Genomic DNA, 144,179 nt, shown 5'->3' with positions numbered 1-144,179 from the left:
GAAATACACTGCTGAGGGGAGCAGCGGGCGGCAGGAGAGGTCTGCGCGCCATGCGGGACCCTCCTCCGGTGGCCGGGGAGCAGCTGGGGATCGAACCGGCGCAGCAGAGGCTGCGGGCAGCTTCGCAACCCAGTGCTCAACCGCTGCGCCACGGGGGAGGCCATAAATAGGGATCTTAATGCTCCCTGTTGACAATAAGTGAAGAGCTCCCTTGATTGTTGTTACTGTGACCACTGCTTATGGAAAGCTGGCTCCCCAAATATCACCAAGTTCTTTTTCTTAGAGCATTGACTTTAGATAACTTAAAATTTTAAGTGCTCTCCCCTTTGAAAGTATACAATTTTTTTTGAAAACTAGATAGGCCTTTTGTCAGTTAGGAGTCTTTTTCAAGGACCTAGGAACCATCCTTTTGAAATGCAAACATCAAGGGACAAAGTCTTCCTATTTCTGTAAGGAGGAGGGGAGCCTAACTTGGGTGGGTGTTTTATTCCCAAGTTGCAAAACTGCCTCTTTTTCATAAAGGTATAAAAGTCTGTTTTTCCTGCTGATAAAGTCAATTAGCAAACATAATTGTAATGTTTACTCCAATTGCAAGATAAAATTAGGATGAACTGTGTGTGACAAAGGATTCCATCAAGTCTCCTTAACTTGAGGACTAGTTATTTATCTTGAGATCATGTATGTAATGTGTTGGGTCTGATCTCTAAATAAGGGGGTGAAGGGATACCTCAGAGGTAAATGATGAGGACAACAATGGCAAAGAAAATTAGAAAGAGCTCCCCCTCCTCGCTTTTTGCTTTGAAAGACCCAGCGATCTAGGCATCCTTCCCATTTAGCCCAGGGTTATGGGCCCATCATTTACCCCTGAGGTCCTTCCCTCCTTTTTGTCTTTGCAATCCCTTAGCAGATTGCCTGTGATAAGCATCACATCTAGCTCAATACTTAATTCAGTTATAAAGTCATTTCCTTCCTCTACTACCTTTATTGAAAAGGTTTTCTGGGTGGGAGAAGAATTTTGTTTTAAATTATAAATCCCCAACAATCATTAACCCACTCAAGTGTACCATGAATCCCAGAAGCAGGCAGCCAGATAAGAATCCTGTGAATCAAACTGCTTGTTTTGCTGGTCAGTGCCTCCTTGCCTCCAAACACATTGAGGACCCCTTTTGCAGTCATCAAAAGAGCTCTGAACAAACTGTACCCAAGCATACAGTAGCCTGTAAATAATGTAAGGGACATTATATGTCACCAAGAGATCTAAGGACACAAGATAGCTAGGCCAAAGGGAAACAGGGGGAGCAAAGATGGCTTCACTTGGTTGTTGTTACTGTAGTTATGTTACGGGGCAGTGTGAGGGATACCCCGGGATCCCTAAATCTGCACACTTTAAATGGGTTCTGCCATCTGACCCATCAAGACCAAACATACTCCAGTGCATAAGACCTTCAATAGAAAATAATTTCTTTTCCAATGAAACATCCAAAGTTATCCATCCCCTCATGGCTAAATGCCCACCCCAACAGGGCTGGCCCCAAGCAGGGCCACTGAGCCCAAAAGCTTGACACAAGTCTAAGGTATCTTCTGGTGCCTTAGAAAAGGCAGAAAGGCCTTGCCTAAACAAAGCAGTAGGGGGGGGGCACGCAATTTGGGAAGGAAAAGAGCAAAATAAAAATCAAGTCAAGATAAACCATGTCAGCCTCCCAACGGGTCTCACCCAAGTGTCTCCTTCTGTTATAGGGCAGCCCCAATACAAAACGGGGTGCCTGACTGTGGGTCCTCACCCGCACGCTTCAAAGGACTTATCAATACCCTACTACAGGCACACACAAAAGGTTAATAAAGGTTTATTTACAAGGGAAGGGCAAATGAGGAAATGTACAGCTCAGGGAGAAAAATGGGAGACAAAGTTTTAAATGAGTCCTACCTGATCCGCCGATCAGGAATCCCAAATGGCACTCTGAGAGCTGGCTGCAAGCCAGGAGCCGTGAAGCCAGGAGGCGAGTGACAGAGAAAGCCCCAAGGCCCACGTGTTTGATTTTTATACCCAACCTGGCTGCTTAACTCCACCCTCAGGTCCCAGCCACCTTCCCTTTGGTGGTGACAGGATTTGTCTTTCCCAATGTCCTGATGGCTTTGGTCTGGAGTGGGGGTGGAGTCCACAAAGCCTGTATGGGATTAGCTCAGGACACCATTTCCCCCTAACACTTCCATGTCCCTCAAGTCCCTGGTACAAGCCCACGGCTGAGAGGCAAGTGCAGCTTCTTCACATATCTCTATGCTCCATGTACCTCCTCCAGGTCTTCTGAATCCCCTTCCTTTGCCCAGTCCTCTCCATCTTCCCCTCCCAGATCAACTCCACCCTTTCTTAGGGTGGGGCAGGGAACCTGGAACTTCCCCTTTCCCTGGGGATTACCTTTTACAATTACAGTGTGTGAGAAGTTGACTCCCTGAGTATCACCAACACAGCCTATTGGTAGACAAAGCTGTGTCCATTGCTTATTGTGGGGAAGCTGGGGTATTGGCCAGGGACCAGAGGGGCGGGGGAGAAAGAATTCACAGAGACCGAGTGGAGAACAGAAAAGGTGGATTTACTGAGTGCTTTGCAAGGGGGGCAAGATAGGAGATGTCATCTGTACAGGAAGAGCTTGAGGCTCTTTTATACTCTCAGGACACCAGTCAGCCCCTGTTATCTGCTGGAGGTCTGGTCTTGGGAAATGACCTTTGACACTCAATGTGTCCTGACTCTGCTCCCACATTTCTGAAGCTCAGCAGTTCCAGGCTGGTTCCCATGGCAACCTCACCCATTTCTTTATCTATTCAAGCCTTCCAAACTTGCCTGCGGGGGATGGGGGGGGCGCAAGGAGAGGAGGTTTAGCTTTTTTTTTTTAAGATTTATTTACGTATGCATACAAGAACTGGGGTACAGGCCAGATCCACCGAAATACACTGCTGAGGGGAGCAGCGGGTGAGTCCGGAGAGGTCTGCTGCGCCATATGGGTAGCTCCCTGGCCAGGGATTGAACTCATGCTGCAGTGGCTGCGGATAGCTTCATAGTTTGTGTCTCATTCCATTGCGCCACCAGGGAGGCCCCAGAAGAGGTTTAGCTTTAACTTAGTAATGATACCCTCACAAGCTTACCACAGATAAGGGAGAAAAGAAAGGAAGGGGATCCAGAAAAAGACCTGGAGGAGGCACATGGAGCAGAAAGGCATGTAAAGAAGAAGCTGCACTTGTTTCTCAGCCTTGGATTTATACCAGGGACTTGGGGGACAGGGGAGGAGACACCTGAGAGAGACACGGATGAGACCCATGGGGAGGCTGACAGTGGCAGCCTTCATCTTGATTTTGATTTTGCTTCATTCATCTCTTGCCTGGCCCCTTCTGGTGCCTTTTCTAAGGTGCCTTAGACTTGTGGCAGGCTTTTGAGTCTCAGGGGCCCTGCTTTGGGCCAACCCTGTTTGGAGATGAGTGAGTTAGGTGTTTTATTGGGAAACTATTATCCTTTCTTCTCTTCCTATGTGTACTAATTCTATTAAAGTTCTTTGCTATCATAGGTCTTCCACACTAAGAATATGCTTTGTCTTTAGGTGGCAGATGGCAGAACCCATTTAAAACGTGCAGGCTTGGGGGTCTGGGCTGCCCCTCACCCTGCCTGTAACAGATTCAGGGGCTTTCAAAGTGTAACAGGGTGGTCCCCAGGAAAGGGGGAGGTTCCCTGCCCCACCCAAGGGAGGGTGGAGCTGAGCAGGAAGGGGAGAAGCTGCAGAAGAGACTGAGGAGAGAAGCAGGATGGAGCCAGAAGGAGACCTGGAGGAGACGCATGGAGCCTAGAGACACGTGAAGAAACTGCGCTTGCCTTTTGGTCATGGACTGGGTAACACAGATGTGGGTGATACCCGTAGAGAGGTGACAATGGCAGCTTTTATCTTAATGTTAATTTTGCTCTTTTCCTTCCGGGCTTGTTTGGTTGTTTCTGACCCTTTTCTGTGGGTCTCCACTGGAAGATGCTTTAGACTTGTGGCAGGCTTTGGGGCCTTGCTCTGGGCCATTCCCATATGGATGGACTTTTACCCACAAGGGGACGGGTAACTTTGGGTGCTTCACTTAGAAACTAGACTCTTAGCCTTTCCTGTATTATTTCCTAGTTTTATTAAAGTTCCTTCCCATTAAAGTCTCCTATGTTTTGTGTTGATGCGGCGGATGGCAGAACCCATTTAGAATAGGCAGGTTTGCGGGGTTTGGGCTGCCCCTTTCCCTGTCCTATAACAAAAGTACAAGGCAAGGTAAGGAAACCATTTTTTATTGTCTTTGCTATCTGTTGTCCAAGGCACCCTCCTGTCTGAACGTGGTTAGCAGTTCACCTTTTATCCTTGAGGTGTCCTTTCTCCCTCTCCCCTGGCCCTCCTAGCCCTGCAGCACAGTCTCAGTCAGTCTCACTCACTCTCTCTCCCTAGCCTCCCAGCCCTCCCCCACCATGCTTTGCACTAAGGGATAGCTGCACCTTTAGATTGTGCGTGGTCATCTCTGAGGCTGTCCAACTCTTGATTCTGATTCACCTAAAGTACTTCCCCTCAAGTTCTTCTGCCCGCCCAGAGGTCTACAGAGGAATAAGACACAGGCTACTCTACGCAGGAGGATAACCCCACACATGTCTGCTTTCTTTCCTCATCTTACTCTAGTTCCTGCAGCCCAGGTTATCTGTAGAGACAGGAGGTTTTTCTGCCTCAAATTCCTAAGGTTCAAACATTCTGCCTGTGCCTCTCTACTTCTTTCTATAGCACTGCAGACTTTGGCACACCACTGACATTCTAGACCAGGTCATTCTTTGAGGTGAGGATTTGTCCTGTAGCTTGTAGGATGTTTAGCAGCATCCTACACATACCCACTAGACACCCCCAGTTGTGACAACCATAATGTAAAATGTTTCCTGCAGGGAGACAAATAGCCCTTGGTTAAGAACGGCTGCCCTACAAACTTGGATTTTTATGAAACAAAAACCAAGAAGAGAGTCCCTGAGTATTTCCTTCCTGCTCACCTCATTTTTCCTCTAAGATCCTGAACTCAGGATAATTCCCATGGGTGAATGGAGCAAGACAAGGAGAAAGGAAATTTGATGGGAGGAAAACACAGATTAATATTTCAAAACAGTGTCCTTTCACTTCCCTGCTCTATCTTAGAGCTGCTCGAGGTTTTCTGGGGAGTCATGAAAAATGCAGAATCTCAGGCCCCACCCCATATCTTCTGAATGGAACCTGTGAAGTCGAACTCAGTAGTCTATATTTTAACAAGATCTCCAGGTGATTCTTACATCATGCAGAAATGAATGAAGACCATCCAAAGACTAACAAGCAGATACTGACTATTCAGAGCTTATCTAGCAAGGGAATTGGTCACCATTACTTATAGCTGGCAGAGACTCTAAAGCAGGCAAAGGGATGGGAAGGCTTTATAGTAGATAAAGGGGGAGGCTTTGTTATGTTCAGATTGAATGTTTATTGACCCAAGAAGGCTGGAGGAGGCTATGTAAGTGGGGCATCCTATATGATTGGCTTTGTTGGTCCTGAATTGGAAGTGGTGGCAAAATTGAATGGAGCTGGCAGTTATTGGCCAAGTTCTAACTGATCTGGACTGATGGCTGCAGGGGATGTGGTTTGGTTCCCCAGACTGTTTGTTGCAGAGGTTGTGGATCAGGTTCTATTGTCATTTACAGTGTGATAGCCTGGCTATTGTCTGTCTGTATATTCCTTCTCTTAGTCACTAAAGCTTGTAAATCATTGCTCTTTCCAAAATACCTGGCTGAGTCAGGTGCTGCAGATTCAGCTCCTTCAGGAGCTGACAGTTGAGGAGAGTAACACTAAATGTACCTGGCACACAACTACCCTGAGGCAGAATGCCATAGGGAGGCCAAAACAAGGTGCTTGAGAACAGAGGGCAGGGAGTAATCCCCTCTGATGGGGAGGATAAGGGAAGGCTCCCCGATGCTGCAAACTGTGTGTTGAAATTTTAAAGATCAATGGAATTTCAAAGCAAAAAGGAGAACCTGATCTCTTTAGGTTGGAAGGAAAGAATTGGTCATATAGTTCTCTTATTGGTCCACTAGGTGACTGTCTCTTTGTACCAGAAAAGACATAAAGGCAAAAGCTACTTACAGATTACACATGTCCAGAAGCAATCGGCCCATGTCTTCTGGCAGGGAGCATCTCTGCCTCTGGCCAATCCTTAAAGACTAAAGATACTACATAGTAGAACATGTGTAATAGGAGGAAGCCAGGGAAAGTGCCAAATCCTACATACAGAAAGAAGGTGGGACTGTCATTGAATAATTCAAGCAGAGAGTAGAAAGGCGCAAAAAGAAGATGTCAGAATGAAGAAGGGAGCCAAAAATGAGGGACAAAAAATGAGATGCAAAATGTGGAAGGTTGAATAAGAATTGTTATATAAGGCTAGGGATCTCTAGATCCCTTCCTCAAAGCAGGAAGCTTTCACTCATGATTCAAGTCAAGTACAGTATGACTAGCATTCACAATATGAACTTATTGGGAGAAGAGGTAGATATTCACATTGCAATAAGATAAGCATCCAGGGGCATATCTGGTCATTCAGGGATTAAACTCTCAGTGCTATCAAGCTATCGGCAGCCACTACAGCATGAGTTTGATCCCCTGCCAGGGAGCTAACCCACATGGTGCAGCAGACCTCTCCTGTCTTGCCCACTGCTCCCTTCAGCAGTGAATTTCAGTAGATCTGCCTGTTCTGCTCCCCACTCTGTCTCTGGTGAATCCTCTCACCTACCCACCCCCATCTGTCCAACACCTCAGTTCTTGTATGCATAAATAAATAAATCTTTTTTAAAATTAATAGTATAAGCATCCAATTAAAGGGGCAAACTAATGAACCTCTTGACAAAGTTCAGGACACTGGTGACACAGGGAGAGGGAAGAAGGACCAGGTCTGGAGAGATAAAGGAATCAGTCCATTTACTAGAGGGAGGGGGTGCCACTTCTCCGAGCAAGAGTCCCCATGGTTCTCACCATAGACTTGGAAAGAGAAGGTACAGAACCACCTCTTAATTTTGATTTAGGAGGGTCCTCTCAACACAGGCAGGTTTTTATCTGTCTTTGCCTTTCCGGTGTTTGACTAGCCCTATTGCAATTGCCTGCCTTTCCATCAGTCAGAGTCATAATAATGTCAATATAAATGTAACATCTTGATCAGTCATGGTCATTACAATACTAGTATATGTGACAGGAAGAAAGGACCAGAGGAAGACATGTCTTGCTGGGGAGTCCATTGAGCATATAGGATGCATAAGAGAGTGAAGTCTCTGAGGGCAAAGTGATAGCATAAGAGCTATCTTATGCTATTGGGAGTACAGGAAAAGTAGGAATAGCAAGTGATCACATTTGCCTATGAAACTATATTTCCCTTATTTCCTTTCCTGGGAAGGAAATATGAGTTATGAAAATACTGTTTGAGCAAATTTGTTATGAAACAAATGAGTTATGAAAACACTGTTCGAGCAAATTTGCTCAACAAATTTGAGCAGATTTCTATACTGCAGGGCTGCTCGGAGCTTTGATTATGGGTCTGCATGTTGTGAAATAAGAAGCAAATATAGCAATATGGTGAATTGGGGGTATTGGGAAGGTTAATTATGATGCTCCAAAAGGAGATGTTGTAAGACAATAAAATCAGTAGGGAAATTCAGTCTCTGGGGCCAGATTAAGTTCCAGTCCTTGATCTCTCACTAAGATCTGGGCAAGTTTCTTTTTCCTATTCATTGTAAAATGGAATAATTAATAGAACTTACCACATTCGTAGGTACATCTTAAAGGTTAAGTGGAAGGACACATACAAAGTACCTTCAGAATAGAGCTTGCATGATAGCCATGAAAATGTGCCTCTCACATCTCATAGAGCAGCTACCACTACCACTGCATTTTCTCTCTGCACACAGTGTGGATACCCATGCAAGGTATTCCTTTTGGGACATGGGTCCTCTGTCAGGTGGCCTAGTGTTCCTAGCCTAACTGAAACTTTCTTAACTCTGTATTGTAATCTGACATCCTCCCTACCCAATCCTTTTTTCTTCTTTTCCTTTTCTGCCTGCACCTGCTTCATCCTCTTTATTCTTCAGGAAATTTCCCTAATAAATGTCTCGGGCATCTGATCCCTTTTTGATAGCTGTTTCCTGGAAGACCTTAAATGGCATAGCCTGGAATAGTAAGGTGTAGTCAACAGGGTTAGTTTCCTACTTACAAAGCATCTCATGGGAAATGCAGCACACTTTGGGAAATGGGTCCATATAACAGTCTGTGAAATTTGCCTGAAGTAGAGGTGTTTTAGTCATTTGTTATTAGGAAGGGGAAAGGAGAGAGAAGAGCAGAAGAATCTTCAAGTAAATCCAAAGTCAAATTGTATCCCAACTAACTCTCCTTAACATATGTAACTGGCTCTACCTGACATAGTAAGTAGATTCTGCTAGTATTAGCAGACCTGAAATAATGTTTGAAACTCTAAGTTCCTCCACAGGGCTGGGAATTTGAATTTGTTCCCTGGTTACCCAATTTGCCATGGTGAGACCAGAAATAAAATGGGAGGCAAAGGCAAAGATTGTATCATGCCAGTTCTCATACATCTACTCATTCATGGGTTCATTCACTTATTTCATTCCCAAGTGCTGAGGATAAATATAATCATCTGATATAAGAGTCAGATGTAAAAACAATTTCAACAAAATGTGATAAAAACATAAAAGAATTAAGTGCCACACGAGCACAAAGAAATAACTTGACTTTGCCTGAAACTGAGAAGGAGTCTTTCAGGGTGACAAGGAGATAAAGGACACTCCAAGCAGAGAAAACACTGAGTGCATAAGATTGGAAGCGTGAAAGAAAGAGCACAGATTGCTCAGAAAGCTGGTACTAATCTTAACATCTAGATGTAAGGTTCATGGTGTGAGGAAACTGTAAAGACAGGCTGAGGTCAGATCCCAAGGGCTTCCTATTACACACTGCACTCACTCAGCAGTCCAATGAGCTAACTGGACATAGTGAAACAATTGATGATGCTTCTGAAGATGTTGGCAAAAGATGTTCACATATTGATTGCTATATGGGAAATTTATTAGATGAATAATTTTTATAACTATTGGTAGTATCTACTAACTACACATATGTACACTCTGTAACACAATAATGCGTGGAAATGTGCATAAAAAAAAGCTACAAATTTTTCACACCAAAAAAATGAAATTGTGTCATTGTTCATGCAGAAGAGACAAACAGTTGTGCAGTTTCGCTTGGAATCAAACCCCAAACATTCAATATAGGAGTACTGGAAACTTCCCATGAGTGGGTTGGGTCCAAACTGGTAGCTGCCAGGCCCCATATGTTTATGATATGGGTGTAATAAAGCAGGAATGGAGCATGTGAGAATTGGCACAAGAATACATGTGCACTATTGCTCTGTCCACAGGTGAAAGTAAGCCGATTCCATTGAAAGTCATCAAAATACAACTAATTTGAAGCATTTACAAATAATAGAAATGCCCATGTTTTCTATCATAACAGTAAAATAAATAGTATTAAAATATGGCTGGAGAGAGAGTTAAGATTTCAGAGAGGTCTCTGAATTTTGCTAAACAGTACCAGGGTAAATTGTAGCTAACCAAAAGAAAAGAAAAGTTCTAAATTTGAGGGGGAAAAGTAGTTCCAGGGTCCTAGTCTCATATGACTGTTCTTTGTGCCCTCATTTTACTCTGTGCTCACATTTTTTTTAAATCCCCATTTTAAAAACCCATGCATATTTTATGAACTGAGCCTAAATGTCCCATCATCACAAATTCCTAAGACTCTTTCTGCTCAGGAACTGATCATTAGTGAATTCATTTTGTATTCTAGTGGTTGTCAAAGGCAGTTCTGGAGGTGTTGCATTGAGTTTTGACATTAATTGATGAACACTTAAACTCATCATAACTCTGCTGGGATTCAGAATAGCAGAAATTAGAAAGATGAATTTCAGGAGATGAATCCATTGAAAAGAAATGTGACTTCAGAGTCATTACTGTTGAATGTTCAGAGTTCCGTGACATCCACACAGAATGCCGTCAAGGCTCCTGGCTGCAGTGAAGAACAGGGCTCTGATGGGAAAAAATGGTGATTGTGCATATGTCAGGTAAAGCTGGACCAAGACAGCCGGCCAGCTTCACTGCCCTAAGTCCAGCTTCACTGTCCTCTGTCCTGGGCACACCTGAGGATTTGGTTTGCCTTATTCTATTAACTAGCTAAAGATGAACATCTCCAGAGGATGAGAAGGAAATGATTTAAGTGGAAATCATAAAGAGTTCTTATTTCTATTACTACCAAAGGATTTGTAGAAATGGAAAATGTCAGTCTTAAGCTAGCAGACAGAAATCAAGTCAGTGGAGTCCCATCAGCTTTGACAAGTAAGTATTAAATAAAGTCATGGAGCTAAGAGGGAAATAAAGCAGTTTGCCTTGACGGCAGTTACTTGCCTAGCAAGGCTATATGAATAGCTCATCAGGAGCTCAGTAAGCTTCTTAATATTACAGGATAGATAGCAAAATGACGATCAGATAGGTTAAAGTAAGTAAATATTCAAATTCCGTAATGCCATCTCTGTGGGTCTGAACTTCTCTGGGGCCACATTCTTACAAATCCAATCAACACAAATGACTTTCCTTCTATTTGTTTTACTCTTCAAAATGCCACAAAGAAGTTTGTTTGGGTTTGTTTTTTTCATTGATATTTTAACCTACAGGTCTGGAGGAACATTGAAGAACTTAGAAGGTTTTATGAAGACTATCTCAGCAAGAGCAAGAATGTAATTAGTTAAGCATTTAGGAAATAGTGAATTTGTTTTAAGAAAAGTAATATCAAGACCTCCTCTGGCCCTGGCGTACTGCTAGTTGTTTTATATACTTCCGCAACCTCTGAATAAGGAAAGGGATACAATTATCTCTAATTTACAAAAAGTAAGTTAATGCTTGAAAATGAATTTTCAAATAAATTCAATTCAGTATACTGAAATTTCAAAGTCATATAGCTAATTAATCTTGTACCCAGATATCAATCCAAGATACCATAATCCCAGAAACCAACACACCATTTTATTTCCCAACTCCTAGCTCTAATGATTTATTCATCAGGTAGATAAAGTGAAGCACTCTGGTTGAAAGCACCTAGACTGTGTTCTACAGCCAACCCACTGGTTGAGTCCTTTATCTGAACTGCAAGTTTTAGAATAGATTGATATTACTAGGGTTGCCAGGGATCATAGTAATGTAGATCAGAATTGTCAAAAGACCTTCTTGTGAATATGACATTCAGTCTTGTCCCTTAAAACTACTTACATGGAAGCCAACTAAGTAAACTATCACAGTAATTTTATTTTCTTGAATCTAAAATACACTTCACATTCCTATGAGTTTGCCACTGGCTTTGCGTCCCTTTAAATATGTTTTTCTCATAGTGAAAATAATATGAGTTAACACAAAGGATCATATTGCCAAATCAGATTCGCAAGTACCAGAGCTCGTATCCAGTTTTGAGTTTAACAGTAACTTCAAGAACTCAAGTATTCACAAGACACAAACAAAAAAGCCCAACACTGTCAATATTTATACAAAAGGGAGTTAATATAGTCAGGAAACAGCTCTAATTTATACCGTAATAAATATATAGCTTATGTGACATCTTTCAGAGCCTTACGCTCCAGAAATCCAGATTCCAGATTTATTTACTATAAGCAGTTCTAGACAGACCAGGTACCTCTTGCTTTAAGTCTCACAGCTAAGAAATCCCCCCTTTTTTTAAATTTTACTTCCCATTTATTAAACACCACTTATCTGTTAGCCAGGTCTGTCAGTACCATATTCATAAAGGGACTAGACCAGGCCATCTTTTTTCCTCCAGGCTACCCTCCATAAAATGAAAGAATTTGAGCGCCACGCTGTGAAGCTGTCCGAAACCTCTGCAGCACGGGTTCGATTCCCGACCGGCCAGAGAGAAACCCACATGGCATGGCAGACCTTTCCTGCTTCGCCTGCTGCTCCCCTCAGCAGTGTCTTCGGTCCATCTGCCTGTTCTGCTCCCCGCTCTGTCTCTTGGTGAATTCTCTCACCCTCCCACGCCTCTGACTGTACCCCAGTTCTTGTATAAATGAATAAATCTTTAAAAAAAGAGAGAGAACTTTATTAAAAAAAATTTCTGCTTAGTATTTTGTCATGAGCATATACCAACTATAAAATTTTTAATTCATTGATTTGGGGGTCTTAAAGTTGTTTCTAATATTTCACTATTATAAATGACATATAATCAGGTACACATAACATAACCAGGTACACATAACCAGGTAGCAAAGAACAGGACAACTGGGCACCGCAGCATCCTGTCATTAGCAATGGATAACTGCACCCAGTAAGACTCACCACAGTCTCCCACTCTTACAGTCCCCTGTCTCTGCATTCTTTCTCATTCCACTTTCCCTGCCTGTGAGATCTGTGACCTAGTCTGCATGTAGAAAAAGTAACATTTCCATCCACTTAATTGATTTCATTCTCTGTTCAGTATTGTTTTTCGGCTTTTTCCAGAAATATTATGACTTGTGCTCATCATTTCAGAAAGCCTCATTTGTATTACATTTTCAGTCACCCAGCCTCGTTCCGGTAACGTATCTCAGGTCTAATTAGTTTCATATATTTCAATAGTAGATGATAGTCTGGCTCAGACTAATTACCACTATTAATGCAAGATAATGATATAATGGTAATAAAAAGACCACACATCTTCATATTTTGAAATTTACTATAAGCTTCTCTGAAGCTCAAAAGGATTGTGTATTCATTGCTCAACTCTGAGACCAAAAGAAATGTCATATATCACATTAGTATACCATTAATATTTCTTTGCTTAGCTGACTGTGGGCTTTCAGATAGCAATCTAATCTATTTTACAAGCTTTTCTACCTAATTCATGGTTTTATCCCCAGATTAGACACTGAACACACTTTTAGCTGCAAATTTCATTGGACAGGCCATCAGTACTACAAAATAGAGGCAACATTTTTCTTTGCCGTCACTTTTAAGTCACAGAGATAACTGGTAAAATTTGCACTAAAGCAGCTAGAGAAATACATCAATTAATATCCCACTGTCCATAGAACTTTTAAAGGTCCAAGGATAGGTACAGTGAATAATAAAAGAGTTGACAACTGCCTTACATAAAGAGAACCAAAAACATTGGTAATATTTTTATATTTTCTTTTAACTTAAAAATGCAAAGGCAGATAAGGCCATATAATTGAGACCTATAAATCAGAAGCCCAGTGAATAAGGTGACCAAAGAGTTGTTCAAGAAATTCTAGAATTCAGTAGCATTCATATTAAAAAGATCTGAATGAAAAGGAAGAGGTCATTGATAAGCCTAGATTAAAATTTGTTGAAACAAAATACATACACTTTACACACATTTAAATCATTCTATACATGATATGCAAAGCATTTTTTTGAAAGATATAAAAGCTTAAAATAGTCTGTTGTTATGGTTTCTTATGAGCTATAAAGACTGAGATCAGAACTATCTCAGAAAACTAAAAGTGGAAATCTACCAGGAATATAAAAAGGCAAGACCAAGCTCCTGTTTCCACAAACTGCTCTGGGAGAAAAAAGCTGAAGCACTAAAAGTTTTAGTGAACAAACTGCTTGAAAACTCAATTCCAGGCGCCTGTTGCAATTAAAAGTGACAGCAACCTGCCTGCTTCAATTAATTCTGAATGTTTAAATTTCATCTCCCAGTCACCCAAACTCTAAACCTAATTCCAATTCTAGGCTAATGGAGAAAAAAAGAAAGAAAGAAACTTCTGTAAATTATCTTTACAAAATACTATTGAGACTTTGTTCTTATCAATTCTCTCCTATGTCTGGAAGAACATGAAGAAGCTGATTTGTCTGTGTACCATGGACTCTCCTAGAGATCTTTCAATGGCTACAACACACAGTAGTTGGCCTTTCATTCTTTGTATTGGTCTTGATTTTCTTCCTTTGTTAGATTTTAAAAATTTTTAATATCTTTTCTTATTGGGATATAAACACATGAGATTTACCCTCTTAAATTTCTACGTGCACAATTCCATGCTGTTAACAATAGACACAAGGTTATACAGGAGATTTCCAGAACTTCATCTTGCAAAACTGAAACTCCATACACTGATCAACAACTCCCCATTTTCACCTCTCCTCAGTCCCCGAAAACTTCCATCCTACTGTTTCTGAGTTTGAATATTTTAGATAGTTCACTTAAGTATTTGTCCTTCTGTGACTCACGTATTTCACTTTTCAAGGTTCATCCATCTGCTTCCTTTCTTTGTTGGAGTTTTTAATTTTCATAACTTTTTGTGATATGAACATTTAATATGACATTTACCTCTTAAATTTGTAAGTGCACTATTCCATATTGTTACCTATAGGCACATGGTTATACAGGAGATTGCATGTAGCAGCAGGATTTCCTTTCTTCTTTTTCTTTTTTTTTAAGATTTATTTTATTGATTTATGCATACAAGAGCTGGGGTGTAGGATGAAGTGTGGGGTGGGGGTGTGTGTGAGAGAATTCACCAGAGACAGAAGTAGAACAGGCGGATGGACTGAAACCCACTGCTGAGAGGAGCAGCGGGTAGGACAGGAGAGGTATGCTACACTGTGGGGGTTAGCTCCATGTTTGGGGATCAAACTTGTGCTGCAGTGGCTGGCTGATAGCTTCATAGTGTTGAGACTTAACCCCTTGCACCACCAGGAAGGCCCAGGGTTTTCCTTTTTCTTAAGACTGAATGTGTTCCTTGTATGTAGGTACCATGTTTTCCTTTTCCATTCATTGGTTGATGGATAATTTAGGTTGCTTCTATATTTAGGTTGCTTCTTGGCTATTGTGAACAGTGCTGCAATGAACATGGGGGTGCCCATATCTCCTTGAAACTCTGATTTTAATTCTCTTGGATAAATATCTCAGAAGTGGGATTACTGGATCATATAGTAGCTCTATTTTTAATTTTTTCAGTGGCTTCCCTACTGTTTTCCATCACAGCTGCCCCATTTTACATTCCCATCAACAGTGTGCAAGGGTTCTACACATTTATACCAAATATCACCAAATATCGGTTGTCTTTTGTTTTTTTGAAAATAGTCATTCTGACAGGTGTTAGATCTCTTTGTGGTTTTGACTTGCATTTCCCTCATGATTAGTGACATTGATGCATTTTTTCAAATACCTGGTGACTGGTAGTAGTTTGATAAAGTTCCATTGGTCAGTTTTTGCTTTTGCTACCTGTGCTTTTGGTGTCATAGTCAAGAACCATTGCTAAGCTCAATATCATGAAGCTTTTCCCCTGTTTTCTTCTAGGAATTTTACAGATTCAGCTCTACTGTCTAAGTACAATATATTTTCAGTTGAATTTTGAATTTGGTATAAAGTTCCAATTTTATTTTTTGTAAATATCCAGCTTTCCCTAAACCATTTGTTGGAGACTATCCTTCCCCTATTACGTATTCTTGAAATAAACCCAGGCATATATAGTCAACTGATCTTTGACATGGTGCCAAGATCACACAGGGTTTTTTAATTAAGGATTAAAATAAAATCCATGCAACATCAGCTTGCCATTATGTAAACTGTTCTCCCCCCGCCCCGCATTAAACACTCCAGCTACTATCTTAGTAAACAACTTATATTAACAGAATTTGTCTTCCTCACTTTTCATTTTATGCCTCTCCACCAACCCTCTGCCCAGTGATGTGAAACCAAGGCTTATATGTCACATGCTCAAGCCATTCATTCAAAAGTTCCATCAACTTCCTCCTTCATACCAGAGCCTTGCAGAGTTTTTTTTTTTTTTCCCTCTCCTTCATAATATCTTTAGAACCTGAAAAATTATATAAGTACTTTGAAAAAATACTGGCTTTAAGTTTAAAAGATAAGTCTAGCCTAAACTAATTGCTCTACCATCTTCATTACTCAATATTGCCATTTTCCCATTTGGATAATTGCACTTGTAGAGTGTAGAATGAACAGATACATGTGTATGCCTCACAAATTCAGTTCTCATGCACGCAGTCTCAGAAATTTGTTTTTGAACAAACACACACACCACCACCAATACCAACACCACCACCAATTTGAAAATGACTCAAAACCTTTACATCTGTGTTTAGAAAACAGAAAGAGATCTTAGTGCCTAATCACCAAAACACAGAATTAAATTTTTATTTCTTTCAGATACTACAACTGTTCCTGGACCTCTCTCCTGAACACTTCTTCCATAACAGTAAATTTTGTCTTTTCCTTTCTCAGTACTTTATGTGTGTCAGAATCACCTGGAGGGCTTGTTAACACAGAGAATGCAGGGTTCCTCACTCAGTTCCTGAGTCAATTTCTGACTAAGTCTGAATTTGCATTTCTAGCAAGTTCCTGGATGATGCTGATGATCAGCCACTGAAGTGGATCATCTTAGCTTCTCTGGCTGTGTCCTCCTGTTTTCCTTCTGCCTCTATAATTCTGCCTTCCACTTTCCCTTCTCCCAGTTCTCTGCCACAAAAATACTGAAAACACAGACTGGGAGATAATTAAATCTCCTGAGATGGCAAAGACCTAATTCTTCTTGGTTGGCAAATGAATATGGGAAAACTAAGTAATCTCATTAATAGCAATTGTATCATAACTTGTGTAAAATATGCAACACCATGGATGAATCTCAGAAACATTATGCTAAGAGAAGGAAATCAAACACAAAGATTACATACTGTATGACTCAATTTACATGAAATCCTAGAAGTAATGAAAGTAAAGTGACAGAAAACAGATTAATGATTGCCTCAAGCTGCGGGACTCAGGAGGAGACTGACTACAGGAGGCACAAAGAAACTTTTCGGAGTCATGGAAATGTTCTAAATCTTAATTGTGTTAGTGTTTCATAGATGCATAGTATTGCCAAAACTCATTAAATTGTACACTTAAAAATTAAGTAAATTTATCATATGTAAATTGTGCCTCAGTCAATCAGGGAAATTTTATATGTATATACAAAATTTTATATATATATATTTTGAAAGGTCTCCAAAAATGAGAAGATTGCATTTAATTTCCATTACATTTAAATTCAATTGGTAGATTCTGCCCAATTTTACTGTGATTTTGAGGGTGCTGCATTTGTTTTTTGTTTTTTGTCTCCTACCCCATGTGCAAAAGGACATCAACCCACATTATATTGCACATAATCTCTGTTTGAATTAATGAAAGTGAGTGAGACTCATTCTCCTCTCCCTGGGTTGGGTCCAAAAAATATCTATAGAATGGCATTTGTGAACTAATGAACCATGGTTACATTAGCTTTTGAACATGGTTTACCTGATGAAGAAATTGTAAACAAATTACACAAAGGAAAGAGTGGCTCAAGGCACATCTTCACAAATCTCTGTGGCAACGCTTGGTGTGGTCCCTTCTTTACCATCTCCCAGAGGAATAATTACACAAGTTCTGCTTTCTGCTCACCTGCCTCCTCATGTCAGATGTGGCATCTCTATTGCAAGATAATTGCTGCCTAGAATATTCAATTAGCTTTTAATTAAATATTGCTCATTAATACAACTGCAAGACAATAAAACATATGTCATTTGATTAGCCAAAAATTCAAATATAAATTACATTCATTTTTATGCCAACATGCACTTTACCTAATGAGACATTTGTCACCCTGCTATAAAAAGATGGTATGTGATCTTATTTTCTTTCAGAGATTTTTTTTAAATGCCTGTGAGCAAAGTTTAAAATTATTATGCAACAACTTATATTCTTTACCTTATCTCAATGTTAAACATCTAGAATAGAAAGTTATGCACAGTTATAGACAATGAAACTTCATAACAGCAGGTATTTGGATATTAACATAATCACCAAATTTTTACTATGTCACTTTATATATCAAAATTTGTTATTTGTTAAGGGCAGATGTCTTTTAATTTGGTGGGTTTTTTTCTGATTGCAAAAGTAATACATAGTTATGTAAGAAGACTTTGAAAATACAGAATGAGAAATCTATTAATACTATAACGTATTTTTTACCAGTTCTTTTTTTCTAAGAACTTTTTTCTGTTTCTTATCTGTTTTTAGAAATGAATTATAGCATAAAATTTAAATTTTAACTTGCTTTTCTTCATTTAATATTTTTCATCACCTGGTCACCAAATATCCTGAAAATAAAATCTACAAAATATTCCATCATATAAATCAACTAAAATTTAAGGGTATTAGAGTTTTTCCTTCAGTTTTTCACTATTTTAAATAAAAAACAAACATTTATGCATAAATATGGACCACATATCTGATTAGGTCCTTAAGATTGACTTCCAGGAGTATAATTATTGGATTGGAAGTTTCAAGGAAATACTATATTCTCAGCTTCTCAAGTCTTCACAGGACATGAAGAGGTCAGGTGAAAACACTTCCAGGCCCTGTACAGACCCAGAACATGACCTCCCTATAGGTAGGAAAAGTTACTTATAACCTTGGGAAAATGAGGAGCACTAATAAATACACTCTGCTATAAGAATGGTTCTTGGGAATTGCAGCCCTTCTCTCCTTATTGGCTCACTTAGCTCTTGAAGTCAGATCACCAAGGTAGGGGGCCATACTCCTAACATCACAACCACCACAGCAAGGAGAACTGCTGTTTTCAGCTTGACAACCTGCAAGCAGAATAGGTTGTGGGTGGCCAATGGAAGGCAGAGTTATCAGAGCCTAAAGCCTAGGAGTGGAAGTAAGAGAGAAGAGACCCCACCAAGTTCTCAATCCACTTTATTTGGCAGGCATGTTCTTTAGAACGGTTTGCGCTCCTCGGCTCAGTTTAGGATTCTATCTATCTACACACACACACACACACACACACACACAAGTGAGGAATAAGGGCAATTAGCAGGACTCAGGAAGCAACTCTTCACTAAGATTCCAACAAAAGCATGAAAGGCACACTTAGGAGTTCATTTCCTGTGGAAAATGAGGAATAAAAATGATCCATTCAGCAGGGAATTAGACCCAGAGCCTAACACGGGTTGGTGAGTCATCTGCAATTCATGAACAGAGGCAGAAGAAAACTACTGCCAACTCTGCCTACCACTGCAGATTTTAGGAGACCAAAAAACATAAATGAAGCAAAATTCCAAATAGCATAATGACATCTACTGCTAAGAAATTTGACAAGCTTAATGTGAACTTGAATTCACTCCAAGTGAACAGTCTTAATGACTTTAAATAAAATAAACATATTAGGCCCCTAAATGTTATAAATAAAGGTAGCAGAGCCACAAAGAGTAAAGGAAATTATAAAATAAAAACAGGTGGAACATTCTAAAAGGACAGATAGGTTTAGAAATATGATCATTAATTTTTTTAAAAAATCAATGAATAAGGTAAACACTAGAGAAGAGACAGTTTGAGAGTCCATCAGAAGAGTCTGAATACTCACCAAAGGCACAGCAGAGACAATAGAAAAAAATACATATAAATTTATATTTCTATATGTGGCATGTTTATACATATGTACATGCATGTATATAGAGCAGTAAAAGACATGTGATGTCAACATATATCTAATAAGAATCCCATGGACTAGAGCAAAGAATGGAGGAGCAATTTTTGACAACTAAGACTGGGATTTTTCTAGAATTGAAAGCATATGTCCTGAGATTAAACGTGGACTCCAACTTTTATTCCAAGTTTTTATTCATAAATAAAAATGAATTCATACTTAGCTACAGAGTGGAATTATATAACATTTAAAAAAATAGAAAGGCTTAAAGCTAACCAGAGAGAAAGGACATTATTTAAAAGCAACTCTAAGAATGGAAGCAGATTTCTCTTTTCCAGAATAAGATTTCAGAAGATAATAGAGTAAGGTACCTATTTTCAGTTCTTTATGATCTTCTTCACATTTACAAGTTGGAATACTATAGGATTAAATCACTGAGTCCCTTCCTTTCTAGAGCTCCTCTTAGAGCTTATCTACTCTCATAGCTTTAAACACCATTTCTATGTGTATGTACTGTTTTTCAATTACCTATTGTTGCATAACAAACTTCCCTGAAATTTGATGACTTACAAAGTAACCATTTATTATTATCTCTCACTGTTCTGAGGATTGACTGGCTCAGTTGGGCAGTCTGGGGCAAGCAGCATAAATAGCTTATTCATTTACAGGTTTGGTGCTTGGGCTAAGATGACAGGTACAGTTAGGGGCCAGTTAGGTACCTCTGTCTCCTCAAAGGGCTCTAACTTCTTTTCAACACAGTTGTCTCAGAGAACTAGATCTTCTTACTTGGTGACCTATACCCACAAGAAACCCAGGTAGGAAAGAAGGAAGGGGATGAGTAACACAGGTAAAGGGAATAAGTTGTATGCTAGTGGAAGGAAATTAGATGTTTAATGATGTTCATAATGTAGTGTATATATTATATATATTGATAGAAATACATATGTATGTACAGATGTTAAAATATAATACTGTGTGTGTGTGTATATATATATATGTATATATACACACAAACCACTGTTTATAAATATATAATGTTATAAATCACTGTTACTCCAATTTGAAAAATAGAGACCCAGGCAGAAATGGCAAAGATTCTCTTTTTTTAAGATTTATTTATTTACACGTGCAAGAACTAGGGTGCGGGGGGTGAGAGAATTCACAGAACTGAACAGGTAGATTGACTGAAATACACTACTGAGGGGGGCAGTAGGCGAGGCAGGAGGGATCTGCTGCACCATGTGGGTCATCTCCCTGGCTGGGGATCAAACTAATGCTGCCGTGGCTACAGATAGCTTCATAGTGCTGATGGTTAACCCCTTTTGCCAACAGGGAGACCCCCTGCAAAGATTCTTATCACTTAGCCTTGAAAGTCCTAGAACATCACTTCTGCCATGTTTTATTGCTTAAACAAAGCACTAAGGCTTTGTGTCTATTTTCAACTTGGCTGCTAGAGTGGTTATTTTAAATTTATGTCAGATCATGTTACTGTTTTGCCCAAAAACCCTTTCATTATGACCCATGCCATTCCAAATGAAAAACAAAATTCTTACATTGAATGGCATTGCCTTATTCAGTTTGATTTTTGTTCTTGGACATCATCTCAAACTCTTCTTCTCTATAGTCTCAGTTCATCTTACTCTGTGACAACAGACTCCAGGGTGTTCCTTAAACATATCAGGCAACAGATGCACTTACACCTCAGGACACTACATCTTTTTCCTCTACTCAGACTACTGTTCTACCAGTGTCTATAGAGCTTCTCCCTCACTTCCTGAGAACTTGATCCATTATCACCTTCCTGACGAGTCTTCCCTTGCAAATTTGCTCACCTCCTAACATTCCTTTTCCCCTCCTCCTGTTTGTATTTTCACCACAGTAAATAATGATCATTGTAAATACTATTTACTTACATATTTTATTGACTACTGCTATTTCTGTTCACTAGAGTGTAAGTTCCTCAAAGTAAGGATTTTTACCTATTTTATTTCCTAATGTATCACATGCCTAGAGCAAGCCTTGTACTCAATAAACAGGGCTGGTGGCAAATGTTTAATGACCAGCTCTCATAAACAAGTCAAAACTCTGATTTTTCGCATTTCTCAATTTCCAAGATGGCAATCCCTCCACTATCCAATTTTGAGCTATTTATCACTGAACATGGAGTTCAGAAGCAAGAGAGACAATAGGTTCTCATGAGCAGGTATAAGGTATCTCCAGCACACCACTGTTAGAGTTGTTAAAGAATAAAAAGAAGAAGGAAAAAGGAAGAAAAATCTATGTAGACCATAATTCAAAATGCAGAAAAATAAAGAATTTTTCAGGTTAACAAAGACTTGAGAGTTTACCACCCACAAACCTTCATTGAAGGAACTACTAAAGAATGCTTAGAAACAGGGGCCTCTCTGGTGGCAGAGTGGCTAAAATCTCAGCACTATCAAGCTATCACCAGTCACTGCAGCATGGGTTCAATCCCCAGCCAGGGAGCTACCCACATGGTGCAGCAGACCTCTCCTGTTTCACCCGCTGCTCCCCTCAGAAGTGTATTTTAGTGGATCCGCCTGTTCTGCTCCTCACTGTCTCTGGTGAATCCTCTCTCTCTCTCTCACACACACACACACCCACACACCTCTGGCTTATACCTCAATTCTTGTATGCATAAATAAATAAAAAGAAGTGTTAAAAAAAAGAATTCTTAGAAAGAAAGTAAAACCAGAGAGAGTATGGAATATAATGTATCATGATAGAGCAGAAATTGATAAATGTAATTAAATGTGAACTATAAAAAAATTAAACAATAAGGGCCTCCTCTGGTGGTGCAGGTGGTTCAGCACCACACTGTGAAACTGTCCACAGCCTCTGCAGCGTGGGTTCGATCCCAGCCAGCCAGCAAGACTCCCACATGGCGCAGCAGACCTCTCCTGTCTCACCCGCTGCTCCCCTCAGCAGTGTATTTCATCAGTCTGCCTGTTCTTTTCCCTGCTCTGTCTCTGGTGAATCCTCTCACCCTCCCGCATATCTGGCCTGTACCCTGGTTCTTAAATAAGTAAATAAATCTTTAAAAAAAATAAACAATAAGAATTAATTTTCTTGTTTAAAAATGTCACTAAAATTCTAAACAAAAGAAGTCGTGGGGGTTCACCAATAAAGAGACTACTAATATAGCCCTTGTCTTGCTGAGCAATTCAATGGAGATGGCAACTATAAATAAATGCTTGGTGGTAACCATTAAAATTCTAAAAAAATACAATCGATAGTTTTCAAACCTCTATACTTTAAAAAAGGGGAGAAAGGATATGGAAAACTTTACATTCCAATATGAAGGGGAATAAAGTTCAAGAGGAAAGGGTAATGAAGGGAAAAGATAAAATGGTAGAAATAATTTGCAATAACTACAAACAGATTAAATGCCACTATTAATCAACATAAGCATTTTTCTTTTTTCTTTTTTTTTTTAAATTGAGCTAACATTGGTTTACAATGGTGTTTTCAATTTAGAGATATAGGATCTCCATCTTTCTAGGGGTCCTATTGTTAGGGGGGAAAGGATGTCCTAAAGCTAATTCCATACAGGCTTTGTAGACTCCACCCCCCACTCCAGACCAAAGCCAAAAGACACTGGGAACTCCAAATCCCATCACACCAAAGGGAAGGTGGCTGGGACCTGAGGGTGGGGTTAAGCAGCCAGGTGTGGTATAAAGCCAGAAACATGGGCTTTGGAGGGAGTCCTCCATTTTGGCTCTCTGCCAGCTCGCAGCATCCGGCCAACTCTGAGAGTGCCTTTGGGTTTCCAGGTCAGCAGATCGGGTAGGACACATTAAAGATTTTATTTCCCTATTTTCTCCCTAAGTTGTACATTTCCTTAATTCCCTTTCCCTTGTAAATAAACCTTTTATTAACCTTTTGTGTGTGCCTGTAGTGGAGTATTAATAAGTCCCTTTTAAGTGCGCGGGTGAGGACCCACAGCCAGGCAACCCGTTTTATTTTATATCGGGGTTGCCCTTGTTGTGCCCAAGATCAGCAGACTCGGCAAGCATAGCCTCCAAGAATCCAAAGACAGCTGCTGATGCAAATGCAAAAAGGAGTTTATTCTGGTTCGAGTCCGGGCTCATGGCACCTACCAACGCAGTGGCAGATAGCGAGAGCCCCGAACAGAGGAAACAGGGGTCTATTATAGGGTCACGAGTGGTGCGAATTTTGAAAGAAGCTGGCAATTACTCATTGGCTACTACAAAGGCATTTTGGCGCCCGGTTACAGTTTCAAACTGATTGGACGGTTAGAGATGCTGTCCCATTTATGGATAGGACTGCCCTCATTGGCGGCTGGGGTGGTCTGATTTTTCGTCACCAAGTGGAGTGAGAGTTGTGACTGCTGAAACTATCTCCGGAATGCGGCTGGACAAGGACTAACATATCAAGGTGGAGGATATACAAAATGGCGAAACCTCGGCTAAGCTTGGTGGTAACCACTAAACAATACATCACACCCAGGACCCCTAATCATCCACCAAAGCCCATTGTGTTCCTTCCTCACTGTGTTCTCCCCTCTCCCTCTTCTCTAATAGCTTCAATTCTACAGTGAGAGTTCTAGAGTTGTTACTGGTTTGACTTTACGTCGCCTCGAGGGGTGGCAGCATTGGGAGCGGTGTGGGACCAAGGAAAGACAACTCAAAGTCCAAGTAGAGAGAGAGGGACCTAGAGGGGCTACCTCTCAAGAGATACAGCACCTTCCCCATGGCCAGTCTCAACATTTATTTGGTATCATATTCAGGGAAGATGGGCAAGTATGTGCAGGAATGTGTGTGGTGGGGATGTGGATTGGGGATGCATAATTGTCAGGCACAAGCTAGGGGAGAGTGAATAGGGGATGTTGCTTGGGGGGGTCTTCGTTGTTGCTGCTGATCAAAATATCATATCTCTAGTTCCTGTTTACACTTAACTTCCTTCCAAGGTGGTCTAGCTGGTTATGCTAACGTGGCTATAATGTCTGCCTGCTGTTTTCAGCAGATATCCTCCTACCAAGACTTTTGTCCTGGGCCTCCCCTGGTGGCACAGGAGGTTGAGCGCAGTGCTGTGAAGCTGTCCACAGCCTCTGCAGCACTGGATCGATCCCCGCCAACCGGCGAGGGTCCCACATGGTGCAGCCGACCTCTCCTGTCTCGCCTGCTGCTCCCCTCAGCAGTGTATTTCGTCAGTCTGCCTGTTCTGTTCCCTGTTCTGTCTCTGGTGAATCCTCTCACCCTCCCACACATCTGGCCTGTACCCCAGTTCTTGCATAAATAAATAAATAAATCTTTTAATAAAAAAAAAGACTTTTGTCCTGATGAGAGGTTCCCAGCCTGACTCTAATTTTTGAGAGCCCAGCAGAAACTTTGGGCATCAAGACAACATCCCAAGAACAAGAGGGGCTGGGGAATCCACAGCTGTATCTGACCCTTTATTTTGTTTCTCTATTTCCACATATAAAGTGACGCCATCCTGTATTTGTCATCCTCCTTATGATTATTTCTCTTAGGATTTTAATATAAACTTTATATTCATGACATACATATTAATGAAACAGCGCAAGGAGCTTGGAAATGAGTGGATGAAAAACTATATCAGACTTGCAGTGAAAAATGATAGCTGAAACACATGAATTTACTCATGTTACATTCTGAAATCCCACTAAAAATGGCAGTTTGGTAGTCCTAAACCTACAAAAACTAACACAATAGCAAAAGAGACATCAGCTATAATATTATGAAAGCTGTAAAATCAGTGGATTCTGGTAATTGAGTTTGATAGTAGTGAGAAAAATGAGAAGCCAACCCAATTTACACTACAGACTCAAAATGCTTAGGATTTAGTGACACAGGGGATCTCTGAAATGGGAAGAAATAATGAAAATTATACTTCAAATAGAAAGACTTCCTGAAAATGTTTAAGATGCAGTTCCCCAGATTCCATCAAAAGGCTATTTGAGGATTATGAGTAATATATGTAAAGTACACAGAGAATTGTCTGACACAAAGCAAGTTATATATGTTTGCTGTTAGCATGCCATAATGAGAAGCTAATAGATAATTTTACCAAAAAATGGAGTAGCAATATTAGTATACTATAAATATAGAGATAAATGCTAAAAGAATCATCTAAAAGAATTTAAATTCTTTCATCTGGGACAGTGGGGTGGGGGGTGGGTATGGAATAGAATGTTACTAGTTTTAAATGTAAACCTCATAAGATATTTGTATCTGTAATGTTTTAAAAATAAAAGCCTAAAAGAAAATAAGGAATAAAAGAAAGGAAGTTGGTAGGCATACTAGCAAATAATAACCAGAAGAAAACTGTATAACAATATTCATAACAAATAAAACAGAATTTAGGGGGAATAAAGAGGGACACTACAAATTTTCAAAAGTATGAAAAGGTGGGTCTTCAAATGCCATAGCTTCTTTCAGTGTTTTTCCTTCAAAACACTGATGTGGAAAAAAAAAAATCCTAGTCTACACTGAATGGAAAGATTGTTATTCAAATAAAAGCCTTTGTTATATATTGCTTGACTTTCAACAATGTTACATGAGGACTTAGGATGCTTTTGAATTTGTGTGTGTATCCAACAGCATAGCTTCACAGGAAATAAAGCAACACTGGACAGGATTTTAAGAAATGTTTTTTAAACATAAAATCTTATTGCCACAGTCAGAACTTGATATATTAAGAAATGGAAAAAATATAATATGGATTATTTGAGCTATAAACTTTCAAACCAATGTTTGATATTCAGAGTTCCATACCCCTTGAGAATTCTCAGTACACATGGGATATTAGAGAAGTTGGTCAGGCTCTGGGTCACAAGGAGTCTCAATAAGTGAAATAAAATTTAAAGCCTCAGACCATACAGACCTCATTCTGTGACCATATTGAAATTGAATTACATATCAATCAATAGTAAAAAAAAATATATTTTAGGGCCTCCCTGGTGAAGCAAAGGATTAAGTCTCAGCACTATGAAGCTATCTGTAGCCACTGAAGCACAGAGTTTGATCCCAGGCCAGGGAGCTGACCAACATGGTGCAGCAGACGTCTCCTGTCTCACCAGTTGCTCCCCTCAGCAACGGATTTCAGTCAATCCGCCTGTTCTGCTCCCCACTCTGTCTCTGGTGAATCCTCTCACTGCCCTGCCCCCACCTCTGGCCTACACCCCAGTTCTTGCATGCATTAAGAAAATAAATCTTTAAAAAAAGAAAAAAAGAAAAATATTTTAAAGGAATTCATATGTTTGAAACGTGGATAATGGTCCCTTCAACAACTCATAGTTAAAAACAAAATAATGATAGAAATTACTGGATAAAGAGTAGATAATAAGAAAGTTCGGTGTACCTAAGTCACCAGATACAGCTAAAGCAATTCTTAGTGTTAAATATATGCTTTTAAGGAAATATTAAAAAGATAGAAAATAAATGAGATACCTGTTCATCTCAAAAGCTAAAAATAAGTAAAAGAAAGCTTAAAGATTCAATAACTAATTTTAATGAGGGAAAAAAAAACACAGATGATAAAACAAAAGTTCTTTGAAAATATGAATAAAGATCCACAAATCTCCAGCAATGATCTAGGAAAAAAAGAGTAAAAAGTATTAGGAACAAAAAATATATATACAGAATTGAGATTTTTCTATAAGAAAGTCATGAAAAATATTAGTTCCCCAAAATTATAAATTGTAATAAAATGGTCAGTTTCCTGTAAACGAATTTTAGAAAATTGACTCAGAATGACCCAAGTGCATCACTAGCCATTAAATAAATTTATAAGTGATCAAAAGTTTTCTTCATTCTTCCAACAAATGACAACAGCCTGAAGTTTCCTACAGGGGTTTTAACAAACCTTAGTAGAGCATCTCAACTAGTGTTTTTCCATAGAAATATTATGGAGGCCACCTACATAATTTTACATTTTCTAGTAGTGACACTAAGAAAAGGTGACATTTATTTTAATAATACATTTTATTTATAATACCCAAACTATCATTTTAATAAATGATAACAAATAGAAATAGTAATGAAGATTTGAAAATAGTAATGAAATACCTTATGAATTTTTTCACATTGTTTGAAATCCAGTGTGTAATTTATAGTCACTGTGTGTTTGGCTTGCTACCAGACACATTTCAGGGGCTAACTAGCCACACGTGGCCAATGATGATCATCTTGTGCAGCACAGATCTACTCCCTATTTTAGACACATAGTTTCATATAATAAAAGAGGAAAAGCTGTGCAAATTATTTGATGAGGCTTAGAAAACCCTGCTATCGGGCCTCCCTGGTGGCACAAGGGGTTAAGACACAGCCTACGAGGCTGTCCACAACCTCTGCAGCATATGAGTTCAATCCCTGTGCAGCCAGGGCACAACCCACATGGCACAGCAGACCTCTCCTGACTTGCCCGCCTCTCCCCTCAGCAGTGTACTTCGGTCAATCTGCCGGTTCTGTTCCCCACTCTGTCTCTGGTGAATCCTCTCACCTCCCACACCTCTGACCTGTATCCCAGCTCTTGTACGCATAAATAAATAAATCTTAAAAAAAAAAAGAAAACCCTGATATCAAAACCAGACAACATTAGTACAAGAAAGACACTTGTCGAGGGATTAAAGCATAAATGATAAATGGAAAAATTCCAAATAAAATATTATGAAATTCACATTGTCTCCCTGATGACGCAGAGGTTAAAATCTCAGTGCTATCAGTCTGTTGCCAGCCACTGGGATATGAGTTCGATCCCCGGCCAGGAAGCTAACACACATGGTGCAGCAGACCTCTCCTGTCTTGCCTGCTGCTCCCCTCACCAGTGTATTTCAGTAGATCTGTCTATTCTGCTCCCCACTCTGTCCCAGTGAATGTCTCACCCCCACGCCCCACCCCTGGCTTACACCCCATATCTTGAATGCATAAATAAATATTAAAAAAAATATTATTTAAAAAAAATGAGAATATAGAATATAGTCCCACTAGCTATTAAAACTTATTGTAAAGATATGGCAATAGGATTGTCTGATGTTACAGTAAAATATCCCAAAGAAACAACATAGAGAACATGGTACATGACAAGAGGAGCACGGCAAAGCAGGTGGCAAGAATATCCTGCTCAGCTTCTGGTGCTAGGACAATTGGTTATCCACAATAGGAAAAACAAAGTTTCAGATCCCTACTTTGCATCCTGCACAAAAAAAAAAAAAAAAAAAAAAAAATATGCTAAATGGCTTAAAGCTTAAAATATGAGAAATGAAACTAAATTTTTGAAAGAAAATATGAGTTTATGGCAGGGTTTCTTAAGCCAGATTTCTTTTCTTTTCTTTTTCTTTTTTTTTTTTTTTTTTGCTATTCATAATTGCATTTATTTATTTTTATTTTTAAAATTTATTTTACATAATTCTTACATCATTTTTCATTTTTGCACAATGTATGCATTTTCATTTTGGTTATAATCCCCATACAATTCCTACCCCCCTTATTTTGACCCTAATCCCTCTTCTCTGTGCCCCCCTCCCCTCAGTGTGTCTCTGGTTTATAGTTGATAAGCCAGATTTCTTAAACAAGAGCCCCCAAAGCACAACCTATTTCGGTAAATACTGATCTATTTTACTACATTAAAATGTAAAACATATATAAAAGAGAAAATATCACCAAAACAAAATTTAAAATCATTCCCAGGCTGGGAGAAAAACTTTGTAATGCTAAAACTAACAAATGAGTAGATCTAGGATATATAAGGAATACCCAGAAATCATTACAAAGAAAATGAAAATCCAACAGAAAAATGAATAAAGAATATGAAAAGAAAAAAAATACCCACATTGCAAATGGGGTGTAAATTTGAACAAGCACCATGGCAGGCAATTTAACATCTACTAAAGTTGAACATGTGTAGGTGCCATCGTTCAGCAATTATACTTGGAATTAAACACCCATGAGAAACTTCATATTTATTATACAAACCAATTAGTTCTCTCTTTTTGTACTGTCTTTATTGCTCTAGACTGTGTCCAGAGGACACTCTAAGTATATAACGGTATTCTCTTAGAACAAATACCAAAACAGCTTCCCCAAGATTATGCCAAATAATACTAAAAGTTGCACCATCAATTTTGTTTGAAATAGCTTCCCTTTCTATCACAGATATAAACTGCATTATACTAAGAAAATATTGCCAGAAGGAGCAATAAAAAATGAAAATGATCTTTAAGAACGACTACATTTAGAATTAAGTACAAAATCCTTAGCAGAATGTATAAAATCAGGTATGCTCTCTGGCTGGTCTGCCTCTCCAGCATCCTGATGCCCCACTCTCCCCAAGTTCTTCTCTCCCCAAGGCTCTCCTCATCCCAGTACTAAGAGCATCACCTAGCTCCATGAATTCACCATGCCTCTTCTATCAAAAACTGTTCCTTCTGCCTGAAAGTTGTCTACTCAACTTCTTCTGTCTTGCCAACTCATGCTCAATTTACAGGTAGCACTTTTGGCAAACAGTAAATACTTAATAAACATTTTTGGCCTGGCATAGACTAGCTAAATACTCAAATGATTTGTCTTGTTTGACTATATTTGTGTTTACGAATAGAGTCTGGTATAATGTCCTTCAAAAATTAGGCCACAAACTAGGAACTGCATCCAAGCTCAAGGGGATTGGCAAGTTGGAGAGAAAGGGTGAAGTTAGGAGCCAGTGGGAATGGTGCAGAATTGATAAGGAATGCCATTTTTTTTTTAAGATTTATTTATTTATGCATACAAGACCTGAGATGTAGGCTAGAGATACAGGGGGTGGGAGGAGCGGGAGAGGGGGGAAGAGGATTCACCAGAGACAGAGTGGGGAGCAGAACAGGCGGATCCACTGAAATACACTGCTGAGGGGAGAAGCAAGTAAGACAAGAGAGGTCTGCTGTGCCATGTTGATTAGCTCTGTGGCCAGGGACTGAACTCGAGCTGCAGTAGCTGCTGATAGCTTCATAGTGCTGAGACTTAATCCCTTGCGCCACCAGGGAAGCCCAGGAATGCCATTCTTGAGAATACGTCCCTTATTCCTGAAGCATGATAGGAAAAGAACTAGGAAACAGGATGTCCTATAAGACAAGACCAACTCAAGGACACACACAGCTCTTGTAAATGCAAGGGTCTTTACGTGGTCCTGCTGAAAAGATCAGAAACGGTGTTTTTGAAACTTGTTCTATAACACGTAAAGCCAACAAACTCCCATTTGGATCATCTTTTGTGATTTAACTGCCAGGGGATGTCATGCTACAGTCAAAACACCTGGATGAGTGACCCCACAAGGTACTGTCTCCCACCTGTAAGACTAATCTACTAGTCATTTGACCCTGGCCAATCTGGTAGCTCTGAGGCACTGGATCTGAAAGCAGTGCTATTATATGTGGTTGTCTGATGCTTTTGCTGAGTTCAAAATTTTCAGTCCTGGGGGTTTCCTAGGGTACAGCTAGCTAGATGTTTAAAACTATAGCAATCTAGGTCCCGGGGTGGGGGGTGGGGGTGTGTGTGGGGGGAAAATGCTTACTCAGCAGTTTAGACTGACAGATGAAGGCTGATAAGAGAGTATAATAATACACCTCTGAGTACAATTAATGTCCTAGTCTCACTCAGCAACCCCAACTTTTGGTGACCCACATGTCTCGTGGCATGCTATCACCTCTACAGGCAGCTCCAGGCAGCATAGATGTCAGTAGCAGCTGTATCCTCAGGAGATAACTGACCTCATTTGGGCCTAACTCTCTGGAAACTTGGCATATGTACCTTGTGTCAACACTGAATGTCTGGACCCATCATCACTTAAATGCAAAGACTAGAACCTACCACCCTGAATTCCACAAATCATTCCTTCTAGTAATCAGGTCAATGATGTAGTACAAAGTTCTGGAGTATTAAGTCCTATAGCAGGAAGACTGTCCACCCATAGATCCAGCACCCTTGGAAGAACAGGTGTGCCCACAGGGTATATGTTTGTCATAATCTTTGCAAAAGATAGGAGGGTAGGAGTCAGGGGTCCCAGGACAGTAGCCACAGGAAGTTATAGACATGTACCTGATGTATCTCCATTATTTGCTGTGTAAATATCTATTCAGAAATATTCAAGGCTCAGCAACTTTTCCTAGCACTTCATCCACTGAGCCTTAAAGATGATCCATAGAAGATTCCAGTCCCCAAAACCCTGCTAGGAATTAAACCCAAGTCACATACAGTTCAACACTGTTGACAGCATATGTAGCCAAACACATTGCTTGGCTCAGGTGAGAGGTCCAGGTTGTCTTCAGGCAAAACACAAGGACTGGAGGAGAGGTACTACCTATTTTCCCTTTTCTATTAGGCAGATTTGACCACACTCAGTCCCCATAGAACACTGTAGCCTGATATTTGTAGGTGTAGTAGGATTAAATGTATCAAAAAGAGAGCTAAACATCAATGGGGAAAGTGGGAAATGTGCCCTTATAAAACTGCCAAAGCCAAAGTAGACAGTGCCCTCATGTGGAAAAATCATTTAAAGAAGACGAACTCCTATAGATAATCTGTTAGTAATGAGTATTTTTCAGAAATATGCAAGAGGCTAGTTATACGCCACCAAGCAGCTGGCAGAAGCCAGCTGATAATCCTCCACAGATCACAATGGCTACAATTCTGCAGCCAAAGATCACACGATCAATTAACATGTGCAAAAAACAAAGGATTAAATTTATTATATAAAACTTAAACCCAAGTCATCTGGAGTTCAACAAAACTTAGCTTATTTTTAATATAAAGAAAAAAGTAAACACAACATCTAGTTAATAGAAAATCTGTATTAGTACCCCCACTAAATAAAGATGCATTTTAAAAGTAATAATTTGAAGGGGTGCCCAATTATTACTCTTCTGAGATGGGCACCCACTTATTTCCACTGGACTCCAAGTTATAGCCACCTGTAAGGGAAGATCAGCATGGTTTCACAGGCTTATCCGTGATTTGTTTTTTTTTCTGAAGATGGCAGGAGCAATGGTGTTCGGATGTACTGAGCACTGAGTCAGAAGTTTGTCAGTTTCCTGAACCCAGATCACATAAATCTGGAACGTGTACGAAAATGAGGGGTGTTACCTGAAAGGGAAGCAAAGGTGAGAGGTGGGAGGTGAGAGAAGGGTCTGAACTTCTATAGAACTGGAGCTCTATACTGTTCTCCAGCAGCTTCAGAGAGGCTTGCTGGCTAGGTAAGTGCAATAGTACGTACACCACTACCAACGCGAGCAGCAAACCCAACAAAGCAGTTTTCCTGCTGGAGAGTCGACTGTTTAGTTTGCCAACGAAATGCTGCTCCTATAATTTACTCTTGCTCTTTTACTTCTGCTTTGTTACACCAGTTAATGAATTTCATGCCTTTCACCTGCCCTGTTTGCCCTATCTGGGCACTCTCTCTGCGCCTCACTTCAGTCTACATCCAGTGTGGAGTCCCTATTCCACCAGACTGCTCTGTTGCTTGCACCCTTTACAATGTGGCACTGCACTATCTCAGATTCCCCAATCATGAGTCCATCAAATCTATGTGTTTTTCTCAGACCTCATGGCATCCAAACATTGCTGAAGAAAATTTCATAACCTGGAATTCTGGAATCATTTAAATCTGGGGTATACAACTTCCTGTGTCCTCAGTGCTTCTTGGAATCTACTTGACCAGGTTGGCTCTTTTGAAATTAACCCACTTTCTCAAAGAAAATTATTGTCCTCCAACTCTTCCGCACACATAATATCTTCATGTCACCTCACCTCCTAATTCAGGGGAATTCTTTCAAATTCTTTTGTGCGGTAGGGTGTAGTACCTGTACCAACAGCATCTACATCACCCAGGAACTATTAGAAATGCACTTTCTAGGTTCCACTAGAGGTTTACTGAATCAGAAACTCTGGGGATGGAATCCAGCTGTCTGTGTTTTAATAAGCTCTCCTCCAGGCTATTCTTTTTCATACTCAAGTTTTTTGTGTGTTTGAGATACAATTGACATTTAACACAGTATTCATTTTATGTTTAAATATGAGTTCTTATTGCAAAATGATTTCCACAGTTTACATCCATCCAACATTCATAATTTTTTCTCTTGTAATGAGAACTTTTAAGATTTACTCTCCCAGTGACTAAAAATATTTCTGTCTATATTACATTTCTTCCTTTTATGTCAACAAAACAATTATTGCTGCTCCTTTCCTTCTTTATTCTCTTTACCTCAATTTTGTCACCTATAAAATATGAATAATAATACTGACCTCACGAGGTGTTTGTGAGTATTAAATAGTATCACTTAATAAATTGAGCATACACTTGTAAGATTTTTAAAAAATATCTCTATGGGCCTCCTTGGTGACACAGGCAGTTGAGCGCAGCGCTGTGAAGCTGTCCACAGCCTCTGCAGTGCCAGTTCGATCCCCGCCGGCCTCGGAGCAACCCACATGGCGAGCAGACCTCTCCTGTCTAGCTCACTGCTCCCTTCAGCAGTGTATTTCATCAGTCTGCCTGTTCTGTTCCCCTCTCTGTCTCTGGCGAATCTTCTCACCCTCCCATGCATCTGGCCTGTACCCTGGCTCTTGTATAAATAAAATAAATCTTTAAAAAAAACTCTATAAAAATACAATATACAAATGATAAAATTCACATATTTAACATGTATAAGCCACTTCACTGATTTTTAGTATATTCACAGTTGTACCACCATCACCACAGTCTAAGTTTCAAATGCTTTTATCATGCTGAAAAGAAATTCTATACCCATTAACAGTTAATTCCCATTCTCCTTTCTCTACATCCCCTAACACCCACTAATCTATTTCCTGTCTCTATAGATTTACCTGTTCAGGACATGTCCTGTAAATAGAATCATACATTATCTGTTCGAATGTGATTGGCTTCTTTCATTTAGCACAATGTTTCTGAGGTTCAACTTGCAAAGATTTTAAAACAGTCTCTGGCACATGGTTAAGTGTGCTATAAGTGTTAATGTTTGCAGTTATTCCTGGACTTAATATTCCCCAAGGACCCTATGTTTTCCATACTCCTGGGACTTTCTGGGACTCCAGTAATTGTTCTTTCTCTGCAGTATTTTTAACCCTCCTTTCCTACTTTTATCTCTGTCTTGGCATATAAATCTCCTCGAATTTATCTAATATCAAGTTATCAACTATCTCTCTCTCCAGAGAAAACTAATTTAAAAACTACTCAACTGTTAATGCCTTATTTTTCCATTACCTTCTCACAACTGATCTAGCATATAGTAGTGGAAGAACTTCTCTTGAAATTGCTACTGACTTTTCAGAAATGGACCCTTAAAACAACCACGTGTGTTCTGCTAAGTTGAGCTGTACAAAATGACCAATATGAAACTACTCTGACTTACAAAAATGGCAATTTTCTATACAACCTATCGACATCCTCCAACCAAAGACTACCAGGAACACACCTGCAGAAATAGCAAGTTGGGTACCTACTTCTTGAAATAAGAGTAAATGCACACTCTGGAGAAGTATGTGGTATCTCAGTAGGAAGGTGATAGAAAACATTACAAGACTGGGGCTTGTCTTAGAAGATTAGGGTGGGAGGTGGAGAAAGATCCAGTTAAGGAAGCATGGCTTTACTCTAAGAGGCTGAATGAATAAGGAAGCAGAAACAATTACATGATTGGGTCTCTTAATAAAGCTTATGTAGAAAGAAAGACTAGAGTAGGGCTGAAGCTATAATTGATCAAAAAACAGTAATCACACAGATCAGACAGGAGAAGAAGATGTTTGGTTGTTTTCATTGGACAATGTTCACGGAATGCCTACTGAGTGACCATGTTTTTGTCTTGATTATCATCGTCACAGAATAACTGTCTGATGTTAATGTTCTCACTACAATTGTGTTCCAGTGCTGGGTGAGATCCTAGGAATTTTGTGGCTTGACAATAGTAATAAGCCAACATCTAGGTGCTTTTTTTTTCCCTCAGTTCCCCTTATTGGTCAAGAGCAGATATCTCCATGATATCTAGATTTTTTACTGCTCCAGGCATTTTGTTCTCATGAAGTTCAAAAGGGTATCTAGAGAAGAGTTCATAGGGGATGAACTCTTCGCTCAAAGAGGAAGGATAACCCCTCCTCTTTCTGTCATAATGAGTTGTTGAATCATCTATCAAGGCTATTCTGCATGAGATCTACCAGTCAACTGAAAAAGAAAATAATTATCAGAAACAAAATAATTATTCACTCATCTTTCTTTTCATTCACTTTTGTAAAAAATCTCAAAGCCTGGGGCCTAGAATATAAAACTCAGGCAATAGAATTAAGTTCCAGGATCTACCTGGATTCTTTGTAGCAAGCCGAGTAGATTTTTCTTTTAGCCTAGTTGTCAGTACCAGGCTTACACCAGCAGGGGGACCTGGGGTGGTGGTCGCTTCCGCCCAAAGATGAGTCACTTCCGCCCAAAGCGGAGGCTGATGCAACAGTAACCGGATGTTGCAAATCCACGTAAAGTGCATGCGCAGGCTTTCCGAGAGATAGCCCCTCCCCTAAAATAAAGAGAGTTCCTGCAGCCATCCATGTGAGTAGAAGCATCTTTTCATCCCCAGCCCCTCCGCCATGTTCCTGAACCCCGTCGGCCTGCAGGCAGGACCGGCACCTAGTCATTGTAGTGGCAGGAAGGGCCAAAGCAGGTTCTCCATGATTCAAGCAGACAGGGTAAGGAGAAGAGAGTCCTGGAGCCCTCAGTGGCTTTTGCATGCTTTTATCTATCAGGATTTACCAGGTACACAGCCGGCAGGGGTGTAAGGGGGCGGGGGCAGCCAGGAAGCTGGCAGGCCTCCCAGCCCCCAGCAAGTCTTCACTCTTTCTGGGCTCTCCAGTGTTCTCTGGGGAGCCTCAGCTTCTCTGCTCTTCTCGCGGTTCTGCTCTTCCATTCATTCTCATTTTCTGCTCTTCCTGGCGTCCCCATGACGCCGCCCTTATAGGCCCAGCCTAAGCCCAGGTGAATCCTATCTACTTATGCCCACACCCTATTCCAGGTGCCCACCATCAGGCATGCATTCAGGACCGCAGGGATCCATCATCAATCCTAATGGCAGGAGGGCAGAAAAGCCTGATACTTTTTTCACTTATCCTATAGTCATGAACAATTCTACTTTCTTTCTAGTATAGAACTATAACAAGCAGCGATTTTTATAGTACACAACCTTCCTTCACTAGGTAAGAATAATGCTGACTGTGACTATCCATGACAACTCTAACTTTAAATTTAAACTGGTTGATCACCTGCTCAGTTGTTACATCTCCACAGTACCATTGGTTGGTACATTTGGGTATTAATCAAAAGATTGGTGTTTTAAATCCACTCAAAGAAGCTATTGTGAGACTCATTCCACATACTAATTAGGGCATGGCCTACATTCTTATAATAGATTTCAAAATACAGTGGCTCAAATGTAACTGAAGGATATTTCTTTTTAAAAAATTGGTTGATTGGCCTTCCAGAGATCAGAGATCGAGTTGGATAATTCGTAAGTTATGCTAGGTTCAAAGAAAAATTTTTGACATTCTTTTCCATTAGTCTTTAATTGTGGGAATTGTAACTCATCCATATGCATAAAGTAGAAGTTTTCTTTACAGAAAATTTTGCCAAGTTCCTTCTGCTTACCTCCTTTAATAGGTTTTAGAGGGCATTCGGTTCAGGGAAATATGATTTCCTAGTGCTTAAATTTTTGAAAACCTCTATTAATTACCCTAAGTACCCAGGTTAAAATAGTATGTGGTAGGCAGGTATATGTCATATAAGTTCAACTGTATAAGGACATTATATTTAGAGTGAAATATAAATTAGTACAATAGGAGGAAGTCAAATTTTTTTCCTTTAAGTAGGGTATATCCCTTGATTATAGTTGAACAGTTCCTGAAAGCAGGTTGGTGTGTTTCTGAAAAGGAAAAACTGGTTTATGTAGAAATAATGGTCCTTATATTAGTTCTTATTCCTGAAATGCTAAGTATTGCTGATACAGTTGTAATAATTTTAGCAAAAGCATTTTTCTTACATGAGGTGAAGTTTTAATTTTTACAGGACCAAATCAAAGTTGGGATTAATGATGTAAGGGAAATTTAAATTATGGAAGGTCTCATAAAAGGTAATCTACCTTTTTTAAAGTGTTTGAAGGAATAGTCATTAAATTTGTTGGCAGACAGTAAAATTCTGCACTAGCTATGATCTGAGAAAAACCACAAGAAAGTTTTCTTTTCTTGACCAAAGACCATAGAGTCAAAAATAATAGAATGAAGATAAAGGCGGTCAGCCTAGTTATTTAACAGAGGATATCAAAATACAAATAAGTAAGATAATAATGGTAAAGGATCTTGTTCCACTCTCTGGAATGGAAGCTGCATTTTCCATAGGCAGTGAAAGACCTATACACTGAAAAAAGAGCAAACAGTGATGGAAGAAATGAAAGAATACACAAATAAATGGAAAAACAGCCTGTGTTGTGAATTGTATGACTTAATATTGCTACAATGTAAATATATCAAATGAACTACAGTTCAATCTCTAACAAAAACCCTTTTTAAAGAAATGGGAAAAACAATCCTAAAATTCATATTGAACCACAAAGCACCCTAAATAGCTAAAACAACTTTAAAAAAGGAAAAAGCAGAAGGCATTGTAACAGGGTGGTCCCCAGGAAAGGGGGAGGTTCCAGGTTCCCTGCCCCACCCAAGGAAGGGTGGAGCTGAGCAGGAAGAGAAGAAGCTGGAGAAGAGACTGAGGAAGGAAGCAGGATGGAGGCAGGAGACCTGGAGGAGGCGCGTGGAGCCTAGAGACACGTGAAGAAACTGCGCTTGTCTTTTGGTCGTGGACTGGGTGACACAGATGTGGGTGAGACCCGTGGGGAGGTGACAATGGCAGCTTTTATCTTGATGTTGATTTTGCTCTTTTCCTTCCGGGCTTGTCCAGTTGTTTGTGACCCTTTTCTGTGGGTCCCCACTGGAAGATGCTTTAGACTTGTGGCGGGCTTTGGGGCCTTGTTCTGGGCCGATCCCATATGGATGGACTTTTACCCACGAGGGGACGGGTAACTTTGGGTGCTTCATTTAGAAACTAGACTCTTTGCCTTTCCTGTATTGTTTCCTAGTTTTATTAAAGTTCCTTCCCATTAAAGTCTCATATGTTTTGTGTTGATGCGGCGGATGGCAGAACCCATTTAGAATAGGCAGGTTTGCGGGGCTTGGGCTACCCCTCTCCTTGTCCTATAACAGATTTGGCGTCCAACGTGATTTAGGACAGAGCCATCCGTGGTTAGTCAGCCCCATGGGGAAATTGGGCTTCCCTATGGCACTGGCTACCATAAGCGCAAATGTGATTTTTGGTTTCTCCGGTGTGTTTGTTTCATATGTCGATTTGAAGATCTGTGTGTCTGTATGTAATTTGTTTGTAGTGACTTGCTAAGACATTTGATTTTGTGGAAATTGTTCTGTGCCAGTTTTACTCAAAAGATTAGGCAGTACGTTGGACCATGTGGCCAGATCAAAGATGGCGTCTGAGGCCACTTGGAACTTTTTTTTTCTTTCTTTTTGTAATCTCTGCTGTCTCATTAGCATTTCTAAAGGCAATAATGGTTCTTCAGTGGTATGTTGCTTTGTCTTTGACTACTTCCTGCCCTGTGTCTGATGGGTTTTGCAAGCCAACTGTGGAGCAGTGGTGTTTTAATTAGCAAATGTATGCCTGGGTGTTAAGGAAAGAGTAGCCTTAAGCAGTAACTGGTAATCGCTGGTATCCTTGATGGATTCTTGGAGATAACTTGAATTTTGCAAAGTCTGGATCAGAAAAATTAACAAGATTTTGTCTGAGTCTTGAAGGATTTGCTACTGTGAATTTTGTCTACACAATTTGTTTTGGGCATGTTTGCCATTTTGAATACTGGATTTGTTCAATTGCTGGTGTAAGACAAGATTCTAAGTTTCTGCTTCCTACTGAGGAAGGTCTGTTGTGGAAAGCACTCTTTAGGGTGCATCATGTAACTGTACCAGGTTTTCATACCTGTGTTGTTGTTGCCCCTCCCTAGTGTGGGGGAGGTGTAATCTGTGCTTAGATGTTTACTCTGCTCTTTCAGCTTCTGTCCCAGAGTGGCTAACAGAAGTAAGGAGATGACTCCTTTTAATTGAAAGTTAATTACTGATAATTTGATTTTGCTTTTTCAGGTTCTATTCCAGGAAACCCAAGGAGTGCCTGCTTGGTGGCTAACAAGAGATGACTCCTTTTGCTTGAAAGTTAACTGTTACTTTTATTCTTTCAGTTGCTGTACAGAACACCCCAGGATTGACTTCTAATAAAAAGTCATCAACACTGAAAACCCTAAGGTGATAAACAAGGTCATGTAACTCTTGTGATTAATAAAACTTTTCCTTCCTATTTCCAAAGTCTTAGGTTTGCAGGATGACAACTGGAAATTTTTCTGCCAGCAACACTCCACATTTTTTTTTGGACTTTGACATTTTTTTTCTGAGCCTATGGAGTAAAACTGCAGTTACATAACATATTCTACGTGGCATAACTAAAAAAAACCTGTCTTTGTCTATACGTTGTATGTCTGTATGTCCTTGTGTCTAACTGTCTTGACCTCCAGTGATCAACAAATTGGTATACATGGTGCCCATAGACGTTGAAAAAAAAAAAAAAAAGTCTCCGGTTATGAGAAAAACAAAAAGTTATGGTTTGATTGTCAACATTGTGCTACTGAACTAAGCCGGTGCCTTCATAGAGATTGAATATTGTTGTTTCTGTTAATTTTCTGATATTTATGGCAAAGCTTCCCAAAAATCTAAATTCAAGTACAAATTTGGTAGCCTGTCATTTGACTGATGCAAGGAAATTTTGTGGAACCTCAGTAGAGCTCCTGAGACACTCCACAAAGTTTCTCCCTTTCCTCCTGGAAAGGCATTACATGAATTTGTTCTATTTGGCTTTTACCTAATGAAGTAAAACTGGAAGGGAAGCATTGTCACTTGGGAAAATGGTAAAAAACTTTGGTATGTCCAAAATGTTAACAGTAGTATCTGGTATGTATGTAAATTGTCAATGGTGATTGTCACCTTGTAATATTGTATAATTCAATTGTTTCACACCTACAGAAATTGTTTCCGGAAATATAGGGAAAAAGGTCTCAATAGATTCCTATTGATGGAACTGTTGAGAGTAAAAAACTTTCCTACAAAGGACTGAATAGACCTGGAAATACACCTGACATTTACTAAGGTTTCTTTGACATAATACTGGAAATTTTTTATGCATTCTGTCCTGAATCCACGAAGTTTTTGTTTTGTTTTGTTTTGTTTTGTTTTGTTTTGTTTTGAGTAACCAGGATCTGCAGAAAGGTTGTAATTTTTTTTCCAGCAAAACTAACTTGTCACATTTTCTCTCCCCTTGATACCAACACAGCATACAAATAGTGGTAGTAATTTTTGCTACTTATCTTAGAGTCTGTTTTTGCATAACTTCCATAGGGATTTTGTCTGTTTTAAAAAAAAAAATTGGACGCGAGTTTGATTGTGTGGTTTTGTGTGGAGTTCTTCCAAAAAGTTGAAAAAGAGCTGAACCAAGAAGAGGAGAACCTGTTTGCCTTGTTTGTAGGGTTCCAGAGACCTCCAAAGAAGGTGAGGAAGCTTGCCTCCATTGGCAGGACTGGACAACCCGGCCAACGAAAATGCCCTGGTACCCTCGAGAAGAGGAAAGCCCAGGTGGAGTCTGATGAGACCAACTTTATACCTGAAGCCTGCATCGACCAGATGCCAACGGTTCGCTCTGATCCTGTATGGAATATTTCAACAAAGCCAGCTAAAATTGCTGTTAGTTATTTCTACTCTGTGATTTTATGCAAAAATAGAAAAATGGTTTAAAAGTAGATCTAGTTTGCAAACTTTTGCTTTGCTGTTAAAAGTTTGGGATCAAGGTTGAGAGAATTCGTTTTTGCATAAGTTGAACCATTTTAACATTTTTTCCCTGTGATTTTGATATATTTGCTATCTTGTTTTAGCCAATGCTCCAACTTTTTTTCTTTTGGCTTGGATAATGGACTATTTTTACGTAATGAAACTGTCATACTGGACATTCATGGACAATGCTGCTGACTAATTGTTGCTTCTCTTACACACATTGGAACCCTGAAAAAAAGACTGTCTCCTAAGACTACACCCTGAAATCTCTGCCACCATAGATATGGTGGAATAAAAATTAAAAGGGGGGATTGTAACAGGGTGGTCCCCAGGAAAGGGGGAGGTTCCAGGTTCCCTGCCCCACCCAAGGAAGGGTGGAGCTGAGCAGGAAGAGAAGAAGCTGGAGAAGAGACTGAGGAAGGAAGCAGGATTGAGGCAGGAGACCTGGAGGAGGCGCGTGGAGCCTAGAGACACGTGAAGAAACTGCGCTTGTCTTTTGGTCGTGGACTGGGTGACACAGATGTGGGTGAGACCCGTGGGGAGGTGACAATGGCAGCTTTTATCTTGATGTTGATTTTGCTCTTTTCCTTCCGGGCTTGTCCAGTTGTTTGTGACCCTTTTCTGTGGGTCCCCACTGGAAGATGCTTTAGACTTGTGGCGGGCTTTGGGGCCTTGTTCTGGGCCGATCCCATATGGATGGACTTTTACCCACAAGGGGACGGGTAACTTTGGGTGCTTCATTTAGAAACTAGACTCTTTGCCTTTCCTGTATTGTTTCCTAGTTTTATTAAAGTTCCTTCCCATTAAAGTCTCATATGTTTTGTGTTGATGCGGCGGATGGCAGAACCCATTTAGAATAGGCAGGTTTGCGGGGCTTGGGCTACCCCTCTCCTTGTCCTATAACAGCATCACATTTCCCGATTTTAAAACATATTGTAAAGCTATGGTAATTAAATCAGTATGATACTGCCATAAAGACTGATGCATAGAACAATGAAACAGAATAAAAGCCCATACATATACAGTCAGCGGATATTTAATAAGAGTCAACAAGAATACACAGTGGAAAAAGGATAGTCTTTTCAACAAATGGCAGTAAGAAAACTAGGTATTCATATATAAAAGAATTAAATTCAACCCATATCCTACATCAGCCACAAAAATCAACTCAAAATATATTAAACATTTAAAAATAAGTGGGAAACTCCTATTTGTAATGGAAAACTCTTCACCGAAATTTGAAGCAACCAAAATATCCATCAAACCATGAATGGATGAATAAAACGGGGAATATACATACAATGGAATGATATTCAGCAGTTTCAAAAAGAGGAAATCCTTCATATGTGACAACTTGAAATAAGTCACTCACAGAAGGAAAAATACTGCACGCTTCATTTATATGAGATTTTTATTTCTAAAATAATCAAACTCATAAAAGCAAAAAGGACAGTAGTGGTTTCCAGGAGCAGGGAAGTGGAGGAATGGGGCTTTATGTTCAATGGGGATAAAGTTTCGGTGAAAAGTTCTAGAGATCTGCTGTACAACTTTGCACTTAAAATTAACAATACCATTTATTCTGATTTTAAAATTCACAATTAGGGCCTCCCCAGTGGCGCAGTGGTTAAGCGCTGGGTTGCGAAGCTGCCCACAGCCTCTACAGTGCCAGTTTGATCCCTGGCCGCCGGCGAGGGTCCCACATGGCACTCAGACCTCTCCTGCCACCCGCTGCTCCCCTCAGCAGTGTACTTCATCATTCTGCCTGCTCTGGCTCTGGTGAATTCTCTCACCCTCTTGCGCTTCTGACTATACCCAGTGCTTGTATAAGTAAATAAATAAATCTTTAAAAAAATAAATAAAATTCACAATCAAAATTATAAATTAAATTTTAAAGTTTTGTTAAGAGGGTGGATCTCATATTAAGTACTTCTATTACACACACAAAAAATTCTAGTAAGTCAACCCATAAGGCTAATTTGCTAACTAGCCCCTGACCATTGGGAGTAGGACTGTAGCAGATGGTCAAAAAAAAATCTGAAAAAATGAAAGCACAGCTAGGTCTATACTTTCATGCATGCATGTCTATAATATATTTTTTAATTCCTAAGGGAGAGTGATAATTTACTTAAATACATGACTTCCCAAAATTTTATCTTCTGAGAAAGTTTGAAATCGGTTGAACTTAAAGGGGAAAATATATCCATTACTTAGAATGAGGGAATTTTTTAAATAGCTCTATCTATAATAAGAAAGGAGGCAATTTCCAAAAGATTATTTGATACAATCATTCTGTAAAGTAGCACATTTCTCACTAGAGGGAGCTCAGAACTCACCAATCAGTGGCAAGAGATGCAAGAATAAAATGTCATTTCACTTTAGGGGGAAAACATTTGAATAAGAAATTATAAATAATTTGAATTAAAAATTTTGTTTTTTTAAACAATTTTATTTATTTATGCATACAAGAACGGGGGTACAGGCCAGAGGTGAGGAGGGTGAGAGGATTCACCAGAGACAGAGTGGGGAACAGAACAGGCAGATTGACTGAAACACACTGCTGAGGGGAGCGGCAGGCGAGTCAGGAGAGGTCTGCTGCGCCATGTGAGTTGCTCCCTGGTCGGAGATCGAACTCGTGCTGCAGTGGCTGCGGTCAGCTTCATAGGTTGCTTCTTATCCCTTGCACCACCAGGGAGGTCCCTGAATTAAAAATTTTGAACAAATGTGCTGTCAATTTCCAGAAGTCGGGAACTTCCAGGAACATATGCAAATTTTCTTCAATTATTAACCTGCACAATTTTAAATTATATGAAAGGTGAATAACACAAAATTTCTTAATAATCTGTCCATTAATTTAACAAGCTATTATTGTAAGTATGCTGTGGGGCAAATAAGAGAATGGGCATTATCCTTGCCCTCTTAAGGAAAAAAATCCTGGTATTTATGCGAAAGAGCACCAATATAAGGCAGAGATGATTATGGGTACCTGGAAAGGCTATTTAAAGAAATAGAATTCTTGTTCCCTGGCTTCTCTTTTCCTATCTTCATGTGTAACCCCGTGGAGCATCTTCTCCCTTAAAATTGCACTATTTGGGTACATATGGAGGAGAGAGCTATCTCCTAGCTGTTCCTAAGCCAATCTGCTAAGCCATCTGCTTCTCCCGTTGTCCATTACATCTCCTCCGACACTCTTCATCCAAACTGAAGAGCCACTCACTACCTTCCTATCAACCTGGAATCAGCTGCCATGTCCTTCATTCCTAACAGCAGTGTTAACTCAAGACCACATGGAGCAAAATTTTACTAAAAAGACTTGGGGGCAATTATCACCACATTTTAAAAGTTCCTTGTCCTCTTACCCCCTACATCTGGTAACTTCCCACTGGACATTTCTCCTCAGGTTCCAGAACCACTACTCCCTAGGCTGCAAAACCTTATTCTAGGGCCTCCCCGGTGGCACAGCGGTTGAGCACTGGCTTGTGAAGCTGCCTGCAGCCTCTGCAGCGCCAGTTCGATCCCCCTGGGCGAGGGTCCTACATGGCACGCAGACCTCTCCTGCAGCCCGCTGCTCCCCTCAGCAGTGTGTTTCGTCATTCTACCTGTTCTCTTTCCCGCTCTGGCTCTGGTGAATTCTCTCACCCTCCCACACTTCTGACTGTACCCAGTGCTTATTTGAATAAATAAATAAATCTTAAAAAAAAAAAAAACAACTTATTTTAGCCTTTGAAATGTTCCAAATCTTTCTTTATCCCAGACTAGGGTTCCAACATATCCAATATATATTGGATATCCAATATATATTGACTATATCCAATATATCCAGTCCCAAATACTGTATGAGACATACTTATATTCAAAAAAATAAGCTATTCCTTGTTTACCTAAAATTCAAATTTTATTAGGCATCTTATATTTTTTTCCAAATTGAACAACTCTATCCTAGAACTTTTACTGTGCGTTCTCTCCATTTCATCCTCTCCCATCTAGGTTATACCCGGAGGAAGTCATTTATCTCACTTCTCTTCCTGGGAACTATTTATGTTTTAAATAAACCTTTTCCTTTGTGTCTCAGCAGTATACCACCTGTTTAGTAAGTTATCTGCATCCAACAAGTTAAACAGTGATTTGCTTTCTGGTTTCATGATCGTGATTGAGCACAGGTGTTTCCAAATCGCCACATCCACACATTTAGTTCATTGAATTCTTGTTAATTCTGTTTATATTATGCATTAAATATTATTCTAAGTAAGAAGATACCGAATGAGTAAGAGAAGGTTTGTGTCTAAGAAACGAGTGTATTTTAAAATGTGGAAGCAACTAGCCCACATCAGCTGATGGCTCTGGGCCAGCTGAAATCACGAAAGTCAGACTATTGCTGCCCATGCCTTGTGAATTGGTAACATTTGAAGGGAAAAGGCAGCCAGCCCAGTGGAACACCAACATCACATTCAGATTATTCTTAAATAAACTCCCTTTGTAAGTAACACGGGTGTGAACTCTGTCCTGCCACCCACCTTTCAAATTGAAAGGAACACCTAAAATAACTATTTGGGGTATTATTTATACGTTATGAAAGCATGGAGAAAGCTCTCCACAGGAGATGTGTTTTCTAAATGTTAGTCTATAATATGAACTCATTCTGAATTGTGTGCAAAAATCATTGATCCAGCATCAAAAATTATATTAAGGGATCAGCAGACAGCTGGATTTGGTCTTTTAACTTTATTGAAAGCAGGACATTGGAAACGGTAAGATTTGCAAGAGGATTGTTAGAAAAACATTGAAGGTGTTTGACTTCTTTTCTTTCCTGTTAACAAAATGTTGATGTTGTAGGGGGTTTTACATGTGGTTTTATGCACTGTGGTATATTCAGGACCAAGATTATGCCTTTCCTTTCTAAGGAAAGAAAAAAGAAAAAAAACAAAAAACTGACTAAGTTAGCAAAGAGCAGTGTCACTATGGGGGTTCTCACGCAGACAGGTTTTTTTTTTTTTTTAAATAATAAATTTTATTTTTATATTCCCCCATACAATTGCAAACCTCCCATTCTGACCCCAATCCCTCCCCTCCCAGCCCTCACCCCCCAAAAAGTGTCTCTGGTTCATAGTTTTTTGTTGATTTTGATTTTCACTTTCTTATAGTTATTCATTTTCCTGGCCCCTTATTTAAGTTTTCTAGATTCCTGCTATGAGTGAGACCATCCGGTATTTTTCTTTTTCTTTTTGGCTTATTTCGCTGAGCATGATCCCTTCCAGCTCCATCCATGTTGCTGCAAATTGCATGTGTTTATCTTTTTTGAATGCTGAGTAATATTCCATGGTATATATGTACCACATCTTCTTGATAGTCATCTATTTTTGGGCATTTGGGCTGTTTCCAAAGCTTAGCTATTGTAAATAGTGCTGCTATAAACATAGGGGTGCAGGTGTTCTTTGGAATTGATGTTTCTGTGTCCTTTGGGTAAATACCTAGGAGTGGAATTGCTGGATCATATGGAAGCTCTATGTTTAGTAGGTCCAGAAATCTCCACACAGCTCTCCATAGTGGTTGGACCAGTTTGCACACCCACCAACAGTGTAGAAGAGTTCCTTTTTCTCCACAACCTCCCCAACATTTGCTGTTGCTAGTTTTTTTAATATGTGCCATTCTCACTGGTGTAAGATGGTATCTCATGGTAGTTTTGATTTGCATTTCCCTGATTACAAGTGATGTTGAACATTTTTTCATATGTCTGTTGGCCATTTGCATTTCCTCTTCAGAGAAGTTTCTTTTTAGCTCTTCTGCCCATTTTTTGACTGGATTATTTTCTTTGTTGTTGCTGAGTCTCATCAGCTCTTTGCAGACTTTTCTGATCAGTCCTTTATCATTAGTGTTGTGTGCAAAAATGTTCTCCCAGTTGCTCACGCAGACAGGTTTTAAGAAACAATACATGAGGAAGCTGAATGTCTGGCAATTAATCCATTAAAATAATCTCTATGAACCTCTCCAAAAGTGTTCTTAAACGCTAGAGCAGGGATTGAACTGTTATTGTTGAGCTTGGAGCCCCACCCCCCGCCCCCCCAGGCAGGAGTAATTAAATGATGGATTTGATTAGAAACACCCAAGTAAGAATAGGTTTAACCAAATTGGCTAACCACTCTGGGGGTGAAGGCTTCCTCTGACTGCTATCTTACTGAAAGGATACGCTCCACATTTGTCTGAGCCCTGCTTCTTAGCAACACCTTGTAAGCAGCACCCCTTTTGGAGGTGTATTTTTTCCTTCATGAGCCAAAGCATTTAACCTGGTACTATTGAAGCCTTATCACCTGTGGGCAATAACTTGATTTTTGCTTATTTGTGCGTTTATTTTGATGTTAGCTTTTAAACACAATCTCTGAAACCTTCCCTCCCTATCTACAGCACACCACAACCTGACCCTCACCCCAATCCCTAGCCCCCAAGCACACACACTCCCTTTTTTTGTTTTAACTCGTGGTTCGAGAGAGAACTTAACTCTCTCTAAATATTATAAGAGTGCATCAGTGGGGCATAACACCTATTACTAGATAGGGTTTTGTTTTGCAACCATCCCAGGCCGGGTAGGTTCACACTTGGTTCAGGAAGCTTAAAATTGAAACTTGGAGCCCTTTGCTTCAACCCCACAGGTTAAGGGAAACAAGCCAGCAGGAAGACGGCAAGCTGGCCCCTCTGCGAATCTCTATATGCTCTTTCCTCTGGGCTTCCTCTCAGTCATTCTCAGCCTCCACGCTCAGGTGCGCCCACCCACGCACGCCCACAGCATGCTCCAGGTGTCCACCATCAGGCAGGCGGCCAGAGCCCAAGCTCCCATGGGCCCCCTGCACAGAGGCCACAGGTGACAGCCACAGAGGCCGGCAGCTGAAAGCCTGACAAATCTTCATTTGCCCCGCAGGTTCGCACCACGAGAGCCAATGAGGGCTGCCGTCCCTGCGACTGCACCGAGTGGCCCAGAAAAGAAACCTGAAGGCATTTAATACACCCGGCCCGCACGCCCGGGGGCTAAACGTTCCCGTCGCTCAAATAGCGCGCACGCGCACGCATGCGTCAAGCTAAGCAGGAGCCGACGAAGCGCCCAACAAGCGCGCAGCAGCCGCGTCCCCGCCGGCGTCGGGAGCGCGCCCGGGTGAGGCGGGACCGCCCAGGCCGGCGTGTGGAGGGAAGCGAGCGCCTGGCGGGGTTCGGGCCTGGGTCATGGCTCACAGGCCGAAAAGGACTTTCCGGCAGCGCCGAACTGACTCTAGTGACAGCGACGGTTCCCAAGAGTCACCTGCTGAAGCCGGTGCCCCCGCGGAGCAGGCGGCCTCAGGCCGTGCGGAAGCGGGGTCTCCCTTCGCGGGGCGCCGCGAGGCGGTGACTGAACGCCCGCTGAGGGCCCGGGGCCCTCGGGGCCGGGGCCGGGTCTGGGCCAGTTCCCGGCGCTGTAAGGAAGCGGCTCCCCACGAGGACGGTGGCTCTGGCGGCCCAGGTGACTCGGGGTAATGGGGCCGGCGCCCAGGGGGAGGCGGGCGGGCGGGCGCGGGGTGCGAGGCGCCCCGCGGACCCCGCCGGAGGTGTCTGTAACCCACTGTGGCCCACACCCGCTGAGTCTCTGCTGGTCCCGCCGCCGCTTCTCCGTTGCGCGCCCCTTGGGCGAGTGTAGAGAATCCTGCGCTTTGGTGGCTCATTTGTGCTTAAAAATCTGCTGGGCCTTTGCAGTCATCCGTGAACTGCGTGATGTTTATGAAGAACGTACCGAATTAATGTTCTAGGAAACATGTAACTAGAACTGTGTATTAAAAGGATGTAGGTGACAGACTTTGGGGCGTTTTCTTTTGCATGCTTTCTTTTTCATCAGTTATTTGCAAAAAACGAGATGAAGATGATGTCAGTAACACAGGCGGGACTCTGACACTGCACTGTACCAGTCATGGCATTCGATATAATAGTTATTTGGAATTACCTTGACTTTCTTAAATATAGAATTCAAACAGCATAAAGTAGCTCTCATAAAATGCGTTCTAGTTTGAATCGGACCTTAGTAAGAGTACATCTCTTGGTTAGCCATGCGGTAAAAAAATTTTCTCCCCACTAATTTAGTCTAATTTCGGTTATTCCTTATTTATGACCCATTTGTTCAAAGTCTTCTACTCCGTGTAAATCATCTGGTTAAACATTAAGGGAGAATTGAGACAGGAGTGGTCTTTTCGCCTGTCTTTTAGAACAGTGATTCTCACATTTTTTGGTCTTGGTTCTACCTATAAACACTTGAAAATTATTAGTCCCAAAGAATTTTGTATCTGTGAATTATATCTATTAATATGTACCATGTCAGAAATTGAATTATTTTTTAAAGATTTATTTATGCATACAAGATCTGGGGTAAAGGGGAGAGGAGAGGATGAGAGAAGCCACCAGAGACAGAGTGGGGAGCAGAACAGGCAGATCTACTAAAATACACTGCTGAGGGGACCAGTCGGGAGACAGGTGAGGTCTGCTGCACCATGTGGATTAGTTTCCTGGTTGGTGGGGATCACACTTGTGCGGTGCTGCAGTGGCTGCTGATAGCTTCATAGTGCTGCCACTTAATCCCTGGCACCACCAGGGAGGCCCTAAAATGAATTCTTAATCCATTTTTCAATATTGTACCCCAGTGGCGCAGCGGGTTGAGTGCCGTGCTGTGAAGCTGTCTGCAGCCTCTGCAGCGTGGGTTCCATTCCCGTCAGGCCAGGGAGCAACCCACATGGCGAGACCTCTCCTGCCCCACCCACTGCTCCCCTCAGCAGTATCTTCAGTCTATCTGCCTGTTCTGCTCCCCACTGGTTTCTGGTGAATTCTCTCACCCTCCCGCGCCTCTGACTGTACCCAAGTTCTTGTATAAATAAATAAATCTTTAAAATATAAAACTTTACCCCTTTACATTAAAGATAAATAGCATATTTTTGTGCAAAATAATTTCCCCACCAGGCTAGAATAGCAAGAGTGGTATTGTTTTCAATTTGCAGATCTCTTTAATCTGACTTAATGGACGGCAGCTGAGCTCTCAAACTAGCTCCTGCATTTATTCTACCTGTTATGATACTCTTTTTAGTTTGATGTAAGAAAACCAGAGATGTTTGGTTAAAAAGGAATACTTACATTTCAATTCTGCTTTAATATTACTACAAATCTCAACAAGTAAACTTTCTTATAGCTTAGTTTACAACATGGAAGCTTAAGCCATATCATTAATTTTTCCACTGCTGTAACTTCTATTGGTCCCTTTTGCACATTGAATGGATCTTTTACTCATGAATATTGACTCTTTGGAATGTACAGGCTGGCTGAATTTACAGATCTTGCAAATGTTGGATCCTTATATTGTACGATATTTTAAAATAATCACTGTTAATATTACTGCTGATACCATCTGTCTTTAAGTATTGAAGAGTTATTGTATTCACAGTGGAGGATGTTTTCCAAAATTCAGTTTTTATTTTTTTTTTAAAGATTTCTTTTTATGCATACAAGAGCTGGGGTACAGGCCAGAGTTACAGAGGGTCCGGGGGAGGAGGTAGAGGATTCACCAGAGACAGGGTGGGGAACAGAACAGGCAGATTGAAATACTCTGCTGAGGGGAGCAGTGGGCGAGTCAGGAGAGGTCTGCTGTGCCATGTGGGTTGCTCCTTGGCCGGGGATCGAACTCATGCTGCAGTGGCTGCACTGAGCTTCATGGACTGTGTCTTAACCCCTTGAGCCACCAGGGAGGCCCCCAAAATTCAATTTTTATTTGAAAATCTAATTCTTGAAATGGCAGGCACAACTTTGCTCATTTTTGAGAAAATGTCAGATATCCATGCCTGAATTTATATAAGACCATAGCTATTTAAGTTTTTGGTATGCATCATATAAATCAACATGTGCATATCCTGCATTACATTCACCACTAAAAGTCCAATTCTGTACAGTACCATACTATTGACCTCTTTTATCCAATTTTTCCATCCCTTTTTCCCCTTCCCTCCTTGTAACTACTAATTTGATCTCACAGTCTTAAAGATTATTTTTGTTTTATTTTAGATCATTAGTTTGTTGTATTTCTTTATGTACACCACATGAGTGAAATCATATGGTGTTTGTCTTTCTCCATCTTGTATGTCTAAAATGTTAGAATTAAAACACCATATTATGCATACACCATGTGTTGTTCAGAATTTCAGCTGTTGATTCCAATATCTTTACTCTTGTTATATTTTAAAAATATCCTTAGAATCCAGAATGGTCGATCTTTCAACAGATGAAGAGGATGGAGCTCATCATTCCTCAGAAAATAAGGATGATCAGAGTTCATCTTCTGATAGTTCTCTCTCTCAGGAAGAAGAATTTACATCAATAGGTTGGTAGTTTTTGTAATTTTGGTTAAGAACTTTTTTAAAAAAACAATATTGCATTACCTTTGATTAAAACTAAATTTCAGGGTTACATCATAAGTTTTATGTGTATATAAGCCTCATCTCACCCACCACCAAAGTTCTAGTGCCAGTCCCACTATCAGGTTAGCCCCTATTCTTCCCTCCTACCCCCTTCCTCTCCTCTGGTAACCACTATATTTTTCATAGAGTTTGAGTTATTTTTGTTATTTGTTAAGCTCATTTGTTTTGGTATAGTCCACATATGAGAAAAACCATTTCATAATGGTCTTTTTGACTTGTTTTCCTTTTAGCATAATCACCTCAAGGTCCATACATGTTGTGGTCAAAGGCAAGAGTGTCATCTTTTTTTAATAGCTGAGTAGTATTCCATTGAGTCTATTTACAACTTCTATATCCAGTCATCCATTGAGGGACATTTAGGTTTTTTCCATATTTTAGCTGGATAACAATATTCTAAATATGGAAACATCATATGACCCAGCAACATCACTCCCAAGTATTTATCTGAAGAATATCTGAATATTAAAAACACTAATTCAGAACGATTTATGCAACTCTTAGTTCAACAAGAATTGGTTGATAGTGAATTACTACAGAAGGTACTATTGGACAATGCTATAGAGGCTAGACAAGGCTTGGTTCAATAAGAACCAGTAGTTCTTGTCATTTTTTAATATGTAATTTTTTATGTAAGTTCACAAGATATAGAAGTTTGTATTTAGTGATGTTGCCAATATTAGGAATGGAAGCCTAATAGACAAGTGAAGCCTTGTCTAGCCTCTATAGCATTGTCCAATAGTACCTTCTGTGGTAATTCACTGTCAAGTACTTTAGCCACTGTTGCTGCTGAACTCTTGAAATGTGGCTAGTGGGACTATGAACTGAATTTTTAATTTAGCTGAAATTAGTCACATATGACTGGTTAGGGTTTGCTATATTGAATAGCTACTTTAGAAGAATTAGTGTAAGGCAATAGTTGTGAAGTGTTGGCAGCACTTCACATCTAAGGAGAGAAAGCAGTGTTTGGAAATGTGTAATAGTTTTTGATTATCACAATAATTGAAGTGATGTTCACATGTGGTACCCAGGAGGCAAGATGATAAAATGTCTTGAAGAGTGCAGAACTGTTCAGCACTATAAAGAATTGTCTCTCCTCAAATGCCCTCTTTTTTTTTTTTTTTATTTTTTTTTTTTTTTTTTTTTTTTATTTTTTTAATTTTTCTAGAGGCATGTTTTATTTATTTATTTGTTTGTTTGTTTTGTTTATACATGCACTGGGTACAGTCAGAAGCGCGGGAGGGTGAGAGAATTCACCAGAGCCAGAGCGGGGAGCAGAGCAGGCAGAAGGACCGAAGTACACTGCTGAGGGGAGCAGCGGGCGGCAGGAGAGGTCTGCGCGCCATGTGGGACCCTCCTCCGGTGGCTGGGGAGCAGCCGGGGATCGAACCGGCGCCGCAGAGGCCGCGGGCAGCTTCGCAACCCAGTGCTCAACTGCTGCGCCACCGGGGAGGCCCTCAAATGCCCTCTTGAGAAACAGCAATTTAAAGTTGAAAACTTATCTTGTGAAAACAGTTGGAAGAGAATGTATTGACTGGAGAAGAAAAGATTAAAGAGGAATGGGATAAATTTAGAAACTATATGTGGAAAGTTTATTTTTGTTCAAATGATAGATGTACTTGAATGATTCTGTAGTGGAGTATCTGCCTGGAGTTGTTCACTGTGGCAAAGACTGCTTGATCCATGGGGACATATTAATGAGTTATAATTCTGTGAAAACATAATATTTTTATTGTAAAACTATATGCTAGCTTTATTAATTAATCAGAGATCTGCCCAGCATCTACTGTGGAAATCTTGGAGTTAGATGATATAGGCAGGACTAGACTGTTCTCTTCTTGAACGTTTACTTCTTATCCGTAGCTTGAGGGAATTGAGGGAATTAATAGCTCTATGTAGCACTAATATATCATCAATAAGTCCATTAATTGTGATTTATTAGTTAAATCCCACCAAGTCATTTGTCAGTGAATCACTTCCAATTTAAGTATTTATGCTTCTATAGTTATAAACTTGAGTATTTGAACCTTAATGTTTCATCTTAACCCTGGTTGCACATTAAAATCCCCAGAGAGCTATAAAACACATACTGCTGCCCAGCTCTAGATTGGATCAGCAGAATTTGAATCTGTGGAATGAAGGCCTCTGTATCAGTGGAGAGTCATGCTTCCCAGGTGATTGTAATTTGTAGCAAGCATCAAAAAATGGTAAATATGTTACGATTTTGAATTTCAGTTCCACTTTAGGTTGTTAGCTGTGCCTCCCAACTTTAAAGCTATGTCTTCTTCTTTCACATCACAATAAAATCATTAAACCAGACAACAAAATAAAGAGCCCTCTGGCAGAGCCCTACATTGCTTCATAATTAATTTTTGGGAAGAGGAAAATAGGTATTCAACCAGTTAAGAAACCATGCAATTTTCCCCACATATTTTAACATCTATAAAGAAAACATGCAACTGTTGAATGCTTTAGGAGGATAAAGGGAGACCAGACCTGTGTCATTTTCCTGATTACTAGCTGATAAAAAGTAAATCACTTGATTTGATATTCTTTATATTTAATGAATATATGTGGTTTCTAGTGATCACCATCTACTGTTCATAATTCATCTTTTGTTTTCCTTATGACTTATGTTAAGCATAGTAGTCTATAATTTGTGAAATCTATTTTCTGTTTCAAAAATTGGAAGATTTGTATATGTCCAGGGATTTGACATCTTTTTATTTCTCAAAGAATATAAACCAATTTGTAGGAAAGGTTAGAAAGTTTAACTTGAGCCTAAGTGACTTGACTTCTTTAATATTTTGAAATACTTGAAATGGGTCCTTTGCCATTTTTGTTTACATTACAGCTTGTCTCTTGCATGAAGAAATTGGGTTTTGTTGTTGTTTTGCATTTTAAAAGGACAGGTTTATTAGGAAAAGGAGAAAGAAAAGAAGAGGCTTATGCATAGTCAGTCCTAGGCAGGCAAGAAAGCTGCTTTTGTTTTCAATAAAATTTTATTGACTTAAATACTATATAAATTTGCGGGCTTTTTCATCTTTAAAAGTAAAGAATATTTTTGTTGATATTTAGTTTCCATTTTCCTGCTCTTTGTCTTTCAGTAAATATCCCTGATGCAGCTTTTATTCAGTCAGCCCGTAGAAAACGTGAATTGGCCAGGGCACAAAATGACTACATTTCTTTAGAGGTACAACATATATCTACCGTCTCTGGGATGAAGAAAGACAGTGATGAAGATCCTGAGAGTGAGCCTGATGACCACGAAAAGAGAATACCATTTACCCCAAAACCTCAAACACTTAGACAAAGAATGGCTGAAGAAACAAGTACATATTTAATTTATTTATAATATGTGAAGATTAAGGCATTTTTCTTCAACATATATTATGATGTAGTGTCTCATTCTAAAAGGTTATTAAATTTTTTTTTTAAAGATTTATCTATGCATATAAGAACTGGGGTACAGGCCAGAGGTGTGGGGGTGAGAGGATTCACCAGAGACAGAGTGGGGAACAGAACAGGCAGACTGACTGAAATACACTGCTGAGGGGAGCAGCAGGCGAGACAGGAGAGGTCTGCTGCACCATGTGGGTCACCTCCCTGGCTGTAGATCGAACTTGTGCTGCAGTGGCTGTGGATAGATTCATAGTGCTGCACCTTAACCACATGTGTCACCAGGGAGGCCCCTTAAATGGTTTTTATTGATTTTTAATTTTTTTTTTATTTTTTACCTTATTGTTCATTTTTAAACAATATTTGTTTCCCCCCACTCCCTCTGTAGTCCCCATAGTTTCCTTCACCAATACACCCGTGCACCATCACCTCAGTCCCCTGTGCTCCTCCCTCCTCCTTATCCCTCTTCCTCCTCCTCCCCTGCAGTATGTCTCTGATTTATAACTGTCTATTTTTCCTTTGTTGTGTTTTGTACTGTTGTTATTTTTTTACACTGATGTCTTATTTGGTTCCCCTATTATATTCCTGCTATAAGTGAAATCATCCGATTAAAATGGTTTTTATTTAATATTAATTTGGTCAATGACATGAGCTCTAAAAGACATATTTTTAGAAGTTAAAATAATTGTACAGTATCTTATTTTTGAAATTGATATATTTCACTGTTAACTTTTTAAAGACTTCTTTTAGTATGGAAGTAACTACAGAAATTTTAGGTGTCATATATTAAAATCTTTCCTACTCAAAAAAGAAAATTTATTGACCAATGACTATTAGGTCTCAGTTTTACTGTCACATTTGTCATTTAGGAACATACATTTTATCAATGTTTTTGTCATTTCAAATAACTTTTTTTTTTTTTTTTTTTTTTCAAAATAAGACTTGCTTTCTTATAACCCAGAAATTATTTTTAAATACATGCATCCTCAATGGAATTGAAAATCTCTGATAAGGGAAAACCAATGTTTAATTTTTCCAAGTTTTCCCACATGTGATACTACAGTAGTTTGAATGGGATAGTTTCGTTTTAAGAGTGCGGTTTCTGGGGCCTCCCTGGTGGTGCAAGGGGTTAAGACGCAACCTAGAAGCAATCCGCAGCCACTACAGCGCAAGTTCGATCCCCGGCCAGGGAGCTACCCACATGGCGCAGCAGACTTCTTCTGACTCGCCCGCTGCTATCCTCAGCAGTGTATTTCAGTCGATCTGCCTATTCTTCTCCCGACTCTGTCTCTGGTGAATCCTCTCACCCCCCACACCTCTGGCCTATACCCTAGTTCTTTCATGCATAAATAAATAAATCTTTAAAAACAAAAAAATGCAGTTTCTGGAGGCAGATTGCTGGATTGAAGTTCCAGTTTCACAGTCCTCACACAGGTGGTTTAATCTCTTGATGTCTGAATTTTCTTTTAATAATTGAGAGTGATAATCTTTCTTCACAGTATCATTGTGAAGACCAAAATAGCACAATAAAGGAATGCTAAGCCAGAACATTACATTTACATATAAATGTTAGCTGCTGCTATTAAAATGAAAAAAGACAATATTTATACATGAACTTTTTATTCCCCAAGCAACCAGAAATAAAGAAACAAGCGAAGAAAGCCAAGATGAAAATCAAGATATTTGGGAACAGCAGCAAATGAGAAAAGCAGTTAAAATCACAGAGGTAATAATTTTTATACCATGTATGTAAAATTCTTGTGGCGGCTGTAACAAATTGCCACAAACTGCATGACTTGAAACAATAGACATTTAATCCTCTTACAATTATAGAGGCCAGAAGTCCAAATAAAGGTCTGGCAGGACTGTACTCCTTTTGAAAACCCAAGAGAAAATATTTTCTTGTCTTTTCAGGTTTTGATCACTCTAGCGTTCCTTTGTGGCTGCATAACTCCTTTCTGTCTCCTTCACATGGCTGCCTTTTCTACTCCTGTACTCTTTTTGTCTCTTTTAAGACACTTGGTTATTATATTTAGGGCCCACCTGTATAATCCAAGATGATTTCATATTGAGATACTTAATACAACGACACAGATTCTTATTTCACATAAACTTATATTCAGATTCTGGAATTAGAATAGGAACTTATCTTTTGAGAGGCCATCATTCCTTTTACTGTACCTTATCCTTCCAAAAGCTCCAGAAGAGAATCTACTCCTTGACTGTTCTACCTTTTGGTGGCTTTTTGGCTCATCTCTCTCTGCTATATCTTTTCATCATCTCCTTTTATTATATCCCAAAATTACCTCTCCCTCTCTTATAAGGATATGTAAAATTACTTTTAAGGCCAATTTGGCTAATCCAAGAAAAGCGCCTTTTCTCCAGATCCTTAATTTAATCACATATTTTGTAACATTTACAGATTGACATACCTTTTGGGGGTCAACATTCAGCACACTACAGCCACTTAACAGAGATAAGCATTAGACTCTACAGTCTTTGCAAGGGAAAACACAGCTAAACAAAATAATTGGGCTAAAGTCTTCCAAGTTCAGTGACAGTTATGTTCAGGGTCCTGAGAAGGCATAAAGAATTAAGTGAGAGGTTTTATAGAGAGTAAGATGAATGGGAATGCTCAGAAAACCTCTACATAAATGGTCAGTTTTAAATGGGTCTTTGAAAGATGTTTATGATGTAAAGGATTCAAGGCAGAAGACAGGAGTAAAGGCATAAATACTTAACAGTCTGCTTAGCTTGGGAGTTTGCAAGTATGATTGAAGATGAATGAAAATATTGGTGAGAGCTGAAATGAGAAATGATGATGCCTCGTGAAAAAATACAAAAAGAATGCTAGCTTGGGCCTCCCCGGTGGCGCAGCGGTTGAGCGCTGGGTTGCGAAGCTGCCCGCAGCCTCTGCAGCGCCGGTTCAATCCCCGGCTGCTCCCCGGCCACCAGAGGAGGGTCCCACATGGCGCGCAGACCTCTCCTGCCGCCCGCTGCTCCCCTCAGCAGTGTACTTCGGTCCTTCTGCCTGCTCTGCTCCCCACTCTGGCTCTGGTGAATTCTCTCACCCTCCCGTGCTTCTGACTGTACCCAGTGCTTGTATAAATAAATAAATAAATCTTAAAAAAAAAAAAATAAAAAAAAAAAGAATGCTAGCTAAAGAATTGGCTAATTATCTGACCCATTTCTTTACATGTCATTATCTGAAACATGTTCTTCAGGACCTTTTCAATATTCTGTCATATCACGGTGATAATGAGCTATTATTAGCCAGAGAATAGTAATATGAAATACACCATGTTACAAAATGTTTTAGTCAAGAAGGCATTCCTCCTCTACAAGTGACAAAAAACCACAAATGACAGTGGCTTAATCCTAAAAGCTTTACCATCCATCACACTTTCACTTCTCCTTAACTGGTGTGAAGTTAAGTAGCTACTTCTGTCATGAAAACCAAGAATTTAATTTTGGGGAAATAGGCATAGTTAGGCATATGTGTCTACCACACAAGATAATAGTCACTAAAGACTGTTAAGTCTTCAACAACTGCATAAATTTCAGAGAGTATATTAGGCTATAAAAAAACACTAAAAACACTTGAGAACCAAGCTTTTGTGAAAAATAAGATTTTATAATTTGCCTCTTGCATGTGAATTTAAATTTTCTGAATTTTAAAAACATAACTGAAAATTTTCAAAGCCTTGCCATTTTGAGCTAGTGAGAACTTGAATATCTGATTGTTCATGTTATCAATATTTGAAGACAAATGAATGTTTAAAACAATATTCATATTTTTAGGGACGAGACATAGATCTTTCCTGTAGCAATGACTCTCAAAGAAGGAAGAAGTTTGATACTTCCATTTCATTTCCACCAGTAAATTTAGAAATTATAAAGAAGGAATTAAATACAAGGTAAGTAATACTCATTTTAAAATTTATTTGCCCGAGATATTTAATAGTGAAAAAATGATGCTGTATTCTTTTTTATTAAATGTAAATATTAATGTTAAGCACATTTGTAGGCGAAAAATTGCATCATCTTTGTTACCACACTAAAACAACTCATTTTGGGTTTTGTTTTTTTTTTTTAAAGATTTATTTATTTATACAAGAACTGGGGTATAGGCCAGATGCGCAGGAGGTTGAGAGGATTCACCAGGGACAGAGTGGGGAACAGAACAGGCAGACTGATGAAATACACTGCTGAGGGGAGCAGCAGGCAAGACAGGAGAGGTCTGACACGCTATGTGGGACCCTTGCTGGCTGGCCAGCCAGAATTGAACTGGTGCTACAGAGGCTGAGGACAGCTTCACAGTGCTGTGCTCAACCACCTGTGCCACCAGGGGAGGCCATGGTTAAAACCAATAAATATCAAATTCTGCTTTTTATTTACTTAATATGGTCATAGCTTTTTTCTACATTGTTAAACTTAAAAGATATTGAGGGTGAAATCAGCAAGATTGCAGAATAGGAAGCCCCAGACCTCATTTCCCTACAGAGTTACCAACTTAACAGCAATGTATGGTTCCTAAAGCCTTATGAGAATTCCAAAAACAAGTTAGGAGGTTTCAGTACCCCAGAAAGCTGAAAGCCAAGAATATCCACATTGAAATCAGAAAAGGCATTTCATTTCAGTCACAGCAACTCCACCCATAAGCCAGCATAGCTTATATTTGAAAGAGAAAAACCCCAACTCATGACTTCCCCATTGGTAGGAAAAGAGAAGAGTAGAACATACATCCAATATTATGACTTTTCAGCAGACTGGTTTATGCCCTACCTACCTCTGAATTCTCGTTAGAATTATCTCACCTTGGATACCTAAAGATGCAGACAACAAGAGTATCCAGTGGCTTGTTGCTGAGCCAGAAAACATGTAGTACCTCAGACAGACATCAAAGGAAGAGAGGCTACAAATTCCTGAAAAACAAACTCAGAAATCTCTCTTGAATTGGGAAATTACATGTAGAAGTCCAAGGAAGATGCTTTCTCATAAAAGGTTCAGGACATACCTCCCCTCCCACCTGCCCCCAGAATTTCCACCAGGGTGAAGTTCTCCCTTATAAGAAGCCAGTTCATTAGTGCATTTTTTTTAAAAAGATTATTTATTTATTTATTTATTTATACAAGCACTGGGTACAGTCAGAAGCGCGGGAGGATGAGAGAATTCACCAGAGCCAGAGGGGGGAGCACAGCAGGCAGAAGGACCAAAGTACATTGCTGAGGGGAGCAGGGGGTGGCAGGAGAAGTCTGCGCGCTATGTGGGACCCTCCTCGGGTGGCCGGGGAGCAGCCGGGAATCGAACCAGCGCTGCAGAGGCTGCGGGCAGCTTCTCAACCCAGCGCTCAACCGCTGCGCCACCGGGGAGGCCCTCATTTGTGCATTCTTGAATGCATACAACACAAAACAATAAGACCCACAAAGAAACAGGAAAACACAGGCCAAAGGAACAAAATAATCCCAGAACTAATACTAAAGAAACAAAGATATATGAATTACTTGGAGAATTCAGAATAATCATTTTAAAGAAGGTCAGTGTGCTACAGGAGAACATAGATAGACAACTAAACAAAATCCGGAAAACAATGCATGAATAAATTGAGAATATCAACAAACTAGAAAAAAGGAAACATTCTGGAGATGAAGAATACAATAACTGCACTGAAAAATTCACTAGAGGGAATTAATATCAGACTTGAGGAAGAAGAATCAGTAACCTTAATAGCTGATCATTTGAAATTATAAAATCAGAAGAACAAAAAAAAAAGTGAAAAAAGTCTAAGGGACTAATGGGAAACCATCAAGCACAACAACATACACATTATGGGTGTCCAAGAAAAAGAGACAGAATGGGGGCATAGAGCTTATTTGAAAATAATGGCCAATAATTTCCCAAACAGAAGAGAGAAAAGGCTATCCAATTTCAAAAGACTCAAAAGGATTCCAGTGAGTATGAGCCCAAAGAGACTAACACTGAGATTATAAGACTTTTAAACGACAAAGAGAATTTTGAAAGCAGGGAGACAAAGCACCTCTTCTGGTACAAGGGAATTGCCATAGGGATTATCAGTGGATTTCTCAACAGAAATCTCTACAGACTAGAAAGGAGTGGGACGATACATCAGAGTGCTGAGAGATGATGCCAACCAAGAGTAGTATATCTGGCAAAATTGTCCAAAATGAAAGTAAAATAAAGACCTTTTCAGGTAAATAAAAGCCCAAGGGATTCATCACCACTAGGCTTACCTTACCAAAACTAAAATAAGTTCTTCAAACAAATTAAAGGATGCTAGTCACAAAGCATACAGAAATTAAAAGCTTTCTGGTAAAGGAAAATGTCTAGACAAATAAGAATCTAATGTGAAAATCACTTATAATTCAAGTATAAAATTTAAAACAAAACAAACTGTTAAAGGATACAAAATGATATAATTTTGGGTCATCAATAACAAGAAGTAGAGGAGGAGTTTTGTATGTGATTGAAGTTATCAGCTTAAAATAGACCACAAGAATTGTAGGAGTTTCTTATAATCTCCCTGGTAACCACCAAGAAAATACCTATGGAAGATGCACAAAATAAAACTGGAAAAGAAACGACATTAGTACAAAGCCAAATAAAAAAGGAAGGCAGTAAGAGACCACCAACTGAACTAACTCCATAAGACTCCTGTTTTGAATATGACCACTAATTATTCTAGCAACTTAACATAGTTTCCAATCCTCATCTGTCTACGCTTCTACTCTAAAATTGCATATAACTCAACTGCATATGACAAAACTGCATATAACTCATCTAGCTCAATGCGTAAAAACCTGTTTACTTTCTACCTTTCCCTTTGAGACCTCTTTCATTGTGATACTCTCCTTTTCTCAGCCCAGGTTTATATAACTATCAGTTTGCATGATGGTCTTTGTAAGGTAACTAAATTTTTTTTTTCATTAGCCTGCTATTTACTATAATAGAAATAAGAGTTTGGGAAATAATTCTTAATCTTTTATTTATCTAGATTAACATTACTACAGGATACTCACCGCTCACACCTGCGGGAATATGAAAAATACACAGAAGATGTCAAGAGCTTAAAGAGTACAATCCAGAACCTTGAGGATTTGTCAAATCAAGCTCTAAATTTTAAATTCTATAAAAGCATGAAAGTTTATGTGGAAAATTTAATTGACTGTCTAAATGAAAAGGTACGTGGCTATAAATATTATATCATTTCCTTTTTATTGAGAAATCCCTTTGTTACAGCAACTTCCAGAGAAATCAGATGGCACTCAGGGAAGGGGGTTCAAGGTTGTCATGGCTACCGCTGTGAACAAGCAGTGCAATATACCCAGCAACTTCTCTGCTCCAGCAAGCAACAGAATCAAAGCCGTAGACTCCCCCAAGCAGCAGGCTTGGGAAACTTCCTGCTTCACCTTTACCAGGCAATTAAGAAAAGTTTGCCACAACAAATACTTTAGTATTTTTCCTTCACACTTTAGATGTAATATGATACTAATGCTGAAGAGTTAGGATTTTTTTGGTAATTATTTATTAAATAACAAAATTTTGTATATAAATTTTTTTTTTTTAAATTTCATCTGTTCAAGAAAAATTCTAAAGAGTGAATTAAGTCAGGGGCCTCCCTGGTGGCACAAGGGGTTAAGACCCAGCACTATGAAGCTGTCTGCAGCCACTGCAGCACAAGTTCGATCCCCAGCCAGGGAGGTGACCCACATGGCACAGCAGACCTCTACTGTCTCACCTACTGCTCCGCTCAGCAGTGTATTTCAGTCACTCCGCCTGTTCTGTTCCCCATTCTGTCTCTGGTGAATTCTCTCACCCCTCCCCCACACCTCTGGCCTGTACCCCAATTCTTGTATGCATAAATAAATCTTTAAAAAAAAGTGAAGTAAGTCAAAAGTCTAAATATTTTTAAGGCCTATGAAACATTGCCATATTATCCTCCACAAAGATTGCCAGTTTTATTAGTTTGCTAAATTTGACAATTGGTTTTCGTTTTTATATATTTATTTGATCTCTAATCTTTTGTTTTATTAACTACATGTATTTTTTCTTTGTGTGTGCTGTTTTTTTCTCATTACCTTTTTGGTTCATAGTAGGACTCTTTTTTTTTTCTTTATATGATGAACAGTTCTTTATTGCTTAGTATTTATAATGCTTTATCCTACTTGATGTAGATAAACTCTGATGTTTATAATGTTTTATCCTACTTGATGTAGATAAATTCTGATGTTTTGTCTTTTTGTTTGTGATAGTTTGTAACATCAGGTGTTTTGAAATTTTTGTGTTTTTCACATTTATGCATCAGTCTGTGCATCAGTTTTTCGATCATTGTTTTTGTCTTACACATCCTAAGTCCGTGCATTGAAGTTTTCAGTTTTTTTAAAAGCAAACTACCCATTTAAAAAATATACTCCATATTATTTTTTATTTACAGTAAATATCACCAGTTGCATATGAGATTTCTCCCCCTTTGTTTTAAGTTGACTACCTTTAGTAGCACTTAATAGGTACTTTTCTGAAGTGTTTATTACTGTGTAACTTTTTTTATTCCCTGTAAAAAATATTAAAAGATTTGTGGCCTACCCTCGATGTTATCCACAGCAGCAACAGTGGGTTATCATTGGCCTGGGGGAAACTGGTAACTGAGAAATAGTGTATTGTCAATCTTAGTTGATAACTCTTTTTTGGTCTCTCTGGGTAAGTGTTTTCCATTCTCCACATTCTAAAATTCACTAGTTTCTTCAGGTGACCCCATTCCCCACCCCGCCACCAAGACTGCTCCCTCAGCTTATGAAAAACAGCTGTATCCATCATTTCCTTCTACTCTTCTAACTCAAAGAAAGATGCTTCCTCTGTCACTCTTCTCCATGTTCTGCACTTCAGTCCTTCATTATTTATGATATTTATAGCTATTCTAGTAGAGTAAGAATTTTTGGTATTTTTTAAAATATTTATGTGCTACTAGTTCTTCATAAGTTTTTTTTAATCTTTTTATTTATGCATAGAAGAACTGGGGTGTAGGGTGGCGGGAGGGTGAGAGGATTCACCAGAGACAGAGTGGGGAGCAGAACAGGTGGACTGACTAAAATATATTGCTGAGGGGCAGCAGTGGATGAGTCAGGAGAGGTCTGCTGTGTCATGTGGGTTAGCTCCCTGGCCAGGGATCAAACTCATGTATAGTGGGTGGCGACAGCTTGATAGTGGTAAGACTAACACCTGTGCCATCAGGGAGGCCCCCTCAGGAGGTATTTTAACTGAGATGTGATCGTACGATGTTCCTTTGTGTGAAAATTGAGCATATACATACATATGCTTATACATAAATATTTTTATTACTCATTATTGATGGTGCACAAAATGTTAATTATGTATGTATTTCAGATTATCAACATCCAAGAAATAGAATCATCCATGCAGTTACTCCTTTTAAAACAAGCTACGACATTTATGAAACGCAGACAAGATGAATTAAAACATGAATCAACGTATTTACAACAATTATCACGTTAGTGTTTTCCATGTTCAATATAATCTATTATTAAGCTACATTATCAGCTGATGAATAAAGATTTTTATTCCTGTATAAAAAATGCTTTTTTGCACATTTTCCCACTAACCTTTAATCTATGTTCTTCCTAAAGCCCAAAACATTTAGAGCTGGGATTTTAAAATGTCCTAAGTCTAAGACAAAAAAAAAGACAAATATTATCATTTAATATTTGAGTCAGATTTATATAGCCATTTAATAACTGCTTTAAGATGAGTTGACATAAATTATAGATCTAACTATAAAGTTTCCATGACTTTTCCACAGTCTGCTTGTGGAGCTTAAAGCAATTCAAGTGTGCTTCAGTATAGAGTCATCTGTAAGATATTATATATAAAATTTGGGTGCTACCTTTTAGTTTGTATGCTGGTTTTATATTTTGAGATATATCTTCCTTTGATTAAGGTGTTGTCAAGGATAGTGAAAGAGATCAGACCATAAAAAGCAAAGTGACTTTCAAACATATGACATTTACTTGGTCATAAATTACATACCAAAAAATTTGTATGATATATTGATAACACAAACATTTCTAGTATTTAGTATACAGCAACAGAAAAAAAACGGTGAGGGCTGCTGAAAAAGAATGTGGGAGAAAGAAACTGTATGATAGAATTTTGTCATTATTCACAGTGCTGAACAGTATTCACCAGCCAAGGTACTTTTTCCTAGGCTAATAGTCAGTGCCCGTTAATACTCTGATGGCATGCTAATTTTGGAATTTCATTGCATGATAAAATATACAGTATAAGTGTGTGTGTGTTTGTACTCACGTGCTTATATATGCACACCCAGGATATAACTTTTGCTTTCAAAATGTTTGTCTTGTGAATTTGCAGTATGAAATCAGTTTTATTCATTAACAGGCAAAGCTGAGACATCAACAAATGGAAGCTTGGCTATAAATGAAGAAACTCAATCGATTTTAGAAGAGGTTGAATCTCGAAGGTAGCTATATAAAGTGAAAACTTAAAGCATCATTGAGCAAGTATTTTCACTGTTTAAATATAATGATATAGTATAATTAACCATGCCTAACATCAATTTATGAAAATGATGTAAAACAAAAATTTAACTACGCAGCACTCAACCCCAGAGTTTGACACACTAGTGTATTTGGAACAGTCAAAATAGTGGCATAATGGCATTTATCAGGCTGAGAATTGTTAATAAACCATTCCTAATAACATTGTTATCTCTTCAAAATCTGATTAGCCTAATTGGGAATGCCTTAAAAAAGGGGTGGGGGGAGAACACCAATTCAGATTAATGAAGCCAAAATGTCAAAAGTATATGGTAAAAGTATATGCTAGTTGGATGATGTATTTCTGATTTCTTTAAATAAATGAGTCTACTTTTTACTTTAAAAGCATTTATTTTTAACAGGACCTGTTTTTAATTTATTTTTGGTTTATTACAAAATACAGAGCACAAAGAAGACAGGCAAGAACACTTTCTGGAAATTGTAATCATCAAGAAGGGATGTCTAGTGATGATGAACTATCTTCAGCAGACATGATTGACTTTCAAAAAAGTCAAGGTCAGTTACCATGTTTCTAATATGTCTTGGTTTGAAGTATTGAAATGGTGAGAAACGTTTTGCTGTGATTTCCCTTAAATATATAAGCTGTATCAAATAGTTGGGAAATTTTAGGAACAAAGAAACACATTTTCCCCCATTTAAAATGTTTCCTACAACTGAAAAAATGGAGTAAGAGTATTTTAAGTATTCCTGCATTACTTTAATATATACATTCCATAGTATCATTTTTTCATATAAATTAATTTGAACTTAGCAAAGCCACCTTTAGCATTATGAGAAGGCAAAATAAGTATAGTTGAAGGAGTATGGGCTTTACAATTAAATACATTAGGGTTTAAAGAAGGGCTCTGTCCTGTGTGATCTTAGGCAGATTCCTTGACCTCCCTAAGTACAATGTGTGTTTGGTTTTGTCTGTAGAAAGATAAGCTAAATAACACCTGTCTTGTGTGGAAACAGTTACAGTGATGAAGTGAGATCATGTGTTCGTAATGTTTTGACAGGGGCTCCATAACAGTAGATTTTGTTAGTGTCAATATTTTATTGCTAAAATTATTTTAAATAAAAACTATTATCAAAAGAAAGTTTTTAGCTCAATTGATGACACATATCATCATACATGATTGTGTTTATGATGCAAACTTAAAGTTCACAAACTTAAAATGCACTCATTTTGTCCACAGGTGATATCTTACAGAATCACAAGAAGATTTTTGAAGATGTGCATGATGATTTTTGTAACATCCAGAATATGTTGTTGAAATTTCAGCAATGGCGAGAAAAGTTTCCTGATTCTTATTATGAAGCTTTCATTAGTTTGTGTATACCAAAGCTTTTAAATCCCCTAATACGAGTTCAGTTGATTGATTGGAATCCTCTTAAGGTATATAAGTTTACCATGTGAAAAAAAAAATTCCTGATCACATTAATTACTTAAATTACCATGTTATCAGGTTAGTACTGTGAAGTAACAGTTTACATTTATCTTTCCTTGGTTCTCCCTTTATTTTTAAGGCTGAGTGGCACCAAACATCATTAAAGGGAACTTTTTTTCCCCAATTCATCTAAGTTTAGGATCACTCAAAAATTAAAGATAGTACTGACCCCTAAAAATTTTATAGTCTGGGGAATTAGACATAAACCTGTTCTTAGAACTGTGAAGTTGGAGATGATAAATTGGAAGAGTTGATTAGGAAAACTAGTGAGGAAGGTGAAGGGTATAGGATTTAAAAAGGAGAGAGAAAAGGTAAGATATTTCATAGAAATGCTTAGGGAAATATATTAGTTAAGAAGCTAGAGGCTGTACAGATGTTTAGATCTGTAATTAAGAGACATGAATTTGTTTTGGTAAATAATGGGAGGAATAACATGATGAAAGTAATCTTTTAGGAAGCCAAAATATAGACTAACTTGGAGGGAAGGGAGATAAAAGGTAGAGATACATAGTAACAAGCAATTGCTATAGCTCTCAACTGAGGTGTTGAACTTCTCAATTAAGGTGATAAGTGATAAAGGGAAAAGAAGAAAAGGATTGATTACAAGAGAGGTTATAATGTAAAAATCAGTAAAATGCTGAGAATAACTCTTAACATGCCACATCAAAGATGACCTCAGTCTGGAGTCTGGGTTGTTAGAACAATGGTAGTTCCATTAATAGAAAGGGGTCTTTTCAGATAGAGCAAGGTTTGAAGAACATTTCATTTGGTAGATAATGAAATAATAGTGGGGCATTCATGTGACTATGCCTAGCAAGCGAATGGAAATGAGAAAATGTAATTCTGGGAAGAGAGTGGAGTTCAAGATAAAAGATTTAAGAAAGTGAAGGATGAAACCATGTCCTTTTTCCATTCACTGCCCAAGTCATGCATGCCTATTGACTCTGTTAGCCTCAGGACCATATAGTCTTCAAGTACAGGAACCAAACTTACCCCTAAGAAAGTAGTACATAGTTGGTCAAATAGCAGCCTACTTATTAACTACTCAAGCTGAATTGCGTACTTTGACCATATGCTATTTGTCTAGTAAGTTGAACCACATGCAAAATATACTTTTGTGTCTGTGAGAATTGAGAAATTAATTTTGTGTGAGGTAGATGAAATTTTATAAGCAAATTCAATGGCTATTTTAAGTACTATTCTACAAATGGAATCTTCTGTACTTAACACTTGCTATACGGTAGATCTCTGAAGGTCTTGACACACATTCAGCATTTTTGAGTATTTGTTGTGTGAATGAATGAAAATACAATGTAGTTTCTTGTCATATTGCTTAGACATAATGTCTTAATGATATCATCCTGCCTAGCATTGGTGGTCTAGTGGGGTTAAAATATATATGATTCTCTCTGGCCCTTAGACAAACCTCTTATGCTCTGAAAAAGTTAAATATTTTATAATAAGTATTTAAGAATTTATTTACAATCTTGATAATTTTATTTATAAGGCTAATTCCATAGGTTTAAAACAGATGCCATGGTTCACATCTATAGAAGAATTTATGGAGAACAGTATGGAAAATTCAAAGAAGGAAGATAATTCTGATAAGAAAATCTTATCCGTTGTCATCAGCAAAACAGTTATTCCTCGATTTACAGGTATCACTTTGTAATCCTAATAAAATTAAGTTGCTCTTTGGCAGAATACAAGATTATTAATTTTTCCCAGAAGTTTTTGAACACAGAAATGAAATAAGCAGTAAAAATCAACAGGTGTCATAATTTAAGCTGGGTGAAAATGCTTTTTTATGCATTTGGCTATCAGACTATAATACTCTGAACCTTTTAGCATTTGTGACATTAGCATTGCTTATATAACACCTGAGCTATTTATTAGTGACACATTCTCATCCCTACTATGTGTTTATTCTTTCTTTCAAAAACATTACATTTCCCTTACATTTATCACTGGCAATCAGAAATACTTAAAATTTATGCTTATGTTTCAAAACGTCTAAAAACTTGTTTTTACCTGAAATTATACTTTATAAAGATTTGTTTTACCAGTTACAATGGATTATGACTGTAAAGTCTACAGAACTCTATTTTAAAAAGTAAACCAAGTTGGCTTCTCATTCAGCTTGATTAAATTTTGAAGATTTTCTCAGTGTAACTTGCAGTGCAATCATGAGGTATATTATAAAATTACTTTCCACTAACAACTAACTCTAATGATAGCATTGAGTGTGTACCTCATTTAAGTCCTTTTCTGAAAAATGCAAATACTTCACTTAAAATTAGTCTCTCAAGTAAGCAGAATGAGAAATTAATACTGTGTTTATTCTCAAGTCCTAGCTATTCTTCACAAGCTCCCTGGGTAATTTCATATTCTCTACTAGTGCCATTTATGTCTGTGTTGTTCAGTATGTTAACTACCAACTATATGTAACTAAAAATATGTTTCAATTAAGTAAACTTAAATTTCAGCTCCTTAGTCATACTAGTCCCACTTTTTTTTAAGATTTATTTATTTTTATACAAGAGCTGAGGTGCAAGCCAGAGGCGCGGGAGGGTGAGAGGATTCACCAGAGACACAGTGGGGAGCAGAACAGGCAGACAACCGAAATACACTGCTGAGGAGAACAGCGGGCACTACAGGAGAGGTCTGCCACGCCATGTGGGAATCTCCCTGGCCAGCCGGGAAACAAACCTGCGCTGCAGAGGCTGCGGACAACCTCACAGCGCAGTGCTCAACCTGCTGCACCACCTGGGAGGCCCTAGTCTCATTTTAAATGTTCAGTAGTTGAATGCAGCTTGTGCCTCTCAGTATAGATGTAAGACTTTTTGCCATCATCACATGAAGTTCTGTTGAACAATGCTTTTCTACATGATTTTTAAACCCAAAAGAAATGGAAGAACTAGTTCAAATCTCTTAGAGCTCCATATTTCTCTATCAAAGTACCTTCTGAGTGCATTGAATTGGATAGCCAATGGGAAATTGAAACTCCACATGCAAAATTATACCTTTTCCTCTTATTCTTTATCTAGAAAATGACACTTGCATTTACCCACTTGTATTCACCAAAGCCTTTACATTATTCACTTCCCGCACTTTCTAACCTTTTCATATAAGCAATTGCCAAGTCTTTTTCCTTTTTCTAAACCAATTTTTGTATTATAACCATAGTAACCTAAAATATGAGTCTGAATCTGTCATGCCTCACTTAATTCAATTATTTTTAACTGCCTTCAGGATCAATTCTAATAAGGCTTTAACATGACTTTCTAGAGCATTCAGAATCACATGTTTAGTATTACCTTCTAGCTCCATTTCTTGCTAACCTCGTTGCTGTCATCCCCATCTCTACTGCACATAAGCTACTGTCCTGGGCCTTCAGATCTTCTGTGCTCCATCCATTAATCTTCCCAGCCCCATCTCTTTTATCTGGCTAATTCATTACTTTTCATCTTTCAGGACCCAGTATAGATATCACTTCTAGGAACTGGCTTAGTCATATCTCTCGAGTTCTTGTAGTACTCTCAACTCAGTGGTGGCACCTGTACATTGAACTGTAATTGCTTATATGTGTTTGTATTTGCCATCCGACAAAATCGTTCAAAGGCAGGTACCTGGTCTTGCCTATGTTTAATGTTAACACATAGTAGACTCTCAATGTTCACTGAATATTTCTGAAATTATTAGAATTTTAACATTCTAGTCACTTGAGAAATCACTGTTTTGTTTTTGACTTTTTTTAACCTTGTAATTTTTTTTATTTAACATTTTACAAGGGTCTGGTCTATATCAGGTACTATTTTTGCTTCACTGTATATAGCAGTGAGCAAAATAATAATCCCTGCCTTAATGTCTTCTGTAAAGGAGACAGATGACAAGTAAGAGAAGTAAAATCTAGATTGTGTTAGTTGTAATGGCCAAGGAGAAAAAAACAAAGTAAAGGAAAGGGACACAAATTATCAAAGAGGAGTACAATTCAAGATAATTGGCAAAGAGAAGGCCTTCCTCGTAGGGTCACAACTGAGCAGTTTCCAAAGGAAATAAAGCAGGCTCTAAGACTGGAGGACTAGCATCCAATGCAGAGGGAATAACAAGTGCAAAGACCCTGGTAGGAGCCAGCCTCATTTGCTTGAATAATAGCAAATAGGTTTGTGAGTTTTAGTAGAATAAGTAAAGGACAGAGTTAAGACAAGGTTAGCAAGATGATAAAGGCTGTATCATTATGAGGGTTTATTTGTAAGGACTTCTGTCAGCAAAAAATAATGAGAAGCTTGGAGAGTTTTGAGCAGAAAAGTGACATGATCTATCTTAACATTTTAACAGAATCACTCAAGTTGCAGTCTTCAGAATGAACTGTGAACAGACCAGTTAGGAAGCTTTTCTAGTAAAACAAGCAATAGGTGATAGTGGATTGGGCGAGGGAATTACAGGTGAAAAGTAGTTGAAGTCTATATATATTTAAAAAGTACCACTAACAGATTTTGCTGAAGGATTGGTTGCAGAGCAAAAAAAAAAATCGAGAATCACTCTGGTTTTTGGCTTGCGCAAATAAGACAGTTACCATTTCCTGACATGAAAAAGACTAAAATGAGCAAGTTTAGTGTAGGGAGATGTGTTAGGACTCAGTTAGGGAGATGTATCAGGCTGATTTTATCACAAGTTAAGATTGCGATGTCTGTCATTCTAGTGGAAATGACAACTAGGCTTTTGAATATATGTGTCTAAAGAATACTGGTAGGTAGGAAAGAAAATTTGGATTCAGCCACAAAACTGACCTTAAATAAATACTAAGGGTATAAATACAGATAGGACAGAAGTTAAGTAGCCAAAGACCAGAGAGGTAGGTGGGAAGTAAGTGTATCTGGAAGTCAAGTAAAATCGTTTCCAAGGGAATGATCAGCTGTTGTAAATTGTTTTGGAAAACCAATTGGGATCTAGAATGAACCATTGGCTTTTGTACCATGAAGGTTAGCAGTTACTTGATAAAGAGTAGTTTGGGTAGAATGGTTTCAAATAAGTCCTTATTGAAGGGAATTCCCAATTAATGGGAGGAGAGAAACTATAGACAATTTTTGAAGAATTTTATTGTTAAAAAAAAAAAAAGAGGGCAGTACTGGAAGAGAAGTATTCTAAGGATCTTAGAATAAGGCAGAGGGGTTGGGATCTTTTGCACAAAATAGAGGGTTGCCTTTGTGAGGATCTTCATCCAGAGGAATGGGAGACAAGTTAGAGCATATAGGTACAGAGGCAAGTTGGTGTGTTGATGCTGTGGTAGGAGCTTCTCTTCTGATTGTTTTCTCATTAAACTAGGAAGTAATCAGCTAAGAGTGAGAGCAGTGTAGAAGAAAAGGAAAGATAGTTGTCAGATAGAAAAGTCCTTTCAAGAGCAAAAAGGAATGAGAAGAGGGGCCAAAACTCATTTCATGTTAATGAATTTGAAGTGCATTTCTTTTTTTCCAGCCATGTGTTAGCTGCTTGGTCACAGGCACAGACTCAGTGGACAAGGTGGATTTAACTTGTGTTGTGGTTTATTTAGCCAGACAAGTTTAACAAAGCCCCAAAAGGACAAGGAAATTGAGAATGTAAGCAAATACATAACATTAACAACTGGTCATGGGTTTTAGAGGGCATTGGAGGGAAGTAGTCTTTACTAAAGTCCTTGATTATTTCTGCGTGATAGGCAAAGCAGTCTAGTAAATAAATTGTGCACCTCTGAAATTTTTGTTTCAGACTTTGTGGAATTCATTTGGGATCCGTTGTCGACCTCACAGACAGCAAGTTTAATAATGCACTGTAGAATGATTCTTGAAGATTCCACTTATGAAAATGAAGTCAATAAAAGCAAACAGGTAATTTCTAGAGTTGTGAATGTCTTGATTAAATAATATAATTTTATTATAAATCTTTACAGAAATGCAAAGATATAATTGTCAAGAAACCATTTGAGGAAAAATATATTTACTCTGATTTAGAGAAATCAGGATTGACTATCTTTCCTTTATAATAAGATGAAAAAACCTATTTCTGAATACTCTAAGAGGAATAATAATTAATCATTAAAGGATGCACCACATACATGTAATAAGACCTAAATTAGTAATTTCATTCTTATTAGTTTATTTCTCTCTATTCAGTGGTCTGGTTTGTGTCCTTGTGTCCCAGCCAGTCATCTTTCAGGTTTGTGAATATACTTTGGCCCTGCAGAGAATAATATTAGTGCAAATCACTCCTCCTAAAAGAAAAACAAAAAAACAAATTACCTTTGTTCTTTTAGTAACAGTCTGATGTTACTGTGACATTGCTTTACCAGTGATTTTAAAATTAGGCTAACATTTGTTAATTATTTATAATCTACCAAAGTTAAAAGCAGTAGTCACTAAGTATTCGAAGTTTAATAAATGTAGATTTTCATCTTACTGCACATGTGCCATAAAGTGGAACTTTTTATGGAGGCCTTAGTGAGAGTCTGCTGAATCTTTTAATGTACTATTTTTTCATCAGTTTATTATGAGGATGTCTTATAATCATGCAGTTAAGTAGTAAGCCAATTTTATGTTGAACTTGAAAGAAATTGAGAGAGCTTAACAGACTAGAATACCCAGAGTAAATAACCATGGTGGTAGAGAAGCAAGGAAGGTATATTATATTCATGTTACCAACACCATTAATTTTAGCATTTGGAATTGCTATCACGAAGGAGGGAAACTGTAAGAAGAGGGAAAAGAGGAATGTCAGCATGATTTTACCTTCCAGAAACATGTATTCTTAAAAAAAATAAGGCATATATAAACTATCATTCAGAAAAGGAAGTAATGTAGTCAGGAGTGGCAAGACAAAATTTTTTTTTTTAAATAGGAAGTGAGAAGTGGGAAAAACAATAAACATGTATTTACTTAATTGTTGTTATGTGCCAGGCACACTGTTAGGCCTTATACCTGTGTTATCTTACTTAGTTGTCCCAGCAGCCCTGTGGAAAATTGTGTGATAACTCCATTTTTGAGATGAAGAAAATGAATCTTGAGAACTCGTTCACAGTAATACCCTGAGTTAGAATTAAAATTTAAACCTTTTTTGATCTTCCGAGCTTAAAGCCCGAATTCATCTAATTTTCATTACACATTGTCTCCCTATGAGCAGCCCAGATAAAGTGCTATGAAAATTAAAAAGAGAAGCAGGAGAGAGGTTACTTTCAACGGTCGAAGAATATTAAAGAAAGAGATAGCATATTTGAGTTGGGACCTAAAGGAAGTATAGAATTTGAACACGTAGCAATAAAGAAAGAACATTTCTTCTTTCTTACCTCTAAGAAGAAAACATAGGAAACCCATTGCAGGAATTGGGGATATTAACTTAAAAGAAGTTATACATGGAAATAGTGCATATATTCAGAGAAAGAATAGATATAATCTGTTTTGGGGTTTTTTTTAAAGATTGATTTATTTATGCATACAAGAACTGAGGTACAGGCTAGAGGTGTGGGGGGTGAGAGGATTCATCAGAGACAGAGTGGGGAACAGAACAGGCAGACTGAGTGAAATACACTGCTGAGGGGAGCAGCGGGTGAGACAGGAGAGGTCTGCTATCCCATGTGGGTAGCACTCTGGCTGGCTGGTGATCAAACTTGTGCTGCAGAGGCTGCGGATAGCTTCACAGTGCTGTGCTTAACCCTTTGCACCACCAGGGATGTCCTATTCTGTGGTGTTAACAGAGCAGAGGACCAGAATTAGAAGTAGGAACTATAACAAAACAGATAAATAATTTTATATTCAGTCTATATGTAAGACTATTATAACCAAATGTAAATGGTGCTTTACCATTTATTAATAATTTCACATTATTTGATCCTCACAACCTTGTGAAGTGTATTGACTTTTAGTTGCATTTTACAGGGACATGTCACTTGTAAAAGATCACTTGGGTGTTAAGTGGCAGGCCTGGCATTTTGTAATCACTGAAGTCTTTGTATTTATAAATTCACTCATGAATTTTTTATATGCATGGTTTATATAAAAAAGTTCTTATATGAGGTATTGCATTTGATTGGCACAGGTCTTGAAATCCTTAGTTTTAGGAATTAAATTATACTTGCTTAGGACTTTGAAGGGTCTTATTCTTTATTAACTAAATTCCTATTCCAATACTGATAGTATTGGTGTTAATGGAAGGAGTAATGTTGATAATACAATTAATGATAACTATTCATTTTGTGTTCTCTAATTTTCATTTTTGCTGTTTATTGATAGAAATATGGTTAATGAAGTTGAATAAGTTAGTTGAATGTAAAAATAGAAGTTGAGCATTGCTATGTTTGTTATTAATGTTGGCAAAATATGTTGTCAGTTTTTTTCTTGAATCATTTGGGTAAGCATCCTGAGAATGGAGATAGGTCTCTTAGTGATGGTATTATGGTTAGAATGAGGGCAGTGTTTTGTTTCATAATTATGAAAGGGATAGTGTTGTGATGGATGAATTCTGTATAACTAATATAAATGTGTTAATATATATCGCAAGTTTAGGGTTATTATGATAGCGTAATAAGTTAAAATAGCTGTTAGGCATCCTATGTGAGCAACTGATGAATAAACTCTGATTTGTCATAGTTAGGTTTTGGTTAAATCTTCTTTGTCCAGTTAGTATGATTGATTACAAGGATGTATTGGGTTGTCAGAAAAGTCATGACACATTTTTTGCCACAAAAAGACATAGGAAAGAAATACATCATGACTTTCCAACAACCCAATAATTAGTATGTTTAGGTTAATAGATGATATTTGGTATAGGACTGAGTGTGGTGCCAGTTTTGTCAAGGTTTTATCATGAATTAGACCTGGTTTTATTAGGACTCCTTGTGTAATTTCTGGTTCTCAGAAGTGAAATGGGTATAGTCCAAGTTTTATGGCTAAGACTATTATTATTGTGAGGCAGGTTGTTGGATTAAAAATTTTTGTGATTTTTCATTGTTTATTGGGTTTGTTCATTGAGTTTATTGGGTTAATAATGATAGGTACTATGAAGATACAGATGTAGTAACTTGTATTATAAATATTTTGTTGGTACTTCTGTTGATCAAGGATGAATTTTTTTGAGATAGGAATAACTGCCAACACTTAATTTCAAAGCCAATACAGATTATCAAGCAATGTAAACTTATTATAATTATAGTTCCTAGAATAATGGTGGATGAGAATATAAGAGAAATGATAGAATTTTGGACATAAACCACCATTTTCTGGGTATGTGCCCAGTATCTTACTTAGCTAACCTTATTATATTTAGGATGTGTAATGTGGTAGTGTTAGGGGAAAAGGATGTCCTGAACAAATTCCATACAGACTTTGTGGATGCCATCCCACTCCAGCAAGACACTGGGAACTACAAATTCCATGATCCCCAAAGGGAAGTTGTGAGGACCTAGGGTGGAGTTAAGCAGCCATTTTCTCTGTTTGTTAATAAAGCCACCCATGTTAGTGGGGTCTCGGGCACTTGGCTAGTGCTCTTGGCCAGGCAGGTTTGGTATTCACGGGTCATTTGGGATTCCAGGTCAGTGGAACGGGTAGGACACATTTAAGAATTTATCTCCCTCTTTTCTCCCTGAGTTGTACATTTCCTCATTCCCCTTTCCTTTAAATAAATCTTTTGTTAACCTTTTGTGTGTGCCTGCAGTTGAAGTCCCCTTTAAGTGCATGGGTGAGGACCCACAGTCAGGCAACCCGTTTTAGAGCGAGGTTACCCTGTAACAGTAGCACAGAGAAACAGGGAAGAGTTTTAATGGTAAAACCGAATATAGTTCTGTTATGTAGGGACTTTGAAATGCTTCTGGGAACAAGATTGTTGTGAAGATATTTATTATGATAATAGTGATACATTCTGCTAGAAAATAGGGTAAATGGGCCTGTTGTATTTGCAGCATTGAAACCAGGAACTAATTCTTCTGTTATGTGAAATGAAGTCCAATTGGTTTTTGCTAGGGTTGAAATGAATTACATCAGGGAAAAGGGCATGAGGAAAAAATTGACCCTGGATATCCTGAGGTAATAATTAAAGTTGATAACGTGAATGAATGTTTTATTGAGAGAACTGATAGTAAAATGATTGCCGATGTTAACTTCATAAGGAATTGTTTTGCTACTGCTCATAGTACTCCAATTAATACACTTTGATTTGCATGCTCTGCCTGATTATGAGCTAGAGTAAACATCAAGACTTGATATGCTAGTGTAAACAGCACACCTAGTTTTGTGCTTATGAATCTATACAGCATGGGTAGTGGAGTTCACACTGTCAAGGTAGAGGGCTAGAATTAGTGTGATAATAAGTATAGATATTGATGATGTTAGTGGTCAGAGTGGTTCTTGAATGAGTAATCTGACAGAATTGACAGTGGGTTAGAGTAGACCTAGTGTGCTTATATGTTCGGCTAATGTAAGGAATGCTACTGTGTGTAGGATTCTAATAGTGAGAAAAGGTAAATTATGAACCTTGTTGTTAGGGAAAGTTGAACTTGTAGCCATAAAAGATTTTACACTGGGCTCTGCTACTCTAAAACCTTGTTATAGTTTCATTTTCAATAAATTAGATTAAGATTAAATCATCTATTAGTTTAAAGGTGCTTTTGTAAAGTAGGCCCAATTTCTCTTGTCCTTTCTTACTGGGAGAAATGTGAAATAAATATTGTAGAAACCAATCTGGATTACTCCACTCTGAATTCAGATCATATTGTACTTTAATCATTAAATAAATGAACCATTAATAATGATGTCTTGATCCAGCATTGAGGTCATAAGCCCTGTTGTTGATAAAGACTGCAGGATAGGTTTGTACTGTTAATCCCCAGGGGATCTTGTTCCATTGGTTATGGCCTTGAATCAGTAAATGATAATTTTGACTAGCTGATCTAAATTTAAGTCACCAAGAGATTAATTTATGTTCCAGGGTCACCCCAACCAAAATCATTAGTCCAGTTAAAAGTTTGTTATCCCTTCAATTTGGTTATAGTTTTGTTATTTTGAATTAACTAATTACAGCTCCATAGGGTCTTTTCATTTCATTTTGTTACTCCTGCCTCTTCGAGGGATGATCAGTTGCACAGGTTAAAAGTCCCTATTTGGTAATAAATGACTATGACGCTGCCGTCGCATGATCAGAATACCACAGCCATTAAACAAATGTCACTGGCCAGGCAATGCCTGCCTCATAGTACTAGAAATGCTAGAGACGGTATTTTTGGTAAAGTGGTGGGGTTTGTGTTTACAGAGTTCCTTTCACTTTTTCAATCTTTCCTTAGTGCATGCCATTGTTGGGTTAACAATTTGATTAATAGTTGTTATATTTATTAACTGTCAGTGGTTATTTGATCTAAAGTAAGCTTGTTCTTGGAGAAATTTTCTTTCATTAACAGTATTTCTTCCATAAATCAATACATTAATCCAGTGTTGTGTTAGTGTATTATTGGGATTACTATTAAATTTATTGTTAAATCTTAACACTTGTTTAATTGATGGTTGCGTTTTGTCAAATAGGTTTTTTAATACTCTCTAAGGAAGATTGTATCCTGTGTTCAAAGAACTACCTCTTTAGCCTAACATTTAAATTTACATTATAATTTCTATTTTTTGGTAAAAATTGAATTTAAAATTCTACTCTGGATAACTACTTATCACTAGGCTCTATAGGTTTTTCCCCCTCTACCTGCAAATCATCTCACTATTTTGCCACATAGATGTGTCCTTTAACACTGTTCGTAGGTAGCTCATCTGGTTCCCAGGTATTTGAGTTCTCATTAATTGTTCTAGTTAAAGCATTAAGGAAAAGGTAAAAGGAGTAAGCTTTGCTGTTAGCATTTTAAATTGCTTCTTTCAGTCATTCCCTTAGGATATTTCTCGATCATGCTAATTAAAATCTTTATGTCCTATAATTATAAATTATGTAATTATGTTTAGTTTTGATATTTGAGAAGGGTAACTGGCAGTTTTTCCATATGTGCAAACGCACGCACATGTGCATACACATATCATGACTTAATTCAGTTCTCTATTCTTAATTTACTATTAAATCCTTTATTTTTTCCTCTTAAAAATTTTTATAGATGTTCAGAAAAAGAAAATGTAACCCATTCCTTACCACCTCTTAGGCTATACCTTTACATAATATTTTTATGTCGATATTTGTGCTTACTATAGCTCCTTTTTAGGGTTTGCTAAAGGTAGTTTATATAGGCTGAATTAGCAAGGGTTGTTGAGGTTAACTGAAGTTACTTGATTATAGATCAGGTTACTTTAGAAGGATCTAAAGCACCATCAAATCCTCTACATTTTAGGCCATTGCTAGCAATGCTCTGGCTAATAATTTTGTTATACTAATTATTTTGTTTAGGGCTAAGTATAGTGGGGTATCTAACCCCATTTTGACTTTAACTATCGTATCATCAGAAATAGTTTTGTTGTTTGTTTTAGCTACAGCTTATTACAGCCTAGTTAAAATGTATCTGTATTTTGGGGGAGATCTTTAACACCGTTTATACATGTTTTTATTAATTTAAGTTAATCATATGACTGTGGTGGCTGGCATGAAATTCACCAATTATTATTATATAACTAAGTCAAACTTTCCTTTATAGTTTAATTTTTATCACTGATAGAAAAGCTGGGGCCAAACCTTTAATGTTGTTGGAGTTAATAAACTCATCTAAGCATTTTCAGCACCTTGTTTTAATTATTAAGCTGCATGAACAAATATGTTTTACATACTGTATCCTCTCCAGGGATTTGCTTGTCTAGATGATATATAAGTATTATTAGGGTAAACAGAAAAATTTTAGTATGTGTGATTGTGAAATGACAGGGGGTTTCTTTTTTATTTTAATAATGAGTGCACCTATAGGAACAAATCATTTCCACCAAAATGAAAAAGTAATTTGAATGCAAAGAATGAAGCAAGCACATCCATTAATTATACTTAAAGTTCTTTAAGGGCAACTTGCAGGGCCCTCAATGATAGAGCCAGGGAGGACTTCAAGTCATGATAGGATCCATACCTCCCACACCCCACAAAGGTCTTACATCCCACTGAAGCTTAGTATTTAGAAATAAAAAAAAGCAGGAACTTTTGTAAGGTTATTGATACCATTAATTGAGAGGACATGTCAGATGTCTTTAATAGTTCGGTATGGTTTATGAATATAGGTTATTATAGATGTAGAAAACAGTAGAGAATTTGATTATCTTCCCAGAGCAAGATCATGGGCCTAAGATGGCATCAGTGCACAATGGAATCACATTGGTTTTCCTATATTTGATTTGTGGAATTAGAAGAGGATGGATCTAGGGATTTGGCAGTCTGTAGAACCTGTATCAATAGAGATGCATGTTAGCATGATAATGGTGTAGCGCTATTTAAATTAGTGCCTTGTTTGGAGAATTATGAGCTTGACTGAGCTATAAGATTGGTCTTTAGGGCAAGTATGGTTAGGCTTTATATAAGCTGCTATATTTTTATTTAGGGGCTTGGCAAGGTATTGTACACATACACATATATACGTATATATGTAGTTTGGAGCTTAACAGGGCAAGAGGGATTGTTTAAATAATTTTTATTGGTTATCATGTATGTGTGTAGTACTCTGGAAGTTCTCCTACTGTGAATGTTGAAAATGGGTTCTTTACATTATTCATAGGAGACAGGACTGCAACAGGGTTTTTCAACTTTGGCATTGTCAGCAGTTGGAACAGATTTTATGTTGTAGAGGGCTGTCCTTTGCAATATAGGTATGTGCTTTCTACTCAATGCCACAAACATCTCCTGTTGTAAAAAAAAGCCTCTCGGCATGGCAAAATCACTCCTAGTGAAATCACTATTTTTTTCCAGTGATGTATAAGAAATTGAAAATAAGAAGAAAGGTTCCAGAAAAATAGACAGCATACATCCTGTTTTTGAAGTTAGAAGCAAATGATTCTCAATGTCTGATAAGAACAGTTTGATTCTGGTTAAAGTTCTAAAATGTTATAGTAATTAATTATGAACACTTAAAAAAAGAATATTGTAAACTATCATTGATAGGATTCCTAATGAATACAAATGATCACCAAAGCAAATGATCCCATATTACCTCAGTTGCACATAAGTAAGGTACTGTACAAGTATAGTTGATAAGGTATTATAACATGTTGTGATTGTTCTTGTGGATCAAATGGGGAAAGATAAGTTTGGCAGTGGTACAGTTAGAAACTGGTAGACTGTACCTAAAGAATACTGACCCACAGGGATATGGCTGCCTATGTGAAATTTTAGTATTGGATATTTTTATTTAACTGGATGAAGATATTAAATACATTCTATAAAATTTGTCAGTGACAAAGTTAGGAATTTCATTATAGACCTATGAATTAGAATCCAAAAGGATTTCAGATGACTGAGAAAATGGATTGAGTCTCAAAACATAAAATGTAAACGGAATAAACATATATCCCACCGTTGTATTAAAAAATTCAACGGCTTAAATAAAAGATGGGAGACACATGGCTTTGAAGCAGTATTGGCAAAACAGGGATTACAACCAGTAGTAAAACCAAAATGAGTTACAGTATCACTAAATACCTAGTAGGATAAACTACTAGTCTGTTAACTGTTTTGAGTAAAAATGTTGTGTGCTCTGCCTACAGAAGGGATATTGCATTTAATTCTGGATGTATTTTTGTTAAAAGGAGACTACCTATTGATGGCTCAGAACAGAGAAAATGTAGGAAAATGAGATATCAATCTTAAAATCTTAAGAGTTATCATCTGGTAGGGAGATTAGATTTTGTGTGACCCCAAAAAGTAAGTAAGAACCAATGAGTAGAAGGCATGGGAGAAAGGTTTCTCACTGTTAACTAAAATCAAAATAGTGAAAAGTTGCCCAAAGTTATGGGTGGCCTCAGGAGACAATGATTTCCCATTACTAAATGTTTTTAGGCAGAGGTTTTAGGACGGTTAGTATCTTAATGGAGATCTGAAAAATGAATCTAAGCATCATTTGGGTGGTTAGATAGATCAGTACTTATCAACAGAAGAACCTTTTTCAAATAAATTCTTAAACACACAAAAGCTAAACTGCTCTTGATATAGTAAGCACCTGCCTTCATTCTCCCTTAACAGTGTCAGCATAATCTGTCCAAGCCAGAATTATCCTGCTGGATATACAGAGCAACGTAAAAACCAGCTAAGGCTTACAAAGGCCTTTTCACAATTATTTCAAAATACATATACAGAAATGTGTGTGTGTGTGTGTGTTTGTGTTAAAATTACTCTTTGGAGAATTTTTTTCCACCAAATACTTTTTAGTATTTAAGACAAAAAGCTGGATTCATTAACTGACTTAATGAAATCAAGTTTTTTAAACATGTGAATTTACGGAATTTTGTTTTTAATAATTTCCAAATATCAGACTTACGGAAGTCATGAATAGCCTAACATTTTTCCTTTATTATTTGTTCTTTATTTGTATGTATATTACAATGTTATTTCTCTTTAACACTTTGAAAATAAGTTGCAAATCTGCTGAAAATAAGGATATTCTGTTATATAACCAAAGTATAATTCTCAATTTCAGTAAATTTAGCAATAAATCTATGACCCATGTTCCACTTCTGTTATTTGACTCAAAAATGTCCTTTATAACAATTTTTAGAGAACTGTTAAGAAAAAATTTAAATAATATTAGGAATATGTGTCAAGGTTGATATCCAAAGTCATTTAAATTAAGTGGAAAGAAAATTGAAGCATAACTCTTTTCTAGCACAAACTCGGTAATTTACATAAATTCATATATTTTGGAAATATCTAGAAAAATGATTTTGGTTCTTTTACAGAATTCAGAATGTTTAAGAAAGGGAGTAAAATAAAATTTAGTTTTTGTTTTTAATGTTAAATACTGCTGTATGACCACTTGAGGAGTATATTACAGATTTCAACTAGACATACTTCTTATGGAAAAAAACTCGTTGAATTCTACATTTGGAAGTAATAGGGTTATTATAAGCTATTTTATATCTTAATTTGTGCCACACACATTGTCATGGGCCTGAAAAATAACTTTCTACCCTTGTATGTAATGTGCCATTTTCATTTTTCAAATATGGATTGCTCTTTAAGAATAACAGCAACATCTTTTTATAGAAATTTTGATAATTCTTGAAAAATTTTAATCTTTTTCATCCTATTACGGAGACTAGTAATACTGTGATTTCATTCAGCCTTATTTCTCAAAGTTTTAATCCTGATGGACATACACTTTTGTATGTTGCTGGAAGTTCATAAACTTCAGATACATATTTCATACTGTTGATGGATATACATGTCTTTAAGTCTGTATGATTGAATATTTTGGTTATTTCCAACTTCTGATATATAAACAACTAAATGAATTTACCAAAGTGAATTTATCACATCAAAGGACATCAGTAACCCAATAAAGTACAAATATCTAGAGTATATAAGACTTACACAAATCAGTAAGATATTAAACCTAATATAAATTCAGATAGACAAGCAATTAGGTACTGTGCAAAAGGCATGAAAAGAATAATGATGCAACAAGATTTCTCATACATAACTGGTGGGACTATAAACAGAAAAAAATTGCATTTTGTTCAGAGTTAAACTTATAGACATGATTTCTGTTCCTATGTATATTCCAGCAATTCCATTCATATATATCTACATACACACAAACTAGAAAAGTATGTTCATGCATTCTGAAAGAAATGTACAAGCACTTGTATGATAACTAAGTCTGGAAAGTAGAAACCATCTAAATGTCTCATCGGTAGTAGTATTGCTGAAATGAAAATGAACCAATATTATAGATAACCACAGGCAAAAACATAGATGAACTTCTCTTGTTGTTAATTGATGGTTACTTTAACACCCGATTCTTTGTATACAAATTTGCACTAATGTGGCAAGATTACCTTTTTTGATAAATATATCTCTACCTTTATCACTGATTCTTTTGAATTTTTAAATAGGATTTACTTAAATCCATCATATCAAGAATGAAGAAGGCAATAGAAGATGATGTTTTTATTCCTTTGTATCCAAAGAGGTAAAAACTGTTAATTTCTAGATTGTGGAAATAGTTAATAATGTAAAGCAGATTTAAGAATAATGTAAAAGAAAATTGTTTTCAAAACATACACCTTTTAAGATGCAAACTGAGATTTCAATAACAATTTCTTAGTCACCCTTTTTCTGCCATGCATGACACCTGGCACTTGGACATACGAGTTTTTTATTATGTCACTCCTAAGAATATGACATGTCATATACAGAATGGTCAAAAACAGAGATTTTGGAAAATAGAGTTATCACTGAATATTTAACATCGAGCCTTTCTCCTTGTGCATTATTCTCCTATGTAAACTGGGCATTAAGTTAATGCCTATTTCTAAGGAAATAGAACTGTGACGATGGAGTGCTCAGAACAATGCCAGGCACAGCACATCACTGAGGGGCCGTGAAATTGCATCTATGAATTCTGTATTTACCTTAAAGAAACATGTAGTATTTAGTCAATGTTCCTACATTTGCTAAGAAAGCATAATTATATGTTAGTATAAGATATATATTTATATGTGTACACACACACACAGTAAAAGATCCATAGTAATGGATTGTGAACTGAATCTGTCCAGTGAGAGTACTCAGAATGGAAGAGCTTTCTGCAAAAAGAAAGGAATTTCTAAACTTCTGATTAGTTCAAATCATAAGTCAGCATGCAAAAATTTTGCTCGCTAAGGCTTGTTTTATGTAATGTTTTAGAGAATATAGTTACATGGTTTAAAAGCATGTGTACATTTTCTGATTATTTAAAATGAAGTCTTACTCCCACTCCGAACCTCATCCATCTGTGTTTGTGCCCTTTCTCCTTTCACATACATGTATGCAACAGCCAGTTAATTTTTTTTCTTTCCAGAACTACTTCATGCAATTATATACATAAACTATAATCTTATATTCCCCTCCTTTCTATTAGCAAAGGGAATATATTATAAATAGTTGTAACCAGTTTTGTACATTGTTTTTTTAACTTTATTACATCTTACATCTTTGAGATCTTTTCATGTCATCACCTAAGTAGTGATGGAATATCTTTTATAAACATATTCATGTGCAAGTACCGCTACATAAGGTATTCTTAGCATTGAGGTTATTGGGTCAAAATATGCATGCTTTTGTAATTTTGCTATCAGAGAATCTCTATTTATATTCCATTAGGGCTTAGTTTGGTCTCAAAAGATTAACAGTTGTTTTTGCACTTTCTCCTTTCTCTTCTGTTTCATATCAGTACTATAGAAGATAAAACATCATCACACTCAAAGTTCCAAGAAAGACAGTTCTGGTCAGGTCTAAAGGTAAGCATTAAACTGCCAAAATTAAAGTACAGTAGATGAGAGATCAGCAAATCTGTCAAGGACCAGATTGTAGAGTTTTGGCCTTCTAGTTTATATAGTCTCTATTGAACAAATCAACTATGCCACCATAGTATAAAAGTCATAGAAAATATGACAACAAATGAAAATGGCTGTTTTAATAAAACTTTATTTATAGACATCAAAATCTGAATGGTATAATTTTCCCTTACAACAAAATGTTCAATCATTTAAAATATAAAAAGCATTATTCACTAACTATGCAGAAACATACAGCATACTGGAGTTAACCTTAAGGACCAGTTCGCAGTGACTTCTCCCTTTATCTTTTCGACCAGGGGTTAGCTACATCATTGGCACTAGGGATGGTACGATGGTTTCAAAAGGTATTTAGCATGAAGCATAGAAAGGATTTCATGACTAATTAATGTGACGAATGTAGGGTAATAGCCAGGTTTCATCTTTGGCAGCCTGGTAACTTACAATGACGTTCTTTAAGGGCATTGGAGGGAGTAAGATAAGGACATAGTGAATTGAAGATACCTGCAGGGAAAAATGAATCTGAGTCTAAAATGCAGGGGCCACCTCAGCACTGTATTTCAGTCATTCTGCCTATTCTGCTCCCCACTCTGTCTCTGGTGAATACTCTCACTGCCCCCATGCCTCTGGCCTGTACCTCAGTTCTTATATGCATAAATAAATCTTTTTTTAAAAAATGCAGGGGCCAGATTTGAGTTGGAAACTTGGCAGTATTTGGAGGCATCCTGAATGACAGCCTGAGGAGAACGGTTGAAGCATACGATAAGCATAAAGAAACAAGCATGAGGGGGCCTCCCCAGTGGTGCAACAGGTTGAGCACAGCACTGTGAAGCTGCCCGCAGCCTTGGCAGCACAGGTTTAATTCCTGGCCGGCTGCAGATACCCACATACCCAATGGCCACATACCCACATGGCGTGGCAGACCTCTCCTATTTTGCCTGCTCCTCCCCTCAGCAGTGTTTTCGGTCCATCTGCCTGTTATGCTCCCCACTCTGTCTCTGGTGAATTCTCTCACCACACCCCATGCCTGGCCTGTAGCCCAGTTCTTGTATGCATAAATCTTTTTAAAAAATAAAATGCAGGGGCCAGATTTGAGCTGGAAACTTGGCAGTATTTGGAGGCATCCTGAATGACAGCCTTCGAGAATGGTTGAAGCATAAGAGAAGCCTAAAGGAACAACCAAGAGGGGACCTCCCCAGTGGCGCAGCGGGCTGAGCGCAGCTCTGCGAAGCTGCCCACAGCCCTGAAGGCACAGGCTCGATTCCCGGCCCCCCAGCCATGCCCTCGGCCATGGGGGGGCTGAGCGCAGCTCTGCCAAGAGGTGGACCTCCCTGCTGGCTCAGCATGCCGAGCACAGCCTCGCGAAGCAGCCAACAGCCTTGGTGGCACAGGCTTGATCCCTGGCCCCTCAGCTGTGTTTTCTGCCCGCTCTGCTCCCCACTGCCCCTGGTGAATTCCCTCACCTCCCCGCCCCTGGCCTGAACCCCAGCTCTTGTATGCATAAATCTTTTTTAAAAATGCAGGGGCCTGGGCCTCCCCTCGTGGCGCAGTGGTTGAGCACTGCCCGCAGCCTCTGCAGCGCCAGTTCGATCCTGGGCCACCGGCGAGGGTCCCACAAAAAAATGCAGGGGCCAGATTTGAATTGGAAACTTGGCAGTATTTGGAGGCGTCCTGAATGACAGCCTCTGAGAATGGTTGAATAAGAGAAGCCTAAAGAAACAACCAAGAGGGGCCTCTCCGGTGGTGCAGTGGGTTGAGCACAGTGCTGTGAAGCTGCCTGCAGCCTTAGCAATGCAGGCTCGATTCCTGGAGCTGCCAGACCTCTCCTACTCTTGCCTGCTGCTCCCCCTCAGCAGTGCTTTGTGGTCTGTCTGCCTGTCTCATGGTGAATTCTCTCACCCTCCCGTGCCTCTGGCCCATAACCCCAGCTCTCGCATAAACAAAAAAAGAAACAACCATGAGGTGGCAAAATGGAGTCTTCAAAGAAGCCTCAGAATGAACTGACAGAATATTCACAGTTCAAGTGTCCCCAACACCAGGGACACTTGAAGGATTTTCAAGAAAGTATTAAATGCCCAAAAATAGATGACTGGATCAAGATGTGGTATATATACACAATGGAATATTATCCAGCAATCAAAAAAGATAAACTCATGCCATTCACAGCAACATGGACAGAGCTAGAAGGAATGATGCTCAGTGAAATAAGCCAGAAGGAAAAAGAAAAATATTGATGGCTTCACTTATAGCAGGAATATAGGGGAACCAAATAAGACTCAGTGTAAAAAAATAACAGTACAAAACACAACAAAGCAAAAACAGACAATTATAAATCAGACATACTGCAGGCGAGGAGGAGGGAAAGGGATCAGAGGTAGGGAGGAGCACAGGGGTGATGGTGCACAGGTACCTTGGCAAAAAAATTCTATGGGGACTCAATCTGAGGGAGTAGGGGGAAGCAAATATTGTTTAAATAAAAATAAATGCCACCAAAGAAAGAATTAGGAAGACTAAAAATATTGTTTCAGTATTTGAGTTAGGGAAAGGCTTTCCATGAAGAGGGAACAGAGACAAAGTGTGAAAAAGTACTGCATGTTAATACATGTAGTGGAGCATTTAAGAGAAACAATATTGGAAAGGAAGTGGTAAACATGAAATTCACAGAAAGATATGGATTTAGAAAAGGAATAGTGGCAATAAGGTTTTTTTTGGAATTCCATGAGTATTTTTCCCAAACTCACAGGTTAATTATTTTATATATCGGAGTATTAACATTCTCAGGTCTGATTTCTCAAGGTCATACATTAGTAACAGTGATACTGGCTTTAATGGCAATTCTTTACGAATCCTGGGGTCCTGAGATCTTGTACTGATGGCTCCAGGCTCTGGAGAATATGGATTGAAGAAGATGATTATTGATCTGGAAAGGCTGCAGTGAAGTTACACAAGATGGATTTTGTGTGCTTATCCTAAAAAAAAATGAAAATAGGATGAGCAAATACATGGAGATTGAAAATAAGTATTTAATGAGAAAATTTTCTATACTAAAATTTATCATTCCAGCATGCTAGTTAGTAAAATTTTAATTTTTGCCAGTTTTTCTCCAGAGGAACGATAGTCACTTGATGTTTTGTTTTATTTTAGCTCTTCCACAATATTCTTCTTTGGAATGGACTCCTCCCAGATGACACCTTGCAGGAACTAGGGCTAGAGAGGCTGCTAAATCGTTACCTTATTATAGCTCTTCGTAATGCCATACCTGGACCAGATGTTGTTAAAAAGTGCAACCAGGTAAGTTGTGTAGGAACTGATTAAAATGATTTTCTTTAATTCATCTTTTAACATCTATTTTGTAGCAGAAATTAAAACTGTAGCATTCATATTTCAGACTAAAAATCCAGAAGCAGCCCTCAGAATTTGAAAATGAATATAATGGTTTGAACTATCAGTAGAGAAAGGAAAACTCATTTAACCAGTTGGTCCAGCAACATTTAACTGCTTACCAAATAAATGAATGTTAGATCCTTACCTCTTACTAAACCTGTAAGTAAAAGAAGTATAAAAAATGAACCCATAAAATATTGCACTAAGATAAATGAGAGTAAGGGTGTCCTTTCTGAACTTAAAAGATTTGACAAAAATATAAAACTTGAGTGGATTAAAAAAAAATTAACCAAAAAGTTATGAAAATAACTTGCTATTAAAAGTGGAGGATGGGTTTGTTGGGTTTACTAAACCTAATTATTTCTTATATTTGAAATTTCCTATAATAAAAAGAAACAAATTAGAAGATTTTTACAAGTCAGCAGCTCTTTCTACCCGTTTGTATTTGTACCAGTGTCCTTTATATTTAGTTTTATCCAGAACAGGTTTATTATAAAAGAGAAAGAAAAAAATGCTTTTTACAAGTCATTTAACTATTTAAATATTCCATTTGAAACTGGTCAAAGATATGCAACAGGTAAGACACCAAAACGGGGTTAACAGTATTATCAGAGAAATGCAAATTTTACAGTAAGGATATTTGACCTTTGAGATTTTTTGTTATTATTTACATTATAATTCCCAATGTTATGACCATTCACCTAGCGTGTTTAGCAGAGATTCTGAGAAATAGTATATGTGCTGGTTGAAGGATACAACCGTCCTCCTTACAAAATAAGACATTTTGGCATGATGGATAAAAAAAAAACTTTAAAGTTTATATACTTAGGATAAATTCTAAAATTGCTAAGTTAGAAATCAGAAATACACAGATTTTAACTACAGAGAATATTACTATAGTGTAATAGAAATTAATAGGAAACAACCTTTCCAAAACCATTGTCTATCCTTAAGCTAAAGGTCATGTTGGACTTTTATGTGGGAGAATATTTACTTTATATATTGAAATACATTTACATATATTGAAATATATTTCAGTTTACAGACACACACCCCTGGTCTATTGTGCACAAGTAGAGGGGGAGATACATGACACTCTCCACAGCTCGTGGCTAGCAAACCAGGCCAAGACAATGCAGTGTGACCTTAAGAAGTCCTGGGATATGGTAAAGCTAGTTGGTTTCCTGAATGTTAAGACCTGTGATACAAAACAAGGGGAAAACAAGTACAAATGATATTAAATTCCAAGCCAGTAAGGACTGACTTTAAGACTTTAAAAAAGATACAGGCAATTAATGGATCTGCATTTTTCTGAATAATTGGAAAAGATGATTATTGCAAATAGGATAAATCTTTTCTCTTCAACTGTGTTTTCAGTACTGACCAGTGAGAGAGATTTTATATATGTGGTGCATTTTCAACTTTCAACACTCTGTACTTGATTTTACCAACCATAGCATAGCCTGTGTCTAAATTTTCTTTCCTTGATTTCAACCAAAACTTTCAGTCCAGGTCATGTATTACCTTAACATGCTAAGTAGGCATTTGTGGTGTTCTGTTGTGTATGTGTTGTACTGCTTTAATGGCTCAGGAATAGAGTATTTATAAAGACTATTCTATTTTAAACTCTTGGCATGTGTTGTTTTTTTTTTTTTTAAACTAACACTTGACAAAGAGAAAATTTTCAAACTTTATTTAACCATTTATGGGAGATAAAAAACAGCCTGCATGGTATCACTGTGAGGGTTAAATAAGATTATGTTGTCAAAAGTCCTGAGATAATAACTGTCATCATTAAAAATCAACCATGTGTTTTGATTAACAGGTAGCAGCATATTTACCAGAAAAATGGTTTGAAAATTCTTCCATGAAAACATCTATTCCCCAGCTAGAAAATTTCATCCAGTTTTTATTGCAGTCTGCACATAAATTATCTAAAAGTGAATTCAGGTAATGCATTTTTTTTATGTGTACCTCTAAACATCATTCAAGGAGTCTATTAGTGTTTAAAAGGCTGTGCTTTTACTCTATTCTTAAAAATCTGTTAAGATTATTACTGTTAATAGACATTTGCATGTGTACCTTTGGAATCACTACTTTGTACTTACCTCATTTTATTTCGTATTTTTCCTTTTTCTTAATCTTACATATTTTTTACATCATTTTTCATCTTTGCACAATGTATGCATTTTCATCCTGGCTACAGTCCCCATACAACTCCCACCCCCCTTGTTTCAGTCCCACTCTCTCCTCCCCCACTGCAATGTGTCTCTGGTTTATAGCTGCTTGTTGATATTGATTTTTACTTTATTATAATTAGTCTTTTCCTTGTCCCTTATTTAGGTTTTCTAAATTCCTGCTATGAGTGAGACCATCCGGTATTTTTCTTTTTCTTTCTGGCTTATTTCACTGAGCATGATCCCTTCCAGCTCCATCAATGTTGAGTTTATCTTTTTTGATTGCTGAGTAATATTCCTTGGTGTATATGTACCATATCATCTTGATCCAGTCATCTATTTTTGGGCATTTGGGTTGTTTCCATAGCTTAGCTACTGTAAATAGTGCTGCTGTATAGGGGTACAGGTGCCCTTTTGAATTAATGTTTCTGTGTCCTTTGGGTAAATACCTAGGAGGGGAATTGCTGGATCATATGGAAGCTCCATCTTTAGCAAGTTGAGGAATCTCCACACAGTTGTCCATAGTGGTTGAACCAGTTTGCTCTCCCACCAGCAGAGCAGGAGAGTTCCTTTTTCTCCACATCCTTGCCAACATTTGTTGTTGCTAGTTTTTTAATATGTGCCATTCTCACTGGTATAAGATTGAAAAACAGTTACATTGAAAAAATATCTTACACTGGTGTAAGATAGTTCATATTTTTTCAATATAAATGTTTTCCAAAGTAAGTACTTACAGAAAAGTATATAGCACAGAGGAAATCCATTTTTTAAAGTCAGCACTTATTAATGTTGCCGGTTATCACTGGCTCTTGTACATAGTGTGCAGCAGAGAGTCCAATACTGGACACCAAGTGTTTGAAGCAGGGAAAAAATTTAATATGTGAAAGCACCTACTAGGATGGTAGGAGGCAGTCCTTAGAGCCATCACTCCCATCCAGGGACTATGGGGTTTCTCGTAGGGAAGTTTACATGCTAAAAAGCAGGGAATCATTTGGGGGAGGGAGTTGGTGGATTTATAGACACCTAGCAGCAATGACTAGGGAAAAGCTTGCTGAAGAACAAATTAGGTTTTATTTGACAGCTGTGCGTTCTTTGTTCTGCAAACAGAGAGGTAAGGTTTATGTAAGTCTATCTAGAGGATTAATAATGGTCTGAAGCTAGATGAGTGATATGTTAATATTGGGCTGGGCTTCATTAATACAGATCTGCAGCCCACCGTCTACCCAGTAGGAGGTACCCTGTCTACCCTGATTTGGAGGTGTCATTTACAGTACTAGATGTTTAACAGCTTAAGTACAGTGGTGGTCTGGTAAACCAAGTGTCCCAAAAATTAAATTCAGATAAGGTGTGTGGGAACAAATTCTCCCACCAAACTAGTCTATGCAAGCTGTTAGCAACACAGTACAACACAGATTTGCTGCTTTTTATAATCATTCACTTTAAAATTTGCCAGAATACATCAACTAAAAGTCTGTATTTAAACATGTTATGCTATTTCTGACATTGGCTTAATTTTTTTTTTTTTTTTTCAGTTCAAATGATGATTCACTGATCGGAATCACTGAATTTTTGTTTTTAAGAAATGGGCTGGGAAATTTTACCATGTACTACATAGCATTTTTAAGTGTGAAAAAAAATTTTGTTTTTTAGGGATGAAGTCAAGGAAATAATTCTTATTCTGGTTAAAATAAAAGCTCTGAATCAAGCAGAATCCTTCATTGAAGAATATCACCTAGACCATCTTAAGTCAGTATTCGTGGGCATTTGAATAAACTATAGGAAGAAATTGTAAAATGAGATATTTCATACCTTGCTTAGGGCAAATAAAAAAAATTGCCCTTCCACTCTACTATCTGATTCTACGGTGTTGTAAGAATTAAGCATACAGATACAGTAGGAGCTTTATGTATTTCCTGTTTGATTCTTTGGACTTCCACTTTTTAAGTCATGGAAAAATCTTATTGCTCTTTGGGTTTACGTAGGTCTTCAATCCTGAACCAAAAATGCATCTTTTCCAAGTAAGTTAATTTATTCCAATGAAGATTTCTATTTTAAGTCTTTTGATAATTATGAAATTGTCCTTGATAAATCTATACCAGTGCTTTGTACCAACACCCAAGTGTGAGAGGTCCATGAAACCACCAAATGAGATATTTTTGCATTTTGTACAAATTTTATATTTTTGATATTTGTGAGGTAGTTACTATTGTAACAGATTTTGTCATTGGTTAGTAGTCAGAAAGTAGGATTTTAAATATTTGGATGTGATTTATTTTGTGATAAAAATTTTCAAGGTGAGAGTTATTTTTCTGGTATATTTATATTCAGTGTTGGCACAATGTATGAGATAGAATTTAGAGTATGACCAAAGTATTGTGTCACTGGTAGTTTTAATCTTTTTTTCCTTATGTCGTTATATTTCCCTTGTGTTCTCCTCCCCTCTTTTCCTGTATGTGTCAGATATATGGTCAGCTCGCTAGTTTTAACTTTTACATGACCTGTTGATTTCTCTGTCGTTTTAAATATGTAGGAATAGTGTGTTATATCGATGAAAAATACTTTCACAGCAAAAAGCTTGTAATATGACATCTAAAGCACAAGTAACAAAGAAAAAGTTGACTATGTTAACTAAACCGTGTCCATTTATAAATAGTTTGTGTTGGACTCATTTATTCTTATTGTTGGTAGAGATGTTATGGAATACAGAGAGAGGAGTTTCCTTGCCTCCCTAAAAGAGAAACACGGTTATCATCTTTTACTCATCTGTGAAAAAACACACACATAAAAATCTTTAAGTGAATAAAACTGTTACGAGAGAGAACAAGTGATAGAGAAGGGAGGCAGAGGTACTTTGGTGGAGGGTACTTATGCAAGAAAGAGCAATAATTTAACCAATGTAGTTTTGTTGTTTTTTTAACTCTACAAAAATGAGACAGGCTGTTCATGATTTGGAAGACTCCAATTTTGGTTAAGGTATATTCTCTCTAAAACTATCTATAGTTAATGCAATTCCTACTGAAATGCCCTCAGACTTTTGTTTTTCCAAGAGATTGGTTGATTAAAATATGAGGTTACAATTTACATGGAAGTGCAGAGACCTGCAACTAGCCAAAACCATTTGTAAGGAAGAACTGCTCTATCATAATCAGGACTATTAAGCTACAGTACTCAATATATTAAAATGCATTAATATATTTGCAATAGTATCAAAAATCCAGAAATAACACTACGCATATATAATTTTTGACCAACTTCTCATGTTCATTCAGTGAGAAAAGGGCAATCTAGTTCTCAGAGTAACAATTAGATGCTATAGGAAATAAAATGACTTTAGCCCTTATTTTCCACACACACTGAAAATAAAAAGGATTATAGATTTAAATTAGGAAAATTAGAGGCACTTACTCAGTCACAGGCAGGCAGGAGAGCTGCCAACATAAAACTTTTAAATGCAACAAAAACTTTTAGAAAAAAATCACCTTGGTAAAAGAGGGCTAGGACACAAAAAGCATTAACCAGAGAAAAAGGTTAAATTTTTATCAAAATTCCATATGTGAAAGTATTCAGTATCGTAGGTCCCTCTGGGAAGTACAAATTAAAACCACAATGATCTACCACCTCAGTGTCACTACAATCACTGGAATAGACTAACATCAACCAACGCTGCTGTGACTGTGAAGCTACAGGAAAACTCAAATTGTTTTATAAAACAATCACTTTGAAAAAATTTTCATCAGTTTCTTATTAAACATTCGCTTATCAAATAACAACCAACAATTTCACTCCTAGAAAAATCCAAGAAAATAAAAATATTTTCACAGAAAAAAGCTTGTAATATGACATCTAAAGCACAAGCAGCAAAGACGAAGTAGACTATGTGAAACTAAAAAGCTGCACAGCAAGAAAAAAGCCCATAGATGGGAAAAAAATATTTACAAACCATATATCTGATAATAGGGTTAATATCTAAAATATAAAAAGAACTCTTACAACTTAATGGCAAAAAACTCCAATTAAAAGGTAGGCAACGGGGGTGAAAAATTACAGGACCATCCCAGTGCTGTGGAGGAAGCAATCCTGGGTAATGCTTTTCTTCTCAGGGTAGCCCCTGGCAGTACTGCCAGCTCTCAGCACTCCACAAAGGGTTCCCTTTTTACCTCCATACACACACACGCACATACCACACGGTGTTCAGAATGGGATACAGTGCCAACCAAGTTTATGTCACATACCATTTTTGTGTGCACTGTGTCCACAAACATCTAGTTCCTAAGGGTGCAACCTACAGCAAACCTGTCCGGCATGGTGTTACCCAGTTGAAGCTTGCTTAAACCCTTCAGTCAGTCATGGGGCTTCGAAAGTCCTGAATTCTTACTGGGTTGGTGAGGTTACATGTACCAATTCTTTGGGATTATCCTCACTGATAAGCTCTCCAAAGCTATCAGAAGAAATCTTGACACCCAGTGGACCACCAAACCAGTCCAAAATCGCCACAGGGCAATGCAAGGGCTGACATCTACAGGGCACAAGAATCATGCCCTTAGGAAGAGCTACAAATTTCATCACACTATTGGCTCTCACAGGGCAGCATGGAGAAAGCATTTTCCATCTGCATCTCCATCATTACTGCTAATGAGTAATGTCTGTAAACTTAACAAACCAATACTTTTGGGCATTGTACTAAAAGACCTAAATAGACATTTTTCTAAAGAATGTATTTGATTGAAAAGTCAACAGATACATGACAAGGTGCTAAACATAACTAGTCATTGGGGAAATGCAAAATATTGATACAACAAAAAAAATGTCTGCATACCTTTAGAATGGCCATCAAAAAAAAAAAAAAAACAAGAACCCAAAAGCAAACACTGTAAACCAACACTACTGCAATTAAAGATATAACAAATGCAAGTGATGAGGAAATCTTGTGCACTCTTGGTTGGATTATAAAATGGTACAGCTACTGTTGAAAACTGTAAGGAGAACCCACAAAAAATTAAAACTACCATATGACTGTATATCCTAACAATTCCACTTTGATCTCAAAAACTATCTGCACTCCATGGTCACAACATTACTTAAAACAGCCAAATCATAAGGACCTAACAATCCATCCTCAATAGATGAAGAAGTAATCCTGCTGTCTACAACAACATAACGGTACTGTGAAAGCATTATGTGAAGTGAATCAAGACAGAAAAACAAATGCTGTGTGTGAACTTGCTTCTATGTTGACTATAAGAAAAAAGTACAGACTTATGGGTAACAGGCAAATGATAGGAAGGGCAGTTAGAGGATAATCAAGAGAAACAAACAGAAGTACTAGGGATGTGATGTACATGACTAGAGTTGACAATGCTGTGTGATACACAGGAAAGTTGTTAAGAGTAAATCCTAAGACTTATCACAAGAAACAGTTTTTTGTATTTTTTTCTTTTCATTAGATCATATAAGATGGGTGTTAGCTGAACCTATTGTAAACATTTCACAGTATATGTAAATCAGACAACATGCTGCGCGTCTGAAACTTATAATTGTAGCAGATTCTTAATAAAACTGGAAAAATTTTACAACAAAAACCTTGTACAAAGGTGTTGCTAGGAGCCTTACTAATAATAGCCTAAAAAGAGAATGGATAAACTTGTATAAATACATGTATTTACACAATGGAAGACTACTTAGTATTAGAAATGAACTAATGCATACAATAATTAAATCTCAAAAATATTAAATGAAAGATGTTGGAAGAACACACATCCTATTTGATTCAATGTTTATTGACTATAAGAATGGACATAGGAAATGACAAAGGAAACTACCAATGAAAATGCTCTATCTACTGACTTTATGGTGGGTACATGGGTGTCTTCATTAGTTAATATCACTGAACAGAAAAACCTAAGATCTGTGTATTTAATGTTAGTTATATAAGTAACAAGCCTTAAAACTCAGACAAGTGTCTGAATAGTGATCTCTCCCTGACAGTGTTACCACTGGGTTGAGCACCACCAAAGACTATACAAACTACCCTTCATGATAGGAAAACTGATAGGGATATCCAGGGTTTTTGTTTTTAACATACACAGCCCATTAAACCAGTGGTATTTTCTTCCCAAACCTAAATCTTCCATTAAGAATAGTGCCCTAGAATCACTGCCCTGGATTTCATGTTAGGGATTCAGTATGATCTGTTAACCAGAAATATCCCAGGAACATTCTATTCTGTAAAAGAATCATAAGTAGTCATTTATGTTGCTAGTATTAAACATTCACATCTCAAGTAGTCCAGAAAAATGTGAATTAATACATATTTTAAGGCTTCTTATTAAATGTCAAAATAGCACTAGGTTGACTATTCATTAGAATATTTTCATGTAAACAGTTGTATGACAAAATAAAATGCTTACAGACCCACAGTTCCCAAAGTGAGCTGAGATATCCCGGGACACTGGTGTGACCTCATAGAGGTACTGTGGGACATTTTAAATTTTCAAGGGAGACAGGTATACTGACCTGTCAGGAATTCAGAGATCAAGTTTGTTCACATTCGACATCAGATCATTACTTCAGAAGACACGTATTTTTGAATTTGGGTTTTCAGAGATTCCAATGATATGAATCAAGTACCACATGAAATTCTACACAAAACAGGAAATGAGTGGTGGTGTCCTTCTGATTCTAAAGTTTGATAAGTTGCATAGTTAGCAGCAGATACACACACCCCCATTAGAAATACTTATTTAATGATGCAATAAAATTTGTGTTGTTTAAAATATTTGGATCTAAATGGTTAATAAATGACTCTGTGTTCTAAAAAGTCTAAAAATAAAGTCACTAGGAAGTGGGAACATTAGAACAATTTTGGCTTCTTATTCATTTTAAAATGCAGAACATTCCTAGACACAGTTTGACTTCCTTAGGTTGAAGTCACAAAAGAATATATAGGGAAGCCACTTTCCTTTTGTGCTGATTTATTTTCAGGTTCACTTCTGGAATTAAATATCAAAATGCTATTGCAGATAATTAAAGTCCATAAATATCTGCCTGGTACGGTCCCTGCCATTATGGTTTGCTAGAACTAATTTAGTGCTTGCAGTGCTGAAATTGAGGAAGACCTTGGAAACTAGAACAAGCTGATCTATTACCTTAACTGAAAACAGTACCCAGCCATTTTGGTCGGGTGCCTAATTTAGAGTAAAAAAAACCTGTGGAGTCGTTGTCAAAACCAGCCTTCCATTATAATCACATGTGGAGCTTTTTAAAACGCTAATACCCACCCTTACCTTCCCACTCTATTGAGATAGTCTGGAGACTTTTCCAAAAACTGGTTTCAAAAGAATTCTGACTCAAACATTTCTGAGTATAAACATTAGCATCACCACCTGCGTTCTGTGCCACTTCAGTCCAGCTGTTTACCTCTCCAAAGCCGTTTGTAAATAGAGGAAAAGCACCAACCTCACAAGATTTTTGTGACTATTAAGACACAAGAAGTGCCTTGCACAGTGTCTGGAACATAGGAACTCTTAAGGGGGCATCGAGTACGCCACCTCCGAAAATTGAAAATTTAAACGATTTCCCCACTAGAAAATAAAATGAAACACACTGCACTCAGCACCTAAAGCCTAGTGCCACTCCCCATGACCGGGGAACCCTTCGCCCATCCGCCCGCTCCTTTCCTTTCCCCGCTAGTCGACACCATTTTACTCGGTTTTCTTACGTCGCTTGGCGTTGTGCAGTGGTCAACCAAATGAAAGTAGTAATTTCTGGAATCTTTTGTAGAACTGAGAGTTCGAAAGTTATATTATTTTTCTATTTCTATTTTGTAAGCTAATAATTGTCCTATCACAACACTGAAGGGTAATTTCAAACCAGCACACATTAGCAAAAAATGACGCAGTAGGCAAATTCAAGATCTTGTTCTCCCACAGAAACACTGAAAAACCACCAGGAATGGTCACAACCAACTCACTCAGAACTCAGGAAAACAACTAAAAGTTCAGAGCAACCAAACACCGACTCCAGAAAAAGCGAAATTGAAAAGCGAATGAAATCACCAGGACGGCAACATAGGTCGTTGCTAGCTTCTCTCCTCCTCACAACAAACTACTCCTGTGAAGACACCACTGAGAAAATTCTAGAACACGGTGGAGCACGCTCGCGCCGCAGGAACCAACCGACCACGTTAGACGCGTGTGAGGAGCCGCACCACCCCGGTCGCCCCGCTCCCCCAACCCGGGGCGCGCACGCCGGTCCCCCGGCCGGGGGCCTCTCCAGCAGGAAGCGCGCACAGGCGAGCCCCAGCAGCGGTCCCCGCCACCCCTCCAGCACCCCGCTACTCCCCCCAACCCCCCGCCAGCATACAGGTCACTCCCAGCTCGCCCCGCGGGGAAAGCCCGGTGAGAACGCCCGCCGCGTAGCCCCGCGACGCCGCACCTGAGCAGACTCCTGTCCGCAGAGCAAAGCGCATCCAGCCAGGGGGACTCGGGGTGCAGGTCGGCCGGACACATGCTTACAAAGAGCCTTCGGGACCAGGAGCTGGGCCCCCACTAGGCCCAGGTCCGGACGCTAACTCAGCCCCGCCCACTGGCCGCGCTGCGCGGCCCTTCCCACCGCCCTAACCCGCACACCTGCGCCCGGGGGCGGCCTTCCGACCCCCCGGGGAGCCGAGCGCGTAGCCCCGCCCACCCCGGGGCCGCCCAGACTGGGAACACCTGGGAAGCGGTGGGGCGGTCGCTTTCCTACTCCGCGCGGGCAGAGGGGAGCTAATTCACAGCTTCCCCACCACCAGAAAGTCCGGGGGTACGTTTGGAAAATTGCTGGAACAGAGACTAGAGACGGGGTGGCCATCTGCAAAGGAAAGACAATTCTTCCTTTTTTGCGAGGGAACTTGGGGCAGTGTTAACCCAAGACCACAAGAGCCTTTTTTGACCTTGGATTTGGTTTTTGGTTCTGCCCAGCTGGGAAGGTGATTCACAGTGGTCCCACCCGTGGTGAATACAGCCTCCACCAGCACAACCAGGGAAACTGGCCAAAGCGCAGGAAAGGAAGCCATCTAGCCCACCCACGAATCCTGCACAGATAGTGACTTACCCTGTCTGCAGAGCAAAACTGGTGCCTCTTTTCTGGCCAGGAAATTCAGTGCATCGCCTTCCCTGAGTTGGGTTCCCAACAAATGAGCCTTGAAGCTGATTCATAGCCCTGTCTACTGCCGAGAGTAACAACCACATCCAACTGCTGAGTGAGCCTCACCCCAGAGCCCAGTCAGTCATGGACCCTATCTTCTAGCCTCACTTGGGCAGGAAACAAGGCGGTGCTACCCAGCTTTTCCCAGCCAATGCGCCTCCACACCCCACTACAGAGCTCAGGCAAAGAAGAGTTAAGAATGAATTAAAGATCTAAAAAACTAAAGAAATTGGGGGTAGAGGTGACTAAGAAAATACAGATTCAGTTCTGGAGAGTCAAAATCAAAATAAGTCTCAGAAAGAAAAGCAGAGGAGAGAAAATCATCAGCAACCACTAAGTTTCTCAGAACTGAAAAGTCCAAGTTACCATGCTGAAGGGGATCCTCAAAAACCCAACAGAAGAGATAAGAATAGACCCACCAACCAAGGCACATCACTGTGCAATTTCCTAAACCTCAGCTTTCAAGTCACATAAAATGAGCAGGCATCAAAATGATTTTGGATTTTTCAAGACAACACTGGAAACAAGACACCAGAGCCATACACACCTTCAAAATTCTGAAGGAAAATTATTTACTACCTAGAATTCTATAAAATAGCAATCAAATGATACTCAAGGCCTCAAGCAATTTACTTCCACCCATCCTTCCTTTAGAAGCTACCAAAAGATGTGCCCCACCAAAACCCAATAAAATGGAAAATAGAATGCAGAAAACACGGTAAGAGAGGAGTGAATTCAAATGTCCAAACAGCTAGATACAAGAGGGTAGATTGGAGCAACATGATCAAGAGACAGACAGGTTGAGGAGCGCCCTCATCAAAAGCTAGGCTAGTACTGTACTCTTTTTAATATAAGAACAGCATACCCAGGGAGCCAAATTATCTAGAGGCTGGTCTTTACCAAGTGAATACATGCCAGCTCTTCAGTCTATTCTCAGCTACATGGATCAGAGAGGACACTCACCTCACCCTCTGGAAGTGCTGTTTTGAACAACTCCTCCAAGAGGGAGTTTGATTCATTATGAGCAGAGAACCAGAAATTAGAGGCAACTCCCTTGGCCACACTTCTGTCAGACATCAATTACCCAGCCAGCCCACGTGATAACCCTGCCGGAGAGTGCCCGTGTGAGCCTGTCTAGCAGCACTCACTCGTGACCCTAGCCATGAACTCCCTCAAAAGTGATTTCAGTGAACAATCGGGGAAGCCAAAATGAAACTATGACCCAAAGGCTTTGTTATGCTCTCCCTGATGTCTTCATGTAATAATGACAATGTTGTCCTCCTGTACCTGCCAACAGAATTTTCAAGACTAGATGTATTGTTTAAGAATGTGTGTGTATGTACCAAATTAAAAAAAAAAATGTAAGGGAGTGATTAACACACAGTCAAGTCAGGCCTACAAATGGGAAGGAGAGGGAAGCAAGTGGGACACACGGCGTCTTCTGGATGCTAGTGCGTGTTCTATTTCTTGCCCTTCTTAGATATTATTAGATGTTTTACTTCTAAACCTGGTGTAGGTACATGAATAGTGATTTCATTATTACTCTTTAAATCATACTTTTCTGTATTTATGATTTCGCAGATTTTAAAAAAGGCAACCTTACCAATGTCCTTGTTCAGATTCCAGAGAAAGCTGCTAAGTTTGACTAGACTGCAGCTTGGTCTCCTGTAAGAGAATGGATACTCAACCACTGAGCATGTATATTTTTCTTTTTAAAGTAACAAACTTGTGCTAATTTCACTTTTGTGTGTGTTGGGGGGGGGGACCCTCAGCGGTGGCGGGGGAACGAACTAGCACTGCAGAGGCTGTGGGCAGCCTCGCAGGCCAGCGCTCAACCGTTGCACCACCAGGGGAGGCCCCTAATTTCACTTTTTAAGAAAAGTTCTAACAAAATAAAGAATGCTTAGCTGATTTAATGACTGTCTTTATACATGAAGTTAAATTGGTGTCTAAATAAACCTGAGAGTCAATACATCCTCGGCAAGTAACCAAGTTCATCCTCAGAATCAGGACTTCTTTGATGCTTCAATTTCATCCCATATCACAGCTTCAATTTTTGAAGTGTCATATTCCCTCATCATATCAAACTCAATCCATGGCTGATTCCACTTCTGAGCTTCTTTCATTTGTTCTTCGGTTAAAGAAAGATCAAACCTGATTCCTTTAATATTAAATTTTGGACGTTCCCAGCGTTTGGACCAGGGCTTTGGTTTCATTTTTACTTTCAGCTAGGGAAGACATTAAAAAAAGGAATAAATTAGGCTAGTAGTTATAAGCAAATATTCTTCCAAGAGTTTTCATTAAGATGATTCTTATTTCATATTTACATTGACGGTTCCAAATGTACAACACATACCTGATTAACAGGAACTTCTTGGCTAGATTCTTCTGCCACAGGCTTCATATTGACATCAAAAGTGCTGTATTCTGGAAGGGCATCTCGTAAGTATAACAAGTTATCATCCAATCGTTTCTCTAATTTAACTACTTGGATCTCCTGGATTCGAGGATTATAAAGATCAAAGCAAATCTCAACTCCTAAAAAAAGAAGAAGAAAATATTTCTTACCATCTACATCGAGATTGCTATGTATGTTTTATATTGTAGTAACCTCATAAAGGAACCAGCATAGCATTTTGTGACACAAATTTGAAATCTTTAAAATGAAGTTTACGAAAATAGAATTAAACTAAAATTTACATATTTGTAAATCTAATGTTTATAGATATAAAAATCAGAAAATCTGAATCACAATGATAAAGTCTAAAGAAAAACCCATCTATATTGGGTCCTATCTCTCTTCAATTTTAATAGCATTAGCTCACGGAGAAAATTTGGTTTCTGTCAGTTCTGGATTATTACATAACTACTTAAATAAAACTAAGATCAACCAAGATTAATAATGCAAAAAGAGTAAGTGAAATTTGAACTTTTAGCTATGGTACAGAAGTCCTCTTAATGATGGCCTAGATATTTTTTTTTTTTTTAAACACTCTAGAGCCCTCCATAAGAAACAAGCAAGTATTAAAAGATAAAATGAAATATTTTTCTTTTTTTAATAAATTGAACAAATTTGTTCAAATTTAATAATTTAATCATTTGAATTGGCAGCATCCAATCTTGTAGATAGGAAGGACCTCCAAGAAGCTATAAAAACTTGAAGACTATTCTAGGAAGAGGAGAATGGAGGCAAAGAAGTTATACTAAGCAAAAAAAGCAGATGGTCAGAGCAAAATTACTTTTCCAGAGGGGATACTAAGGGTCAAACAGGTGGATTACTTAACTGGTGCTGATTAGGAATCTTCCAATTGACTCATTTAAGGTTTCATTTCTGGGAGAGACAAAACTGTAATTAAGTTGTCTCAGTTTGGTGACACAGGGCTTAACATAAGTGACTCCATTTGGGTCCTGCTGTCTTGTTTTTTAATACTAGTAACACCTTTTGGTGTTTCCAAGATGCTACATACAAGTAATAAGCTATAAACATCTGTATCATTAAACACTTAAGGTAAGAGCATATTCTGAGGTTTCCTGGAAATATTCCAAGAAAAACACAAAAATGAAAATATATGATCAACATTAATATCTATTGTATAGTATCAGGATTCAATCTAATATTCACTGCACACCTATTCTGTTCCAGGCACTGAATTAGGAGCTGTGCCCATAGCAAAACCAAAATAGGCAAGCACCTTCTCCTCTCATAAAGTTAACAGTCTAAAGGATGACAAATAATATATAAACCAACAAGATAATTTCATAAAGACAATACAAAGTGATGACATTATCACTGAGAAGGGAGCAACTTTAAATACTTGGAGAAAGGATGACACTTAAGCTCACACTACAAAGGGCCAAGAATACTCTGAACAAAAAGAACAGCAAAGTGGTCCTAACAAAGTTGCCATGCTGGGGAAAACAGAAAATGGCCCATTTGGCTGGAGCATAGTAATTTGGTGAGCCCAGGTACACTGAGATCCCACAAGGCCACAGGCAGAAGGCCCTGGTGGCAGAGACAGGAGAGACAGCAGTGGAGATGGAGAAAGAAACTAACTTGGGATATACTTTTTCAAGACTCAGCCAATCAAACTTGTTCACTGACTGGACAAGTGAAAGAGAATTAAAAGTAGCTCCTAAGCTTTTGGTTATGTAAGTGGATAGGGAATGGCACCATTTACAGAAATAGGGAAAAAACATGAGAAGAACATATTCTGAGGGAAAACAAGAGCTCCATTTTAACTTGTTTCATGCTTAATAAGACCCATAAATGGAGACATCACATAAGTAGTTGTTTATGCAAATCTGAAACTTGGAAAAGGTCAGTCCTTGAGACTTAAAGGTGGGAACTATCATCATACGGCTAGCATTTAAAGCCAATGCCTGTGAAGTAACAGGAGTACTGATGGGGAAGGTCAAGGCAGGTTCAGTCATAACATTGATAAACTGAAGAGAATGGCAAGGGGGAGCCGATACTTTTGTATATTCTATCTTCCTGCACTTCATGTACAAAATCTCAGTCAACTGACCACATCCCTGGGAAGCAGAAACTTTTTTTTTTTTTAAGATTTATTTATTTATTTATACAAGCACTGGGTACAGTCAGAAGCACGGGAGGGTGAGAGAACTCACCAGAGCCAGAGCAGGGAGCAGAGCAGGCAGAAGGACTGACGCACACTGCTGCGGGGAGCAGCGGGGAGCAGTGGGCAGCAGGAGAGGTCTACGTGCCATGTGGGACCCTCCTCCAGTGGCCGAACAGCAGCCGGGGATTGAACCGGCGCTGCAGAGGCTGCGGGCAGCTTCACAACCCAGCGCTCAACTACTGCGCCACCGGGGAGGTCCGAAGCAGAAACTATTATTGTCATCTCAAAAAAGAAATCAAGCCCAGGTGTCCATCTGACTCATTCATCTGCTCAAGTCTCTATTACAAGGTTTCCTCCAGGTCAAGACCTGACTGGAGGCACAAGTCTGTTAATAGCGTAGTCCTGTCAGCTCCCCCGTGCACAGAGCCACAGTCACTGAGGGGCAGAGAAGCAGCGACTGCTCACACGTTCAGTTTCTTTGACTATAACACGTCCCGCTTGGGGAACATGAGCACACAAACTTGAGCATGAAAACTTTACTGTTTTGATTTTTGATTTTGATTCATAATCTTTCTAGCATTTTACCCCTTGCTCCTCTGCCTGATGAGGCACACCAACATAATTTTATCCTTTCTAAAATGTTGACTTTTATAAAACTGATAATTGTGGCGACTGTAGCACATAAAGCAAAATGGGATGACTCAGCTTCGGAGAAAGTAACTCATGAGGACATCAGAGTGTTCATCGCAATGTTGTCATGGGTTATTTGCTCCTGAAACAAAGGTCCCTTCACTGCTTTATAGTCACCATGGTTTGGAAAGCCTACTTCTGATGGTAGCTGTCCCTGTGATAAAAGAAGGTTTCAAGAGAAAGCAATAAAATATCAACTACATTTAATCAGCAGCCTCAATTCTCATACCACTCTCAGGCCAAAGCCTCCACGCTAAGAAAAGAATCCTGAGATAACATTTTCCAGAAAATCAAAATAATGAAATGAAACCCACCTTGTCCTTCTATAGTATTTCTAAGGATAAAAGTGGCGCCAAGTCCTGACCCTGATCTTTGAATGCAAATCCCCAGAAACTGACTAGTTTTTCCACTGGCATATGGGTCGGCTGAAGTAACACGGAGAATGCTTCCTACAAATTAAAAAGAGAAACTTTTACATGAGATGCAAAAATAATCAATAGCAATTCTAGATAACTACATGTATTTTTATATACTAGGAATAATACTTCATGTAGGCAAAACCCAACTATGTGAAAAATAATCTTCTCTATGCCAACAAAACTAATTCTTCAGTCACTAATAATATAAGCATCCAGCTCTTACTGACCAACATAGAACTCTGGAATGTGGAGTACTTTTCTCCTTTCTAACATATCTTTTCTTTCTATTTGAAATTTCAGAGGATTTGTTCTTCCCCGTGGAGGAATGAATTCGGGACTCAAGAACCTGTGAAAAATATAAATAAAAAAGTTAAAAGCAAATTTAAAATACCACTGAAAGAGAAACTTGCTTTGCAAAAGGAAATATTAAAGATTATCAAATTTATGATTTTTATTCTTCCTTCTCTAAATAAGAAAAGTCAATCTCCAGGGGCACCTTCCATAGTGGCCTGGGGGTTAAGTCTCAGCACTATCACCATTGTTGCTTGAGTTTGATCCCAGCCAGATGACCCACATGGCAGAGCAGACCTCTCCTGTCTCGCCTGCTGCTCCCCTCAGCAGTGTAACTCAGTAGGTTAGCCTCTTCTGCTCCCCACTTTTTCTCTGGTGAATCCTCTCACCACCCCACCTCTGGCTTATACCCCAGTTCTCCTCTAAATAAATAATAATAATAAAAAAACTTAAAAAAAGAAGATTCAATCACCTTTCTAAAATTTTGTCAATGCTCATGAAAATAGCTAACAATTTCTGACTTATCTCCTGGCATGGTATGTAAAGCTTTACTACACATCTATAACATAAAGTAATTTTCACAACAAGGTAGGTTTGGTGTCATCATTTCCTTTTCACAGATGAAGAAATGAAGCTTGGAGAAGCTGACATATTACTACTGTATTAGTTATAACTTTAGCAAGTCAAGATTTAAATGTGGGCTTCAAGTTGAGTTGCACATGTCGTAATAAGTCAAAAAAAATATAAATATAGAAATCACCAATTACAAACTGACTTTTAAAATAACCTCCCTATTCCTTTCTTTAACTGATTTTATACTCATCATAAAACATTTAATAATCTATAGAAAAGCATAAAAACACTACAATGAAAATTCATGTCCCTACTCCCCCATCCAAAGAATAAATGATCGCTATAGTTGAAACCTTGAGCATCCCTCCCCAATCCCAGTTAATGACTGTCCTATATGTGGTAATGATTATGCCTATGAATTTCTTCCTTTTCCTCAATTTCCTACTTTGAAATTTTTCAAACCTACTAAAACTGTTATAGTAGAATAGTACTATAATGAACCCCCATATATACTTGATGCAGTTTCACCAATTAACAACATTTTGTCCCATTTGCTTTCTATATTTTTTCCTGAACCATCTGAAAATGTGAAACACAAAACATCTCACTCCCTAACATTTTAGAAGGCTACTGCTAAGAATAAGGGCTTCTTCCTACATTTGTTACAACACTATATATAAATATATAGTTCATATTTAATTGTATCTACTAATGCCCGGGGAAAAGGTTATCTTTTATAGATGTTTGTTGCCCAATCCAAGCTATACTCAGGCATCACACACTGTATTTGGTTATGTCTCTTTATTCTGTTCAACTAATGGTATTTTCCATCTTCCCATTTTTGTAACACTGACTTTTTGTTTGAGTCAAATGCTACTGTCTTAGTTAGACCAATCCTGGGTTGTAGATTTGTTTCCTGTTTCCACATGCCTAGACCAATATAAAACATCTTTGGTAAAAATATTACAGAAGTGATGGTGTGATCTTATTCTGTCATTTCAGGAGCAACATTATGTCAACTTGTACCAACTGGGAAAGCTAGGTTTGATTATTCTATGAAGTGGAGCATTTACTCCATATATTTTTTTACACTTTACACATGCAAGTATTGTCTGGGCAATATAAAAATGTAATCATACTATATCAATTCTTCTGCAGGATGTTTTCCCCAGGCATCATAATTGTGAAGTTTACTCATTTTAGCTCTGGAGCATTCATTTTTCACTGCCATATAGTATTGTGTTCTATGAATGTATTTCCCTATTCACCTACTGATGGAGAACTAGGCTACTCCTAAATTTTGGTTACAAACACTGCTTTTGTGTTCATTCTTGTACATGCATCCTTGTACAGATTGCTTTCTTTAAATTGTATTTCTTCTGGGTGGAAAGGTACACACAATCTTACTCAATTTTGTCAAATTGTTTTCCAAGTAGTTATACAATTTATATTCCCATTTAACTAAATTGTAGCGAATACTGCCATTTAAGAAATATACTCTTGGGGTCTCCCTGGTGGTGTAGGGATTAAGTCTCTGCTCTATCAAATTACCACTGCTGTGGCCTGAGTTAGATCCCAGACCAGGATGCTAATCTACATGGCTCAGCAGACCTCTCCTGTCTTGCCCACGGCACCTCTCAGCAGTGTAGTTCAGTAAATCTGCCTGTTCTGCTCTGCTCTGCATTCTGTCTCTGGTGAATCCTCTCAAACCATCCCCTCCACCCCACCTCTCCGCCCCCCTCACCTTCTCCCCTCCTCACTCTTCTGGCCTATACCCCAGTTCTTCTTTGCATAAATAAATAAATCTTTTTTAAAAATAAAAAAAGTACTCTTTTTCCAGGTTAAAAAGGAAATCTTTCCTGAATCTCTAGGTTCTATAAATTCAAGTTTATTTCAACATAATCTTTCAAATGTTAAATACATTCATGCAGAGAGAAACCAATCAACAACCAAGAGCACTTTCAGAAAGGCCTATAATCACACCCAGCTTTTCCCTTTAAAACTAAGTTCTTAATATGGTTGTTGTAAGGGTCCACAGAAACTTTCCGCAAGTCCTACTTACCTAAATTTACATGTACCTTCAAAGTTACAACCATTCATTTAAGTGAACCAAATTTTTAAGCAGTCTTGAAGCTCAATTTTCAGACGTACAAATGAGTGGAAATTGTTACTACTTTCTCTATTTGTCTGGACATTAAAATACGATGAGTTCTAACCAATCTATTTCCACTAGGCCGAGGAAAGATCGGATCCGAACGTAAACAAATAAAATACAATGTGCTTATGAAAAAACTTGCTGCAGGTCAAATGCCGTAGGAGTTTCACATCTGGAAGTCCCGATTTGAAGTTCTGACTTAAGGCAGCAGAGACAGTGCAAAGCCAGCTTGGGAGAAACGCGAAGACGACAAACCTGAGTTGGGTGCCCTTTCCTTTAGGACCGCTCAAGAAACCTGCTCTGGAGCCAAGAACTCTAAAGCCCGTAGAGCTTCACAAGCACATCGACCCAAAATGCAGGACTCGCGCCCGGCTTCGATCCTCACCTGCTTTCCCGGCGCTGGGACAAGCGCTTGTCCACGATAACCGGTTTCGGCGGCGGCTTAAACTCGCCGGGCTCGGAAGGTCCAGTGCTCTGCTGCCGGCCGAGAACCACGCGGGCCCCTGCGGGAGCGGACAACCATCAAGACGGCTCAGGCCTGAGGTGAGCGTCCTCGGAACCGTGCACCCTCCCCAACTCACGGCCCAACGAGGGGTCGCCCCGGGTCTCCAGACTCGCCAACCCAATCCCCGCCCTGAGCCTCTGCTGCTCCCTGACCCGCAAGCCCAGCTCCACTTACGGCTGGAGACAGAGACCCGCGCAGGCAGCAGCGCCCCGACGACTCGAAAGCTCCGAGCCAGGTCCTTTGCGGTCCCGCAGCCCCCTGCAATGGAAGCCGCCATGCCTGCTCGCTCAGGTCGAGACTACAACTCCCAGGGATCAGTGCGACGAAGCGGCGGCCACCTGCGGCTGGATGGCGGCTGTTAGAGGACAAAATAGCTAAACCCCCGACTTGGAAATCTCCGGTAAAGTGTGTGTTCTGCCCGGTGCCGGGTTACACCCTTCCGAGAGAGAATCCTAGGATAGCCTCTTCGAATTAAACTCTATCTTCACTTTCTTGAGCAAATCTTCATTATGGCAAAACCCCATTATAGGTTGTCAACCCCATTATATTTACTCCGTTCCTTCAGTTATATTTATATTCAGTTATATTTATATTATATTCAGTTATATTATATTATATTAATATAATATATTATATTATATTATATATTATATTAATATAATATATATTATATTAATTTATATTCAGTTATATTTATATTATATAATTTATATATTATATTCATTATATTTACTCCGTACCTTCAGTTAGCAATTCTGTTCCCACTTGCAATTTTAAGTTTTAACTTAGTTTAATTACTTTATGGTTATTGGATTAGTGTCTAATTCTGACATCATACGCTAAACTTGAGAGGGCATGGAGAAAGTCATCTCTTGCTCACCATTTTAATCCAGCATCTCGTACTGCCTGGCCCTTATGTTTTGTTGTTGCAAGAAAAAGAAAAGAAAACAGGTCCTGACAGACCAGGTGGCACAAAGGTAGGGACAGCTATGGCTGGGAATACTGGCAGTGATGAAACTGGGGAAAAGTTCATTAGACATCTTATTAGGAAATTTGGGGGGATTTGTACCCTTGGTGATGGTGAACATCGAGAAGGATTTCACACTCACTGTGGCATAATTATTTAATTATTTATTGGTCATTCCAGTTGAATTAACATCCAAAGCATCTCAAACTTAACATATACATACTGAATACATCGTGTTTACCTTCCAACCTCTACCCCCATGTAGGCCATCACAAGTACAGGCAAACCCCAAAATCTCAGTACCATCCTAGATTCCTCCCTGTCTCTTCCTAGATAAAGTTCCTAAAATTATACCTGGCACTATCCACTATCTCAATAATTCTTAGACTTTCTCATGCTCCCACCCATATAGCTAATTCAGGTCACCATCTTTTCTTCTCAGGATCACTGCAAACCCCTGCACTGGCTTCTCCTAGGTCTTCCTGTGCCCAGACCCCTCTCCACCCTCTGCACAGGAACCAAGGAGTGACTCAGAAAGGCATACCTATGTCTTGTCTTTCCTCACTTTAAAGTTTTCTCTTGACCCATGGATAAAAATTGAATTCTCAAAAACGCAAGCAAACTCTGCAGCCTGTGGATTCCACCTTGCCATCCTGAAATTCATGAGAACAGAGAAAGAGGGCCATGTTTTGAGCACAGAGTTCAAATCACTGTGAGGATAGACAGAATCTTCTGTTTTAATTCTAGCTTGCTTGATTAAAAGACAATTTATCCTGTAACAAGCAATTTTCCAACAAATTTTCTGATTATCTAAATTTTGGGGTTTTTCTGCTCACCAAAAGGAAATTTTTTACCTTTAGGAAAATAAAAAAGGAGGTGAAGGAAAGATGATTGTGATTAGAAGTGATGAAGATATCTCTGGACTAGATCATCTTGTTGTGACTGGTCGTTTGGGTATAGGCAGAGAAATTAAGGCTAGCCTTTCATGAGAGGAGAGCAGGACCTAGTGGAAGCTCCCAAATCATCCCCAGAGCTCCACCCTCCCAAAGAGGAGGAAATGGTTTTGTAGAATTTTACAAACAGGGAAGAATGAACCTGAGGAATGGGCTCTCACTTTCTCCCGTACTCCAGCTTCCCCATCATCCACCAGGCCACTCTGCCTTATCTTAGAGTGAAGAACAAGGTGGAGTTTTAATTATTCCACCAAACAACTTCGCAGAGCAAAATCAAAGAGCACAGGGTTGATGCAACCATTTTGTGAGCTGGTTACAGAAACAGAATCTTAACTACATTTTTTCTATATTTTACGCTCATATAAAGAAGAGCATGGACAAAATCACATGGTGTTCACTCAGGGAAGAAAGTGTTCCAGGCAAATGCCCTGCTGCAGTTTACTGCAACATCAGCATTCTTGTCTATTTTGCTCATTTTGCAACCTCTATGCCTTCTATAGTGCCTGATAGCTAATAAACATTTCCAAAAAATTATAAAGATCACTCTAGTCATATTTAGAAAATGGATTGGAAACAGGAAACCATTGGAAAATTCCAAGAGAGAGATGTTGCTAACCTAAAAAAAAAAGTTTCAAAACCTTCTCCTGGATCAGCAGCATTGGAGGCCCTGCTTGAGCTGACATTCCAGGTGAGCTGATGATTGTTCCATGTAGATAGAACAAGGTAGTTAAGAAAGTAGTCTGGGAGGGAAATTTGGGCCAAACAAGGTTTGACACATATCAGCATGAGTTTCTTACCTTTGTTAGTTTTCTTCTTGACAACAGGATTTTATTCTACTGACCACGCCGGGTGTTAGGAGCGTTACATTAAGATCATCCATAAATAAAGTTCTTAGGTAGGTGTCTGAATCATAATATATTCTTTTTTTTTTTTTTAAAGATTATTTATTTATTTATTTATTTTTATACAAGCACTGGGTACAGTCAAAAGTGCAGGAGGGTGAGAGAATTCACCAGAGCCAGCGCTGGGAGCAGAGCAGGCAGACTGACGAAGTACACTGCTGAGGGGAGCAGCGGGCATGGCAGGAGAGGTCTGCGCACCATGTGGGACCCTCGCCCCATGGCCAGGGATCAAACCGGCGCTGCTGAGACTGCGGGCAGCCTCGCAACCCAGCCCTCAACCACTGTGCCACCGGGGAGGCCCTCATAATATATTCTTAACAGTATGAAACTTACTTTACAGATGCAAAATGACTCCTAGCTCAGCAAGAGGAGATGACTTGATCCACATATTAGCAGAAGAGGAAAATCTCACGTTCCAAAGAGGGGTTGGTAACCAAGGTAGCCTGGAAACCAGAGTCCCCACATGAGATGCTGGCAGTCAGTGCACACGAAGCCGCCTCCCTCAACTGAAGTGGGGGAGGCCCACTGCTGTGTCTGTCCTGGGACAGTTGCACGAGCTGGCCAGAGGTCAGGAGCCACCTGTTTTATGACTCTGCTCTCTATCCGTGCAGCATTTCTGAGCCAAGGCTCTAGTTGAGGGTAGAGGCCACGCGAGCTTCTCCCCTAGAGGCAGCCCTGCTCCTGAGCTGGATGCCCAATAGGGGAAAGCGGCCCTCTCAGGCCTCCCTTTGTCTCTCCCCGGGGCACCACCACCTCACAAGGTGGGCCCAGTATTCTAAGTAAACTGTGCCCAGGGTAGAGCTCTGTTCCGCACTAGGAGGCTGGGAAAAAACCAAGATGTTCCTATCTCTCAGCTGCCCGCACCCAGGATTTGGGAGGAAGGGCAGGGGGCATACACCACAGACTCGCTTTTCTTCTACTCTTTGTAGGTGTTCTTGAGTAAATGTTTCTTTATTTCTTGTTTGCCCATAGGACCAATTTCAGAGGCCTTGCAGATTTTTTTCTTTTTCTTTTTCTAGTTTTCACCCGTTTCCCTGGCAACTTAGTCAGTAGCTCACTTCCTGCTGTCAGGCTGGAATTGTCTCCCCTCAGCTTTGAGCAGAAATAAGTGTTTCTCAGGACCCCTTCATGCTCCCCAACAGCTTGGAGTCACCCTCAGCCTTTTGGTTGGGACTCTGGGAGGACTCTGAATATGACCCCTTGTGTCAAATCCTCCCAGGTCCTGACATGGAACACTCTCTCCACTGCTGGTGCTCAGGCAAAAGACTGCATAACGGGTAGCCCTCTCTCTCTCTGTCAATGAGAAACATTAGTGTGAACAATTGAAAGACAGTAGTTTGTGATTGGCTATGGAATGGCAATATGCTAATTAGCAATGTTGAGAGGCAACCTTTCTCAATTCAATACTTCGTACTAAAGTCAGAAATACTTTAACAAAAAGCCAATTGTTTGAAAGTGTTTCTTGAAAATATGATTTGAAATTTTGTCCAGAATTTTGGGTATTAAAGAACTATTCATCTTTAGCATAATGTGGATTTTTTTTTTAACACTAGTCTAAGGCACTCTCTAAGTGGGTGAGTGTACCTTTAACCTTAAGTGAGTGATGCTGGAAGTTTCATTCAGTCTTGTGGGTTTCTGTAACTTGGCAAATTAGCAGGAAAAAGTAAAAGCCTTGTTAATTGTTTCTCTTGCTTAAGTCTTTTTTAAGGAATTACTGCTATAAAATCAAGATCTTTAACCTATATTTGTGATCATAGGTATTGTATTCATCTGTTCCCACATTTTACATGTCAAGTATAATTAGATATGATTGATTGTCATGACTGTTTTTTTTTCTTTGGTAGCAGAGATAAATTTTCACCTGAACATCTTTTCCCTATTGTTTGCAATATTGGTTTATTTTGAGAAGTGTTTGAGATTATGCACAAATCACACTATAATGTCTTTCATTATGTGAAAGGCAGCATTTTAGACAAAAAGAATTGATTAATTGGCATAAAGGCCAAAAGATAGAGTGGACATCGCCAGAATGTCATCCTCACCTTTACCAGGCCAGTGAGAACAACTGGAAACCCCCAGGTGATGCTCGGTGAGTTCTGAGACGAGGAAGGGCTTTTCTCAGTATTTATATGTGTTAATATCACCAGTTAGACAAAGCTACCTATAAGCCAGTCCCCTACAGGTCATCTCTGTGAAATGTCAAACAATACTAATCAAGTCCACTCATATCTTTAGAAGGGGAAACCAGTGATTGAGCCGGAATTAATATCAAAATTCAAAAAGCTTATTGTATTTTTTTAACCACAAACCAGTCTTATTTAAATCAAGACTTGGCCGCAAAAATATTCTAGCATTTCATGATCTGAATTCTGGTGCATGGGATCAATTTGAATATGGCACACGTAAAGCAAGTCGTTAGACATTTCTGTTTTGTAATAAGTAAGTCAGTGCCAACTGTCTCAGTAGTAGGCAATTGGCATTTTATCAGTAGCTTTCATCAGTAGCTTTTCTGAGAGAAACTGTCAACTCTACCCTTGCTTAACGCCAGAGAAGAGCGTTTTTGCTCCAACAATTACTTCTAGGGATTCCCAAATATTCCATCAGTGTCTCCTCTGCCCTGGTGGTGTCTTTGTTCCTGTTGGCATCTGTGTACGAGAATCCAAAGGCTGATCTACCTTTCCCCACACTGCCCTGGAGATCTGACCCAGTCTTGGGCTCCCCTGCCTTCCTCACCCCGACAGTGGGCACACATCTTGCCCTTCTCAATGTCACCCATTTTTGAATCTCTATTTCCTCACTGTACAAAGGTTCTTGCTCTCAAATAGGAGTTCCAGCTTTTCCATAGTTATTTATTTCCATAACAATTTGAGTCTTGCCTGGTTTATTTTTTTGTATTTTTATTTATGTCATTTTTCTTTCCCATTAATACCAAGGGCGGTTAGGCTGCCCTCTCGTGGACACTGCACCACATAGCAGGTCTGGGAGTGCTACGTAGATTCACGCTAGCTTTTCTAGGATTTTCTAAGGAGTGCTTGACTTTTTACAGTCAGTTGAACGGTTTTCTCTGCAAACACACCATAAAATAAGCTGGGGTTCTGCTATGCCACACTGTTCTTTGTTTAATAATGATTAACAAAGATGGCATAATTGCAGGATGCCAACCTTGGAGATAACTTCAGGGACTGGACCCAGACTATTCAGAATTATTCTTACTGGAAAACCAACTTTTGCAGAGATTCGAAGATTACTATCTTGAGAAATACTAGCTTTCATTTATTATAAAAGGAACTATTCATAAAATGTATCACTTATACTTAGGGGCTGAGGGTTCTCCATTTTGAGGCTCTTTATACAAATACCTTTTTGTCATTTAAGGTATTTATTTATAGAAACATTCGCAACGAATTGTAATCAGTGTCACAAAGAGACACGCTGGAGGAGGATCATTTCCAATTTTACAAAAGTGACACACACCTGAGGGAACGGGGGTTTAGTCTTGTGTCATGGACACTGGTAGAGACTTCTGGCTTAGAAAAGAAGGACTTTACCACTCATGATGCAGGAAACTGCATGAGCATCAGAGAAATTGCAAAGGTCCCCTTTTTCCCTAAGTCGCAGGCGGGTGGCGTGACTGGCGCAGTTGGATGGTGCACAGCCGTGAGCTTGCTTTACAGCGGAGGAACCCTGAGCTTAGCGAATCTTCTACTTTTACAGCAAGCAGCAAACAAGCCTGTTCTTTGCCTGGTGCGATGTGACCTCCTTCCGCAAGTTTGCTCACTGCAAATTCAACGCTGAGAAACGGTCGGTAAAAGTCAAGCATTTCTTAGGAAATCCTTAGAAAAAGCTAGCGTGGATCTAGAACCCCCTGGCCTGCTATGTGGGGCTGTGTCCACAAGAGGGCAGCCCAACCGTCCTTGGTATTCCTCCCAAGCCTGCTATGTGGGGCTGTGTCCACGAGAGGGCAGTCAGAGCATTGCATTCCTGGCATAGTCAACAGACGTGGGAGCTCAAAAATGCCACGCAGGATTGCCTCTGCCAACAATATGGGAGACATGAAAAAATATGAAAATCCCCCTCCTTACAGTTCCCAGCAAATGTATTATTAAATAAAGTTCTATGAACTGGATCCATTGGTGAGCAAGGTTTAGGGACATCAGCTGGATCGCACTTGCATTTCAGACAATACCATTCAGCATCACTGAGACCTGGACGCCTAGACTCCCACCAGAGGCAGCTAAAACTCCTGGTAATTCTTGGCCTCACCGCTTGGGATTGGAATTATTCTCTGGAGGGAGGGGGGTTGCTGAGGGGCCTCTATTTGGGGGCTCTTTACATCGCTCCATCATTATTTCTCCTTCCTTCGGCTTATTAAATAAATCCTGAGATGCTCCTGGGGGAATCTGCCAGGGGATGGCAGCTCGCGGCGCCAGGAAACCAGCCTGAGGAATCAGGCGCTCTTTGTGTGAAAATGGGGAGAATTGTGTCCAGCAAACCAAGTGTCCACCAATGTTTCGTGCTTTAAAGAAAACAGCCAAATACGATTCTCTGGTGCTATTCAAAATTAAACCTGTAGGAAAAATAATTGCTTAATGTGTGTAGGACCCTTGGTAGGAAATCGCTTTGTTTACATACCTTGATGTTATTAGTAAAGATGCACTTGATGTTAGACATGCCACAGAAAAGGAATTAAACAGGAAGTCTAGAGCAAACATCAACAGATCTCATGAAAATCTTTTAAAAAGAAAAAATATCCTGATTGAACAATTAAGTAAATAAACTACAATAGGATTAGGCTAAGAAGACAGTGACTTGGGTGGTCTCTCCCTCTCACTTCGGCTGCCCCTTGGGGGTCTGGGGGCTCAGCGCTGCAGCCCGGGCCCAGCCTGGTGAGCCTGGTGCAGACAGAGCCGTCCCGCAGCGCCCCGCAGAACCCCCCTCACCCGGGAACCGGTCCCTTTCCCTGCACGAACAGGCCGTGCTGGCAAGCAGTGTTTTAGAGAAACGGCTTTTAGAAAAATTGAGCCTCCTACTCCAAATGAACCATGTACCACTTCCTGGCCAGTTAAAATTTTGTCACTATGGGGGGCGGGGAGGGGAGGGATTGGAGTCAAAATAAGGGGGTCACAATTGTCTGGGGAATATAAAAATAAAATTTATAATAAACCCCCCCAAAAAAAATTTTTGTCACTAGATTTCAGCTTTCAGTTCTTTCTCTTCCTTGGACTACGTCGTCGAAAAAGATGTGAGGGGCAGTGACTGTAGGGACAGAATTTTTAGGGAATGCCAATCTTTGAAGTAGCAGAAAACTAAAGGAACAGAAGCCAATTAAAGTGTCTCCCCGCCCTTCCCTCCACCGGGGAGGCAGTGAACACTGAATTTAATAACTTGTTCCCCATCGCTCTCAGCTAAATGAGTATTTGATTCAAACCAGGTCGACCAACCCCTAGGTCTGCGCTGTGCGGCAGCGAGGAGAGAAGCCCCCTGAAGGCGGGAGTCAGAGGGTGGAAGGCGAATTCTCAGCCTCCCGGCCCCAGGCAGAGCCGCTGCCTTCCCCTGGAGTGTGCGGGGCTGAGAGCACATCTGAAGAAAAGCGTTCAGGGACAAAGAGAGAAGACAGGAGAAACAGCCTGCATTGCGCTTCTCAGAAAATCTGAGGCTGACTTAAGTAAGGCCGGATGTTTATCTGTTACCAACAGATACTCAAAACTTGCGGACTCAAGAACCAGCGTGGGAGTTTGTTAAGCCTGGAGACATCCAAGCCCACCCTGGGAGACCCCACTGAAGGGTCTGGGGCCTGCCCCTAGGGGGATCGGATGCAGGTGCCGGGAGCTGCGTTTTGAAAAAATGAGCGAAGATGTTTCGAGATGAAAGTAGCCGCCCGAGCAATGGTGGCACTTGCCCGTTCAGCCGCAGCGCTGTCCCCCGGGAAGCCGCCCTTTCATGGCCGCAGCGACGTGGTAGCAGCCCTTGATCTCTACCCTCATTTGGAGTCGGGGAGAGAATATTTGCTGCAGTGGGAAAGAGAAGGCAGGAGTCTTAGGACTGAAAGCACAGGTCTTCCCTTAATGCGGATGAATAAGGCCCCCAGGAGGGCCAGCCGAGGCGGCGTGGCAGGCCAGCAGAAGGGAACCTTTGAGCCAGAGCAAGGGAGCAGGCACAGAAGGAACAACAGAAAGCGCCGGCCCAAAGGACACTGAGCAGCGTCCCTCGGGAACTCAGAGGCAGGCCCACGTTAATCCACAGCCAGGGCTGACGGCAGCTCCAGGCCCGTCTCTTTCAGCTGAGAGAAGGGTTCCGAGTCCCCCTTGGACCGAGCGTTGCTGACACTTCTCTGAAAGGCCCAAGGGCAAGAACTGAGGTCTGTGAAGAACGGGTGGGGTCAGTGGCAGCTCTGGGTTTTTGTCGCTGGAGGAGTTAGAGGGGGGATCTATAGGTGGGGGAGCACCAAGCTATTTGTTGAGGGCTTTATATGAAGTTGACAAAATTATGATCAATATCAAATTTATCTCTGAGATATAGCTAAATAAGAGGTACTTGTGGTTTAAGTACCTCCCCCAGTCAGTCACCCAAACGCATGGGATAGAAATCGGTGATTCCTGTTTATTATGTTTTCTCCCCTGTGGAGAGACAGAAGCTACGGAGATTCCAGTGTCACTGAATTTGCACTTGCAAGGTTGTGGGCAGCTCACGCCAGGAAGGGCCTGCTGTGTCTGGGGCAGCCAGGAGCCTGAGGGCCAGCCCCCAGCTGCTCGGCAGGCCAATCCTCCAGCCCAGAAACTTCACTAGGGCAGCACGGCTGGCCTGGCCTGGCCTGACCAGCAGTTTGTGCGTGTCAGTGAGATGGATTTCCCACAGTGGCTACTAAGCCATGGGGAACCTGTAGCCCCCGAGTGACTCCCAAACCTAGCTGTTCCCTCTCAAGGATTTTCTCCAGAAAAACCTGTTTCTTTCATGTCTAGGGACTCATGGCTTGCTGGGCATCCCACACAGTTGCCCACAGGGACTTAAAGTTCACCATGTTCCTAATAGAATTAATCATTCCCTGCTACTCAGACTGCACCTGGATTCCTATCTCGGGCAGATCTGAGCCACCCTGGGCCTGTTGGGCCCAGCGTTGACCAGTGCAGCCCCGAAGGACACACAGACAGCCGATGCAAGAACACAAAGGAGTTTATTACGGGCTCGAGTCCGGGCTCGCGAAGCACACCAATGCAACGGCAGAGGTCGAGAGCCCCGAACAGAGGAAGCAGGGGTCTTTTATAGGGTCACAAGCAGGCGCGAATTTTGAAACAAGCTGGCAATTACTCATTGGCTACGACAAAGGTATTTTGGCATGCACGGTTATAGTTTCAAACTGATTGGACGGTTAGAGATGCTGTCCCACTTATGGACAGGACTGCCCTCATTGGCAGCTGGGGTGGTCTGCTTTTTCGTCACCAAGTGGAGTGAGGGTTGTGACTGCTGAAACTATCTCCGGAATGCGGCTGTACAAGGACTAACATATCAAGATGGAGGATATACAAAATGGCGAAACCTCGGCTAAGCTTGGTTCCACAGGGCCAAACTAGAACCTTGGAATTTCAGTTTCCATTGTGTTGCTTGTAACCACGACCACGTCTTGTTTTTTTTTTTTTCTTTTTTAAAGATTTCATTTATTTATTTATACAAGCACTGGGTGCAGTCAGAGGTGGGGGAGGGTGAGAGAATTCACCAGAGCCAGAGCAGAGGGTAGAACAGAGAGAGTGACAAAGTACACTGCTGAGGGGAGCAGCCGGCGGCAGGAGAGGTCTGCGCGCCATGCGGGACCCTACTCCATTGGCCAGGGAGCAGCCGGGGATCGAAACGGCGCTGCAGAGGCTGCGGGCAGCTTTGCAACCCAGCGCTCAACCGCTGCGCCACCGGGGAGGCCCCGACCACGTCTTGTTCATGTTACTTCACAAACATCCCTTCTGCCCAGCCTTCCTCTGGGTTCTTAGCCACTGTGCTAGCTCCAGTTTTCACTATTTCTTCAGTCGATTTTTAAAAGGCCCTAGTGGTGGGGCTCATCTGCTCCAGGCACCAGAGCGGAAGCGGCTGCTCAGGCCAGACTTTAAGTGAAAGAGACTCATTTGCTTAATAGTAAAACATTGGCCCGAGGGCAGGCATCCAATTTAACAGAAGTCTGAGTTTTCTGGAACATTCTGGGGACTGGTGGGTGCCAGCTTCTGCTCTCCCCCTTACTTTGCTCTAGCTATTGGGGGTGAGGGGGAGAAATGTGTGAAGGGGGTCAAAGCGCACAAACTTCCAGTTATAAAGTAAGAAGAAAAAAAGAGGTAAAAAATTAAAATCCTCTTGAAAAGTGAAAAGTGAAAAGCCTTGAAAGAGATTAATAAACCTGATTATATCAATGTTGAAACTTCTGAATAACACAAGACGCCATAAGGGAAATTAAAGACTGAGTCAAGGATTACTAGGCAGACTATACCAGGACCTCCTAGAGATGAAAAATAAAAATACATATAATTCAAAATTGAATTGTATTAAACATAATAATAGGCATTCAGAGAACCAAATAACATGAATGATCATAAGAAAAATGAAAACAACTTCTAACTAGTTCATAATCAGGGGAATTAAAAGTAGAGCAACAGATATTTTTCTCTGGAGAGAGAGAGAGTGGAGACAAAATATTTACACAGCATCCTGTTGACAGTATAAAATTTCAGTGTTGGGTGGATAGGAAATTTGGTAATATCTTAGAAATTAAATTATACACACTGACTCAGTGATTTTGAATTTTATCTGCTCCCAAGGAAAATTTACACATACGCACAAAACTCTCAATGTATTCCTTGCTCCACACCACTGCTTGTTATTGCAAAGAATTAAAAGAATCTGAAGACAAAATATAGTAAGGCCATTCATGAAGTCACATAGGATGGTTTGTTCTCCCTTAAGCTACCACCACAGATTTAAAAAATAATACCTACACGTATTCAGTGAGATATGGGTGTTTGGTGAGATGTAGGTTTATATTGTTATATTTAAAAAAGCAAAGAGAAAAGAATAGTTTTGTTCAATAAAAATAAGTTTTTGGTGAAGATTGGGTAGCCACAAAGAAGTGACACTTTATCTTTTTGAGAGTTTTGTTATAAAATACACTGTTGGATCCAGAAAATAACCTACCAAATCTTACCAAATAACACACAAAACCTAAAATAATATTGAGTTAGAGTAAAAATAGAAATGATATGAAAATACAGAGCCTTACAATAGTTCCTGGTGAGGGAGCTTGGTGGTGCTTTTGTAAAACTTTTAACTTATTGCTATAAAAGTAAAAATTCTTCTCAGATTTCAGTACACCTATAATATTACCACAAGAGAACTGAAATAAAGGAAGACACCACGAATGAAGGGAAAAAACCACAAGAGTGAAGAGCAGCTACACTCCCATGTTTATTGCAGTGCTATTGACTATAGCCAAGATATGCAGATAACCTAAGAACAGATGAGGGGATTAGTAAAGTGTGATATATATGCACAATGGAATATTACTCAGCCATCAAAAAGGATAAACTCATGCCATTTGTGGCAACATGGGTGAAACTGGAAGGGATTATTCTAAGTGAAATGAGTGAGAGGAGAAAGAGAAATACCAAACGGTTTCACTTGTCTGTGGAGTCTTCTAAACTATACAAAAGATCAAAGACGAACTATAAGACCCACCCTTAAAAGCAGACTGTAGATGAGGGGAGGGGTAGGTAGCGAACAGGGTGGGGAGGAAAGCATAGGGGGAGGGTGGTGGAGGGCTGGATGCACTTTGGTGGTGGCAAAACCTTGGTGACCGCACCTGAGGGGAGAAACCCTGCATTGTGAAAAAATAAAAAAGGATGATTAAAATTTTTAAAAAATAAATGGAGATAAAAAAAGAATGTAGAAAAAATACAACCATCAAGTCAGAAAGAAATCCCTCGGCTCTTCTCTCTACCTCTGACGTTTCCTGAAACTAAGACCAAGCTTTACCAGCAAACAGGAGCTCCACTAGGTGGCGCCACCGGCCAGCTTGACGCTGAGGAGAACACCTGAAGCTCCTTGTTTGGCTTCCAGTGTCCTAGCCTGCTTAGGTGAAGACAATGCTTGAAAGTTTAGTCTGAAGCACGAGTTGCTTGCCTCTGCTGGAACTAGGAAGTCTGTTCCTATTTTGTTGATGGAGATTTCTCCTGCTCCCCCACCCCATTTCCACTGCCCTGAAGAAAAATGTATGTAAAAATGTATGTAATGCCAATGTAAGAAAGCACTTTGAAGTCTGTTAAGTATTAGTCTTTAAAGAAAGTTTAAGCTGCAAAGTTCTAATTGGCATAGTATCACCCAACTACCGGTCAAAAGATTCCACGTTCCCAACTCCCAGAAGGTAAGAACAATGGGTTGGTTCTGAAGAGAAGACACAGTCCTTGCATGCTGCTCTCGGGGTAGAGTTTCTCGGGCAAGTGGGGAGAGCAGAAGGGTGGGGGAGTGGGGGGGGGGATAGGGGTGGGGTGGGGGTGGGGGGTGGGGGGGGAGGGTTGGGGGATGGGGGGGAGAGTTGGGGGATGGTGGTGAAGATAGCAGATCTTAGGGGACCCAATGCCAGTGACCAGGCACTGATATTTCAACAGTGGCACAGGAGAGGCTGAGAGCTGTGAGTAGGACGGGGATAGACCCGAACACATTGGGATTCAATTTTTTTCTCTTCCAGCTAAATAGATGCTTCTCCAAAGAAGACATACATATGGCCAACAGGCACATGAAAAAATGCTCAACATCCCTTATCATCAGGGAAATGCAAATCAAAACTACAATGAGTTACTACTTCACTCAGAAAAAATGGCCCTTATCAAATGGACCAGAAACAACAAATGCTGTTGTGGGTCTAGAGAAAAAGAGACCAGCTCTGGCAAAATGTTGGGTCAGGTGTCCCTGAAAGGATGAGACAACAACAGCGAAACTTGAGGGCTGAGGGGCAGGGGATTGAGGCAGACACAGACACTCTTTTTGGTGCAAGTATCTCCTGCTGAGGGTCTCGGGTCTTTATTTATACATTAAGGCAAGCGGTGGGATTACATCATCGTATGCATAAAAGCAAAACAGAAAAAATCAGTACTTTCCTTTCCCATGGACATTTGGCACCTACGTGTTTTGAGAAAAGAAGCGACCTTTAAAGTTAATAGATAATAAAAACTTACACTCATTATTTCAGCCTAAACAACTACCTACGACAGCAAATAGTCCTTGGTACATCCCTATCCGCCAAGGCGACAATATCAGGAGACTCTCCTATCTATATGGCCTGCTTCCCGGTAATCAGTTATTAGAACTTTTTTCTACCTAGAAACTCCTAGCGTAATCAACTTTATGAATCATTAGAAGGCTTCTTTATGGAACTTCCATATAAGGAAAATTGCAGCCAGCTCTGGGTTGCTTATAAGGCAAGCTCTTGCACAGTAATTATTTCCCATTGTCAAGTGGGCCAAATTGTTCAGTGTTTAAACATTTTTAAGCAAGTAATTCTCCGTGCCATGTACTTACAATATTCTTATACGTATAATTTATTGCCCAATGTATATTCCAAGAAGTTTTTTCTATTATGACCAAGAACAAAAAACAGAGATGTTTAATCTTCAGCCCCACAGTGTGAGGCACAAGGAATCTTCAGCCTGGTGGTGTGAGGCTCTTTCTTTGAGCTTCGGCCCCACAGTGTGAGGCCCTTTTCTTAGCAGCTTGCCAGCGTCTTACTGGCTGGGGCAGCAAGGCCCCCTGCGGCACTTGCACACTGTTGGCAGGAATGTAGACTGGCCCCGTGGTCACTCAGTGCATTAAAAATAGATCTACCATATGATCCATCAATTTTACTCCTAGTTATCTACCTGAAGAATGCAAATACAGAATTTTAAAGGGTTATGTGCACTCCTATGTTCATTGCAGCACTGTTTACAACCAAATTATGGAAAAAACTTAAGAGCCCACGGAGTAGATTAAGATGTGGTAGTGAAAGGAGAGATTGGGGCCTCCCGGGTGGCCTAGAGGTTAAGTGTCAGTGCTATGATCGCTACTGCCTAAGTTTGATCCCCGGCCAGGGAGCTGACCCACTCATGGCACAGCAGACCTCTCCTGTCTCACCTGCTGCTCCCCTAAGCAGTGTATGTCAGTAGATCCACCTGCTCTGCTCCCCACTCTGTCTCTGATGAATCCTCTCACTTCCCCCTCACCACCACACACACACTTCTGGACTATACCCCCGTCCTTCTACACAAAAATTCTACACAAAAAAAGGAGAAAGGTTAGATCAAATATTTCTTCTAAAGCACAAACAATGTTGCAGCGTGACTTCAATAAGTAAGTAAAGAAATAAATAAATAAATTATAACAAAAGATGTAGTATATATGCATGATGGGATACTACTTAGCCTTAAAAAACAAAGATGAACCCTCATCATCTGTGACAACATAGATGGAATTAGAGTGGATTGTGCTAAGGGAAATGAGTCAGAAGGAGAAACACAAATACCTGATGATTTCACTCATCTGTGGAGTATAGAGAAACAAAACAAAGCAACTGACCAACCTAAGCCAAAATAAACTTTAGAGCTATGGATGCAGAATGAGGCTACTAGAGGGGGGTAGGGGGAGGGTGTGGGTGAGAACAAAGGGGGAGAGGCCCAGTGGCCTAAGGGAAAGGGCTGTGGATGCTTTGGTGGTGGGTGTGGGGTGGTGACATACATCTGAGGAGATGCTATAAACCACTGTTACCTTAATGAAAAGAAAAGAAAGAAAGAAAATGAAATAAATACATTTCCTCTTGGGCCTCCCTGGTGGCACAAGGGGTTAAGCACAGCACGTGAAGCTATCTGCAACCTCTGCAGCACAAGTTCGATCCTCAGCCAGGGAGATAACCCATCTGGCACAACAGACCTCTCTCTTCCTGTTGGGCCCGCTGCTCCTCTCAGCGTGTATTTCAACCAGTCTGCCTCTTCTGCTTCCCACTCTCTCTGGTGAATCCTCTTACCTCCCACTCCCACACCTCTGGCCTCTACCCCAGTTCTTGTATGCATAAATAAATCTAAAAAAAATTGAAACATTTCCTCTCTTCCTGTGAAACAGAGGCCTGGAACTGGTGTTTGGAGGCTCCAAAAACTGAGGTAAACCTAAGTGAGGCTGTATTTGTTTTGCATGAATCTGAGGACTGAGATTCTTCCCTGAAACACAGACAAGACTTGTTTTCTTATCAGTGCTACCCATAATGTTAATTTATGGTGTGCCTCCTGGAACAGCCATCTCATCATGGGAGGGCCACATGGCTCCCTCGCTTCCTGAATCAGATCTGGAAAAAAAATTATAGCAGTGGAAGGAAACAACATCCTCAGTTTAAAACTACAAGCAAGGGATGCACGGGGCCTGGCTTCAAGTGAAGAAAGAACACAGAACACACTGGTACTTTCTGCTTCAGTATCTGTTAGAAAACTCCCCAGAGCCTCCACCCAGCTTTTTATTCTCAGGTGTTCTGAGCTGGGAGCCCATTCTTACCTGTAACTTCAGTTGACCTCTTTGTGGATGGTATTTTGATTTGCTTTTTTTTCCTACAGACCTCAGTCCAGCTCTCGATACACAACTACAACTGCCCGCTGGCCTCCCCTCGGGATGTGGCCTGCACCGGACCTCGGTACAGATGGCCCTTCACTGACCTTACCCAGATAAACTCATGGTAAGTTGAGAATGTTGCAAGTCTAATCATTGCAAGTCGAATGTACCCCCAAAATGCTGGCAACACAGTGCTGGGGTGGGGGCAGTATCAGTCTCTGCCCTCACAATCTCATGGCTTCAGCGGTGACGGTGGCTTCCAGGGCCCAGCTTCACGAGAGTATCACACCAAACTGCCAGCCCTGGAAAAGACTGAATTTCAAAATTCAAAGTATGATTTCCACTAAATGAGAATTGCTTTCTCACCACCAAAAGGGTGAGAAGTCAAGACCAGCCATCTCCAGTGGGGACTGTCTTTATTGGGAGTCCTTGAAGGGACTTGAGGCGGAAGGCAGCCATTCAGCCCAGTCTGGACTGGACTGGGCCCCTTTGGCTGGATCCCTGAAGAGCTAAACTTGGCACATCAGTAGAAACCTATTTGGGTTATAAACAGTACTCACTGGCTGTCCTCACTAAAAGTTAGTTGCATGCATCAAAAAAGAAATGTCCATGATAAAAGTGATAAGGAAAAGAAATAGGACATAAAACTCAAATTTACCAAATGTTGAGGCAGGTATTATTGGACCCATGGAGGCCCAAGCACTTATGGAGCACCGGCTGGATGCCTAACAGGCTGGAACTGGAAATAAGCTATGAAGTAAGACTACGTGCGCCCTCCTGGGGGCCCTGTTACAAGCAGGCCTGTCTGACCGTGGCATGTCCCTGCCTTCCTCTCACTCCTCTTAAGGACTCAGTTCAGATCTTACTTGCCCCATGAAACCCTATCCATCTACTCCAAGGAAAAACTGAGTTCTTTATCATCTTTGCTTCTAGAGGATTCTTTCTTCTTTCCTCCCTCTGTCCCCCTCGTCCCCTTCCTTTCTGCCCTTTCTTTCTATCTGAGGTAATATTGGGGCACCCCATCAGGTATTACCAAGACAGTGCTCCCACCACCAACCCACCCATATTCTTTTAAACTTGTGTTAATGTCAACTGTGCTTTATTATTATCTGTTTCTATATTTGTCTTCCTCGGCAGACTGTGTAAGAAAGAAACATTTTTTGTTTGGATTTGAATCTGCTAGATTCATGATGTTTATTAAAGTGTGCACGCTGACTCACGGAGCCGGCAGGCTGAGCCAGGACATTGTGAAGATGGAGAAGGAGAGAACAGAAACCACCCAAGCGGTCGGCCCCTGGTAAGGACGAGTGATGTTTTGTGAATCTTGTCTCTTACCCATATGGGTCACAACTTAAAATATTATTTTAGGGGACCATAAAAAAACAAAATCAGGGCCTCCCCTGGTGGTGCAGCAGTTGAGCGCTGGGCTGCGAGGCTGCCCGCAGCCTCTGCAGTGCCCATTTAATCACTGGCCTCCAGGCGAGGGTCCCACATGGCACGCAGACCTCTCCTGCCACCCGCTGCTCCCCTCAGCAGTGTATTTCGTCGGTCTGCCTGTTCTATTCCCCGCGCTGGCTCTGGTGAATTCTCTCACCCTCCCGCGCATCTGGCCTGTACCCCGGTTCTTGTATAAATAAATAAATAAATCTTAAAAAAAACAAAAACAAAATCAAACACTGGAGGCTCAGTGATTCGGAGTACACCCAAGGAAGGCAGGTAAACCCAGAGAATCTGAAGCTTTCAGACTATAAGCAGATCCACACCATACTTAGCAATCGGTGAACTTATGTGAGTTTATATCTTAAATGACCAATAAAAGGGCAAGCATGTTCTATTGGTAGTGGCAGAGGTTACAACATGTGTCTGTGAAGATGGTAATTATTTTAGGTCTTGTGGTCTGTTAGGTCTCTGCCACAAGGACTCAAACTCAGCCATCGTAATCCATATAATTTTCATGTGTCATGAATAGTCTTCTTTCGATTTTTTCAGCCATTTAAGAATTTATTTATTTATTTACTTTAAAAAAAATTTTTTTTAAGATTTATTTATTTATACAAGCACTGGGTACAGTCAGGAGCACGGGAGGGTGAGAGAATTCACCAGAGCCAGAGCAGGGAGCAGAACAGGCAGAGTGACGAAGTACACTGCCCAGGGGAGCAGCGGGCAGCAGGAGAGGTCTGCGCGCCATGTGGGACCCTTGCCCGGCAGCCGGGGATTGAACCGGCGCTGCAGAGGCTGCTGGCAGCTTCGCAGTCCAGCGCTCAACCGCTGCGCCACCAGGGAGGCCCCCATTTAAGAATTTAAAGTCATTTTTAGCTCATGATGTTTAATGGAACTGGACAGGATAATACTAAGGAAAGAGTCAGAACGAGAAAGATAAATACCAATGGTCTCACATGTGGAATATAGAGAAATATAACACAGGGTCAGTCATATCCAAACCAGTGATAAACTCTTGCCATCCGACTGCAGAACTGAGGCAACCAGAACGGGAGGTGATAGGGTGGGAGCAAGGGAAGAAGGGGCCCAACGGAACATGGTGGAGGAATACTGGGGCACTGGTGGCAGGTGGGGTGTGAAATTATACTTTTGTAGAGGTATAAACCTATAACCCCAAAGCAGATAAATGATGTAAAAACACTTTCTTCGGTAAACATACTTTGAATATATGTATGTGTGTGTGTGAGTGTGTGTGTGAGTGTGTGTGCGTGTGTGTGTACTGTCTTAATAGAAAAACTGAGATCTAGCAAGGCCTACACATCAGGACACAGCTGCCACGGAAAAGACAATTTGTTATGCACAGGTCACAAGGGAGCACACACACCACAGAACCTCCCCAGCGTGGTCCCAAGGTCAGTCAGGAGGAAGAGGAGGGAATTGGGGGCAGGAACCTTTATTGTGATTGCTGTGGGGCTCCAGGCCTGCCCACTGGCAGGGTAAGGAGGTCAGGGTTGCCTAGTTTGAATAACTTCATAGGCTCTGTCCCTGGTTTTCCCTACCTGGCCCTGGGGTATGAGGGCAGGAGGATAGTGGCCTGGAATTGGAGAGCCCCATAAAGCAAGCATTTGGGGTTATGGGTTCTGAGTTAGATTGTATTTTTTAAAAAGTTTTAGTTATTTATGCATATAAGAACTGGGGTACAGGCTAGAGTTCAGGGAGTGAGAGGATTCACCAGAGATAGAGTGGGGAGCAGACAGGCGGATTGACTGAAATACACTGCTTAGGGGAGCAGCAGGCGAGACAGGAGAGGTCTGCTGTGCCAGGTGGGTTATCTCCCTGGCTGGAGATCTAACCCGAGCTGCAGAGCCTGCAGATAGCTTCATAGTGCTGTGCTTAACCCCTTGGGGCACCGGGAAGCTCCTGAGTTAGTTTGCATTTGAAAAGCATGCTCATTCCTTTACTATCTCAAAGAACTGATGAAGCCAGGGTGGGGCAGCAACTCCAGGGTCAGCAAGGCCCCAGGTGTCAAAGCATCAGGATAAAGAAAATAAAAGAAACATATATACCATGGAATATTACTCAGCATTCAAAAAAGATAAACACATGCAATTTGCAGCAACATGGATGGCGCTGGAAGGGATCATGCTCAGCGAAATAAGCCAGAAAGAAAAAGAAAAATACCGGATGGTCTCACTCATAGCAGGAATCTAGAAAACTTAAATAAGGGATCAGGAAAATGAATAACTATAAGAAAGTGAAAATCAAAATCAACAAAAAACTATGAACCAGAGACACTTTTTGGGGGATGGGGTCTGGGAGGGGAGGGATTGGGGTCAGAATGGGGCATGTGCAGTTGTATGGGGGAATATAAAAATAAAATTTATTATTTAAAAAAAGGAAAAGAAAAAAGAAAATAAAAGACATGATTAACACACAGGGGCTACTAAAAACAGCAGTTGGTTGTGCCAGATTTGGCCCCTGGGCTAAGAGAACAAAGATTATGTGGAATGGCAACCATGCAGTTGTGAAAATACATGCTTTGTGGTAAACTAAATGAAGTAAATGAAGTTAATCATATAGATTCTTGATCCCTGCCAGAAAACACTGAAGAAAGAAATTGTAATTTATGACAATAAATAACTTGGACTCATGTAAAACTCGAGACAGACTTTTCTCCCACTTGGCTGATGTGTTCTGTTCCTTCTTATCCTGTAGTCCCCACGACATAACTACTCCAACCCTTTCTTCCCCTTCCCGAGAAGGATACCAGCCAGGGCAGAACTTGCAATTCTCAAAGCAGTTGTCAACATAAGTGTATCTTGCCAGGCCGCTGGTGAAACATTAGTGTGATCCCTGCCATCTCCCCCCTTTACCCAGGGCCAAATTAAAGTTCTTGGAGCTCATAATCTAGTATATCACTGCGAATGCCTTGAAGGCAAGGGTAGCATTTTCCTTCTCCTGTTATTTCCTTGCTCACATCTTTTCATGGGCTGCTTATTACAGTTAGGAAAGAAATCCCAAGTCCTGTCCACACCTCTGTGCCCTCCCCTCCCGGCCTGCCCGCCCCACCCCCTTGCAGTTGCAGCTTTGTTTCCCACAAGCCCCCCCCCCACATCCTGGGTGATGGTCCCCAGCCCCACTAAGGTGTCAGGCCTTTTTACTGGCTATTCCTCGGTGTGCAGTAACTCCTGCCCTCTCGCCATTTCACGCCCCACGTCCTGAGGTTTAACCCTCTCATCTGAATGGGGTCACGGGCACGGCGCCTCTACCTGTCCAGATATCAGCGTAATGGCCTTTGAACGTTGCTTTCTCCATTTAGGCCTCGGGACCTTGAGGGCTGAGGGCTGGGTACACAGCAGCTACTCGGTAAATATTCACTCAGTGAACAAACAAAGGAATGGGCAGAGGGGAGACACTGGAGGAACAGGGAGACTCCTGTGGGCTGGCCTGGTCCATGGAACCCCCACGATGAGAGCGCCTTGAAGAGGCAGCCTCAGAGGCAGGGTGGGAAAGTGCCTCATGCAGATCCTATAAGAGCATTCTTGAGGTGACCAGGGAGAGGGGGAACTGGGGAGAACTTCAGGACATTTAAAGGATGATCATAATGTGCACATGGGAAGGGGGTGGTCAGGAGCCCCCCGCGGTGCTGGGGGCTCGGGGTGGTCATGAGACACACAGTCCTTACTCGGCGTAGCCTGCCTCAAACTGCAGTACCCACTGGAGACACGCTCCTTAGCAATAACCTTCTTGTCACATTTACTTCAGTATCGACCACAGTCACTGTCACCACCTGATGCCTGACTGACACGTGTAATTGCTCTGTTGTTCCACTGGCTGTTATGAACAAACGAGGAGTGTTTACACTGACTCAGAGTCACTCCTTTTCCCTGTTTAATTTTCACTTGGTTCTATGGTATGTGCTGCTCATTGCCTAATGGAGAAAGCAGTGAAGGCACAGCATGCCCCAGGCCTTCTGTCCGTGGGCACCGCTCCTGGCCGTGTGGCACTGCCACAGCTGTAGCTAAAGCCTTGTGCTAGGGTTCATATGTTGTGCTTTGTGGCCTTGGGCACTTCACTTAACCTCTCTGGGCCTCAGTTTCCTTATATGGAAAATGAGGATAAAATAGCGCCTACCTTCTACAGTTGTTCTGAAGAATCAACAGAACAAATACATGCCCAGTACTCAGGATGCTGTCTGCTATGTTTACTATGGTTTCTATGTTAGCGCTCATTACTATTTGTGTATGAAATTAATACCTAAAAGACAAATAGAGAGCATAACTCGACATAGAATGGTTACAAAACTGTTTACAGTGTTGTGTTGATTTACAGTACAGCTTAGAAGACTTTCCATTTGAAATAATAAGAATAAAACAGTGTGCTGCTCAAAAGCAGATTCAGTCACTAAGGGGAGGACCCCAGTTCTCCAAACCCTGAGGGTGGGTGGTCTGGGAGGCTGAGGTTTGGCTCTGTTCAGACCGCTGGCTGGTGGGGGCCTCTGGAGGACCACTATTGTCTCATTTAACACAACAAAAACAATCATAACTCCTCCTTAGCATGGGCTAGGAGGAGAACTTTGTGGTGCAGACTCCAGCTTTTGGTTGTCAAATAAGCCTCCTTGTGAGGACCACTGGTCTCTAACATCTTCAATGCCCAAAGCATCCCTTTAATCCTTACAGCAACTCTTGGGTGGACACATAGATCTCCATGGCAATGGTGGGGACATTGAGGCTTGCGGGGGACAGTGAAGTGCCTAGTGTCACACATCGGTGTGCCGGGTCACTCATTCAATGTGCCAAGCACACTCGGGGACAAGGAACTGAATAATCCCCTCGAAGCACTCAGTGAGCAATAACAAAACTGTTCCAACACTGCATAGTGGTTATGTGTAACTTGACTTAAAAAGATGTCAGGAATATCCTCCCACATCAATAAACATGGGCCTTTGACATCATTTTTAGTGTTTGCTGGATGTTGAACCTGGTGGTTGAACCACGACTCATTTGGCTGCACCCAGTTGGTGGCCAGCGGGGCTATTTACTGAACAAGTCTGAGCTATGCCAAGCTGAGCCAAGAATGTGACCAAAATAGAGGCAGCAGGGGACAAATCAAATAATAATTATTCAGTGACCCATCTCTGCCTTTCTTGTAAGTTATTTGCTATATATTTAGTTGCAATTTGGAAAGCTAATCTGGATGTTTTGCAAGGAAAACAAATAAGTAGAAGTGTCCCTTGGAGTCTTAGAAGTAGATGTGGTTAATGCACAGTGACATCTCAGAGTTTTAAGTGGCCTCTTGGGCAGGTGGACATGGGAGAACACTAGACTTTTCATCTTTCTGCGGATGAGTCATAAGGGAGATAGATTCTGAAATGCAATACAACTTTGGGGGAAAGATTTGGTGGCGTCTCATTGAAAACGAGATTCATATTTGCCCAAGTGTGGTATGCTCATATCCCAAAGAAACCTTAAAAATTTCTCTGAGTCTCAACACATACATGAATGGTTCAGAGGCCCTATGATGTGACCTTGAAATCAACATACTTTGTCTACTTCCTCCTTCTCCCTCTTTTCTCCAACCTCTTGAAGTTTCCGGAGCACCTACTCTGTGCCAGGTGCTTTGCAGGGACCAGGTGCTTATGCATTAGGGATATATGATAGAAATACATAGACCTCACCCATGAGGATTACCGTGGTTCCTCAGGAAGTTGGCTGTAGAAACAGATCTATCAATGGACACTTAAGTGGAATGCACATATGTTCAAGAGGAGCATCATTTTATCTGGGGAGGTCAGAGAAATTCACAGACCAGCTGATGCTTAGCTGGATCTAGCAGGAAATAAATGGGAAAGACTTGTGAAAAGGCACTGAAGGTGAAATCATGGGGCTTACAAATTCAGAGACAAATCTAAGACAGCTGAAATGTGGGGGCATGTTGGAGGTAGGGCTAAGACTAAAGAGAGAGCAGGACTTTGTGCCATTTGAGAGGAAGCCACAAAAGGATTCTTCATGAAGAAGTTGTGTCACTGGTCATGTTCTTATACTCTGCCTTGAAATGGCCTTCCCAAGCCCACCTTCCATTTCATCTGATTAACTGATTCATCCTGCAAGTGGCAGCTCAAATGTTACCTTCTCCTCCTGTCACTTCCCTGTCCCCCAGCAGCCAATATGGAGTTCTTCCCATCACTGCTGGCTGGCACACAGCCCTAGGTCACTTAACACACTGTTCTGTGTGCGTAGCTATAGATGCCTCGTGAGCATCCACCCCCAGCTCCCAGTCTAGAACCTAGACTGAAAACATGCACATTTCTTCCGGCTCCCTGCAGCTTCTCTGTCTAGGGGCTGACCCTTAAAAACAGCATTTCCCAGCATCACTTGCCAATTGGCTTCCTGCTAGGCCAGCCAGTGGAAGCAATGGTGGCAGAAAAGGGAGGCCAGGGTGTTTCTCCCCCATTGTCTCTGCTTGGAATAGTGCCACCGGCCGTGGCTGTGTCTACTCCAGCCTCCAGCTCCTGTGGGACAAATTGTATCCACAGTTCAAGTTCCTGCCAAGTGGCCCCTTCTCCAGGGCTCCGATAACACCACCTCCTCCTTTTGTCTCTCCAAATTTGGGGGTGGTACAGCATCCAGCTGTTGCTAATTTTGGGTTGCTTCATTGTTCTCTGGATTTTTCACTTCCTCCTAAGCCAGTGAAAATAGCCCTCTGTATTCAGTTCCTCCTATTGAACTCCCGGCATGGGGCTGAATTTTGACTGGAGGCTGACTCACATGGTGCCCAACAGAGAGGGGTGCTTCTGAAAAACTCACATATGCATCACAAGCAAAAGACTCAGCCTCAGGTACCTGCCTCATGAAGATAGCATAGCAGATGCATGGACCACAGGAGACCTTGCTCTACCCCTAACTACCTCGCCTGCAGCCCAGTCGCCACGTCCTCCAGCACAGGGGGAGCATGAGCAGAGAAATCAAGGAACTGATTACCCCACCTCCCAGCTTATTTTCACCAATTTGCCCAAGAGAGGAGGAGAGGACAAGACTGAGGCTAATTTTTTAGCCACCAAAATGTGGCTCCAAATTTTAATTATTATACAATGTAGCTTTTTAAATTATTTCAATTATTGGCATGAGCCTGCTAAAGTGACGGCATGACTCTTACTATCTGAATTTGGACAGAAAGTCCATGTCCAGGGCAAATATATGTTAAGAGGATGATGGAAGAACAAGATTAAAATATGTTCTGACTCTGTCCCATTTGGGTCTGTTCCACATACAGGCTTCAGTACAACAGTCCCCCCTGTCTAGGGGGGATATACTCCAGGACCCTCCTGGGAATCCCTGAAACCATGGTTAGGACTGAATCCTAATATATATCACGTTTTTCTACACATACACACATATGATAAAGTTTAACTTATAAATTAGACACTGTAAAGAGCTGCATCATAACTAATAAAAAATAGAACAATTACAGAAAAGAAATAGCAATAAATATACTGTCACGTGACTGTTGTCTCTCAAAGTATCTTACCTTTCAGGTCTCTGACACCCTGGGAAGTGAAGCTGCAGAGAGGGGGCGCTATTGTGCACGCAACAAATCACTGGTGCTCTCTGTGCCAGGCGCTGGGCTGGGCTGGGCTGGGCTGGGCTGCACCGGATGGAAGAGAAGATGAAGTTAGAGCCTCTGCCCTCAAGGGCCTGCAGTCACGCAGGAGAAAAATCTAATGTCTCCAGTGGGCCACAGTGTGCTTGTCCCTTTGAATGTCTTTCCCCCAAGCCCTTGGTCCGATGATGACAAGCTGCAGTGAATCTCTGTTGGGTTCCCTCAGCCTTCCAGGCTCTGTTCTCAGTCAGAGATTAAGGTGACTCCAACCCGGCTTTCCAGCCTTTTCCTCTCAGGGAAACATTCGCACGACCTCGCTGATGACTTGTGGGAGTGGGCCCAGTCCTGCCGCCCAGGCTGCCTTAGCTGCCAGAGCCCGACCAGCAGCCCAGCCCGCCAGAACAGGGCAACGTCTGTAAGGTCCGTGGAAGTGCCCTCATCAGGCGCAAGGAAGCATGGAAGTGCCCTTAGATACTCCTCGACAGGGAGGCAGGGACCCGGTAATGGCACCCTCCAAAAATCTTTTCCTAACTCCACCGCTCCCCCACTGACAGAACCTTCTATGTGTTCAGGAAGCAGGCAGTTCAAGAACCCTAGAACCAGCTCTAGAGGTTTCCTTAGTAAATTCTGCCCACTATGAGCTGGCTCACTCTCAACCATGGGCAGGTCTCAGGTGGGACAGAGTCAGGAAATGCCGTCTGGCCGGTCTGCCAGTGTGGGTGGAAATGCTGGAGGGTGGGGAATTCAGAGAGGGGCTCCGCTGACTCATTCATTTGCTCGCTCACTCACCCCCACACACAGTGCCTGTTCTTTGGATCAGGAACCCTTAACTACCCTAAGGAGGCACAGCCTAAGGTCTGAGCAGTCCTCATTCCATTCGGTTTGGACTGTCTTGAACAATGCTGGGTGAGACTGCAGGATGAGGCTAAATGCAGCAAAGCATGGAAGTGGTGGGGATCGCTCCACAGAGGAGGGTTTTAAGTGTGGACATATCTGTCTTGTTTTTCCAATTGAATGGTAACCTCTGACTATCTTTTAGCCCAAAGATAGTGGGCATCTCCTTAGGACACTCTGACCTATATGAGAATATGGGAGAAGATGCGGGTTTGCCAGGGAGCGAGGCCTGGCACCCGCTGTGCCCGCCGCCGCCGCTGCCCGGAGCTGCCACGCGGTGGCGCTGTTTAGCAGCCCCCTCGGCCTCCTACAAAGGGGCCTTTGTCGGTGCTCCGCACAGTCGCCCAGGTTCTCTGAGGGGGGATGACCCCATTCCCTCGGTGGTAACCTCAGCCAGGGTGACCCTGCTTCAGCTCACGAGTTTGCAACTCAGCTGAGTTGTGCCGCCAGTTTTCTTTCCCAGCCGCCGTCCAGGTGCCAGCTAGTCCCAGGAGCCCGAGGGCGGCACAGGCTCCCTAAATCCCAGCGAGACTTTGTTTTCAACTCAAAACACAAAGCGATCTATCCCCTCCCTTTTCTGGACCATGGGGTTGCACGGTGGGGCTCTCAGGGGGGTTCCAGGACTCCCTGCCTTTCCTCCACCCCTCCTCCACCTCAGATCAGCAGGCCAAGTTGGTGTTCTGTCCCAACCTACTGGCCAAGAAATTTGCTCACTAAAGAAAGAGACTGCACAATTAATCTTTTAATCTTTTGCAAGCACCTCTCATTGTAAGTTACCCTACTCAAAATAGGATAGACGTGTGTTTAACATGCTTTAAGATCTAGAACAGTCTGGAGCCCTGACCGTCAGGGCAGACCTCTGGGAGCACATTTGAAACCAGTGTGGCAGCCTGACCCCTCTGGCTGCTAAAAGGAAGGGATTTCAGATTCCAAGGGCTTGTGCAGCCACTGCAGTTACTTTTTAACGTTTCCCAGGGCAAAGGGTAGGCTCCATGGACCTGCAGAGTGGGGAGCCCAGAGTGTTGCAGAGACGGAAGTCACAAGGAGTGGTGTCACACCGTGTCCCCCTTCACAGAGCCAGGCACCGAGGGAGCAGAGGGCTGCTCCCAGGGGAGACAGAACACCCCACAATCCAGGAGAACAATAGCTTTGACCACAGGCTCCACACAAAACATTTGCTTATGTTTTTTCTAATCCTCAGGGCCATTCTATTCGGTAGACATTAACTATTCCATTTTACAGATGAGGACAGAAGGGCTCAGAGAAGCCAGGTAACCAGTCCCAGGCCACACAGCTAGTTATTAGTGGAGTTGGCATGCAAACCCAGATCTTAAGACTCTGGGACTCATTCTCTCCCTGCAGTCCCATGAAGGTAGCTGGGGATGGACCTTGCCCCATTGCAGGGTTCCTTGTGAGATTTCAATTTCAGCTAGACGATAGCTTTGCCTATGAGCCAGTCATGAAAATCACTGTGACCCACAATCCCTGGCAGAAAGTGGGAGGGAGCCATGGACACAGAATAAGTCTGACCACTTCTTTTCCTTGGGCAGGGAGTGGGCTTCTTGTTAACTGGACTAACTTTAAAGTCTCTGTGGCTTTGTCCTCCCTGCCCCCCTCCTCTGCCTAGAGTTATCTTCACTCCCTGCTCCACTTGGGGGTGGTCTGGCTCTGCAGAAGACTTTCTTCCCGGGTGGCCTCCCCCAGCTCACAGGTAGAGTTTGGGCAATGGCTCCTCTAAATCCCCATTGTTCTTGCCCAGGCACCAGACAGCATTCAAGGCACAGTCATTGTTTGTTCAGGACTGGGGCTGCTTTTACCCAGGTAAAAGCAGATGCCACAAAGGATCAAGAACAAAGAGATCCAAAGGGAGTCTGCAGAACCCCCAAACCAAAGTGGGCTGTGGTATGTTCAGGCGTGGAAGCTGGAGGCAGGGCCCAGGTGCCTGGAGAGGGTGATGGGAATAAACATGAACAAGTCAGAGGCCCGGGCGCAGCATCTAGTGTGGGGCCAGCATGAAGGCCATGGGTCCTCAGCAAGTGTGTGATGAAGGGGGAAGAAGTAGATGGGGTACCATACACATCTTGGATTAAATCAAAGCCAAGGCTGGATTTGTCACAGGCAGTTACTAAAGTCTGGGTTTAAGTCATAATCCTGGAACTTTCCCCAGTATTTCCCAAATGACTTCCCCATGAGCTTGACCAAAGACCTGGATCACTTGACGGTTAACCATCCAACCATCCTGCCATTGATTGGCTGGCTGCTGGGAGCAGGGCTCCCCTCTCCACAAGCCTGTTAGCAGAGATGGAATCTGCAGGGGGCCCTGTGGTGCTACAGGGTGACTCAACCAGTCATGTGAGGGCATCCCTTACTCCATTGCCCAACACCCCCTCGTTTTTCTAGCTGGGTGTCGGGAATTTCCTTGGTTAAGCTTCCAGGTCTTCCCTGCTTCCGGATTTAATGAGCTCATTTATTTTCTTTTTCACTGAGCAGGTTTTAGGGCTGACTAATAAACGGTGGGGTTCTCTTTAAGAGCCATATTGGGCCAGGGATCAGGGCACTTACCATTTCCAACTTTCAAGTCCCCAGTGTCTCCCGAAGTCTCTCCCCAGCTCTGGCAGCTGTCCTCCCCAGCACAACTCCCTTGTGGAAGTTTCTGGAATACAATGACACAGAGGCCTCAAGGATTGGCTTGGTTTGTTCTTTACATATCTTCCTTGAAACAGTTGTTTCAAGATGAGTTTGGGCTTTCAAATGAGAAGAAACTGTTGACGCATCAGGGAAAGAAATCCATTTTAAAGTACAGAGTTTCCTCTGTGAGTTTTGTCTAAAGATTTTGGTAGATTTTGAGGTGGGGGAGGTCATTGTGAATTCTAAGGAGACTTGCCTGAGGCTGTTTAAACCTCCTTTGTGTGAGCTGTTGGAAAGAGCTGCCAGGAGGGCGCACTAATGGAAGGGGACTTGGAAGCCTTGGTAGTTGGCACTTGGGGAACTCAGCCTAAGGGAAAGGGAAAGAATGTAGTGTCCACTGGCAAGAAGGGGAGTCTACAGACACCCAGTGGCTACTCAATTCCTAGAGGTTCTTCCAGATAATGACTTCACAGCTGATTTGTTGAATCATGTGCTATGGAAAGTTCAGCCCAAGAGTCTCCTCAGACATGTGTCAACCCATGCATCCATGCATCTACCCATGTATCTGTCCAATAAGCAAGTTTTGAGCATTTACTGAGAGGCAGGCACTGGGAAGCAGGAGGAATGATTGCACACAGCCCTGATGAATGTCACAGGTCACCTCCACACATTTCAGAGAGTGAGGGCTCCTGTGCTGTGGGGACTGACACTCAACAGGAAGACCCTGGGGGTGAGTCACAGAGGCCTCAGCACTCATGCCTGGGTAGTCTGCAGAAGAGGTATTAATGCCCTGTCTCCTGCTGAACGCTGGATGGAAGTGTAACACAACAGTTTCCTCCCTGCACTCTGCTCTCCCCCCTGATGTCACAGTCCTCCCTCTGCCCCTGCATGGGGTCCAGGCTATGGGTGGCAATGGGGATCCTGAGAGGCTTCCTTCCCAAGTGAGAGCCAAGGCTCTTGGGGCCATTGTCACTGCCACCAAAAGCACCTTTGGAAGCTTGTGATCTGACTCTACCCCAGCAAAGGGCATAGAGGGTCCCCAGTGGGGAGGCAGCCTGCCTTCTGCTGGAAATTTGTTTGCACAGACCTGCTGTATCAAAGTACCACATCCTAGATGACTTCAACACCACAGACCTATTGTCTAACAGTTCTGGAGGCTAGAAGTCCATGATCAAGTTCACAGCTGGGTTGGTTCCTTCTGGGGGCTGGGTGGGTGAATCTGTGCTTCCCTCACACCTGGCCCTGGTGGCCTGTGCTCATCGTTGGTGCCCCTTAACTTTCCAAAGTGCCACCGAATCTCTGCCTTTTGCGTCACCTGGCATTCTTCCTGCAAGTGTATCTCTGTGTCTATATTTTCTCCTTTTTTTTAAAGGACACAGTCATACTGGATAAGGATTGGCTCTAAAGATCTAACACCACCGACAACTATCCAATTTTCAGGTTGTAAGGTACTCAGATTTAGATCTCAATGTATGACCTTAAGGAAGACTCAGTTAACCCCTAACACCATGTTTCTGACTTTATCCTCCTCCTTCTGCCTCCAGCAGTGCCTATGAGGGGGAGTCAGAGCTGAGTTCACCTCAGGAAGGCTCGGGGTGGTGCCTCCTGGGCATGGAGGCAAGGTGGGGTGCAGGGAGGAAAACCTCGCTGGGCAGCCCTTTGATGGAGAGCAGCATTGTCGGGAGAGCAGAGCAACCTGCCCATAGCGTCTGGGCGAGGAGCCCCTAGGTACTTGAGGGAAAGGGGGGAATATATCCATGAGGACCCAGAGTTCTGGGGGCCTTTTGAGTTGTCAGGCAGGCAGGAACCAGAGTGTGGGACTGAGGGCCAGGGCACCAGGCTGTAAAAGGACTTGACATCACTCACCAGGGATGTACCGAGACACTCTTAACCACTGCTTTTTTGAAATACAGATGAATTTAATTAAAATGCAGAATTATAGTGGTATGTTGTAACATAGCACTTGTAGACTTTGACAGATAATTTTGAAAAAGAAAATAGGGGATGTCTGCCATACCAAATTTTAAAATTTAAGATAACACAATTTTCCATTGAAATAATATGTTTTGACACTTGAGTAAATAGCCTTAGGAGACAGGCTACATTTTAGGAATGGACAAGTGCATTTACATACTTAAAACTGATAAAGGGGCCATTTCAATTCAGTGGGGGAAATTATGATCAGGTCAAGAAATGGTGTGGACCAAATTGACCCTCCATAGGGGGGAATAGCAAGGTAGACATCACCTCCTACCACATACGATAAATCCAAGATGGGCTTGTGTTAAATATCTTATTGAAAATAAGCAGATAAACACATTCATAGAGTATTTGAAGAACGTTTAGAGGAAATATTCATTTTCCAAGTCTCCAAACCTATTTAACTTTGGTATAGAAGGGATATCTTTAGTAATGGTGGAAATCCCAAAAACCATGAAGGGAAAAGAAAAGGACAAGTTCTATTTTTTTCAAATTTTAAGAAAAAATAAAACTACCCTAAGGAAAATGAAAGAAAAAACTACAGGCTCAGATATACACATATGAGAGCCTATGACCTTTAATTTGCCCAATCTTCTGATAAATTGCTAATAAAATGGCAAAAATGGAAATCTGGGAAAAATATGAACTGGCAATTCACAGAAGAGGAACTGAAGATTTAAGTGGAGTAGTAAAGGACTTGTCAGAAAAAATCAAATTTAATTATTTGCTCATCAGATTGTCAAAAATTAAAAAGACCAGTAACATCCCGTACTTGAGAAAATGAGAGAAGACAAGCACTTTTTAAGTCCTGCCAATGGGAGTGTGAATTGGCAAAACCGTTCCAGGGAAAAATCACCCACCAATGTTTACTAAAGTTCAAAGTGCAGCTCACTGACACAGCAGCCCCATTCTGAGCGGTCATTCCAGTAGCTATAAAGTCACCCACACTGGAGAATACTGGACAAGGGTGTGTACAGAAGCACGGTTTGCTGGGGCCAAATACTGGGTAACTTGCCATTATTCATCAATAATAAAAGGTCTGAATAAGTATGTGTCACAGAAGATTATATAGTTATCCCAAAGGAGAATAAATGAGTTAAAAATCTATCAACATAGTCAGATGCAAAAAAGCAAGTTGTAGAAAAAGCATGTACTATGACCCCATTTTTGTGAAAACATAAAAAAGTTAAATAAAATTAACAAATGAACCCAGCATCGTGCCTGTTTTGTATTTGCCTGTACTTATACCAGCTTGGGGTAGCGTAGTTTAACACCGGAAGTAAACTCAGGGCACAGGAATGAGAGGGAGTGATTTTTAAATTCTTATTTCTATATCTTTGGCTGTTTTGCTTCTTACATGAATCATGCCTTTGCGTTTTAAATTAAAAGCAATTGGATAAAGGCAGTTTTAAAGGGGGGTGGGTGGGTGGAGTAGAGGACAATGTGCTTAAAACACTGCAATGACTCAGTGCAGGTTAAAGTGCACTCTCTAAAGCCTTCCCCCGCCCCAGGGGCTGTACACACAACAAGCCAGCCCATCCCTTTGTTCTGCCCTTTCTGCAGGACCACAGCATTCTTGACAGCACTCTGCTCTCCCCACAAACCTGGCCCACACTTCCTGTGGGAATCTCTGAGGCAAAGTACCCACCTACCAATCCCTAAAACTCCAGGAATCTGTGACCCTGGCGTTACTGGCCTCAGCTGCAATTGTCTGTTTACTTGGTTTCATCTCTCATGAGATGACACTACCAGGAAGTCAGGGTAGCATTTCTCATGGTGTCCCTTGTCCTGTAACTGGCTCATTGCCATGGCTAAATAAATGTTTGTTGAGTGAATGAATGAATAAAATAACAAAATAAATGCACACATGCCACACATTAGAGATACAAAGAAGAAAACACAGTTTGCACCCTCAAAATTGGGAGGTGGAAAGAGAGCAGTCAGCAGCCCAGTTATAATACAAGAAGATAATCACTGTTACAGGACAGAGGGCACATACATGACCCAAAACTGCCCGGGGAAAGCCTGCAAGGTTTCACAAACAAGGAAACACTTCATCAGAGATTGGAAAGATGAAGAAACTTTCAACATGAAAATAAATGGAGCAATGTCTCTGGCAGAAGGGCCGGCTGCTGCCAGGGTACTGAGGCTTGAAAGAGCAAGACTAATTCTGAAAACCTCCAGAGATTCAGTATTATAAGAGCATCAAGTTCAAGGCTGGGGAAAGGAGCATTGGAAAGATGAATGGAAGCAGTTGTACTGGAACCAAATCATTCACGAAGATCCAGCAATGGGTTGCAGTGTATGCAAAAGGGCAGACAAGGAAAACCGACAAAGGTTTTAAGCAGGCATGTCATATGAGGGGTTTTCGATCACACTGGCACAGTGTGGAGAGGTTTGGGTGGGGGCAGAAGATGATATCTCATGAGGGGAGATAGACCAGGAGCGCAACAGAAAGGAGGTTACTACCGCCTTCTGCTAGAGGTGCTATAGGGCTGATTCATGGAGCCGCAGGGCTCAGCAGAGGATTGGTGAAGTGTGAAAGTCAGGTTGATATGCTGTGGCTCTTAATGGACTGGCATGGGGATAGGGAGATAGCCACCAAAGTGTATTCTCAAATGTCCTGCTTTGCATCTTGCTTGATTTATTGAGTACCAGGAGAGAAGCAAGTCTAAAAAAGATACAGAATGACAAACTCGGTTTGGGCCAAGCAGCGTGCATTCATTTCCTAGGCTGCTAAATTGCACAAACTGAATGGCTTCAAACAACAGACATTTATTCTCTCATTCTGGAGGCTGGAAATCCAATACTAAGGTGTCAGCAGAGCCACCTTAATGAGAGAGAATCCTCTCTGTGGAGCCTGCGGGAGAGAATCCTTCCTTGGCTTCCTCGCCCCTGGCCATCAGTCCTGGGTGGTCCTGGGCTTGCAGCTGCATCACTCCAGGTTCTGCCTCTGTGCTCACATGTCCACCCCCCTCCCCTGTGTCTCTGTCTGCACGTGACATTTTCCTATTCTTATAAGTCACATCAGACAGGGCCCACCCAAATGACCTCATCTTACCTTGGTCACCTCTGCAAAGACCCCCATTTCCAAATAGTACCTTTACAGGTATGAGGGGCTGGGACTTCAACACACAACTTTGAAGGGGGGAACACAATTCAACCCATAACAATGAGCCTGAGGTGCCATGGGAACTTGGGTGGAGATGCCCAGGGGTGCTTTGGTAAGATGGAGAAGTCTGGGCTGTGAATCTTTATCTACAACCCGCTAGTCAAGGCACAACAGCATGGAGCAGCCACGGCAAGTAGGCAAGCGGCCTGATGAGAAAAACCTTGGTGAAGGTCATGAGGAAGGAGCTGCAAGGAGCAGAG

At 40.3% G+C, this 144,179-nt stretch overlaps 2 protein-coding genes and 2 long non-coding RNA genes across 9 annotated transcripts; 1 reads left to right on the top strand and 3 right to left on the bottom strand.

Moving 5' to 3' along the window:
- Positions 1-27,152: 27,152 nt before the first annotated feature.
- LOC119258494 (uncharacterized) lies at positions 27,153-36,123 on the bottom strand. Its single transcript, XR_005128277.2, has 3 exons — positions 35,929-36,123; positions 32,537-32,708; positions 27,153-27,190 (listed from the first exon to the last, which is right to left on the bottom strand). It is a non-coding gene; the product is annotated as an uncharacterized LOC119258494 (long non-coding RNA).
- GCFC2 (GC-rich sequence DNA-binding factor 2) lies at positions 35,982-97,290 on the top strand. Of its 5 annotated transcripts, none has more exons than XM_037527712.2 (17): positions 35,982-36,305; positions 51,775-51,900; positions 55,102-55,326; positions 57,025-57,119; positions 59,195-59,310; positions 62,406-62,592; positions 64,793-64,916; positions 65,825-65,906; positions 66,386-66,498; positions 67,182-67,381; positions 68,941-69,091; positions 73,179-73,297; positions 84,452-84,528; positions 85,771-85,837; positions 89,039-89,185; positions 91,104-91,228; positions 93,106-97,290. In XM_037527712.2, the coding sequence occupies exons 2-17, from the start codon at positions 51,783-51,785 to the stop codon at positions 93,221-93,223; spliced, it is 2,064 nt and encodes a 687-aa protein (XP_037383609.1). In that variant the 5' UTR covers positions 35,982-36,305; positions 51,775-51,782; the 3' UTR covers positions 93,224-97,290. The 5 variants fall into 5 exon arrangements, 4 of the variants coding, with proteins under 4 accessions (XP_037383609.1, XP_037383608.1, XP_037383610.1 ...); XM_037527711.2 differs by lacking the exon at positions 35,982-36,305 and adding an exon at positions 48,685-49,014; XR_008554384.1 differs by lacking the exons at positions 35,982-36,305; positions 84,452-84,528; positions 85,771-85,837; ... (1 more) ...; positions 91,104-91,228; positions 93,106-97,290 and adding exons at positions 48,685-49,014; positions 72,909-73,030 and having other exon boundaries at positions 73,179-73,217.
- On the bottom strand, positions 87,865-99,607 carry LOC119259114 (uncharacterized). Of its 2 annotated transcripts, none has more exons than XR_008554385.1 (5): positions 99,425-99,607; positions 97,969-98,133; positions 94,861-94,949; positions 90,332-90,476; positions 87,865-88,863 (listed from the first exon to the last, which is right to left on the bottom strand). It is a non-coding gene; the product is annotated as an uncharacterized LOC119259114 (long non-coding RNA). The 2 variants fall into 2 exon arrangements; XR_008554386.1 differs by having other exon boundaries at positions 97,969-98,093.
- Positions 99,608-102,488: 2,881 nt separating this feature from the next.
- On the bottom strand, positions 102,489-110,155 carry MRPL19 (mitochondrial ribosomal protein L19). The gene is made up of 6 exons (XM_037527709.2): positions 110,026-110,155; positions 109,732-109,849; positions 106,555-106,673; positions 106,223-106,357; positions 102,995-103,176; positions 102,489-102,866 (listed from the first exon to the last, which is right to left on the bottom strand). Exons 1-6 carry the CDS (start codon positions 110,126-110,128, stop codon positions 102,645-102,647), a joined length of 879 nt encoding a protein of 292 aa, XP_037383606.1. The 5' UTR covers positions 110,129-110,155; the 3' UTR covers positions 102,489-102,644.
- Positions 110,156-144,179: the final 34,024 nt, after the last annotated feature.

The sequence above is a fragment of the Talpa occidentalis genome, unplaced genomic scaffold (genome assembly GCF_014898055.3).
Source record: "Talpa occidentalis isolate TD23 unplaced genomic scaffold, MPIMG_talOcc4v2.1 talOcc4.5, whole genome shotgun sequence".
Taxonomy (NCBI): Eukaryota; Metazoa; Chordata; class Mammalia; order Eulipotyphla; family Talpidae; genus Talpa; species Talpa occidentalis.
Note: the sequence above shows the minus strand (reverse complement) of the source record. Positions and strands in the feature narration are given on the sequence as shown.

Coding starts and splice junctions, on each gene's coding strand:
- GCFC2 (XM_037527711.2), top strand. CDS start 48,741: ATGGCTCACAGGCCGAAAAGGACTTTCCGGCAGCGCCGAACTGACTCT. Junction 49,015..51,774: donor CGGTGGCTCTGGCGGCCCAG/GTGACTCGGGGT, acceptor AAATATCCTTAG/AATCCAGAATGGTCGATCTT. Junction 67,382..68,940: donor TTGATTGGAATCCTCTTAAG/GTATATAAGTTT, acceptor TTTATTTATAAG/GCTAATTCCATAGGTTTAAA.
- MRPL19 (XM_037527709.2), bottom strand. CDS start 110,128: ATGGCGGCTTCCATTGCAGGGGGCTGCGGGACCGCAAAGGACCTGGCT. Junction 109,850..110,025: donor GCGGGTCTCTGTCTCCAGCC/GTAAGTGGAGCT, acceptor CCGCTCCCGCAG/GGGCCCGCGTGGTTCTCGGC. Junction 103,177..106,222: donor AAATACTATAGAAGGACAAG/GTGGGTTTCATT, acceptor TTCTTTTTTTAG/GAGTTGAGATTTGCTTTGAT.